The following is a 121896-nucleotide window of genomic DNA, read 5'->3' on the forward strand; positions in this document are numbered from 1 at the left end:
AATCAGAAATCTGTATTTTTGGGCTCTGATTTGCTGATTTTTTAAAATATATTTTTTTAATATATATTTTTGAAATGTATTTATTTATTTTTATATTTTTTTACACCTTTATTTAATCTTTATTTAACAAGGCAAGTCAGTTAAGAACACATTCATATTTTCAATGACGGCCTAGGAACGGTGGGTTAACTGCCTCGTTCAGGGGCAGACGACAGATGTTTCCCTTGTCAGCTCGGGGGATTCAATCTTGCAAACTTACAGTTAACTAGTCCAACGCTCTAACCACCTGCCTCTCATTGCACTTCACGAGGAGACTGCCTGTTACGTGAATGCAGTAAGCCAAGGTAAGGTCCTAGCTAGCATTAAACTTATCTTATAAAAAACGATCAATCATAATCACTAGTTAATTACACATGGTTGATGATATTACTAGTTTATCTAGGGTGTCCTGCGTTGCATATAATTGATGCGGTGCGTATCGTTGCTCCAATGTGTACCTAACCATAAACGTCAATACACAGAAGTATATATTTAGCTAAAATAAATCCAGGTTAGCAGGCAATATTAACCAGGTGAAATTGTGTCACTTTTCTTGCGTTCATTGCACGCAGAGTCAGTGTATATGCAACAGTTTGGGCCGCCTAATTTGCCAGCATTTTACGTAATTATGACATACCATTGAAGGTTGTGCAATGTAACAGGAATATTTAGACTTATGGATGCCACCCGTTAGATATTTCACTGAAAGAATAAACGTCTTGTTTTCGAGATGATAGTTTCCGGATTCGATCATATTAATGACCTAAGGCTCGTATTTCTTTTTTTTTCTTTTACCTTTATTTAACTAGGGAAGTCAGTTAAGAACAAATTCTTATTTTCAATGACGGCCTAGGAACAGTGCCTGTTCAGGGGCAGAACGACAGATTTGTACCTGGTCAGCTCGGGGTTTGAGCTTGCAACCTTCCGGTTACTAGTCCAACGCTCTAACCACTAGGCTACCCTGCCGCCCCATTTCTGTGTGTTATCATGTTATAACTAAGTCTATGATTTGATAGAGCAGTCTGATTGAGCAATGGTAGGCACCAGCAGGCTCGTAAGCATTCATTCAAACAGCACTTTCATGCGTTTTGCCAGCAGCTGTTTGACTTCAAGCCTATCAACTCCCGAGATTAGGCTGGTGTAACCGATGTGAAATGGCTAGCTAGTTAGCTGGGTGCACGCTAATAGCATTTCAAACGTCACTCGCTCTGAGACTTGGAGTGGTTGTTCTCTTGCTCTGCATGGGTAACGCTGCTTCGAGGGTGGCTGTCATTGTGTTCCTGGTTCGAGCCCAGGTAGGAGCGAGGAGAGGGACAGAAGCTATACTGTTACACTGGCAATACTAAAGTGCCTATAAGAACATCCAATAATTAAAGGTTAATGAAATACAAATGGTAGAGCGAGAAATTGTCCTATAATTCCTATAATAACTACAACCTGAAACTTCTTACCTGGGAATATTGAAGACTCATGTTAAAAGGAACCACCAGCTTTCATATGTTCGTTCTCATGTTCTGACAAAGGAACTTAAACGTTAGCTTTCTTACATGGCACATATTGCACTTTTACTTCTCCAACACTGTTTTAGCATTATTTAAACCAAATTGAACATGTTTCATTATTTATTTGAGGCTAAATTGATTAATGTATTATATTAAGTTAAAATAAGTGTTCATTCAGTATTGTTGTAATTGTCATTATTACAAATAAATACATTTTAAAAAAATTGGCCGATTAATCAGTATCAGCTTTTTTTTGTCCTCCAATAATCGGCATCGAAAAATCATAATCGGTATGTTGGAGACACATCTCCCTCACTAAATTTAAGCATCAGCTGTCAGAGTAGCTTACCGATCGCTGCAGCTGTACACAGCCCATCTAACCAACTACCTACCTCCTCCCCATATGTTTTTCTGCTCTTTTGCACACCAGTATTTCTACTTTCACATCCTCATCTGCACATATCACTCCAGTGATAATTGCTAAATTGTAATTACTTTGCCACTATTGGCCTATTTATTGCCTTACCTCCTTACTTAATTTGCACACACTGTATACAGATTTTTCTATTGTGTTATTAACTGTACGTTTGTTTATCCCATGTGTAACTCTGTTGTTTGGGTCACACTGCTTTGCTTTCTTGGCCAGGTCGCAGTTGTAAATGAGAACTTGTTCTCAACTGGCCTACCTGGTTAAATAAAGGTGAAATAAAATGTAAAAAAGTAAAATAAAGTCTCGGGTAGAAATTACAAATGTATCCGATATCGAGACAAGACCCAGACGCTCAAAACGTGGTCTCTAGACCGGACTCCAGTACTACAACACTGGAATCAGGAATGAGGGGCAGCGTCGGGCACACGTCGAGATATAATAAGCAACTAATTCCCAAACATTGAGCAATATGACATTTAATCGATTACAAATGACATGACCCTCCCCTGGACTATATTTTAAAAAATACTCCCTGATTGAAATATGAAAAGCATGACCCTCCCCCATTTTCCTCCAGGTGACAATTGTGTAAATTTTGACGCTCCCTAAGAACATTTTAAACATGAATTTATAATAAAAACACATGTCTTTTTCCACATTAACAGTGTGCAGGTCTCTCTTTTCTATCAATAACTCTGTAATAATAATTGGATTTATATTGCGCTTTCCCCAATATTCAAATCACTTTTCATTGTATGGAGGGGAACTCTCCACATAACAATCAAGTAATGACATCAAGCTGAACCTCCAGGAAACAGGATTCTGCCATTGTGTAATTCAATGCCTAATCAACTATTGTGGATACAAAGCTGTATGAAACCTTACACATCTTACAATGCCTAAGGGATTTGATGATAGCCTATATACCTTTTTATTTAGTCATTCTGTAAACATGACCTCACTTTTAGAAATTACTACAAAAATCCATTGATTAGCTTCGAACTTACACCGTATTCCAGGGTACTCCAACCCTGTTCCTGGACAGCTTCCCTCCTGTAGTTTTTAAACCGAACCCCAGTTGTAATTTACCTGATTCAGCTTATAAACCAGCTCATTATTAGCATCAGGTGAGCTAGATTAGGGTTGGAGGGAAGACCTACAGGATGGTAGCTCTCCAGGAACAGTGTAAGAGAGCCTCTGAACTATTCCTTACACTATTTTGGGGTCAGGCTCAATAGGAGCAGGAGGGCCTGCTACCCAAAGGGGCTGAGGACAGCTGTCCAGCAGCCATACAGGGAGTTCAGGTGTGTATGTGCTTGTCGTCACTACAGGGTGTTCTTGGCTATAGCGTTCAGAGAGCGGACTTTGCTCACGTCTGCCACCTTCAGGCCATACTCGGGAGCTGTCAGCGAGGCACCCATGTTCACACAGGAGTTTCTGCAGGGGAGAGCAGAGAGAACTAATAAATGAAGTACTAATTTCATTTATGTAGCGCTTTTAACTAAAAGCATTGTCACAAGTGCTTTATGGGTAAACGGGCTTGCTTTATGGCAAGGACTCACCTGAACTTCATGGCAGAGTCCTTACTGGAGCGAGCAGAACAATGGAACTCCAGAACCCCAGAACTTTCTAGAATCCTCTGGAGATTCCGCTCTGTAATACCCCCTCCTAGAACAGACACACACATTAAAAAAAGATAAGAACATTAGGTACATTGTTACTGCAGACTTGTATGCAGTATCCAGTGATAATCAGCTGAAAGGGGGAATTCACTTGACTTAAACAAATGTAGGGAACTTACCAGGCATAATGGTTATTCTCCCTTTAGCCTGTTGGATGAAAAGACAGGATTGGTGAAAAAGTAGCAAAGGACAGATCAGAAAACATGAAAGGGGACAGAGGGGCAAGACAGCTGACATGATAGGTTGGATGAATAAGGTGTGAAATTAGTTTTGAAACCTATTTCTTCGAAGGTGAATGGGAGGACATTAAGCGAGAAAGTATCTTCAGACTATTGAGGTGCACCCTGTATGGTGGTTTGGGGTTGTTTTGGAACTGGGTAGAAGGAGTAAGTTTTAGGATTGGATCCCTGCCTATTGTTTGGGGCGGCAGTGTAGCCTAGTGGTTAGACTAGTAACCGAAAGGTTGCAAGTTCAAATCCCCGAGCTGACAAGGTCTGTTGTTCTGCCCCTGAACAGGCAGTTAACCCACCGTTCCTAGGCCATCATTGAAAATAAGAATTTGTTCTTAACTGACTTGCCTAGTTAAATAAAGGTAAAATAAAAAAATTAAAAAAATTGTTCCAGACTCACCTGTTCCACCAGGCGTTTGATGAGAGGCAGTCCCTCCAGAGCTGAACAGTCACATCCGCTGGTCAGAACACGCTCAAACCCCAAAGACACCAGCGTCTCCAAGGTAACCATGGGGTCGTGCACCATGTCAAAGGCTACAACACAGCAATAAAAGGTCAGGGTTGGGGTGAATTTCTTTCATGTGTCAGTCTGTCTTAACATAAATGTCACCAAGACCAGGCAGTCATGAAACCATAGGAAGCTGTTTTACCTCTGTGAAAAGTAACAGGTAGAGGACGAGAAACAGCTGGTGGAGAGGGAATAAAGGAATAAATTGGATTAAATTATAATCCGCATCACTGACAGTTTGTCGATTTTCAAACCCTCGCTTAAGGATCCCAGGAATCTCAGATGGCAGGGCCAAGACTCTGTGCCCACTTAAATTGCATGAATTCATGCACACTCCTACCTAGCAATTCCATACAGAGTTCAGCGTCTACTCTCCCATCCTCAGTCAGAGCTCCCAGCACCAGTCCATCTGCCCCATGACTCCTCACCAGCTCAATGTCCTTTTTCATCACCTCCACCTCACGGTCCGAGTACAGGAAATCCCCCCCGCGTGGACGGATCATGGTATAGACCGGGATCCGCACATACTGCTTCACCACCTGCAGCAGACCTGGGCCAAACCAAGTGATGGAGAGAAAGAGAGGTTACAACACAAAAGTGAAGACAAATGTGCATTTTCATTACCATGTGAAAACACTACCTTCATACAACATAAAGCACTTTGAGACAGTGAAAAGAGCTACATGAACGCAATCTTTTATGCCATCCGTTGACAGACACCCATAAACATGAATTGAGATCTGTATGGGTTTACCCATATACAGGCTGTGGGTCTCACCCTCACCTATACTGGGCGTGATTCCTCCTTCTAGCAGACTAGAACACAGCTCCAGCCGACCAGCACCTGTGGGTTACAGACATACACCAAGTATTTATTTTGATTTAACTAAGAAAGTCAGTTAAGAACAAATTCTTATTTACAATGACGGCCTACTCCGGACAACGCTGGGCCAATTGTGTGCCGCTCTATGGGACTCACAATCATGTGATGCAGCCTGGATTCGAACCAGGTACTGCAGTGACGCCTCTTGCACTGAAATGCAGTGTCTTAGACCACTGTGTCACTCGGGAGCAGATTGGTGTAGGGTCTAAACTAGGCAAGTCAGTTAAGCACAAATTCTTGGTTACAATGACGACCCACGGTGTGTAGTGATGACCAACTACATACCTCGCCCACCAAGTTAAGCCATGCGAGAGCTGGGTTCAATAGGGTCTGGCTTCAACAGACATGTGTGCTAGCTAGCTAGCGTTGTACATTCTAGCTAGCACAAGCTAGGTAGCACACGCTAGCAAGTACACACTACCTAGCTAGCTAGCTATTAGCATTACATCAATACATGCCACACCCACTAGCATTACGTCACTAGAAGCATTACATGCACACTAGCTAGTACTAGCGTATATTAGCTAGTGTGCATGTAATGACGTAATGCTAGTGGGTGCGGCATGTAGTGACGTAATGCTAATGGAAGTTGTACTCCTACAAGTACCCTCAATGACAGTGAGTGCCACTATAACCTTCAACCTGGCATTTCTGCTTTCCACAACCCGAGTCGTGTTGACAACCTTACCAATGAAAGCTATGAAGTTAACTTTAGTCACTATCAAAGCACATTCATAATTGCAAACCATGCCAGGACCAGCAGAAGCACCAGCCCCGACAGTAGGTACACTTAGTACAGGAGCAGCCATGGAAGCTCCATCAGTCCGCACTGTAGTTCCACCAATCTGTCTTTGTCTCTGCATATGATACATGATGACTGATATATCTCAACCTCTGCACCTGGTATCCACCGAATACTGCACTATGTTCCCCTCCACAATTACAACACTTAACCTTCACATTTGTCCCACATTCACCTCCACACTTGGCACATATTTTCTTTCCTTTACACGGATCAGCTACATGTCCCACTCTTTGACATTTAATACACTGCAATGGGAATGGCGACAAATTCTCTGACATTAAAACTAAGGAATCCTATCTGTACTTGTCCAGGCAAAACCTCAAACCTCAGTAGCACTGATACGCTTTCACATCTTTGACCCGCTTTCCTACTGATCAACCTTTTGGCCTCAATCACTGCCTCCCTTCACATTAATATAATCTATGGACATAGATATTGGAACCCCAGTGATCACTCCCTCAACCTAGCATAAGCACCAGGGACATGGCTTTTAATCTTCTCTTTTTTTATTGGCACGATCTTCCCTTGCTGAGCCGGACTACCACAAAATATTACCAATCTACCTTTTCCAACGAACCGGGCTAGTTTCACTTCACCTCTCTCTACAACATTGGTTAGTCAGATATGGTGTAAATGAGACCCTGTGGTCTCACCAAACACCATCACCACTTTCCACACACATTTTTACTCTTGCTTCCTACCTTGGCCTTCTTTATGATATCTCTTCTTCCTTGACCCTCATCCTCCCACTCCATATCATCAGAACTGACACCCATATTGTTTGCATTCCAGCACAGCTGTTGCTTCTCCAACCTTTCTTCCATTTCGTCCACAGTACTGGCTGCCATTTCCAACCCAAGCGTGTTGTCAAGACCTTTCTCACACTCAAACAAGGGCCAACTATGTTTTCGATGAGGTAAAGAACAATTAAACGGTTTTCAGCGTCACAAGTCTACTCCTCTTCGGCAAGCACACAGCCAACCCTAATCTAATGCACCTGATTCTAATAATTAGCTGGTTGATAAACTGAATCAGGTTAGTTACAGCTGGGATAGGATTGAAAACCTACAGGAGGGTAGCTCTCCAGGAACAGTATGGCAGAGTCGTGGTCTAAAGTCAACTTCACTTAGGGGAGGTTAGTTTACACTATAGCATTACAGCAGCATAGCTTACCTCCCCTCTCGGCGTTGATGGCAGACTCCACACTGTCCACACACACCTCCATCAAAAAGCCCTCTGCCATCCTACGCACACACGGAGAGAAATATTGTTTCCATGAAATGCCAGACTGGTGTAACGTTACTCAAAATCAATTCACACAGCATATGTCGACAAATACCAAACTTTTAAGCTATTTCAAGTTTCGACTTCCGTGTTCACCTACCCGTCAGCCAAATATTTGTATTACTAGCTCCTTGTTCTGTGTGCGCGTCAACTCTCCACCGTTTCAGCCTTCACTTGTTGTCAAGAACCAACCCTTCATTCGGCCATCGGTCACGCTCATCTATTTTGCCCTATCTGTGATCGATTAATCGTCCTGGTGAAACGTCAATCATAGAAAGAGTTGATTGACTATGGGTTTTTAATCCACAAGTATCAATTTATACATGTATGTTTGTGATATTATTTTTTTTAAAGTACAACTGTAAAATGTTATTTGTATAGCCTCGATGTGACGTCAGAGGTCAGAGTTGAATTGCATGTCTCTGTTAGGAAACACTTACGGTTGTGTAACGTTTTTTTTTTTTTATCGATGCCCAGTCTTCCTACCGCTGTTGCGTGAGAGGACCATTTTAAATAAGGATGCTGCTCCCTTCGTTACGGACGTTGGTGTCGTGTGGCTGTCGAAATGCTGGGAGAGGATTTCAGCAGAGCAATGTAAGTGGAGGAAATGGGCTAGCTAGCAAGCTGCTAACGTTATCATGACTGACTAACCTGCATCATGTCGGAAAGTGGTTTTCATGTCTTGCTGTTTTCAAGGCAACTTGGAACTCGGAGGAAAAAAGGTCAAATCATGACGTCAGTGACTTTTTTAGGTCGGAAAGTCGGAGCCCAAGAAAGATGCCCGATTTCCGGACTTGGAATTCTGGCTTGAATGACCGTTCAAAACTATTGTTCCCAGTCGGACCTGGTTTTTCCACGGAGTTCGCAGTTGTCTTGAACGCACTGACATCGGAGTTTAGAGTTCCCTGTTTTGTTTTGAACGCGGCATAAATGTCACTCCAAGGTGAAGGAAGCATACAGTAGATGCGGTAGCTAAAGAGGACAATGTAACGCAGACCATGTGGTATAGAACAAGGACGCTCGATTGAAGCACATTAAACAACTGATCTAACAAAGTGGATATTCGTCATGATTGATGTATTGTAACACGCCCACAATGTGGTTACTAAAGTCCAATTTGGATATGTGGCTGTTTTTCGCTGAATAACATTTAGAAGCTGTACCTTTTCAGATTTAGAAGTGACTTCTAAGTCCAGTTCATATAAACTGGTATATAGCTAGCATTCAGAAATCGGTGCTGGTAGGCAGTCGTTTTTAACTGCAATGTTGTGACGATTACATTTATGGGGTCAATTTAACGCCAAATGTATTGAATTAAAACTAAATAAATCGTGAACATGAAAAATAAAGTTGAGAATGTACAAATGAGGACGGTTGAATGCAAATAATTTTAAAGCGAGAGCAAAACTCCGACGTGATTAAAAAATATTTGAAAACGAATGCAAAAATCGTTTTCGGTTAAACTTTCCCAGCAATCAATCCTATTGAATACATTTAGCCCTTGCCTGCATGTACTACCTTTTGGTTACGCCACTCGTATCTTTGCTTTCACTGCCAGTCTTTTCGATTGCGAGTTTTGTCATTATTTTCCCGTGAAGGGCGGGGTTTAGAGGGAGGCGTAGCCAATGAGTCTCCATTGGTCCGCTAATTTTGGAGTGACGGTTCGTCTTAACCCAATCAAATGAACATGATAGACACGCTTTTTCTTCTTCTATTGCCTATTTAAGTAGATGGTCTGACTTCACCTCGTTTTAGGGTTTTACCTAACGTTTTTCACAATTGTCAGTCACGAGTCAGTAATGTACAGATATTAGAATCTATCTAACTACTTGGTTAAACATGTGAACTACATGTTGCACAGGTGTATGGCAAACCAGTTTCCAACACCTGCGCCGAACGGAACGTTGTGCAACAGGTAATTCATATGTTTAACCAAGTAGTTAGATGGTTTGTCATTAAATGTATTAGATAGACATGCTTCTAATATCCGTATATTATTTTGAACTACCAAATTAATAATTTTCTTGCTAAAAACACCAGGTTATTGATGATTTAAGATGATATTTTCCAAATTGTCTCAAAGAGAAATCTTGGCTACCTCCTCCGCTAGCAATGCTCAGGCATCATCCAATGTCGTTATACAGGAGGTAAATGCTTTGATTGACAACTGCCACAACTATACTGGCCTGACAGATTTTCCTTCTTTGCCTGTAATCCCAAGCAAACCGTCAGCTTCCAAGAAAGGCATGTTTGAACTGGGCCCAGATGCCACTGCCAATAATGATGTTATCGCCACTCTTTCCAGGCTCATCAATGCAAGGCTGATGCCATAGAGAAAATGGTCGGTGACAACTCAATGAAATAGAGGGCTTAAAAAAAACGGTTGACTTTGCATGCATGGAAATCAAGGATGTTAAGAATGTCGTCCACATCGAAAAGCGTTTCAAAAAGAAGGGAAAGATGGACTTGTGCTAAAGAAGAATCGCGGAACTCGAAAGCGACTCCAGACTTAGTTCCCGAGGCAGATGGGAAGAATGTGCGGCAAGAGACCATCAAAGTCTGCCAAGCTATCCTATCCAAGGAGAAGGCTGAGCTAGCAGATGTTGTCGACACTAGATTGCCTCAACACGAGAAGGTAGGGTGACTCCAAGCCCAGAGGTGTCATTCTCCAGTTCACATCATGGATCTACAGGGATGCCACTTGGAAAGCAGCCAAGAAATCGACCTTCCTACGCGACAACAACCTGCGGTTTGCTGAATACCTCTTGAAGGCAGACAGAGAAAGGAGAGAGAAACTGTGGCTAGCTGTGGAAAAATCACGAAAAGAGGGGAAAGCGGCTTACTTTCCAAAATCAACCTTCCTCCATGAGGACTGTCACAGACTGTGCCTGGTGATCAACATAGGCTACCTAGATAGCTAGCTAGCTCTGTGATCAGATCCCACTCCTGGCTCTAAGGTTTTTAAACTTTCATTCTACCTGCACAGGACTGCTGGAGTAATGGATATTTACTATTTGATTTGTTCTCTCACTTCTGATATTTTTACCTGCAGTATAGGCAGTGAGCAAGCTCTTTTTTGTTTCTTGTTCTGGCAGTTATCTTTGTTATGCTAAACTATTCTCACTCAATAATTTATATCTATATGGTGTGCAATGCTGGTTTCTTTTCATTTTTACTCGATTTGCGATTGTTGTTTAGCTCGTAGTACTTTCTGTTCTGTATTCCACTTTATCGTTGTCTATCGTTTCACTCAATAAAGCTAGGGAGTTAAGAAATAATGTAAAGCGGAAAGCCTTATTTTTATTTGCCAAACAGCTTAAAACAGATTTATGTTTTTGTTCAAGAGTCTCATTGAGTTTCTACCGACGTCAACTTCTGGAGGTCTCAGTGGGGAAATTATGTATGGCTCTCATGGTTCTGAACTCTCTACTGGAGTTATCACTCTAAAGAATAATTTCAATGGAAGCATTTTGCACTCTCAACTTCTTACAAGTTCTGTTAAATCCAGCAATATGAAAAGGGATCTCTATTGCTGACAGAGATATTATCATTAGTCAGCTTGCAGATGACACCACCCTCTTTTTGAAAGATGCTGACCAGATTCCTAGAGCAGTCGATGTGATAAATATATTTTCCAAAGCGTCTGGTCTTTGCCTAAACCTTAAGTGTGAATTGTTTGCTGTTAAAAACTGTGATACCCTCTAAATGCAATGTTCCAGTCAAGGAAAAAGTAACATACCTTGATTACCATATCTAAGGATCAATAGGAAAGATGCTCATGAAATGTCATACCTATTATTGAAAAAACTAAAAGAAGATGAACCATTGGTTGCAAAGGGATTTATCCTTGAAAGGTCAAGTATTGCTTTCTAAAGCTGAAGGTATTTCAAGACTTCCTTATGCAGCCCAGTCCCTACAAGTATAGGTAAAGCGGTTGTCCAGATGCTTTGCATCTTCATCTGGAAAAATCGTACACATTATATTAGGAAATCTGTTGTTATGAACACATATGAATATGGTGGTCTCAATTTTTTCTTTAATACTTTTAAGATAAATTGGGCTAAACATTTCTTAAAGAATCCTACTTCAATGTGGAATTTCATCCATCATCTTCTCCCGTTTTGGTGGCTTCAATTTCATGTTACTTTGTAACTATAACATTGATAAGATTCCTACAAAAGTATCTGCTTTTCAAAGACAAGTATTCTTAGTGTGGTCGTTAATATATAAACAATTTCTCCTAGCATAGGTATTTCATTTGGAACAATAAGGATATTTTGAACAGAAACAAGTCTTACTTTTTTAAAGAACTGGTGGCGCACGGTCTAAGGCACTGCATCTCAGTGCTAGAGGCGTCACTACAGACCGTGGTTCGATTCCAGGCTCTATCACAACCAGCCGTGATTGGGAGTCCCATAGGGCGGAGGACAATTGGCCCACCGGGTTAGGGCTTGGCCGGGGTAGGCCGTCATTGTAAAATAAGAATTTGCTCTTAACTGACTTGCCTATTTAAATAAAGGTTAAATTATTATTATTTTTTACGGCATTGTAGAGCGAGCATTAGTGGATTGCGCAGTCAGATGGACGAGAGTAAATGTGACCGACCGCCTCGATCTTATGTAGCAACATTTTCAATTTATTTTTACATTGGACAAAAGTGGAGACGCCGAGCTAGAAAATGGTATATCATACACTGCAGTTGAGGAACAATGGGAAAATAATTCTACTTTGAAAGTTGATGAACTTGTAACCCCGCTTTTGAGAAAATGGTCCTTGAATGTTTTGGTACATCTACTGGAGCGCTCTTCTTTGTCTACACCCATTCAGCATCATTCACACGCTCTTAAGCCTTAGCCCAACCCGTCTCTTTAAGGATTCACATGTGAGACCATGTGCTAAACATAGTGAGTAGTTTAGGAAACAACCAAAGATTTCAAAGCTAAAAGTGGTAAAAGTAGTAGCCTACAATAAGGGAAAAACTGCAGGTAAAAATACACTTTAGCTAGCCCTTAGCCTACATCCTAATCTGACTGCAGGTCATATACAGTTGAAGTCGGAAGTTTACATACACTTAGGTTGGAGTCATTAAAACTCGTTTTACAACCACGTCACACATTTCTTGTTAACAAACTATAGTTTTGGCAAGTCCGTTAGGACATCTAATTTGTGCATGACACAAGTTATTTTTCCAACAATTGTTTACAGACAGATTATTTCACTTATAATTCACTGTATCACAATTCCAGTGGGTCAGAAGTTTACATACACTAAGTTGACTGACTTTAAACAGCTTGTAAAATTCCAGACAATTATGTAATGGCTTTAGAAGCTTCTGATAGGCTAATTGACATCATTTGAGTCAATTGGAGGTGTACCTGTGGATGTATTTCAAGGCCTACCTTCAAACTCAGTGCCTCTTTGCTTGACATCACTGGAAAATCAAAAGTAATCAGCCAAGACCTCAGAAAAAAAATTGAAGACCTCCACAAGTCTGGTTCATCCTTGGGAGCAATTACCAAACGCCAGAAGGTACCACGTTCATCTGTATCAACAATAGTACTCAAGTATAAACGCCATGGGACCAGGCAGCTGTCATACCGCTCAGGAAGGAGATGTGTTCTGTCACCTAGAGATGAACGTACTTTGGTGTGAAAAGTGCAAATCGATCCCAGAACAACATCAAAGGACCTTGTGAAGAAGCTGGCGGAAACAGGTACAAAGTATCTATATCCACAGTATAACAAGTCCTATATCGACTTAACCTGAAAGGCCGCTCGGCAAGGAAGAAGCCACTGCTCCAAAGCCGCCATAAAAAAATCCAGACTACGGTTTGCAACAGCACATGGGGACAAAGATTGTACTTTTTGGAGAAATGTCCTCTGGTTTAATGAAAAAAAAAATAGAACTGTTTGGCCGTAATGACCATCGTTATGTTTGGAGGAAAAAGGGGGAGGCTTGCAAGCCGAAGAAAGCCATCCCAACCGTGAAGCCCGGGGGTGGCAGCATCATGTTGTGGGAATTCTTTGCTGCAGGAGGTACTGGTGCACTTCATAAAATAGATGGCATCATGAGGCAGGAAAAGTATGTGGATATATGGAAGCAACATCTCAAGACATCAGTCAGGAAATTAAACTTGGTCGCAAATGGGTCTTCCAAATGGACATTGACCCCAAGCATACTTCCAAAGTTGTGGCAAAATGGCTTAAGGACAACAAAGTCAAGGTATTGGAGTGGCCATCACAAAGCCCTGACCTCAATCCCATAGAAAATTTGTGGGCAGAACTGAAAAGCGTGTGGGAGCAAGGAGGCCTACAAACCTGACTCAGTTAAGCCAGCTTTGTCTGGAGGAATGGTCCAAAATTCACCCAACTTATTGTGGGAAGCTTGTGGAAGGCTACTTGATAAGTTTGACCCAAGTTAAAAAATGTAACGGCAATACACTGAATTAGTATTTGATAGCATGTAAACTTCTGACCCACTGGGAATGTGATGAATGAAATAAAAGCTGAAATAAATAATTATCTCTATTTTTCTGACATTTGAGATTCTTAAAATAAAGTGGTGATCCAAACGGACCTAAAACAGGGAATATTTACTGGGATGTAATGTCAGGAATTGTGAAACACCTTAGCCAAATACATTTATACTCAGTGTATCTAAACTTCCTTCATATGAAGTAAATGCTATAACCACCAACATTTAGCTAAGTGGATGGGTCACCATTGTCTAGACATGTACACATGTTCATGAAATACAGTAGATGGCTGTAATCACCCCCAGACACACCTGGCTAACTTGATGGGCCATGTAATCATCTGGTGAAGTCGAGTCTTTTGTTTAGACATGTAGCTCGTTAAACAATGACCGGCATAATCCCACCTCATACCACTACCAATACAAACATAGCTGTAGTATGTATCTGCAGGCTAAACTAATCACACGACGGATTCTATGTCCTAACTCATGAAATTGCCCCCAGCCTTCCTACGAAAGGAAGTTTCACTTACCGCATCCTATAGAGATCCTATTAAACACTAGAGGGGTTATGTCATAAACCCTCAAAGTTCCATAATGGGGTGAAAATGGTAGCCATCTCGGTCAGGGAGAAATCCAAAACCAGTCTAATTGGAATGAAGGGCAGTAGAGGCATCCCACCGAGAAAAAAATGTTGTAAAGACAACTGCTTGACGTTCAATCAACGCTCAGTTTTGGTTGACAGTGAAAGTTAAAAGGACACAATTTTCAGGTCGTTGTTTCAATGACTTGAAAACAATTTAATTTCAATGTACTTGTTGCCTATACGCATGGACACAGTATAAAAAAAATATTCTATGAACAATTTTATTAACAATCATGCATCACTCCAGTATTTACACAGTATTTTCTTACAACATTCAAGTGCTAATTGTTTTTATTCCCCTGCTGAAGAAGCATAGCTCAAATCATCATACCTACTCATATTTCAAACATCCACAGTATTTTTCCATGCCTCACTATTAACTTAATTATTGCCAATACATATTAAGAAAGGGGTTTCCATTTGGATTTAAAATGTCAATTTCATGTAATATTTAGTCATTATTATTTATGCAACCAACTGATAATTGTTTTGTTCACATATATTGTTTACCAAAACAAGTTGGACAGTGCATCCAATTCTTGCTCTTTTAATCAATGGCAACAACGTATTGCAAAATCAATGAACTGACCCATCCAACCGACTGTTGCAAAACCAATGAACAAATATGTGCAAAAACAACACATCTTGGTCCATCTTAGTATGAGAAACAGGGGCCTCCCGAGTGGTGCATTGGTCTAAGGCACTGCATCGCAGTGTTGAGGCATCACTACAGCTTGGGGTTTAATCCCAGGCTGTGTTACAGCCGGCTGTGACCGGGAGTTCCATAGGGCGGCGTACAATTGGCCCAGCGTCGTCTCAATGAGGGGAGGGTTTGGCCGGAGGGCTTTACTTTGCTCATCGTGCTCTAGCAACTCCTTGTGGTGGGCCGGGCGCCTGCAAGCTGACTTCGGTCGTCAGTGTTTCCTCCGACACATTGGCTGGCTTCCGGGTTAAACGAGCGGGTGTTAAGAAGCAGCACGGCTTGGCGGGTCATGTTTCGGAGGACGCATGACTCGACCTTGCAGGGATGAGACAAAATCACATTTTGATATCACGAAATTGGGGAGAAAAAGGGGGTAAAAAAATAAAACGCAGTATACATTCATACAATTGTCCATGGTATGTACTGAGTGTACAAAACATTTGGAACACCTTTTGCCCTCAGAACAGCCTCAATTTGTCAGGTCATGGACTCTACAAGGTGTCAAAAGCCTTCCACAGGCCCATGTTGACACCAATGCTTCCCACAGTTGTCAAGTTGGCTGGATGTCCTTTGGATGGTGGACCATTCTTGATACACATGGTAAACTGTTGAGTGTGAAAAACCAAGCAGTTTTGCAGTTCTTGACACACTCAAACCGGTGCGCCTGGCACCAACTACCATACCCCGTTCGAAGGCACTTAACTTGTCTTAGCCATTCACTCTCTGAATGGCACACATACACAAAATTTAACCTGTCTCCTCTCCTTCATCTACACTGATTTTTGTGGATTTTAACAGGTGACGTCAATAAGGGATCATAGCTTTCACCTCGTCAGTCTGTCATGGAAAGAGCATAAATTTCCTAATGTTTTGTACACTCAGTGTTTAGCTGAAGGTCTAACATCCCTCTCTTCCATAACAACAGCGGACTCCTCATTTGCGGCAATGGCTGGCGAAGAGAAGCCAGCACTCCATCACAGCAGAGGCAGGAGCCAACACAGCTCCAGCTACAGTTCCCAACGCGGCCACCAATCGGATCCTCGGCCGATGGCTGTTGGGCTGCAGTGGACTGGTGGTCGGGGCAGTGGTGTTGGGAGGTGTCACAAGGTAATGCAGCAACACATCATGGAAGAGAAACAATGTACTGTAGCTGTAACCACATTGGTTGGATCTTCAGTGTTCAATAATGGGTCTACTTGTTATTGATCCTGCAGGATAAATGCCTTACTTGGAGCTGCAAGACCTAGCTAGTTAGCTGTAATGTTTGTGAAGACGACTCACTGCAATCACATCTCCTATGTTTTGTATTTTATTGAGAGATACTCTTTGTGTGTGTTCTCCCCATCCAGGCTGACGGAGTCAGGGCTCTCAATGGTAGACTGGCACCTGGTGAGAGAGATGAAGCCTCCTCAGACTCGGGCCGAGTGGGAGGCTGAGTTTGCCAAGTACCGGCAGTTCCCAGAGTTCAAAATGTGAGTGCCTGGCCTGTATGTATCTGTCTTGATAGTTAGGCTACCTCAAAGTCTACATCAACAGAACATGTATAATTATGTTTGAAAGGGATACTGGGAGATTCTCCTGTTTTTCTACTTTGTGTTTGATGAACTCGTGGATACATTTTTTTTTGTCTCTGCGTGCAATATGAAGGAAGTTAGCAGTTGTTTCGCGAGCCAATGCTAAGTAGTGTTAGAGCAATGACTGGAAGTCTACAGGTACGCTAGCATTCTTCCTCTGACTTCCTTCATACTGCACACAGAGACATGCAAATGGTATCCACAAGTTCATCCTACTGGTTATGTGGGAAAATCCCTTTAAGAACCTGTTTCTGACCTTTCTAAGATACTCGACAGTGGTGTGAAAATGCTCAATTTATACCTGCCTTAAAAAAAGAAGTCCTCCAAATGTCCTCTTAAAATGCTAACGGAATTAACTATCTCAAACCATAGCGTTAGTTTTAATTTCACCTGGGAATCGCTCTAACATAGCAAGCCTTTCTGTCAAATAAGATTGTTGCAAACTACTTAACTTTTGACTACTCATCTCATTGATGACTCACTGTCCGCTCTGTTTTTCTCCAGAATGAACCATGACATGACTCTACCAGAGTTTAAGTTTATCTTCTACATGGAGTGGGGCCACAGGATGTGGGGCAGGCTGGTAGGGCTGGCCTATGTCCTCCCCACGATCTACTTCTGGAAGAAAGGCTACTTCAACAGATCTATGAAGGGACGTGCACTGGGACTCTGTGGATTTGTGTTCTTTCAGGTAAGAGAGTAAAGATGGGATGGGGGGGGGGGGATTATAGTTCAACAAAGTTATGAAGGGATGCTCACTGAGACTCTAGATTTTGTCATCTTCCAGGTATGGAGGAGGGTTGGAGGATGAAGTGATGGCGAGGGAGAAAAAGAAAGTGAGAGCGAGCACACGATAGTTCAACAGTTGGGGACGTATATAGTCCTCTTGAGAACAGCTGTATGTCAACAGTAGGCTGCTAATGATGTGATAATAGTCAGTTCACCAATGTCAACAAGGCATGTTGAATGAATGGTAGCCTAGTAGTCAGACCTAACTTGATGGATTAGGTCAGGTCAGGGATGGAGACACTGACGTAATAAATGAAGGAGATGATGGAGCTCTGAAACGAGCTCATATAGACCTAGTTCAGTTGCTTCATATTCCAAATAACCTAGACTACAAGATGATATTCCAACCTTGCTAGACTACAAGATGGTATCCAGTAATTTAATTATTCCGAATTTTCTCCCCAACATAATGTAAGAATAAGACTGTTTATATTTTCACTAGACTATCCACATAAAGACACATATTAATTAGAATAATCATTACCCCTAAATGTTACCTATGAAAGTGTCATGGAGACCACCTTCATTTCATTAAATACCAAACACAAGGCTTTTGCTATAATTTAATGCTGACCACCTCCGGACCTCCCCCTACCCAACCTTAGGCTTACATCAGCACCACCTTGTCTGAAAATCCTAGGGAGAGCCCTGATTGTACATTTTAAATGTGTTTCTAGTTAGCTACTGAAGAGCAGCCAATTACCAAGTACCCATAACTCTATAGCCTACCATTCCTACCGAGGCAGTCTTCTGCCAACATCATTATTAGGCAAAAAAAGGTGCATTTGCCCATGACTTGAGCAGTGTGAGTGTCGCTCGCGCAGTTGTGGGGAGCAGTCACGATGCTGAAGTGGTACTCATACAAATTATTCAAGGTTGGCAGGTCTGGATTTGCCTCTTCCAGATGATACAGTACACAAATGTTCCGGGACTGTCTGAGAACCTAAGCTGTACATGGCTTCTACGGTCTAAGTTGTCTAAAATGGTTTCCCCATGTCTTTCCATTCCCCTCTTGTAGGGCCTCCTGGGCTGGTACATGGTGAAGAGTGGTCTGGAGGAGAAGCCAGAGTCCTATGATGTCCCCCGAGTCAGTCAATATCGCTTGTCTGCTCACCTAGGGTCAGCTCTGCTGCTCTACTGTGCTAGTCTATGGACCGGACTCACACTGATGGTCGAGCCGCACAAGGTACTGAAACACGCACACACCCGAAAGCTCAAACTATTAATCTATTAACTATTAATCATGTTTTGAATCTGTGTCCCCTCCCTCTACTCCTAGTTGGCTAATACTAAGCGTCTGAACCAGTTGAGGAGGTTTGCTAAGGGCACTGTAGGATTGGTCTTCCTCACGGCACTCTCAGGTAATTGTGTGTGCTGTGTGTGCCAAAGTGGCGGTTGTAGCAGGTTTGGATGTGGATTGTGTATATACAATGCCTTCGGAAAGTATTCAGACCCCTTGACATTTTCCACATTTTGTTAGGCCTTATTCTAAAATTTATTTTTATTTTATTTTAATTCTCATCAATCTACACACAATACCCCATAATGACAAAGCAAATCTGGATTTTACACATTTTTGCTCATTAAAAAAAGGAAATATTACATAACTATTCAGACCCTTTACTCAGTACTTTGTTGAAGCACCTTTGGCAGCGATTACAGCCTCGAGTCTTCTTGGGTATGACGCTACAAGCCTGGCACACCTGTATTTGGGGAGTTTCTCCCATTCTTCTCTGCAGATCCTCTCAAGCTCTCAGGTTGGATGGGGAGTGTTGCTGCACAGCTATTTTTAGGTCTCTCCAGAGATATTCGATCAGGTTTAAGTCCTGGCTCTGGCTGGGCCACTCAAGGACATTCATAGACTTATCCCAAAGCCACTCCTGCGTTGTCTTGGCTGTGTGCTTAGGGTCGTTGTCCTGTTGGAAGGTGAACCTTCACTCCAGTCTGAGGTCCTGAGAGCTCTGGAGCAGGTTTTCATCAAGGATCTCTCTGTACTTTGCTCCGTTCATCTTTGCCTCGATCCTGACTAGTCTCTCAGTCCATGCCGCTGAAAAACATCCCTACAACATGATTCTGCCACCACCATGCTTCACCTTAGGGACGGTGCCAGGTTTTCTCCAGATGTGACGTTTGGCATTCAGACCAAAGAGTTCAATCTTGGTTTTGTCAGACCAGAGAATCTTGTTTCTCATGGTCATTGTAAATATAGTGTTTGGCCAATATTCCGTTAGGCCAATTTACCATGAAGGCCTGATTTTATGGAGTGCTGCAGAAATGGTTGTCCTTCTGGAAGGAAGGACATCTCCACAGAGGACCTCTAGAACTCTGTCAGAGTGACCATCGGGTTCTTGGTCACCTTCCTGACCAAGGACCTTCTCCCCGAATTGCTCAGTTTGGCCTGGCGGCCAGCTCTTGGAAGAGTCTTGGTGGTTCCAAACTTCTTCCATTTAAGAATGATGGACACCACTGTCTCATAGCTCTACAGACAATTCCTTTGACCTCATTGGCTTGGTTTTTGCTCTGACATGCACTGTCAGCTGTGGGACCTTTTATATAGACAGGTGAATATGCCTTTCCATATCATGTTCCATCAATTGAATTGACCACAGGTGGACTCCAATCAAGATGTAGAAACATCTCAAGGATGATCAATGGAAACAAGATGCTTTGTCATTATGGGATATTGTGTGTAGATTGCTGAGGATTTTTATGCATCTAATACATTTTAGAATAAGGCTGTAACGTAACAAAATATGGCAAGAGTCAAGGCTGTGATGAGACCAGTTTTGCAATATGTTTTTCCACAGGAAAAATAAATAGATAAATGTGACTCTGGATGACAACAGGGCGGCAGGTAGCCTAGCGTTGGGTCAGTAACCAATAGGTCGCTGGTTCGAATCCTCAAGCCGACTAGTTGAAAAATCTGTTGTTGTGCCCTTGCTTCTGTAAGTCACTCTGGATAAGAGCATCTGCTAAATGACAAAACATAATGATGTTTCCAACATTAGGGCTGTTTTCCTAAAGACTTTAAATACGCTTCATATTTCGTTTCATTGCCACGATACCAATGCGTATCGCCATGCTGGTATCGTCTCGTCCCTAGTTTTGTTTCCTTGCCACAATACTGGTATCATCCCAGCCATAATAACCCTAACATGACTGACGATGGTGTGTGTCTGTGTTACAGGTGCGTTTGTAGCAGGGCTGGATGCTGGGTTGGTGTATAACTCTTTCCCTCTGATGGGAGACAGATGGATCCCTGATGACCTCCTGGCCTTTTCTCCAACACTCAAGAACTTCTTTGAGAACCCCACCACTGTTCAGTTTGACCATCGAGTTCTGGTACATAACGCACACAGCCTCGTTTTATTGATCTGATTTCTGTTATTTATGTAGGTGATTGATTTCGCACTTCATACATTTTTCAAAACAACGCGGCTTACGCTCATGCATGCATACATTTTCGTATGGATAGACCCAGCGGCAATCGAATCTACAATCCTGGCGTTGCATGCGCCACCTGAGCCACAGATGACCACTAAACAGTAACTGTTACTCCCTGCCTCTCCCTCCAGGCAATTTCGTCTCTGACGGCCATCACAGGTCTCTATATGTTCTCCAGGAGGATGATGCTACCTAGGAGAGCTAAGATAGCCATATCCTGCCTTACAGCTATGGCCTATGCGCAGGTACACACACACACACAATACGTCATACACCAATGCTTTCTTTTACACTGATGCTTTTGAGAGTGCTTTTGAAAATCAGTATGTACAATGGGTGTTAATTTGTCCCTGTGTTTCCATCCTCAGGTTGCCCTGGGCATCAGTACCCTGCTTCTTTACGTGCCCACTCCCCTGGCAGCGACCCACCAGTCAGGCTCTGTCGCCCTGCTCTCATTGGCCATCTGGGTCCTCGCAGAGCTCAGGAAGGTGGCCAAGTAGATGCCCACTTTGCCATGACTCCATCAGGCCTCCAGAGACAAACCAGTCCAAGGGGGAAAAAAAGAAGAAGAATATTGACAAGATGCTCCAGGAAGAAAGAGAGGAGAGAATCATTCTATAAAACAATGGATTGGGTCTTTTGATACTATGTCAGTGAACTTCTATGTTGCAAAGCTGCAAGCTCCTTCCACCGGTTTGAAGTTCTATCATAACATTAGAATTCAGTTATATAAAGGTTGTTTTGGTTGATGCAATGGCAAGAATGTTCAAGCTTATTTCACTACCTTTTTCCCCAGCAGTGCAGTGGTTGGGCCAGGAGGTGAGTCGCCTGTAGTTTAGAAATCTCACTGAAAGGCATTACTACAGCTGACGACAGATTACATTTCAATGTCACTAGATAGCGACTATTAATAAACTGAAATTGAGTTGAGCAGTGTAGAATTTTAGCAACCAGGAAATTAGCGATTTACACTAGATGACACGGCCACAAATTCAGAACAGCTTTCCAAGTTTTAAAACAGATTTGACTCCGGCGGGAGAAATCAATAGGTGAATATCACAGCCGATCACAACACCGGCGGGTAAGTAATACTGTGAAACACTGATTCCACTGTTAGTGGCAGACATATTACGGACATTTTCATAAATTATATTGCAAAAATTCTAAAACTAAATCCTATGTTGGCACATTTTAACGCCTTCAGAAAGTATTTATACACCTGGACTTATTCCACATTGTTGTTACAGCCTGAATTTCAAGAAAAAAAAACCTCATCCCTCTATAGTGCATTCGGAAAGTATTCAGACCCCTTCAACTTTTCCACATTTTATTACGTTACAGCCTTGTTCTAAAATTGCTAAAGTTTTTTTTTATTACTCTTCACACTACCCCATAAAGATCATATTTACATAAGTATTCCGACTCTTTACTCAGTACTTTGTTGAAGCACCTGTTTTCATTTTGTCATTATGGGGCATTGTGTAGATGGGTGAGAATTATTATTTTTTGATTTCAGGCTGGAACGCAAAAGTCAACTGATCATTTAAGGCTTGCATACAATAATTACATAATACTAACGGGTACATAGGAAGTGTGTGTGTGCCTTTTGCTTCTGAAAAGGACAGGACATGAATGCTTTTGACTTATTGAGTTGTGTCTCATCCTTTGACTTCTGTCTGTTTCTGCTGATCAATGCACTGCCTCTTGATTTTTCTATATTTTCATACTGAGGTGAATATTAATGCTTGCGGTACCACAGATCTAGGATCAGTTACCCAACTCCCCAATCCTTACCTGAACGATTGAGGTATACCGGCATATCTGAGCCAGGATCAGTGGCTGGAGGGCAATCTTTGTATGTTAAATAATGTATTATATATTGGTTTAGGACACTTGTGTTGGGTATGTGTGTGATAAATACATATGGAATCTTGAGTTTGTTTTGTTACTAGAGATGTCTTGTCTTTAAAAAAAGGCAATGTTAAACCATCTCAGTATTTTCAGAGCTTCATAACTCCACACTCTTAGCGGTTTCCTTCTCGATGGACACCGTTTAGGAATAGGCTGTATTATGTAGTGAAAGCCAGGCAAACTGCGAATGAAGCAAAATGATCACTTAAAAAACCTTCACACAAGAAGATGCATAGCATTGTGATTTTTATTCTCTGTACAAAATATACACATCTTAAATATGCAATGCAACAGTTGAGGCTAGCCAACTTACTAGACACGGTCAGTAACAATGGGTTAGTAGGTATCCTTGCTTTATGACAGTACATGCGAGTATAGACAGGTTTCACTGGTGGTCAGTTCAGGAAATCCCCTACGGCACCTGCAAGGGGGCAATCAGAGCCAGACCACTCCCCTGCCTCCCCCAAAAAGAGATGTGAAAATGTTCAATTGGATAAAATGGAAATGTAAAGAAATAAGAAGTTACAAATACTGTATTGGTGTTGGAAGAAAGTGCAGGTTATTACAACAAGGGTGTTAACCGATTAATAATACACTCTTGGTGGAAGTTGGCCTTAACCAGAGTTCTAGGGTCAGTTATCCTTCTCAATCCTAACCATAATCAGTATGTGACTAGGAAAATTGGAGTCTGGACCAGTGGGTTAGGGGCAACTTTTACCTACTCCCAGGAGTAGGTAAAAGGGGGTAAAATATGGACATTATTGCTTATGCCACTGTTGTCTTTTTATTGACCCACCTGATGGCATATTATAATTTTTGGGGGGGTTGAAAGTGAAGTAATTAATGTAATTTAATGAAAGACACAGGAAGTAGTTGATGGATACAGGTAGTGTTATCTTACAAAAGATCAGCATTCTATTCAGAACCACGAGGTAGGCGTTCCACCCCATTTCAAACAGCCTTTTTTTAAACACCCAGTAGGAAACGGCATCAAGTTTGCAAAGAATCGGGAAACTGTACTATTCAATCGACAAATCTTCACTCTCTCACAATGTACACACAAAAACACTCCTACTCTCCTTTCCGCTCCTTCTCCTCTCTTCCCTCTCTCTCACATTTCACAAATGTGTTTATTTATACCCTGATATAACTGAGGGTGGCTTTAAATACTTTAGTTGGTGTGCCTGACTCTTTGGTGTCAGTGGGGGGGGGGAAGCAGGAAACATTACTGCTGTCTTCATGCCCACCTACCCACGCACACACGTAGACATGTAACAAGAGGCTTAATTTAGATTCTGAAGGAGATTAAATTGTTCTTGACATGTTGCTGGTCTTTCATGGTCGATCTAAACAGAAATGCTTTCAGTTTCAACTGTATGATAAGTATAATGCAAAATAATCAGTGTTACAGTTTTGAACTTCAATTCCCACAATTCACTGCATCAGTTAGTCACCTGTAAATACAGAAAGGGATCTTCGGGAGCCTAGATGGTCCAACCAGCATGTTCATCAATATAGCGCCACAGACTGTTTAGTAGTTCTTGACCACAGGGTTATTGGAAGAGGTACAACAGTCAGCATACACCTATAGCTAAGGTAACAGGTACAAAGGCCAGAGGGTAAGTTAGTGTTAGTACAAAGGAGGTCTCGTATGGGGTTGAAATCTGAATGGGTTCCTAACGGAGACGGGAATGCCAGTACAGCCTCTCACACGCACGCAAATACGTACACACATACACGGAGTGAGGCACCTGTGGGTGACTCTAGGACCAGCAGACAGACAACAGACAGGCTGTAGTATTTCTGTAAATATATATATAGGTTATTATTAAAGACATCATCATGCGATATTAAAATCAGTCCCTTATTGAAAACAACTATGTCTCTTCTGTTCGTGAAGAGTGAGTCTCATCCTTCAGATCCTCAGTCCCTTCTGTTCTGTTGTCCCTTTTCCAGGTGTCCTTTCCTCCTTTTGTCCACTAAGTGGTACTAGTTACCTCTGTATTAATGTCAGAAGTGTCAGGAGTCAACCTGCTCTGGTAGAAGTTGGCATCCACAGATCTAGGATCCGCTGAACCACTCCTGACCTTAACCTTAACCATTAGGTGGGGCTATGCAAAACTGACCTTAGATCAGTGAGTAGGGGGATTTAATCGTAAGGTTGAGTCCAGCCAGCAGGCTACAGCAGCTTTCTCAGAAACAGGAGTGTTAAATAATGAAATGGTTAATGAAACAAGTGTATTCAATGAGGAAAATCACCTCGAACGTTGCAGATTGACAAAGAGCTGACACGATTGACTCCTCATTACAAACGACTGGCAATCATATCTGTTCTGCACAACGCATTTCTATCTGAACATTCTGTAAAGTTGCACATTCCTGAACAGGTCCTTGGTGTGGGTGTGGGTCAGAGTCTATGAGCCAGCCCTTCTCTTCTCTGTGTCTCTGGAAGAGATGAAAGGTTGGATAAGAGGGGCCTTCTTTTGGCTTGCAGTGGGTGCGGAGAGAAAGGAGTTAGAAGGAGGTGTCAGGATTTGGGGTGGGGGGCTGAGGGTCAATGTCCAAGCCCCTTTCAGAGTCCCCCCACAACACACACATGCACGCGCACAAACACACCTCCCCTGTTCTTCAGCCCCTTTTCTATGTCAGAGGCTTCTAGATGACGTTGTCAAACAGCTGCATGGACTGCATGATGTTCTCATCCTGAAGAGAGTGAGAGGGATGGAGAGAGAAGGAGAGATAGAAATCTTAGTTAAAGAGAGACAGCAAGGACAGCAAGTTTCCAGAGGCACAATGAAACCCTGTTTGTTTCAGCTTCTTGTTCTTTCTCATGGGAGTCTGACTCCCTAAAACAGACGACAGTAGAGGTGACCCTCAAGAGTAGTCTCTCTTTCTTGTCGGAGAGCATGCTGGGAGTGAGTCGGAAGCAGGCGCGAACAATGGAATTATTTTCACTATATTGGGTAGTTGAGTTGTTTTATATTGTCTCACTATCACTAAGCACGTATAGGGGTGGTGGGATCGTTGAGGTTGGTTCTCTCCAGGGCGCAACCAGTGGGAGAGGCTGGTTGTAATGGCCACTCGTGGAGGTTTAGAGTTTGAAAAACTTTGTTGGGGGCATGGGGTGAATATTCCAGTTGTGGCAGGGTGTTCGGTGGAAGAATGTAGTTTAGCAGTGGGCGCTATCATTGGGTATGATAGCATAAAATCAACCTCAAGGATGAATAGCGCTGTAGTAATACTCTTAGATTCCATTTAAAAGGTGAATACGATAGTTGAGAGTTATACTTTCTAACGTGCCCCCATTTGTTAGAGATTAAGTGTTGGAGCGAGAGTTCTCGTCATGGACAACTTGTATCTACAATAAAGAATCTTATTTTTGGATGCAAATCTCCTTTGCTGAAACATGCATCTCATAGGAAACAAGTGCACATGATTGTAAAGAAGGATACTGACGAACTGAATTGACCGTTTTAGTTTCAAGATTGATGGGTTTGATTATGTGTTCTACGCTTCTACTGAATCAATGAAATGCTTTGGTTGTGGAAGAGGCATTTGGTGCGTAATTGTCAAGAGAACCAGTGTGCAGAGCCCGGTAGCAGCTCTAAGCGCTGGTGCTGCTGAAGCACCACTGAGAAGGGATGAACATGCTAAGGGTTCAGGAGAAGGGAGAAGGTGGGCAGTTGTGGTAGAGCAGGGAAAGGGGGGGGGGGGGGGCAGTAGGTGAGACTGCGATTGAGGTCGCTGAGGGGGTGCTGGAGAATTAAATGGGAGTTCAAGAGGAGAGTGAAACAATGGAAAATGAAGCAGGTTTCAAAGTACCTGTCACGCCCTGGTCAAAGTATTTTGTGTTTATCTTCATGTATTGGGTCAGGCCAGGGTGTGGCATGGGGTTTTTGTATTGTGGTGTGTTTTGTCTTGGGGTTTGGGGTTTTAGCAAAGTCTATGGCTGTCTGAAGTGGTCTGAAGTGGTTCTCAATCAGAGGCAGGTTTATCGTTGTCTCTGATTGGGAACCATATTTAGGCAGCCATATTCTTTGAGTTTGTCGTGGGTGATTGTCCTTAGTGTCCTTGTTCCTGTCTTTGTTAGTTTACACAAGTATAGGCTGTTTCGGTCTTTTGTTTTGTAGTGTTTGTATTAATTCATGTTTACGTTTGTTCATTAAACATGGATCGCAATCTACACGCTGCATTTTGGTCCGATCCTTGCTACATCTCCTCGTCCGAGGAGGAGATAGAAGAAAGCCGTTACAGAATCACCCACCACAAAAGGACCAAGCAGCGTGTCAACAGGCAGGAGCAGCCCAAAGAGGAGATGCGGAATAAGGATTTCTGGACATGGGAGGAAATCCTCGACGGGAGAGGACCCTGGGCTAAACCAGGGGAGTGTAGCCGCCCAAAGGTGCAGCAGGAGAAGAGGCAACAGGAGCAGCCCAAAGAGGAGTACAGTATGGACTATACTTCTTGGGAGGAGATAGACAGGTGGGCGGTCGACCCAGGGAGAGTGCCGGAGCCCGCCTGGGATTCGATGGAGCAGTGCGCGGAAGGATATAGGAGAATGGAGTTTGCGAAGCAAGCGAGGCCCGAGAGTCAGCCCCAAACATTTCTTGGGGGGGGGGGGGGGGGGGGGGGGGGGGCTCAGGGAGAGTGTGGCAGAGTCAGGGTTCAGACCTGAGCCAACTCCCCCTGTTTATCGTGAGGAGCCAAGGAGGAGACCAGAGCCGGTGTTGGAGGTGAGCGAAGCAGAGACTGTGAAGGAGTTAATGGGGAAATTGGAGGAGAGAGAAATGAGGGAGTTGCTGTGTTGGTGCTTTTTGCATGGAATTCGCCCGACGGAACGTGTCGGGGATTTGATGGCACCTGGGTTAGCTCTCCATACTCGTCCTGAGGTGCGTGTTAGTCGGCTGGTGAAGTTGGTGCCAGCCTCACGCACCAGGCCTCCTGTGCACATCCCTAGCCTTGCACGTCCTGTGCCAGCACTGCTCTCAAGATCTCCAGTACGCCTTCACGGTCTAGCCCATCCTGTGCCACCTCCACACCCCAGCCCTCCGGTAGCAGCTCCCCGCACCAGGCTTCCTGTGCGTGTTCTCGGTTCAGTACCACCAGTACCAGCACCACGCATCAGGCCTATAGTGCGCCTCTCCAGAGCTGTCGGAGCCTTTCTCCTCTCCTGCGCTGTCGGAGTCTCCCGCCTGTTTAGCGCTGCTAGAGCCTTCCGCCTCTACAGCGCTGCCGGAGTCTCCCGCCTGTTCAGCGCAGCCAGAGCCTTTCTCCTGTACAGCGCTGCTGGAGTCTCCCGCCTGTTCAGCGCAGCCAGAGCCTTTCTCCTCTCCTGCGCTGCCGGAGTCTCCCGCCTGTTCAGCGCTGCCAGCCTGCATGGAGCAGCCAGAGCTGTCAGTCTGCATGGAGCAGCCAGAGCTGTCAGTCTGCATGGAGCAGCCAGAGCTGTCAGTCTGCATGGAGCAGCCAGAGATGTCAGTCTGCATGGAGCAGCCAGAGATGTCAGTCTGCATGGAGCAGCCAGAGCTGTCAGTCTGCCAGGATCCGCCAGTCAGCCAGACTCTTCCAGATCCGCCAGTCAGCCAGACTCTTCCAGATCTGCCAGTCAACCAGACTCTTCCAGATCTGCCAGTCAACCAGACTCTTCCAGATCTGCCAGTCAACCAGACTCTTCCAGATCTGCCAGTCAGCCAGACTCTTCCAGATCTGCCAGTCAGCCAGACTCTTCCAGATCCGCCAGTCGGCCAGGATCTGCCAGTCAGCCAGGATCTGCCAGTCAGCCAGGATCTGCTGAAACCACCAGCCAGCCAGGATCTGGTAGATCTATCTACCTGCCTGAGCTTCCTCTCACTCCTGAGCTTCCTCTCACTCCTGAGCTTCCTCTCACTCCTGAGCTTCCTCTCACTCCCGAGCTTCCCCTCAGTCCCGAGCTGCCTCAGTCCCGAGCTGTCCTTCAGTCCCGATCTGCTGGGTGAGGACTACTAGGCCATGGTCGGCGGCGAGGGTGGACTATCCAAGGACGCGAGGAGAGGGGACTAAGACATTGACTGAGTGGGGTCCACGTCCCGCGCCGGAGCCGCCACCATGGACAGACGCCCACCCGGACCCTCCCTATTGTTTTGAGGTGCGTTCGGGAGTCCGCACCTTAGGGGAAGGGGGGGGGGGGGGGGGGGGGGGGTTCTGTCACGCCCTGGTCAAAGTATTTTGTGTTTATCTTCATGTATTGGGTCAGGCCAGGGTGTGGCATGGGTTTTTGTATTGTGGTGTGTTTTGTCTTGGGGTTTTGGTGTGTATGTATTGGGATTGTAGCTAGTGGGGTGATCTAGCAAAGTCTATGGCTGTCTGGAGTGGTTCTCAATCAGTGGCAGGTGTTTATCGTTGTCTCTGATTGGGAACCATATTTAGGCAGCCATATTCTTTGAGTTTGTCGTGGGTGATTGTCCTTAGTGTCCTTGTTCCTGTCTTTGTTAGTTTACACAAGTATAGGCTGTTTCGGTTTTTGTTTCGTTCATTACGTTCTTTTGTTTTGTAGTGTTTGTATTAATTCATGTTTACGTTTGTTCATTAAACATGGATCGCAATCTACACGCTGCATTTTGGTCCGATCCTTGCTACACCTCCGAGGAGGAGATAGAAGAAAGCCGTTACAGTACCGAGGAATAAGAGGAAGACTTTAAGGGGTGATGAAGGTTCTAATTTTAAGAGGAAGGTAGAGATTGATAAATCTAATGAGGCATCTGATGCGTCACAACAAAATAGCGAGAGAAAGGGAGTGGAAGGGAGGTATTGGATTGAAAAAGTATGTCAATTTCTGAATTTGGCAAAAGGGAAAAAAATATATGCAGGATTAATGTATAATGTATCAGATTTGTTTTTCCTGAAAGTGAATTGTTTATTGAATAAGCAAAGTTTCTGATATAAAAAATAAAGGGGGGGGTTGTCAAGCCCAGAAATTGCTAGACTAAAGAAAGTGGTCACGAGAGTGACAAGTTAGGTCAATTCTAAAGGAAATGAAACAGTTCAGTCGCAGCCTTAACGTTGTATTTTTTCCCAGCCATGAGCAGTTAAGATTCATTCTTTAAACGTAAATGGGGCAAGAGACGTAAAAAAAGAGCCGTAGTGTATGATTTAATAAAGTGAAAGGGAAGTGACATACGTTTTCTACACTGAATTTTTATGAAAACATCATGAAAATGAAAACATCACTGTGTGTCTGATAAATGTACATGCCCCATAGTGGCAGTTGAGAGGGTATGTTTTTTAGAGACATTATCAAATACCATTGAGAAATGTAGTACTGAGGATTATTTATTTCTTGCTGGGGATTTTAACTGCACAGTCAGTGATTTAGACAGAAATCACAAAGAACCTCATATAGCCTCAAGGACTTTTTTAAAAGGCCTTTTTGTAACACATTAACTATGTGATATTTGGCAGAGTCAAAATGGAGGCACGAGACAGTACACATGGACCAATGTGAGAGAGAACACTATCTCTCTGGCCAGGTTAGATAGGTTTTATTGTTTTGAGCATCAATCTCAGCTCTGTAAATCAAGTGTTATAACCCCAGTGGGATTTTCTGATCATTGTTTAATAACAGAGGTGGTGTATATTAACGCTGTTAAACCTGAAAGCACATACTGGCATTTTAATATAACTTTATTGAGTGATGCTTACTACAGGAAATGTTGTAGTTTTTTCTGGGAGAGGTGGTGATGGGATACAGGGAAAATCCAGATTCAACAATTATGTAATCAGTACACGATGAATGTCACCAGAAATATCACCAGATCAATGAACGCCCTAGAGTCTGAAATAGTGGAACTCCTGACGTTAGTTGAGACCACGGGAGATTGAGGCCATATTCAAGGCACTCAAGAGGGAAAAAAACGCATTGGCAGACCTGCTGGGTATCAGAGCACAGGGGGCATTGGTGAGAATACATTTTCAGGGAATCTCTGAAATGGATGCCTCATCCAAAATTTTCTTTGGTTTAGAGATTGACGAAGAATGGACAAAGAAGAATTATTCATTGCCTCAAATCAGCTGTTGGAAAGGAGCTCACTAGCACTAGTGAAATTATAAAAGAGAGCAGTAGAGTTCTAAGCTGAGCTCTACAAGTGTGAGCACAAAGAGGATAAAACATGTGGCTGCAGAAGCTCAGGTCGAACTAGGTCAACCATTGTCTTTGCAGAAGCAATACACTGCATTAAAAGGCATGGAATATGAAAGGGCACCGGGTATTGATGGGCTTCCCGTTGACTTTTTTAAGTCTTTTGGGCTATGTTGGGAGAGGATTGGGTAGCAGTAGTTAACCATAGTTTGACCGGAGAGTTACTACGATAAGATGCAGAAGGGCTGTCCTCACCCTACTGCCATAAAAGGGTGACCCTAGGGAAGTGAAGAACTGGAGGCCGGTGGCTTTATTGTGCACTGATTGTAAGATCCTGTCCAAGACTTTGTCCAACAGGCTGAAGGAGGTGATGGGGCAAATCATACACACGGACCAGTCCTACTGTGTTCCCGGCAGGCAGATAGGGGATAACATTTCCCTGATTCAGGATTTTTTTGGACATCTCTAGGGCTATTGGATTAGATACTGGTCTAATTTCAATTGATCAGGAAAATACATTTTGTGGCTTTTGGTTTTAGCTCTGATTTTATTGCCATTATCAGGGTCATATATGGTGACATTGAAAGTGTATTGAAAGTAACATTGGTTTGAATGCACCTTTTAAAGTGTGTAGAGGAATGAGGCAGGGGTGTTTGTTGTCCGGGAATGTTGAATGCCATCGCTATAGAGCCACTACTAAATAGCATTAGAAGTCGCATTGAAGGGGTGCACCTTTCAGAGGATATTCCTCCTATTCGTCTCTCAGCCTATGCTGATGATGTATTTATTTAGGTGAAAGGTCAAGCAGAGGTGGATAGTTTGAGTCTCATGGTTGATCGGTTTAAGGGAATATCCTCTGCAAAGGTAAATTGGGAAAAAAGTTGTGCTGTACCTTGGATGGCAGGTAGCCTAGTGGTTAGAGCGTTGGGCCAGTAACCGAAAGGTTGCTGGATTGAATCCCGAGCTGACAAGGAAAAATTCTGTTGTTCTGCCCATTGAACAAGGCAGTTAACCCACTATTCCAAGGCTTTCATTGTAAATAAGAATTTGTTCTTAACTGACTTACCTAGTTTAAAAAAAAAAGGTTAAATAAAATAATGATAATTACAGATTGGGAAATGGTTTGGAGGGATCATGGCTTTGCCAGGGGGGACACCAATGCTGTAAGGGAGTTTTTAAGTATCATAGGGGATGAGGGGACAATGGAAAAAAATTGGAATGGGGTGTTTGAAATGGTGGAAGGGGGTATGAGGAGATGGCGGTGGTTGTTATCTTGAATGTCATACAGGGGTGCACTGTGGCATTGGTTGTCATGATTAGAGCCATGGTCTGGCCTTCTGGCCAAGATACAGGCAATTATTGTAGAGATAAATATCACCGGGTTCCACAAGGTGTCTTGTACATCTTGCTAGTAAGGCTGCTGCTTTCCGGTTTCAGTTTATTCAAAGATTGCTTTATGGACCGAAAAATGTGGTTTGGAGAGGGGTGGCAGGTCTGGTATTACAGAAGGTCTGGGGGATTAGATTTAAAGGCTTTATACTTGGATGATAGTAGTCAGATTTCTAGGGATGGAGTACCTCCGTTTAACAGAGGCCTTCTTAGGGTTTGGAGCATAATGAAGGTGTCCAGAAGCACTCCAGTGGAGTCAGTGCATTGGCTGCTGGAGGAACCTCTGGTGTATTATGGGGCAAGATTGTATTGTACAACTAGAGCGGTTACACATTTCTCCAGGATGCTGGAGAAGAGCAAAATCATCACCCTGAAGCAGTGAATGGCCATGGCTGGGCCCACCTTAATGGATGGAGGATGGGTGGCTGAACATTTGGGGGTGAGGTCGGAAAGGGTTGTCGGACAACTGCTGGATGTTGCAGGAAGGCTCTGTCAGCAGAAGAGTAGATTATGCGCAAGAGTCACAAGAAACAGGCACAAGATGAAGACGCCCATTTTCCAAGTTACACCTAATATCCCAGAGCCAGACAGAAAGGTTTAATTACTGGATTTGAGAGGATTGGAAGAGGTGGGTTTGGATGAGGTGAATGGGAAGGAGTTATATAGGGGGTGTGTCAAGGTATAAAATAAAGATACATTGGAAAATAGAAAAGACACTCCTTGGAGGGTAAAACTGGGCCTTGATGAAAAGGTAAAGCCAGCATGGAGAGCCACCGGTACAAAAGGGCACTGGTGATATGCAATGGAGGTTTTGCATGGCATCATTGCAGTTGATGCTTTTGTATCTGTCATTAATTCAGATGATGGAGATGGATGTCCTTTTTGTAATATAAGAAACTATTTTTCACTGTTTTACAGAGAGGATAAAACCTATTTTGAAAGCCTTTGTTTACAGCTGTAGTAGAGATTTTCAACAACACGTTTTAATTTTGGGATTTCAATACAGTAAGCAACAGAAAAGAAAATGTCAACTGTTTTATTTTGGAACATGCTAAGATGTCTATTTTATTTTTCCTACTCAGAAATATTGACAAGGGATATGGTAAGGATGTAAGATGTGTTTTTAAAGGATTAATAAAAGCGAGAATAAAAGTGGATTTTATTCTCGGCTGTAAAAGATCTCCCATTGTTTGAGGCGAAGTGAACTTATGAAGGAGCGGTATGTTTTGTGGAGGAGGGGAAATTTTGTTGTTGATTAAATAAGTTGAATGTAAAATATTTACATTTTTTATTTCATTTATTTGTTTTTTTATATGTTTAATTAAGATGACACATTTGTTGTGTAATTTCTGAAAAGGCAGTATGCCAATATTTGTGTTAATACTTGGGTATAAAATACAGTCTCCCTTCCTCCTTATCTGGTCACTTAAATAACTTTAAATAAAAACACACAACCTACCTTTTGGCATGACTCGATGAACTCATCAATAGTGACCACCCCATCATTATTACGATCCATTTTCTAGAAGGGAAAAAGGGGAGGAAAAATGTGTCAAATGTCAATCAGTGCCTGCCTGTGGGGCAGTTTGGGGGTTAAGTGCCTTGCTCAAGGGCTTTGATAAACAGAAAGTGTCTGTTGACCTGGAAGAAGCTCTCCACATGTTCTCTGGGCGCCTCGTCCTGCATACAGGGATATGTGTACTTCCCCATCATATCATAGATAGACTTCATTATATCCATCATCTCCTACAGAGAGGGAGAGAGAAAGCGAGAGAGAGAGAGATGACACAGGGTTACTTCCACAGTACAAGATCTGTCAATCACTCTCCAATCTGAGATTGATGGTCAATTTAAGAACTGTCCATTTTAGAATAGACTTTAGATTTGTGTCTGATTTCTCTATTGAGGCTTATGTCAAATGTAAGTGATTTGCTTATTTTTTAATTTTTTTTTAAAGTATAGATATCATACAGTGTAGTTGAGTAAACCTGGGAACATTATGCTGCTTTAAAAGTTGATAAACTTGTTATCCCATTTAGGAGATAACTTGGAGAAAATTCCCATTGCGAGAATTTTGCTAGGACTCTAGGAGTTGTTTTAATGGGGAGGGCAACACTGAACATTCATTAACCGCTTGTTAATTTCATCATGGAAGGCAAAAACAGGCTGAATTTGCAGGGTGTCTTTTCAAACAGCTTTGACACTAAATGGGCATTATCTTCATTTTCACAATTTAAAAGTATTATTCCAACCTCATAGTGTGGAAATATATTTAAAACACAGGAAAATCACATTTTTGTGAGTCAGCATGGCATTGTCCTCCAGAAAGTAGTCTCTTTACTTAAACCCAGCTAAATTATCGTTAATGCCGTTTTTGGTGTGCATATCTATGAATAAAAAAAACAAATTATCAAGTCAAACAAAAGTGTCCATTGCGTGAAGTTTAAAATGCATTCTGTCATTGCTAAATGTGTAATGTGATATTGTCACGCCCTGGTCTTAGTATTTTGTGTTTTCTTTATTATTTTGGTCAGGCCAGGCTGTGACATGGGTTAATTATGTGGTGTGTTTTGTCTTGGGGTTTTGTGGGTATTGGGATTGTGGTATAGAGGGGTTATCTAGAAAAGTCTATGGTTGCCTGAAGTGGTTCTCAATCAGAGGCAGGTGTTTATCATTGTCTCTGATTGGGAACCATATTTAGGCAGCCATATTCTTTGAGTGTTTCGTGGGTGATTGTTCCTGTCTCTGTGTTTGTTTGCACTAGATAGGCTGTTTAGGTATTTTTTTTATTTATTTTTTCTTCCCCCCTTTCATTCATGTTTATTGTTTTTGTATACTGTTTGTGTTTTCATCTTTATTAATGATGTATACAAATAACCATGCTGCATTTTGGTCCGCCTCTCTTTCATCTTTCAAAACCGTAACAGATATATTTTAACATTTTGCAGAAAAAAAAACAATAATAATGAAATATTAAATCAGTTGTCTTCCTTAAATGAAAGGGATGATGCAATCTTTGCAAGAGGGAGGGAATCTGAATTCGTTGGTCCTCAACTCGTGGCTCAGTCATTTGATTCAGGGTATGTGAAGTTAGCCGTGAGTTGTGAAGGATTCGTTGACATAGATATTTACCTAGCTAAAAGGTGAACAACTTTCGTATGACTGGTTATCTCGAGTTGAACTCAGAGTTGACCAAAGTTACCTCGCTAACTCCTCAAAACTGCTTCATAGGATACCCCTCAGGGAAGCCCCCATTATGTTACAGACAGAAGCCTGTAACATGACAGACCAATCAGGACTCATCTCTCTGCATTTCCAATGACACAATTATGTCAGCCAATCATAACTAGCCAGGAAGTATCCTGTCTTTCTCCCTGAATTGCTCAGTGCTTTCTCCTTGGGTAAAACTAGGCTATTTTTTTCTTGATATTTACAGATCTCATACACATTTGTAATTAAGGCACATGAAAGTTCAAGAAGGTTTTAAAAAAATAACAAAAATAATGATTTTTAATGGCCTGTGAACTAGGACCTAGTGTCAAACGCCTCCTGTAACCGGTCACATTTAGAACACAGAAAGCTCAGAATGGTAGATATATTGTGTGCATCTGTGTGTGTTACCTCTTTGGTGATGCAGCCATCTTTGTTCAGGTCGTACAGGTTGAAGGCCCAGTTCAGCCGGTCATTTATCGTTCCTCTCAGAATGATAGACAGACCAATCACAAAGTCCTGTGAGAAGACAGAAAAAATTCCTCGCCAGCGTTCAACATGTAACATTTTTCCACCACTACAAGTTAATAACCATCCATACAAGCTATTTAAAGCTATTTATTAACATTGAGTGAGAGGAAGGTCATATATTGTGTTGTGATATCACAATACGAGTTGTCTGGGGCTATAGCATCAGCAAAGAAGATTATGTGGCTCACTGCAATACATTGTATGCTCACCAGTGTGTTCATCAACAAGGTTGTTTGTGTGTGTGTGTGTGTGTGTGTGTGTGTGTGTGTGTGTGTGTGTGTGTGTGTGTGTGTGTGTGTGTGTGTTGAAAAGGAGAGGAAAGGCATGTATTCTGCTACAACTGCATATTTACAGACAGAGTTTTTCCTCACTCCCTTAGGAAGTAGACAATAGTAAAAATAGTCTTACCTCGAAACTAACTGATCCATTCTTGTTAGTGTCAAAGGCCTCAAACAAGAAATGTGCATACGCACCCGAATCTGAAAGTACAAAGATGTACAAAATGTATCGTAGAAAATATATCTGGGAATACTTCATACAAAAAAAATCCTCAAACAAGTGGATGAATATATTGAGAACAAGACCCAAAGACCCTTTCCTACTGTAACTTGATCAAACAAGTTGTGAGTACATAAATGTCATTTCAAACAAGGCACTATCCACCTGTAACAAGCAGTTGAAAAAAAATTCAACCTAAATATAATTTCAAACACAGCCGTGTAAGTGTCCTACTGTAAGTAGCACTGACATAATGTTAAAAAATATATATTCTATGGGACATCACACATGTCATTGGTGTCAAATGTTGCTATCCTTGTTCAATTTGTCCGTTACTTTGGGGAGTATCAGACCTTGGAAATACTATGTTAAAAATCAGTGGTCAAAGGTTTAAAGGTCATTAACTCACCACCCTGGGGGAAGAATTTAGAGTAGATGGTTTTAAAGGTATCCTCATTCACCACTCCACTTGGACACTCCTACAAAACAACAACGCAGAAAAGAACAGGATCAGAGTCAATTTGCAAGTCTGCTAACATCTATATACTTCTACTATTACAGTTGAAGTAGGAAGTTTACATAAACTTAGGATGGAGTCATTAAAACTAGTTTTTCAACCACTCCACAAATTTCTTGTTAACAAACTATAGTTTTGGTAAGTCGGTTAGGACATCTACTTTGCGCAAGATACAAGTCATTTTTCCCAAAATTGTTTACAGACAGATTATTTCACTTATAATTGTATCACAATTCCAGTGGGTCAGAAGTTTACATACACTAAGTTGACAGTGATATTAAACAGCTTGGAAAATTCCAGAAAACGATGTCATGCCTTTAGAAGCTTCTGATAGGCTAATTGACATAATTTGAGTCAATTGGAGATGTACCTGTGGATGTATTTCAAAGCCTACCTTCAAACTCAGTGTCTCTTTGCTTGACATCATGGGAAAATCTAAAGAAATCATCCAAGACCTCAGAAAAAACATTGCAGACCTCTACAAGTCTGGTTCATCCTTTGGAGCAATTTCCAAACACCACTTTAATCTGTACAAACAATAGTATGCAAGTATAAACACCATGGGACCACGCAGCCGTCATACTGCTCAGGAATTAGACACGTTCTGTCTCCTAGAGATGAACGTACTTTGGTGCGATAAATGCAACTCAATCCCAGAACAACAGCAAAGGACCTTGTGAAGATGCTGGAGGAAACAGGTACAAAAGTATTTATATCCAAAGTAAAACGCGTCCAAAATCGACATACCCTGAAAGGCCGCTCAGTAAGGAAGAACCCACTGAACCCACTACGATTTGCAACTGCACATGGGGACAAAGGTCGTACTTTTTGGAGAAATGTCCTCTGGTCTGATGAAACAAAAACAGAACTGTTTGGCCATAATGACCATTGTTATGTTTGGAGGAAAAAGGGGGGGCTTGCAAGCCGAAGAATAACATCCCAACCGGGAAGCACGGCTGTGGCGGTGCTTTGCTGCAGGAGGGACTGGTGCACTTCACGAAATAGATGGCATCATGAGGCAGGAAAAGTATGTGGATATATTGAAGCAACATCAAGACATCAGTTAAAGCTTGGTCACAAATGGGTCTTCCAAATGGACAATGACACCAAGTATACTTCCAAAGTTGTGGCAAAGTGGCTTAAGGACAACAAAGTCAAGGTATTGGAGTGGCCATCACAAAGCCCTGAACTCAATCCTGTAGAACATTTGTGGGCAGAACTGAAAAAGCGTGTGCGAGCAAGGAGATCTACAAACCTGACTCAGTTACACCAGCTCTGTCAGGAGGAATGGGCCAAAATTCACCCAACTTGTTGTGGGAAGCTTGTGGAAAGCTACCCGAAACATTTTACCCAAGTTAAACAATTTAAAGGCACTGAACCAAATACTAATTGAGTGTATGTAATCTTCTGACCCACTGGGAATGTGATGAAAGAAATGAAAGCTGAAATAAATCATTCTCTCTACTATTATTCTGACATTTCACATTCTTAAAATAAAGTGGTGATCCTAACTGACCTAAAATAGGGAATTTTTACTAGGATTAAATGTCAGGAATTGTAAAAAACTGAGTTGAAATGTATTTGGCTAAGGTGTATGTAAACTTCCGACTTCAACTGTATATATCAAAACAGCTTTGCTTAGAGAAAACTTTGTGAAACCCTGTAGAGAACTTGTAGTTTCCTCCCCTTTCCCAACCCCCATCCTCAGCCGCAGGCTTCTAACATCCCATAACTCCATCCCCATACCCTCTCCCGCATCCCTAGACTCACATTCTTGAAGCCCCTGTAGAGAACTTGTAGTTCCTTCTTGGTGAATTTGGTCTGCTCCTGTAGTTTGTCCAGACCTTCTGGTCGATGGCACACAGTGGACAACTCAAAGTCGTCTTCTACGCTGTCTGTGGGACAGAGAGAGGTACTGTATGTTATATATACGTACCTATAGGCTACTCCTACAGGTGCCTGCCTGGCACACCTTATAACTGGTACTAGTAATTCAAAACATAACCAAGTACACTGAGTGCACAAAACATTAGGAACACCTGCTCTGTCCATGACATAGACTGGCCAGGTGAAAGCTATGATGCCTTATTGATGTCACTTGTTAAATCCACTTCAAATCAGTGCGGATGAAGGGAAGAGACAGGGTAAATAATTATTTGTTATCCTTGAGATAATTGAGACATGAATTGTGTATGTGTTCCATTCAGATGGTGAAAAGCAAGACAAAATATTGAAGTTAAATACCCCTTTAAACGGGGTATGGTTGTAGAGGTGCCAGGTACACCGGTTTGTGCCAAGAACTGCAACTCTGCTGGGTTTTTCAAGCTCAACAGTTTCCTGTGTGTATCAAAAATGGTCCACCACCCAAAGGACATCCAGCCAACTTGACACAAGTGTGGGAAGCATTGGAGTCAACATGGGCCAGCAGCCCTGTGCAACTCAATATTAAGAAGGTGTCCTTAATGTTTTGTACACTCAGTGTGTATCATTGTTAATGATCAACTTTTGATACATCATTACACTATTGTAGCATTACCTGAACATACAGCTAGATGAGTAATCGTTACATCTACATTATATTACAATTCTCTTAAACTGAAGAGCACAAAGGAAGACACATAGTCGTCAAGTCATCAATAGAAAATATCAACATCACACTGTCAGTTTCCTGAATATCTATGCAGAGGTTAAATAGTAAACTGATGTACTCATTGACGATAACGTTCAGTGAAAGTAGTGGTAAGTAGTGGTAACCTATCGAAACAACAGTTTAACGACAAAAGCCATCAGATCGTCAACCAAAATGATATGATCCTCACATTACATCTCTCCCTCGTCATCCATTTCTCTCTCCACTCCTCCCTCTATCCAAACCTCCTTACACACACGGTCAGCTGAAGACATCCATCCCCCACTCCTTCTCTCCTCCTATCCCAGCAGGTTAGCATGGGTGACTGTCTGTCCCCATCTCACCTCTGCACATCAGACTCTATCACACACCACATCAGACAAAAATATCATCATTTCCCCAGGAGACCAAAACACACAGTCCAATGATACTGAGATACAGTATATCCAGATATATATTGTGTGTGTGTGTGTTTGCGTGGGTGTGTGTGTGCGCATTTGCGCTCCCGTGTGTTTGTAGAGAGTGAAGAGTCACTTGCATTGACTGACTGAGGCGGCAACGGATGGCGTGCAGCAGGGGAGCAGCTTGAGGAATCTCTGCTTTATAGTCTTTTTACTTTTGATGGTGGGAGTGTTACCTGTAATCACCAACCATAGCAGAGGTTAGACAGAGCACACACAGAAACACAATCTCACAGACGTAGACCTGCACATGCACATAAAATGACATGCAAACCCACAGCCATGCATGCACGCACGCACAGCATAAGCAACAAGCATTGAGGCATGCGCGGCAGTCTCCCATAGTAAGGGCAGCGGTTTGCGGTTTGGTTCGCTGACCTGGCTTTTCTAGGACGGGCGTCCATTTCAGCTATTAGCTTACACCACCATACACAGACCTCTACGGGGGAGTCATTGGCAAACAGAGCAAGATAAAAGGTTCTTATGAGGTAGGAATCACATTTATGTAATATTTTCAGAGAGATGAAGGAATTAATGCAGCACAATTTCTAGACAATTCCTAGGCTACCATAATACGATAAGCCAGTTGAGGGTAATTCAACGATAACGGATTTGTCAGTTAAAATGTATGACACACAAAAAACATTGATTTCAAACCATACAACTCAAGGACTACTTTTAACAATTTACACTGAACAGATGCAAAGTTTGGTACCAGACTTTCAGTAAAAATCTCCCTCAGTTTATGACTATGACATGACACATTGACTTTGAAAAAACTATTTTGGTTATTGTAAGTAAGTGAAATGGATTTACACACGGTAACGGAATTTTATCATGGGTCCCTGATCTGTACTACAAAGAAATGCATAATTATGGATATGAATGTAATTCTCTTCTTGGTGATAGGTACAGAAAGGTATAAATATTCAATATCCTCCTTTGCATATTTGGGTATTATTTTACACACTGGCTATTATTTTAATGAACTTTGCCCCCAAACAAGACTATATTTGGTTGGTCCGGGCCAAATCTGAACCAATCATAGACATCTATGATTTACAAGTTTGGACATCAAAGCAAAGCACAGTAGATCACAGTACAGTATAGTTCAGTACAGGAGAGTTCAGTACAGTAGAGTTCAGTACAATATTGTGAACCTAAACCTTTAATACTACAATTTGCCATTGTAGCCAATTGAATTGCAGAAATTCACTTTCCGATTAGGTAATGGAATTTTGAGATTGAATCACTTAATTCATTAACAAAATTGATATCAGTAAAAAAAAAATACCTTATTGATAGATCTACATTTTCTTGTTACTTCTGTGAACTTTCATTATTCGAAAATATCTTAAAGATATGTGGGTTTTTGGTAACGGAATTTCAAGGCACAAGGCAATGTTTCTTAAATTTACAGAACGCAGAAAAATGATCCTAAACTAAAATGTGTTGCTATGTCACGTTCGTTGTAAGAATTATCGGACAAAGGTGCAGCGTGATATGATTTCCACATGTTTATTAAACTGAAAGGCACAAAAACAATAAAGAATGAACGAAACGTGAAGACAATGGAGTGCTCACAGGCAACTACACATAAACAAGATCCCACCAACACAGGTGGGAAAAATAACTACTTAATTAAATATGATCCCCAATTAGAGACAACGATTACCAGCTGCCTCTAATTGGGAATCATACAAAACACCAACATAGAAAAAGAAACTAGAACACAACATAGACATAGATATACTAGATCACCCCTTAGTCACGCCCTGACCTACTACACCATAGAGAAACAATGGCTCTCTATGGTCAGGGCGTGACATGCTCTTAGTTGGCAGTGGTCTTTACTTCAACATTATTATGTTTTGATATATTTCTAATACATTTTCAGACTTTTTTAAATTCCTAATTTTAAGGACACAAAATGGTTGAAAAATGTATATATGCCTTCTTTTCTCAAAAATAGCTTTCATTTGACACCCAATTTGACATGCTCCTATGAACTTCACATGTTGGTGCTCATGGGTCCTATTACATGGAAACGACCTTGAGCTATCTGTTCGATCAAGATTCACAGGGACCTTAATCGAACAACTCAAACCCCACCAGTCCTCACATTCTCACAGAGCATAACTCATCCACTAGAACTCATCCATCAGATCTCCAGAACTCATCCATCAGAACTCCAAAACTAATCCATCAGAACTCATCCACTAGAAATCATCCATCAGAACATCTCCATCAGAACTCATCCACCAGAAATCAGCCCATGTTACTCACTACTCACCCCATCTTATCACACAAACAGTACAAGTACAACCCAAGTACAACAATACTGCATCCCTCTGTGTACTAAAGGTTAAGGAAAAGATAAGAAGAGAGGGACTTACTCTTGCGTCTCCATGGTAACAGCAACTTCACACCTTTTAGTAGAACTCCAGCAGTCTGAGGGATGAAGGCCATGATAGAGACCAGTACTGTATAACCTTAACCCTAACTATACCAATACATGTATACACTTCTGTACTCTGTATTGTATATCAGTACACTCTATCTATCTTACTCTTTACCTCTCTCTTTCTCCCTGTCTCTTCCTCTCTCCTGGTCTGTGCTGGTCGTTGGGAGTCTGTTGGCGTCATTTGAAGGCTGACCAGGCAGCCCATTATGCCTCAGATAATACATCTGGTCACGTAGCACAGTTCCAGTCAGCCCTCTGGCCCAGGGTGTGTGCACTTGAGAGAGCGAGAGAGAGAGAGAGAGAGAAAGAGAGAGTGTGTGTGTGTGTGTGTGGATGGGATTCTGCCAGCAAGTACTGTACCTTATAATTTGTGCTTGTCAATAAAGTGTTTTGCAATTACAGAGATTGAATTACACAGGTAAAGTAGTGGAATACTACAGCAAAGGAAAGCTTAGAGAAATGTAGGGTTCTCCTTTTTTCAGCATCATTTTTTATTTACTCCGGTCTGAATTAGCTAAAGAGATGGAAACTCTTTACCCAGGTGGAAACTCTTTACCCAGGTGGAAACTCTTTACCCAGGTGGAAACTCTTTACCCAGGTGGAAACTCTTTACCCAGGTGGAAACTCTTTACCCAGGTGGAAACTCTTTACCCAGGTGGAAACTCTTTACCCAGGTGGGAAGGCTGGGGGGGGGGGATTACAGATGTCTCACTTTGCTCACAATAGCTCTCTATTGCCCTCTGTCATCTGGGAACCTGAATGCCCCACGGCAGCTCACCCAACATACACACCAACACAGGTTGACATAAAAACGACTATGTTTTAACGACAAGCTGTTGACCTGTTTACCTTGTCCTACCCCCTACAGGTGTGCTGCCAAAATATGCAGCTCAAGGTTAGATATTACAGCTAGAGGTACTCACACACACACACACACACACACACACACACACACACACACACACACACACACACACTAGCCCGGGGAGATGGGATGTAGTGTGTGTAATTGTGATCTGGCCCACGCAGGGTAATCATAGCCATATGGCCACCAGGGCTGAGTCACTCACATACTGCTCCGTCTCTAGCCAAAACACACGCACACACACACAGGGTGACATTATTACCTACGTAATGAGGAAAATCAGTTGATGAAATGGACCCTATCATCTCAAGTCAAAGAATGTCTGGATTTTTTGGGGGTCTTTTCGGCTAACTCTGCCTTGTGTTCCCTTGAGGGTACCCATACACAAACCACGTTTAGAAAAAACATGTTTACTATTAACCTCAAACTGCCACAATTCATGACCCACTATCCAAAAAATGTCATCTTTCCAGTACTAATATAAACCATAGACTGTCCCAGTCCACAGCTCATTAGGCACAGAGAAGAGTGCGAGAGGACAGAGAGACTAGGCACACATGCAGAGCTATTTCTGCCCCACATCTCCCAAACCACCAACACACACACCTGATGATAGGGAGAAATCAGGTCATGCTCATTTACTACGTATGTTTGGGTTAGGGCGCATTAGCATGGCCCAGTGTGACAGTGCCAGCTTATGTGAGTACCGTGTTATGGAGACTAATTACTGGGTCTCACTCACACACACACACACACACACACACACACACACACACACACACACACACACACACACACACACACACACACACACACACACACACACACATATGTTTGGGTTAGGGCGCATTAGCATGGCCCAGTGTGACAGTGCCAGCTCATGTGAGTACCATATTATGGAGACTAATTACTGGGTTTCACACACACATGGACACACATGGACACACATGGACACACACACACACACACACACACACACACACACACACACACCTGAATTATAGCCAATAGAGTCCACCATTTATCGGACAGCTGAATGATATAGTCTTCATGCCGCACATAGACAGACGTTCCTGCCTTGAATAACAACCAGAAACATTCCCTTTTTTAATATTTTTTATTATCTCTTTCCCTTCTTCCCCTACAGTTATCACTACCCCGGCCTGAATCACCACCTTCTACACCTACTTCTGCCCCAGAACATGCTACAGCCCAAGCCTGACTATCCTTTACCGAAACTCTACAGTTACCCCTATCTCTACCTCCTACCCTTCCCTGTCCCTGGAGCTTATCCTCATCCTAATCGCAACCTACCCCTGTCGCCAAACCTAATCCATGTCCCTAACCCTCTCCCTAACCCGAAGCTCCTACTTCTGTCCCCAGCCCATAACCTTGCCTATTCTCCTCCCCCTATCCCCTGTCTCATATCCATCCCTCAGACCCCTGTATCTTACCTTCTGAGGAGAAATCAATGAGCTCCAGGAAGTGCATCAGTTTGAGGGAGCTACAGACCACCAGGAGTATCCCCAAGGTTTGCAATCCCTCCATCTCCCACACTTCACGGAAAAACAACTGCATCTTGACACACTGTCCCAGAGAGAGAGAGAGAGAGAGATCTCTCCCTTCCCTCTTTCTTTTTCTCCTTCCCTCGGTCTATCCGTGTCAATCCAAGAGAGCTCACCTTAGCTCAGACCCCCTTCGGTCCCTCAAAGTCGCATTTATATCTCTGTCCAACTTGATCTCTCTCTCTCTTGTTCAGTCTCCCACTATCTGCCAGTAGAAAGCCATGGTACGTCCACTCAGGTCAGAAGTGATGACGATGTAGAGTTTCACTCTCTCTGTCCCCTACTCTGTCTGTAGTAGGTAGTATTGACATTGCAGAGTTGACTCGGTCCATAGTAACAGACCTGTCAAGAACAGCTCACAGGTGGTTGTCTGTCAAAGGTATAGAGAAGGTCCTCTGTAACTCAGCCATACGGGTTGGTCCTCTGTAACTCAGCCAATCGTCCGTTACTTCTAACGATCGTTATCTGAACTAAGAAGAACTCTCCAATATCATTAGGTAGTTAACCAGAGTAAAGAGGGGATCATAGTCCTCTGTAGATCTAAGCTATATCAAAGGTTAATGATTTTACTCTATTTGGGCTATTTACAGATGGGCTGTGTACAGCTGCAGCGATCGGTAAGTTGCTCTGACAGCTGATGCTTAAAGTCAGTGAGGGAGATATGTCTCCAGCTTCAGTTATTTTTGGAATTCGTTCCAGTCATTGGCAGCAGAGAACTGGAAGGAAAGGCGGCCAAAGAGGTGTTGGCTTTGGGGATGACCAGCGAAATATACCTGCTGGAGCGTGTGCTACGGGTGGGTGTTGCTATGGTGAGCAGTGAGCTGAGATAAGGCAGAGCTTTACCTAGCAAAGATTTATAGATGACCTGAAGCCAGTGGGTTTGGCTACGAATATGTAGCGAGGACCAGCCAACGAGAGCATACAGGTCGCAGTGGTGGGTAGTATATGGAGCTTTGGTGACAAAACGGATGGCAACTGTGATAGACTGCATCCAATTTGTCGAGTAGAGTGTTGGAGGCTATTTTATAAATGACATCGCCGAAGTCAAGGATCGGTAGGATAGTCAGTTTTACGAAGGTATGTTTGGTGCATGAGTGAAGGAAGCTTTGTTGCGAAATAGGAAGCCGATTCTAGATTTCATTTTGGAATGGAGATGCTTAATGTGAGTGTGGAAGGAGAGTTTACAGTCTAGCCAGACACCTAGGTATTTACAGTTGTTGACATATTCTAAGTCAGAACCGTCCAGAGTAGTGAGAGTCTCTGTCACGGCAGATTTGCTCCTCTTCCTCTGAAGAGGTGAAACAAGGATCCTTATTGCCTTATGCGGCGTGGTAAATGTCCATGGTATTTAATATGAAAACTCAACATGAACACAAATACAAAACAACAAAGTGAACTGGCAACGAAACAGTCTCGTGTGGCACAAACACAGACACAGGAAACAATCACCCACAAAATACACACAGAACATGGTTTCCTAAATATCGTTCCCAATCAGAGACAACGATAAGCACCTGCCTCTAATTGAGAACCAATCTAGGCAACCATAGACTTACATAAACACCTAGAAAGGAAACAGCCCTATAAACATACAAAAGCCCTAGACAAGACAAAACACATACATCACCCATGTCACACCCTGACCTAACCAAAATAACAAGGAAAACAAAGAACACTAAGGTCAGGGTGTGACAGTCTCATAGCAAAGGGTCTCATAGCAAAGGGTCTGAATGCTTATGTAAATATGGTATTTCAGTTTTTATTTTTAATACATTTGCAAACATTTTTTAACCTGTTCTCACTTTGTCATTTTGTGTAGATTGATGAGGGAAAAAATTTATGTAATTCCTTTTAGAATAAGCCTGTAACGTAACAAAAAACGTGGAAAAAGTCAAGGGGTCTGAATACTTTGCGAATGCACTGTATAGTGTGCTGCTGATGTCTTACAGTTGTTTGCTTGTGATGTTGATCATGTCATTGTCAAGCCAAAGCCAATTTTCTACATGGATTCAATTTCCATCTATTCTCAGTGATAGTGACAGGTCTGTGATATGAAGGTCATGTGGTGCCATGTAGAGAACATCTTGTTTGTCTGCTTACCTGCGAGAGCGAGATCTGAGAGGTTCTCTGGATCTGACTGCTGCAGGTTTGATGCATGTTCCAAATGACAGTTTGGAAGTCGAGCAAACTGAGAAACCTTTTCCTTTTCAAACCGAGTTGTCTTTATACTGCAACCTTTTATGCTCAGACTGAAGAGACAACAATAGGATCATTATTTTCTATATCTTGATTGCGTGTCTGTCTGTATGTGTGCGTGCGTGTCCTGATATCCTGAGAATGTCCTCCATTTCACTGTAACTAGCTCAGTTAAATGAGCGGTCTGTCTGTCAGTCAGGACACATTCTAGAGACATGCGTTCAATAGCTCCCATTCCATGTCATACTAACACACACACACACACACATGCACGCACACACACATTCTTGACCTGGATCAGGTCCTTCGTAGATTCTGAGCTTATTGCAAATGGCTGGGATAATCAAATACAACGTTGTGTCTGATGAAGATCCTGCTGAAATGAACTCATATTCCAAAACAGGCTCCTCTGCTCTAGCTCCTCACTGTGTAAAAGCAATTATTCATTCATCACTGTATTCTCTACCTTACAGGAGGTGGCGACGGGAAGAGAAAAGCTGGAAGATTGTTAGTTTAAATATGGAACAAGTGGGAATTGAACTGGAAACTGGAGGGCTGGTAGTTTCAGATGCCAGGTAAAATCTACTACCATTAGGTAGACCAGCATCTTACTATGAACACCTACAGTAACTGTAAGATAATGATATGTGAATACCTGGTCCTCCATCTCTGTCTAAACACAGCTTGAGGCAGCAGAAATGTTGACATTATTCCCCACGCCCTGTCTGACACGGACCTGTATCCCTCTGTCTATTTCAATCCTGTACCGTCTGTCTTGGTTTGATGACTGCTGCGTCCCTGTAGGTGTGTCTGTTGGCCTGCTGAGTAGTAGGTAGGGCAGGACGGACACACACACAAACACACACACAGACAGGCTTAGACAGCCCTAGATAGAAAAAAAAAGGGTTGCGAAAGGGTTCTTTGCAGAGGGATAGGGTTCTACCAAGAACTGTTTTCATCTGAAGAACCCTTTTTGGAAGTAGAGGGTTCTTTGTAAGGCAAAGGGTTTTTACCTAAAAAATTTTACATCCTAAGAACTGTTTTTTTTTGGGAAGAAAGGGCTCTTTGATTACTTAAGAAGGAAGGCAATAAGGATTCTTTCATAAAGAGTTTATTTCTAACGATTTTTTGTTTGTTTGCATATCCTTGTATTTTTAATTTGTGTGATCGTCCTTATCTATTAGTTTATCAGTGTTCTGTTACTTTTCATGTTTTGTGTTTTTTGTGGACCCCAGGAAGAGCACCTGCTGCTTCTGAAAAAGCTGATTCAAAAAAACGAATAATAAAGAAATAAAGGCTAATAAGGCTGGTGGAACTGTTTATAGAGGGTTCTGGGAAGAACACTGCGAAGATAAAAGGTTTCTTGGTAGATCTGTTTATAGAGGGTTCTGGGAGGAACCCTTCAAATATGAAAGGGTTCTTGGTAAAACCGTTTATAGAGAGTTCTGGGAAGAACCCTTCAAAGATGAAAGGGTTCTTGGTAAAAACCGTTTATAGAGAGTTCTGGGAAGAACCCTTCAAAGATGAAAGGGTTCTTGGTAAAACCGTTTATAGAGAGTTCTGGGAAGAACCCTTCAAAGATGAAAGGGTTATTGGTAAAACCGTTTATAGAGAGTTCTGGGAAGAACCCTTCATAGATGAAAGGGTTCTTGGTAAAATAATTTATAGAGGGTTCTAGGCATAACCCTTCATATAGGTTTCTAGATAAACAACATTTACAGAGGGAACCCTACATAGAGGTTTCCCTATGGGGACAAACTGAAGAACACTATATGGTTCTACCTTCTTTTCTAATCAGCCAAACTGTGTATTAGTTATGATGAGGAAAACTTTGCCTGTGGCCAGACAGTTGAAACACCTCCAGATGTAGACTTCTACCTTTGGAATTATCCCTCTGAAAAGATAATAAGCTAATTCAAATATCTAGCTGTGTGTGTGTTTCCATGTGTGTGTGTGTGTGTGTGTGTGTGTGTGTGTGTGTGTGTGTGTGTGTGAGTGAGTGAGTGAGTGAGTGAGTGAGTGAGTGAGTGAGTGAGTGAGTGTGTGTGTATACTGTAGGTGAGTGAAAGAGGGAGGCATTGACGAATGGCACTCAAAATTGGGTAGCATGTTTCCAATTACTGTGAGTAAATGAAAGGGGAGATAATTTGCATAGATCATTAGCTTAGGGGATATAAACATTTTAAAAAAGGGATCTGAAACAAAAACAGATTAATTACAATAACTACACCCTTTTGGCATGAACTACAACAACGGACAAATCTGACTACAAAGTAGGAAAAATCTTCACTGTATTCAAAACAGAACCATGTTCGCACACACACATGCACTGACCTGGCAGCATTGAAGGATCTGCTTTGAGGATGTTGTCTTTTTAGTCACATTATCAAAGTTTTGTTGAAGCCTCCTTTCGAAGCCAAAATACAGCATTACCTGTACCGTATTCTGCTCAAACGATGTTATTCTTGCTCATTGGTACCTCATTTTAATAATGCATAATAAACTAGTCAGTACAGTCATTAAACAATTCATGATTGGAATTCACTAACATTCCTCCAGAGGGCAGTGTTGTATCAGTCAAACGGAGCATTATCATTAACATTTGTATGTCTAAATTCTACCTCCTTTCTTTTTTTCTTTCTTTCTTTCTTTCTTTCTTCCTGCCTGCCTGCCTGCCTGTCTGTCTGTCTCCCCTCCCTTTCTGTAATTGTCCTTCATTCAGATTGTGACTGCGCAGACAAACAGTGGGAAGGTAATGAAGGATTATTAGCTATAAAAAGACATGCACGCACACACACACGCACACAGCACAGAACTTCACAGTATGGTCTCCGGTTATTACTGAAACGATTTATACATAAATATTATGTGGTGTTAATGTTATGATTATCATCAACATCATAACCATTTTTACTTTTTACATTTTTTATTGAACCTTTATTTAACCAGGCAAGTCAGTTAAGAACAAATTCTTATTTACAATGACGGCCTACTCTACACTGAGTAAACCAAACATGAGCATTGGCAGTAGAATGGCCCGTACTGAAGAGCTCAGTGACTTTCAATGTGGCACCTTCATAGGATGTCACCTTTCCAATTCATCAGATTTCTGCCCTGCTAAAGCTGCCTCGGTCAACTGTAAGTGATGTTATTAATGCAGCTTCAGGGAACAGAGCTGGGGAACAGATAAATATAGGGGAGGTAATAAACAGGTGATTGAGTCCAGGTGAGTCCAATAATCGCCGATGCACATGACGGGAGGAAGGCAGGTGTGCGTACTGATGGTGGCAGGAGTGCGTAATGCTGGGGTAGTGACAGTTACTATGAAGTGGAAACATCTAGGAGCCAAAACGGTTCAGCCGCAAAGTGGTAGGGCATGCAAGCAGACAGAACGGGACCACTGAGTGCTGAAAATTGCTCCTCGGTTGCAACACTCACTACCGAGTTCCAAACTAACCTCTGGAAGCATTGTCAGCACAAGCACTGTTCGTCGGGAGTTCATGAAATGGGTTTCCATTGCCGAGCAGCCGCACACAAGCCTAAGATCACCACTCCCAATGCCAAACGTTGGCTGGAGTGGTGTAAAGCTCGTCACCATTGGACTCTGGAGCAGTGGAAAAGCATTTTCTGGAGTGATGAATCACACTCCACCATCTGGCAGTCAGACAAATTAATCTGGGTTTGGCGGATGCCAGGAGAACCCTACCTGCCCCAATTCCTAGTGCCAACTGTAAAGTTTGGTGGAGGAGGAATAATGGTCTGGGGCTGACACACACACACACACACACACACACACACAGGACAGGACCAACGATACTCCATATCTGAATCATGTTACTTTCCTACACCAATCTGAACACTCTGCCAGCCTCACAACTTCCTACACCACTCTGAATAGAATCTGCCAGGCTCACAATCTTCCTCAACGTACAAATGAGCAATAGATACACTTTTGCCAACTCACATTCAAGGAGTGGGGAGAGGAGGAAAGGAAGAGGGGTGGAGGAGTAATGAATGAGAGGTCCTTTGGCTGTGTGCCCGGGATGAGGTAAAAATTAATTGATTTATTTGGAAATCAAACGAGAGAGAGAGAGAGAGAATGGGAGAGACAGAGAGAAAGAGGAAGGAGGGAGAGAGGTGGAGAGAGTGAGACGAATATAACATTCTCTCAGAGTAACAAGTTATCAAAAGGATTGAAGATCAGCTCACTCAGTGTGTGTGTGTGTGTGTAGGTGATGTGTAAGTGTGTGTGTGTGTGTGTGTGTATGTGTGTGTTATCGTGGCCCTCCAGCCCCCAGTCAGCAGAGCAACAGTGCATCAATACGACCTGTTCCCCTTTTCACTGACAGAATTACAGTAAAGGATGCCACACAGGCAACACACACAAGTCTCTGTCCAAATCCGTCTGATCGGCATGAAGTAGTTAGGGGCTAAATGTTGATTTGGAAAGGGAGATCACACAAGGCATCCTTTCATTCATGCATTATACCTCTGCTCGATCTGACTAAAATAATTGAGATCGAAAAACTTGTCTATAAAGGTGGTAATTGTGATCATATACAGTGTGCTGGCCTTTCTGTTCTTTTAATGTATACTTTATTAGCACAGCACCTAAGTTTTTGTGTGTATAACCAAACTGTTTTTTTTTGTACAGACGCAGGATCTTAATTTGATCCGTCTTTTGTTGCTGAGAATTTTCCTGCATCTCAGTAGATGTAGATGAGCTTCATGATTGACATAAATTCACTGAAAACGCGCAATAACACATGGTTATATTGACAAGATTGCACTTTGTCAGAGATATGTGTATAGGTGGCAGGGAAGTCAGGCGCAGGAGAGTCCAACGGAGTGTAAAATGGAGTCTTTTAATAACTGTCCAAGTAACATGCTCCATAACACTAATAAGAAAAATGAATATAAACAAATATGGGTACGAAGACCCGTCGCGCACCTATACAAAACACTACACTGACAATAAACAATCTCTGACAAAGACATGAGGGGAAACAGAGGGTTAAATACACAACAGGTAATGAATGGGATTGAAAACATGTGTGTGGGAAGACAAGACAAAACCAATGGAAAATGCAGCCAAATTTTGGCCAGCTAATAGCCTAATCACCGATGAAGCAACATTATGGACTAAACATTAAAATACTTTTGCTGCAGAATGTTTTTACTGCGCCAATATTGGTCAAATTAAGATCTTACATCTGTGTCTTTTCTCTCCAATATACAGTGCCTTGCAAAAGTATTTGGCCCCCTTGAACTTTGCGACCTTTTGCCACATTTCAGGCTTCAAACATAAAGATATAAAACTGTCTTTTTTTGTGAAGAATCAACAACAAGTGGGACACAATCATGAAGTGGAACGACATTTATTGGATATTTCAAACTTTTTTAACAAAGCAAAAACTGAAAAATTGGGCGTGCAAAATTATTCAGCCCCTTTACTTTCAGTGCAGCAAACTCTCTCCAGAAGTTCAGTGAGGATATCTGAATGATCCAATGTTGACCTAAATGACTAATGATGATAAATACAATCCACCTGTGTGTAATCAAGTCTCCGTATAAATGCACCTGCACTGTGATAGTCTCAGAGGTCCGTTAAAAGCGCAGAGAGCATCATGAAGAACAAGGAACACACCAGGCAGGTCCGAGATACTGTTGTGAAGAAGTTTAAAGCCGGATTTGGATACCAAAATATTTCCCAAGCTTTAAACATCCCAAGGAGCACTGTGCAAGCGATAATATTGAAATGGAAGGAGTATCAGACCACTGCAAATCTACCAAGACCTGGCCGTCCCTCTAAACTTTCAGCTCATACAAGGAGAAGACTGATCAGATATGCAGCCAAGAGGCCCATGATCACTCTGGATGAACTGCAGAGATCTACAGCTGAGGTGGGAGACTCTGTCCATAGGACAACAATCAGTCGTATATTGCACAAATCTGGCCTTTATGGAAGAGTGGCAAGAAGAAAGCCATTTCTTAAAGATATCCATAAAAAGTGTTGTTTAAAGTTTGCCACAAGCCACCTGGGAGACACACCAAACATGTGGAAGAAGGTGCTCTGGTCAGATGAAACCAAAATGGAACTTTTTGGCAACAATGCAAAACGTTATGTTTGGCGTAAAAGCAACACAGCTCATCACCCTGAACACACCACCCCCACTGTCAAACATGGTGGTGGCAGCATCATGGTTTGGGCCTGCTTTTCTTCAGCAGGGACAGGGAAGATGGTTAAAATTGATGGGAAGATGGATGGAGACAAATACAGGACCATTCTGGAAGAAAACCTGATGGTGTCTGCAAAAGACCTGAGACTGGGACGGAGATTTGTCTTCCAACAAGACAATGATCCAAAACATAAAGCAAAATCTACAATGGAATGGTTCAAAAATAAACATATCCAGGTGTTAGAATGGCCAAGTCAAAGTCCAGACCTGAATCCAATCGAGAATCTGTGGAAAGAACTGAAAACTGCTGTTCACAAATGCTCTCCATCCAACCTCACTGAGCTCGAGCTGTTTTGCAAGGAGGAATGGGAAAAAATGTGTCACGCCCTGACCATAGTTTACTTTGTATTTTCTATGTTTTGATTGGTCAGGGTGTGATCTGAGTGGGTATTCTATGTTTCATGTCTTGTTTGTCTATTTCTATGTTCAGCCTGATATGGTTCTCAGTCAGAGGCAGGTGTTCGTCATTGTCTCTGATTGGGAACCATATTTAGGTAGCCTGGGTTTCACTGTGTGTTTGTGGGTGATTGTTCCTGTCCTATGTGTCCCTGTGTTCACACTATATAGGCTGTTAGGGTTTCGTTACGTTTTGTAGTATTGTATTGGAGATTCGTGTTTCGTATTATTAATAAACATGGATCGTAAACCACACGCTGCATTTTGGTCCGACTCTCCTTCGTATGAAGACGAAACTCATTACAGAATCACCCACCACCAACGGACCAAGCGGCGTGTCAACAGGCAGCAGCAGCAGCAAAAAGAGGAGTTACGTTGTAAGGATTTCTGGACATGGGAGGAAATCCTCGACGGGAGAGGACCCTGGGCTAAACCAGGGGAGTATAGCCGCACCAAGGTGCAGCCGAAGAAGGAACAGAGGCAGCAGGAGCAGCAGCAGCCGCAGTGGGAGAGAGCGTCATGGGAGTATGAATTAGATAATGGTGGACCATGGGCTCAACCGGGAGAATATCGCCGTCCCAAGGAAGAACTGGAGGCGGCGAAAGCTGAGAGGCGCAAATATGAGGAAGTAGCACGACGGAGCGGATGGAAGCCCGAGAGTAAGCCTCAAAAATTTACTGGGGGGGGGCTAACAGGGAGTATGGCTACGCCAGGTCGCAGACCTGAGCCAACTCCCCCTGTTTATCGTGAGGAGCCAAGGAGGAGACCAGAACCGGTGTTGGAGGTAAGCGAAGCAGAGACTGTGAAGGAGTTAATGGAGAAATTGGAGGAGAGTGAAATGAGGGAGTTGCTGTGTTGGTGCTTTAAATATGATATTCGCCCGAAGGAGCGTGTCGGGGATTTATTGGCACCTGGGTCAGTGCTCTCTACTCGTCCTGAGGTGCGTGCTAGTCAGCTGGTGAAGACAGTGCCAGTCTCACGCACCAGGCCTCCTGTGTACCTCCCTAGCCTTGCATGTCCTGTGCCAACACCGCTCTCAAGATCTCCAGTACGCCTTCACGGTCTAACCCATCCTGTGCCACCTCCACACCCCAGCCCTCCGGTAGCAGCTCCCCGCACTAGGCTTCCTGTGCGTGTCCTCGGCCCAGTACCACCAGTGCCAGCACCACGCATCAGGCCTACAGTGCGCCTCGCCTGTTTAGCGCTGTCGGAGCCTTCCTCCTCTCCAGCGCTGTCGGAGTCTCTCACCTGTTCAGCGCTGCCAGAGCCTTCCTCCTCTTCAGCGCTGTTGGAGTCTCCCGCCGGTTTAGCGCTGTCAGAGCTTTCCGCCTCTACAGCGTTGCCGGAGTCTCCCGCCTGTTCAGAACTGCCAGTTAGCATAGAGCTGCCAGTTAGCATAGAGCTGCCAGTTAGCATAGAGCTGCCAGTTAGCATAGAGCTGCCAGTTAGCATAGAGCTGCCAGTTAGCATAGAGCTGCCAGTTAGCATGGAGCTGCCAGTCTGCAAGGAGCTGCCAGTCTGCAAGGAGCTGCCAGTCTGCAAGGAGCTGCCAGTCTGCAAGGAGCTGCCAGTCTGCAAGGAGCTGCCAGTCTGCAAGGAGCTGCCAGTCTGCAAGGAGCTGCCAGAGCTGCCTGTCTGCAGGATGCCGCCAAAGCTGCCAGTCTGCAAGGAGCCGCCAAAGCTGCCAGTCTGCAAGGAGCCGCCAGAGCTGCCAGTCTGCAAGGAGCCGCCAGAGCTGCCAGTCTGCATGGAGCAGCCAGGGCCGCCAGTCAGCATGGAGCAGCCAGGGCCGCCAGTCAGCATGGAGCAGCCAGGGCCGCCAGTCAGCATGGAGCAGCCAGGGCCGCCAGTCAGCATGGAGCAGCCAGTCAGCATGGAGCAGCCAGTCAGCATGGAGCAGTCAGTCAGCATGGAGCAGCCAGAGCAGCCAGAGCTGCCAGTTAGCAGGGAGCAGCCAGGGCCGCCAGTTAGCAGGGAGCAGCCAGGGCCGCCAGTCAGCATGGAGCAGCCAGGGCCGCCAGTCAGCATGGAGCAGCCAGAGCAGCCAGGGCCGCCAGTCAGCATGGAGCAGCCAGAGCAGCCAGAGCTGTCAGTCAGCATGGAGCAGCCAGAGCAGCCAGGGCCGCCAGTCAGCATGGAGCAGCCAGAGCTGCCAGTCAGCATGGAGCAGCCAGAGCAGTCTGCCAGCATGGAGCAGCCAGAGCTGTCAGTCAGCATGGAGCAGCCAGAGCTGCCAGTCAGCATGGAGCAGCCAGAGCAGTCTGCCAGCATGGAGCAGCCAGAGCTGTCAGTCAGCATGGAGCAGCCAGAGCAGCCAGTCTGTGTCGACCAGTCTCTTCCAGATCTGCCAGTCGTCCAGACTCTTCCAGATCTGCCAGTCGTCCAGACTCTTCCAGATCTGCCAGTCGTCCAGACTCTTCCAGATCTGCCAGTCGACCAGACTCTTCCAGATCTGCCAGTCGACCAGACTCTTCCAGATCTGCCAGTCGACCAGACTCTTCCAGATCTGCCAGTCGACCAGACTCTTCCAGATCTGCCAGTCGACCAGACTCTTCCAGATCTGCCCGTCGTCCAGACTCTTCCAGATCTGCCAGTCGTCCAGACTCTTCCAGATCTGCCAGTCGTCCAGACTCTTCCAGATCTGCCAGTCGTCCAGACTCTTCCAGATCTGCCAGTCGTCCAGACTCTTCCAGATCTGCCAGTCGTCCAGACTCTTCCAGATCTGCCAGTCGACCAGACTCTTCCAGATCTGCCAGTCGACCAGACTCTTCCAGATCTGCCAGTCGACCAGACTCTTCCAGATCTGCCAGTCGACCAGACTCTTCCAGATCTGCCAGTCGACCAGACTCTTCCAGATCTGCCAGTCGACCAGACTCTTCCAGATCTGCCAGTCGACCAGACTCTTCCAGATCTGCCAGTCGACCAGACTCTTCCAGATCTGCCAGTCGTCCAGACTCTTCCAGATCTGCCAGTCGTCCAGACTCTCTCAGATCTGCCAGTCGTCCAGATTCTCCCAGATCTGCCAGTCGACCAGATTCTCCCAGATCCGCCAGTCGACCAGATTCTCCCAGATCCGCCAGTCGACCAGATTCTCCCAGATCCGCCAGTCGACCAGATTCTCCCAGATCCGCCAGTCGACCAGATTCTTCCAGATCTGCTAGTCGACCAGGATCTGCTGAAACCGCCAGCCAGCCAGGTTCTGGTAGTTTCTACTACCTGCCTGGGCTTCCTCTCAGTGCTGAGCTTCTTCTCAGTGCTGAGCTTCCTCTCAGTGCTGAGCTACCCATCTGTCCCGAGTTACCTCTGTCCCGAGCTGTCCCTCTGTCCCATGTTATCATTGTGGTGGGTAACCTATTTAGGGACGTTTAGGAGGGGGATTAAAACTGTCATGGAGTGGGGTCCACGTCCAGCGCCAGAGCCGCCACCGCGGACAGATGCCCACCCAGACCCTCCCCTATAGGTTCAGGTTTTGCGGCCGGAGTCCGCACCTTGGGGGGGGGGGGGTACTGTCACGCCCTGACCATAGTTTACTTTGTATTTTCTATGTTTTGATTGGTCAGGGTGTGATCTGAGTGGGTATTCTATGTTTCATGTCTTGTTTGTCTATTTCTATGTTCAGCCTGATATGGTTCTCAGTCAGAGGCAGGTGTTCGTCATTGTCTCTGATTGGGAACCATATTTAGGTAGCCTGGGTTTCACTGTGTGTTTGTGGGTGATTGTTCCTGTCCTATGTGTCCCTGTGTTCACACTATATAGGCTGTTAGGGTTTCGTTACGTTTTGTAGTATTGTATTGGAGATTCGTGTTTCGTATTATTAATAAACATGGATCGTAAACCACACGCTGCATTTTGGTCCGACTCTCCTTCGTATGAAGACGAAACTCATTACAAAATGTCAGTCTCTCGATGTGCAAAACTGATAGAGACATACCCCAAGCGACTTACAGCTGTAATCGCAGCAAAAGGTGGCGCTACAAAGTATTAACTTAAGGGGGCTGAATAATTTTGCACGCCCAATTTTTCAGTTTTTGATTTGTTAAAAAAGTTTGAAATATCCAATAAATGTCGTTCCACTTCATGATTGTGTCCCACTTGTTGTTGATTCTTCACAAAAAAATACAGTTTTATATCTTTATGTTTGAAGCCTGAAATGTGGCAAAAGGTTGCAAAGTTCAAGGGGGCCGAATACTTTCACAAGGCACTGTACACTAGGTGTATCAAACATTAGGAACAACTTCCTAATATTGAGTTTCACCCCCTTTTGACCTCAGAACCTTGTCAGGGCATGGATTCTACAAGGTGTCGGAAACGTTCTACAGAGATGCTGGCCCATGTTGACGCCAATGCTTCCCACAGTTGTGTCAAGTTGGCTGGATGTCCTTTGGGTGGTGGACCACTCTTGATACACATGGGAAACTGTTGAGTGTGAAAAACCCAGCAGCGTTGCGGTTACTGACACACTCAAAGCGGTGTGTCTGGCATCTACTATCCCCAAGTACAGGTGTGCCAACCTGTAGTGTCATACCCAAGAAAACTAAGAGGCTGTATTCGCTGCCAATGGTGTTTTAACAAAGTACTAAGTAAAGGGTCTGAATACCTACACTACCGGTCAAAAGTTTTAGAACATCTACTCATTCAAGGGGTTTTCTTTATTTTTTACTATTTTCTACATTGTAGAATAAATATAACAAATGATAATCACACTAAGCCCAAACCAGATGGGATGGCGTATCGCTGCAGAATGCTGTGGTAGGCATGTTGGTTAAGTGTGCCTTGAATTCGAAATAAATCACTGACAGTGTCACCAGCAAAGCACCCCCACACCATAACACCTCCTCCTCCATGCTTTACGGTGGGAAATACGCATGCGGAGATCAACCGTTCACCCACACCGCGTCTCACAAAGACACTGCGTTTGGAACCAAAAATCTCCAATTTGGACTCCAGACCAAAGGACAAATTTCCACCGGTCTAATGTCCATTGCTTGTGTTTCTTGGCCCAAGCAAGTATTTTTTCCTTATTGGTGTCCTTTAGTAGTGCTTTCTTTGCAGCAATTCAATCATGAAGGTCTGATTCACACAGTCTCCTCTGAACAGCTGATGTTGAGATGTGTCTGCTTCTTGAACTCTGTGAAGCATTTATTTGGGCTACAATTTCTGAGGCTGGGAACTCTAATGAACATATCCTCTGCAGCAGAGGTAACTGGGTCTTCCCTTCCTGTGGCGGTCCTCATGAGAGACAGTTTCTTCATAGCACTTGACTGTTGTTGCACTTTAAAAAACGTTCAAAGTTCTTGAAATGTTGCGGATTGCCTGACCTTCATGTCTTAAAGTAATGATGGACTGTCGTTTCTTTTCGCTTATTTTGAGCTGTTCTTGCTATAATATGGTCTTGGTATTTTACCAAATAGGGCTATCTTATGTATACCATTCCTATACCAAGGAAAGAAATTCCACAAATTAATGTTTAACAAGGCACACCTATTAATTGAAATGCATTCCAGGTGACTACCTCAGAAGCTGGTTGAGAGAATTATAAGAGTGTGCAAAGCTGTCATCAAGGCAATGGGTGGCTATTTGGTTACTACATGATTCCATATGTGTTATTTCATAGTTTTGATGTCTTCACTATTATTCTATGATGCAGAAAATAGTAAATATTAAAGAAAAACCCTTGGATGAGTAGGTGTTCTAAAACTTTTGACTGGTAGTGTATGTAAACATGATTATTTTTATATATTTTTTTAAACAACTGAAAACCTGTTTTTGCTTTGTCATTATGGGGTATTGTGTGTAGATTGATAAGATTTTTTTTTAAATCAATTTGATAATAATGCTGTAACATAACAACATGTGAAAAAAGTCAAGGGGTCTGAATACTTTCCGAATGCACTGCACATGTATAAAAAAACTGCATTTTTCCTTCTCTCTCTGGTATACCTTCATATACTAAAGACCAGTGATAATTTGCATTGTTAATGCAAAGCCCCATGTAATGTAATGCAAAAAAGACAAAACAAAAGAGATCCCTATGTAATAGACAGCTGTAAATGCACATCAGACTTCCCCAATTTTGTAATTTTTTCATTTTTGTTTTTTAATTGAACCTTTATTTAATGCTAGGGCTGGGGTCCTTTTTTCTCAATTTCCGCCTGACTGACATAAACTTCCTGTTGCTCAGGCACTGAAGCCAGGATATGCATATAATTGGTACCATTGAAAAGAAAACACTTTGAAGTTTGTTGAAATATTAAAATAATGTAGGAGACTATATCACAATAGGTACGGTAGGAGACAATCCAAAGAAAAACAAACCGGAAACTTTTTTGTTTTGAGAGCCCATGCTCTTACAATGGAAAGTGTAGGGAAATAATGAAATCTAGCTCCCAGTATGCAATTCCTTTGGCTTCCATAGGTGTCAGCACTCTATGTTCAAAGTTTCAGGCTTGTTTCTTCCAAAACGAGTAAGAAATATGAGTTTTAGTACTGGGACACACTATTGAAAATTTGTGTTTGGGCGTGCGATGAAGACAAGACGCACCTGCTAATATCGGTTTCCTATTGAACGCACTTCTTTCCGTATGAAATATTATAGTTTGATTACATTTTAGGGTATCTGAGGAGTCAATAGAAATGTATTTTGACTTGTTTTAACAAAGTTTAGCGGTAGATGTTTGGATTCCTTTCTCTGCATGTTGAACGAGTGGTTAACTCAAATCGATGGCTCCAACTAAACTGACGTTTTGGGATATAAAGAAGGATTTTAATGTAACTTGTTGACTCTGAATCAGATTCCCTTTTCTACCTTGTTTTTTTTTGGCTAGAGTACTTGAAATTTCATACATGTGGTCCCTAAAGAGACACCTATGAAGTCGTAGCTCTTTGGTCTCAGGTAAAACAATAGCAATAGGTAGCGTTCATACTTTGTTGTCTTTGCAGATGACAATGCCCAGGTTTGTAAAATCCTCAGTGCAACCCCCATGTCAAACTTCTAAAAAGCCAAATACATGTCAACACGTCCTGTCACACATCAGGCAATTCCTTGGCGATATCTGAGCGTGATTTACCAATCCAAAGCTCACTATAGATTCCAGCCCTTACAGGATTGGCTGTTGATACCTAGCACTACCTACCATGCTACTTGGTGGCATGGAGAGGATCTGTGTCTGCAACACGTGCTCTCACTACTGGTATCCACCCAAATAAAATAAAATGTTATTTGTCACATGCGCCGAATGCAACAGGTTTATACAACAGTAGTATACAACAGTGAAATGCTTACTTACAAGCCCTTAACCAACAATGCAGTTATAAGAAAAATACCTAAAACAATTAGAAATAAAGTAACAAATAATTAAAGAGCAGCAGTTTGTTTAGATGTTCAGTAGTTTTATGGCTTGGGGGTAGAAGCTGTTTAGAAGTATCTTGGACCTGGACTTGGCGCTCCGGTACCGCTTGCCATGGGGTAGCAGAGAGAACAGTCAATGATTAGGCTGGCTGGAGTCTTTGACAATTTTTAGGGCCTTCCTCTGACATCGCCTGGTATAGAGGTCCTGGATGGCAGCATGATTGGCCCCTCTGTAGTGCCTTGCGGATCGAAGGCCGAGCAGTTGCCATACCAGGCAGTGATGCAACCATGCTTTTGATGGTGCAGCTGTAGAACCTTTTGAGGAACTTGAAGCTCTCAACCTGCCTCACTACAGACCCGTCGATGAGAATGGGGGAGTGGTCGGTCCTCCTTTTCCTGTAGTCCAAAATCATCTCCTTAGTCTTGATCACATTGAGGGAGAGGTTGTTGTCCTGGCACCACATAGCCAGGTCTCCAACCTCCTCCCTAAATGCTGTCTCGTCGTTGTTGGTGATCAGACCTACCACAGTTCTGTCATCTGCAAACTTAATGATGGTGTTGAAGTTGTAACTGGCCGTGCAGTCATGAGTGAACATGGAGTACAGGAAGGGACTGAGCACGCATCCAGGGCACGGTTCTAGGCCCTCTCCTCTTTTCTCTTTACACCAAGTCACTTGGCTCTGTCATATCCTCACATTGATTCTCCTATCATTGCTATATAGATGACACTCAACTGCTCTTCTCCTTCCTCCCTTCTGACACCCAGATGGCAACACGCATCTCTGCGTGCCTGGCAGACATCTGAGCTTGGATGTTGGCCAAGAGCAATCTTGACAAAACACCTTCTTCCCAGGAAAGTCCTGCCCGCTCCAAGACCTCTACATCATGGTTGACAATTCCATGGTTTCCCCCTCCCAGAGTGCAAATTAGAGGAAGCTGGTTGGAGAAGCTATAGGAGGACAGGCTTATTGTAATGGCTGGAATGCAATAGATGGAACGGAGTCAAACGTGGTTTTGATATATTTGATAACATTCCATTATTCCATTTCAGCCATTACAATAAGCCCATCCTCCTATAGCTCCTTCCATTCAGCCTCCACTGGTGAAAACAACCTTGGCGTGACCCTGAACAACACCCTGTTGTTCTCTGCAAACATAAAAGCAGTGACTTGCTCCTGCAGGTTTACGCTCAACAACATCCGTAGAGTACAACCTTTACTCACACTAATCCAGGCACTTGTCTTCTCCTATCTAGACTACTGTAACTCTCCATTGGCTGGGCTGTGCCATCGGCTGGGCTGTGCCTTCAAACCCCTGCAACATCCAGAATGTCGTAGCTCGCCTGGTGTTCAACTTTCCTAAGTTCTCTCATGTCTCCCCGCTCCTCTGTACACTTCACTGGCTTCTAGTTGAAGCTTGCATCATCTACAAGACCCTGGTGCTTGCCTACAGAGCAGCAAGGGGAACTGCTCCTCCTTACCTTCAGGCTATGCTCCAACCCTACATCCCAACCGGAGCACTCCATACCATCTCTGGTTTCTTGGCCCTTCCAATCCTACGGGAACAGCAGCTCCCGCTCAGCTCAGCCCAGTCCAAGCTCTTCTCTGTCCTGGCACCCCAATGGTTTAACAAGCTTCCACCTAAGGTCAGGACAGCAGAGTCCCTGCCCACCTTTCGAAAATGTCTGAAACACTACCTCTTTGAAGAGTATCTTAACTCTCACGGTGCGACCAAATTAACATTTCTTTCAAATTCTGTGCACTTTATTGAATAATTTACTTAACAATGGTTTTGCTTGCTTTAACAACTGTGTTACATAAGGAACTGGCTCAAGTGGGCGGGGAAACAAAAGGTGAATAGGCACAGAGGCTTAACATTGCAATGCTTCCGGGGAAGCTTGCTAAACAGACGAAGCCTGTGTAAGGTTTGAGAAGTCAATGAGAGAAGTGAAAAATACTTCCTTAGTTGTTATTTTGCTTGAAATCTAAAGACACAACCTAGATTTGAGCCACTGCCTTAAGTAGTTGCACATGTGATTACTCCAACCTTGTGATATTGATTTTTAAAAAAAACATTATATTATTATTATTATTTTTATCTAACCTTTATTTAACTAGGCAGTTAAGAACAAATTCTTATTTACAATGACGGCCTACCAAAAGGCCAAGGCCTCCTGCGGGGACGGGGGCTGGGATTAAAAATAAAAATAAAATAAAAATATAGGACAAAACACACATCATGAAGATGATGGCTGACAATTACATGCTCCTGACCAATTGTGCTATTTTGTTCATTTTTTTTGCATTGTTTGTTTTGAAACTTATTTTGTACATAATGTTGCTGCTACCGTCTCGACGACTGAAAATAACTTCTGGACATCAGAAAAGCAATTACTCACCATGAACTGGAAGAAGCTTTTTCCTTTAACGAGTCCAACGAGACGTATATACTGCTCTCCCAGGAACAGGCCCAAATCCCAGTCATTTGCGTGAAGAAAAGATGAAGGAAAAGAGGCTGCAGATCGGGCTGCCTTCTGAGAATCCGTAGGCGAGCGAGTAAACTCCCACTGCCTTCCGTTCTACTTGCTAACATGCAATCATTGGAAAATATAATTGATAACTTACGATTATCCTACCAACGGGACATTTACCATATTCTTACCAGCATGTCACATGTGCAACCAGATGGAAAAAAACTAGACCACCTTTACTCCACACACAGAGATGCATACAAAGCTCTCCCCTGCCCTCCATTTGGCAAATCTGATCATAATTCTATCCTCCTGATTCCTGCTTACAAGCAAAAACTAAAGCAGGAAGTACCAGTGACTCACTCAATACGGAAGTGGTCAGATGACGTGGAAGATAGGAATGTTTTGCTAGCACAGACTGGAATATGTTCCGGGATTCATCTAATGGCACTGAGGTGTATACCACCTCAGTCATCGGCTTCATCAATAAGCGACCATATGTACATATCCCAACCAGAAGCCATTGATTAGAGGCAACATCCTCATGGTAGGACAGGTGCTGTATGTGGAGGATGAGGGCTGCAGTAGATATCGTAGATTGGGGGGATTGAGGCCTAAGAGGGTTTTATAAATAAGCATCAACTAGTGAGTATTGCGGTGGGTATACAGAGATGACCAGTTCACAGAAGAGTATAGAGTGCAGTGACGTGTCCTATAAGGAGCATTGGTGGCAAATCTGATGGTTGAATGGTAAAGAACATCTAGCTCGCTCGGGAGCACCCTTACCTGTCGATCTACAAATTACGTCTCCGTAATCTAGCATGGGTAGGATGGTCATCTGAATCAGGGTTTGTTTGGCAGCTGGGGTGAAAGAGGAGCGATTACGATAGAGGAAACCAAGTCTAGATTTAACTTTAGCCTGCAGCTTTGATATGTGCTGAGAGAAGGACAGTGTACCATCTAGCCATACTCCCAAGTACTTGTATGAGGTGAATACCTCAAGCTCTAAACCATCAGAGGTTGTAATCACACCTGTGGGCAGAGGGGCATTCCTTTTACCAAACAACATTACCTTTGTTTTGGAGGTGTTCAGGACAAGGTTGAGGGCAGAGAAAGCTTGTTGGACACTAAGAACGTTTTGTTGTAGAGCGTTTAACACAAAATCCGGGGAGGGGCCAACTGAGTATAAGACTGTATCATCTGCATATAAATGGATGAGAGAGCTTCCTACTGCCTGAGCTATGTTGCTGATGTAAATTGAGAAGAGTGTGGGGCCTAGGATCGAGCCTTGCTGTACACCCTTGGTGACAGGCAGTGGCTGAGACAGCAGATGTTCTGACATTATACACTGCACTCTTTGAGAGAGGTAGTTAGCAAACCAGGCCAAAGGCCCCTCAGAGACACTAATACTTAGCCGGCCCACAAGAATGGAATGGTCTACCGTATCAAAAGCTTTGGCCAAGTCAATAAAAACAGCAGCACAACATTGCTTAAAATCAAGGGCAATGGTGACATCATTGAGGACCTTGAATGTTGCAGTGACACATCCATAACCTTAGAGGAAACCAGATTGCATAGCAGAGAGAATACTATAGACATCGAGAAAGCCAACCAGTTGATTATTGACAAGTTTTCACAACACTTGATGAACAGGGCAAAATAGAAATTGGCCTATAACAGTTAGAAAAGGGACGGAGTGCTTTTGATTTGATGGCCTGCACATGCGCAGTTTGGCACGGGACGACCGTTATACCGATGACGTGTTTCTGCTCATGAGCTTAGCTAGCCAACGTCGCTTACAAGTGTGATCAGGGATTTCTATTGGAGAAGCAGTTTCTGCCTATCTTCATACTGTACTTTCTTTGTTTCTATTATATTTTACAGCATATTTTATGCAGCAAGTTAGCAACAAACTGAAAATAGCTGTTATTTTGATAGGGTCATTAAAGAGAAAATATTAGTGTGCCATTCATCTTCATGACAAATGAATTAATGTTTCTGTATGTTCTCTCTTAATCTATCAATTTCTCTTTCAGTCTGTCAAACCTGACCTGCAGAAATTACGTTGATTTTAGTTGAACTTGCTCTGGTTCTTTTTGTGGGGGCTCAAATCCACATATGGGCTTAAGCCAAAGCTAAAGCCAAAATGGTAGCCAAATAGGCCAAAATGCCAAGTTCTCTGTAGTAGCCACTCAAGGTTAATATCTAGACTTTGCAATATTTTCTACTGATAATAAAGTGTAAGTAAATTTAAATAAAAATAAATAGAAATTGTATGGAATTTGATTAAATACAATAATTTCAGAAATAATAATAACACACTCACCCCTCCCCCCCACACACCCCGTCCATTACCTTCCTCTCCTACAACTTCGAAGAGTCCAAACTGCTCCAGGACTTTGACGAACAGTCCCATCACCACCAGGACAGCTATCATCTCCAGCCCATCCAGACTCAACATCCTGGGGACACGATCTAATCAAAACGGGCCCAGGCCCAGACAAACCCAGTCCCTTGTGTCGGATTACACCTATGTCCTTTGACTTTTTCCCCAAACAGAGCAGTACATCTGCCTGTACCAACAGAGCTAAGCTGGGCCAACCAGATTCATGGTGGGTACACCCAAGTGGTCACCAAGTATCCACAAAAAAATCCCGTTATCCCATAATTTCCTGCAGCAACAGTTGAGAGAGCTGGTTGGATTTCTCTGATCCCTCCTCCAGAACCTGTCCTCTCCTCAGCGCTCGCTCTCCGCTCTCCCCATCCTGGGATCAGATGCCCCCCCCAGAGCTAGAAATAGGTGTCCATACAGCCCCACTAATGTATCAGTCCTGGACTACCATCAGGTAAAAATCCCCCCTTCCTCCTCCAACATCACAGGGAAAGAGTGAAACTCTTCTCCTCTACTCGCTTCCCTTCTTCTTTTCCTTTCTGCTCTTTCCTGTCCTCCACCCCCTGTTTGAGTAAAATAATCCGGGGAAGAGTGCTGTCTGCTAGTCCTTTGGCTGTGTGTGTGAAGGAGAGATGACTGAGTTAGGTAGATGCGGGAGACAGCGGGAGAGAGAGTGAAGGGGAGGCGGGAGAGTTAGAGAGAGAGAGAGAGACAGGGAGGAGAAGGAGGTATGCCCAGTGATATTACTTTCATTGATTTGCCAAATGTGGTTTCCAAGGTAACTGGCTGAAAATGTTTGGGAGAACCAAACTCGACAACATGCATGACTACAGAAACAACATTTAATCTCGCTTTTAAAGAAATAACTATTTCACTACGACAGAAATAACGGTTTAACTTTTTAATAAATAAATAAATAAATGTCTAGTTAGACGTTTTTGTCAGTCTCAATACACTCTCTTGCAGTATGCAGTAAACCTCTACCGAAATAATGAATGCAGTATTTCATTATCTAGGTTACGTAAACACCAACACAAATTCCCTTCAGTATTAGCTTGAGGAGAAACAGCAACAGATGCATCTTAGCAAAGAGTGGGTGGAGGCAACAGTTAGATGGAGGAGCACTGGTAAAATTGAAAGGCTTAGACTGATGTTTAATCAAAACAATGAATCACAAAGATGGACCCAATCACAAGAAGGTAGAGACAGATCCAGAGTACCAGACTAGTATTTCACTACATTGCAGGGGGAAAGAGGAATGGAGTGAAACAAATAGAGAGTGGATGAGAGCAGAAAAAGATTCAAGAAAGAAAATAAGAGTGAAAGAGAGAGATGAGAGGGTCACTCCTCCCCACTTGTGAGTGTAACTCTAGCTTATTCATTTCTGTATTCTCTCCTAGACCAGGGTTTCCCAAACTCGATCCTGGGACCCAACATGGGTGCACATTTTGGTTTTTGCCCTAGCACTACACTGCTGATTCAAATAATCAAAGCTGAATGACAGTCAGTTATTTAAATCAGCTGTGTAGTGTTAGGGCAAAGAGCTCTTCTCCCATGCTTTGTGAATACAGAAAGCATCCCATTGCTGGTCAACTAAAATAAAATGCAAATAATAAATATATATATATATATATATATATATATATATATATATATATATATATATATATATATATATATATATATATACAGTTCCTTCAGAAAGTATTCAGACCACTTGACTTTTTCACATTTTTGTTATGTTACAGCCTTAATCTAAAATGTATTACATAAAACAAAAATCCTCATCAATCTACACACAATATCCCATAATGACAAAGCAAAAACAAGCTTTAATTTAAAAAATAAATAATTACCCGATATAAATAATTATTCAGACCCTTTGCAATGAGACCCTGAAAATTAAGTTCAGGTGCATCCTGTTTCCATGTTTCTACAACTTGGAGTTCACGTGAAGTAAATTCAATTGATGGGACATGATTTGGAAAGGCAAACACCTGTCTATATAAGGTTCCAAAGTTGACACTGAATGTCAGAGCAAAAACCAAGACGAGGTCGAAGGAATTGTCCATAGAGCTCCGAGACAGGATTGTGTTGTGGTACAGATCTGGGTAAGGATACCAAAAAAACGATGGTCACTCTGAAAGAGCTCCAAAGTTCCTCTGTGGAGATGGGAGAACCTTCCAAAAGGACAACCACATCTGCAGCACTCCACCAATCAGGCCTTTATGGTAGAGTGGCCAGTTGGAAGCCACTCCTCAGTAAAAGGCACCACAGCCCGTTTGAATTTTGCCAAAAGACACCTAAAGACTCTCTGACCATGAGAAACAAGATTATCTGGTCTGATTAAACCAGATTGAACTTTTTGGCCTGGATGCCAAATGTTATGTCTGGAGCAAACTTGGCACCCTCCCTAAAGTGAAGAAAGGTGGTGGCAGCATCATGCTGTGAGGATGTTTGTCAGTGGCAGGGACTGGGAGACAAGTCAGGATTGAGGAAAAGATGAACGGAGCAAAGTACAGAGAGATCCTTGATGAAAATCTGCTCCAGAACACTCAGGACCTCAGACTGGGGTGAAGTTTCACCTTCCAACAGGACAACGACACTAAGCACACAACCAAGACAACGCAGGAGTGGCTTCGGAAAAGCTGACCACGACTCCATTTTGTTGCTTCCTGCCTACAGACAGAAACTAAAACAAGAAGCTCCCGCGCTCAGGTCTGTTCAACGCTGGTCCGACCAATCTGATTCTACGCTTCAAGACTGCTTCGATCACGTGGATTGGGATATGTTCCGCATTGCGTCCAACAACAACATTGACGAATACGCTGATTCGGTGAGCGAGTTCATTAGAAAGTGCATTGATGATGTCGTTCCCATAGCAACGATTAAAACATTCCCAAACCAGAAACCGTGGATTGGTGGCAGCATTTGCGTGAAACTGAAAGCGTGAACCACTGATTTTAACCAGAGAAAGGTGACCGGAAACATGACCGAATACAAACAGTGTAGCTATTCCCTCCAAAAGACAATCAAACAAGCTAAGCATCAGTATAGAGACAAAGTAGAGTCACAATTCAACGGCACAGACACAAGAGGTATGTGGCAGGGTCTACAGTCAATCACGGATTACAAAAAGAAAACCAGCCACGTCACGGACCAGGATGTCTTGCTCCCAGGCAGACTAAATAATTGTTTTGCCCGCTTTGAGGACAATACAGTGCCACTGACACGGCCCGCAACCAAAACCTGCGGACTCTCCTTCACTGCAGCCGACATGAGGAAAACATTTAAACGTGTTAACCCTCGCAAGGCTGCAGGCCCAGACGGCATCCCCAGCCGCGTCCTCAGAGCATGCGCAGACCAGCTGGCTGGTGTGTCTACGGACATATTCAATCAAACCTTTTCCCAGTCTGCTGTTCCCACATGCTTCAAGAGGGCCACCATTGTCACTGTTCCCAAGAAAGCTAAGGTAACTGAGCTAAACGACTAAACGTAGCACTCACTTCCGTCATCATGAAGTTCTTTGAGAGACTAGTCAAGGACCATATTACCTCCACCCTACCTGACACCCTAGATCCACTCCAATTTGCTTACCGCCCAAATAGGTCCACAGACGATGCAATCTCAACCACACTGCACACTGCCCTAACCCATCTGAACAAGAGGAATACCTATGTGAGAATGCTGTTCATCGACTACAGCTCAGCATTTAACACCATAGTACTCCCCAAACTCGTCATCAAGCTCGAGACCCTGGGTCTCGACCCCGCCCTGTGCAACTGGGTACTGGACTTCCTGACGGACCGCCCCCAGGTGGTGAGGGTAGGTAACAACATCTCCACCTTGCTGATCCTCAACACTGGGGCCCCACAAGGGTGCGTTCTGAGCCCTCTCCTGTACTCCCTGTTCACCCATGACTGCGTGGCCATGCACGCCTCCAACTCAATCATCAAGTTTGCGGACGACACTACAGTGGTAGGCTTGATTACCAACAACGACGAGACGGCCTACAGGGAGAAGGTGAGGGCCCTCGGAGTGTGGTGTCAGGAAAATAACCTCACACTCAACATCAACAAAACAAAGGAGATGATTGTGGACTTCAGGCACCCCCCTATCCACATCGGCGGGACAGTAGTGGAGAGTGTAGTAAGTTTTAAGATCCTCGGCGTACACATCACGGACAAATTGAATTGGTCCAACCACACAGACAGCGTCGTGAAGAAGGCGCAGCAGCGCCTCTTCAACCTCAGGAGGCTGAAGAAATTCGGCTTGTCACCAAAAGCACTCACAAACTTCTACAGATGCACAATCGAGAGCATCCTGTCAGGCTGTATCACTGCCTGCTAAGGCAACTGCTCCGCCCACAACCGTAAGGCTCTCCAGAGGGTAGTGAGGTCTGCACAACGCATCACCGGGGGCAAACTACCTGCCCTCCAGGACACCAACACCACACGATGTCACAGGAAGGCCATAAAGACCATCAAGGACAACAACCACCCGAGCCACTGCCTGTTCACCCCACTATCATCCAGAAGGCGAGGTCAGTACAGGTGCATCAAAGCAGGGACCGAGATACTGAAAAACAGCTTCTATCTCAAGGCCATCAGACTGTTAAACAGCCACCACTAACATTGAGGGGCTGCTGCCAACACACTGACTCAACTCCAGCCCCTTTAATAATAGGAATTGATGTAAATTGATGTAAAATATATCACTAGCCACTTTAAACAATGGTACTTAATATAATGTTTACATACCCTACATTACTCATCTCATATGTATGTGTTTATACTGTACCCTATATCATTTACTGCATCTTTATATAATATATGTGTCACTAGCCACTTTAAACTATGCCACTTTGTTTACATACCCTACATTACTCATCTCATATGTTTATACTGTACTCGATACCATCTACTGCATCTTGCCTACGCCGTTCTGTTCCATCACTCATTCATATAGCTTTATGTACATATTCTTTATCCCTTTACACTTGTGTGTATAAGGTAGTAGTTTTGGAATTGTTAGGTTAGATTACTCGTTGGTCATTACTGCATTGTCGGAACTAGAAGCACAAGCATTTCGCTACACTCGCATTAACATCTGCTAACCATGTGTATGTGACAAATACATTTGATTTGATTTGATTTAAGTCTCTGAATGTCCTTGAGTGGCCCAGCGATAACCTGGACTTGAAACCGATCAAACATCTCTGGAGAGACCTGAACATAGCTGTGAAGCGATGCTCCCCATCCAACCTGACAGAGTTTGAGAGGATCTGCAGAGAAGAATGGGATAAACTCCCCAAATACAGGTGTGCCAAGCTTGTAGCTTCATACCCAATAAGACTCGAGGCTGTAAACACTGCCAAAGGTGCTTCAACAAAGTACTGAGTAAAGGGTCTTAATATTTATGTAAATGTTGTATTTCTGTTTTTTTAAACAGTTTTCTGCTTCATCATTATGGGGTATTGTTTGTAGATTGATGAGGGAAAAAAACAATGTCATCCATTTCATGATGAGGCTGTAACGTAACAAAATGTGGAAAAAGTAAATGGGTCTGAATACTTTCCGAATGCGCTGTAAATGTGATATTTCAGTTTATTTTATTTTATAAAGGTGCAAAAATGTCTAAAGACCTGTTTTTCCTTTGTCATTATGGGGTATTGTATGTAGATTGATGAGGGGGGGAAACTATTTAATACATTTTAGAATAAGGCTGTAACGTAATAAAATGTGGAAAAACTCTAGTGGTCTGAATACTTTCCGAATGAACTGTAACAGCACTGGTAAAGCATTTCTCTCAATTCAATGCACGGGGCTGTATAGGCATGGGAAACATAAGTTTACATTATCCAAAGCAAGTGAAATAGATAATAAACAAAAGTGAAATAAACAATACAAAATGTACAGTAAACATTACACTCACAATAGTCCCAAAATAATAAAGACATTTAAAATGTCATAGTTTGTCTATATACAGTGCTGTAACGATGTGAAAATAGTTAAAGTAAACAGGGAAAAATTAATAAACATAAATATGGGTTGTATTTACAATGGTGTTTGTTTTTCACTGGTTGGCCTTTTCTTGTGGCAACAGGTCACACATCTTGCTGCTGTGATTGCACACTGTGGCATTTCACCCAATAGATATGGGAGTTTATCAAAATTGGATTTGTTTTCGAATTCTTTGTGGGTCTGTGTAATCTGAGGGAAATATGTGTCTCTAATATGGTCATCCATTTGGCATCAGGTTAGGAAGTAGCTCAGTTTCCACCTCATTTTGTGGGCAGTGTGCACATTGCCTGTCTTCTCTTGGGAGCCATGTCTACCTACGGTGACCTTTCTGAATTGCAAGGCTATGCTCACTGAGTCTGTACATAGTCAAAGCATTTTGGGTCAGTCACAGTGGTCAGGTATTCTGCCACTGTGTACTCTCTGTTAAGGACCAAAAAGCATTCTAGTTTGCTCTGTTGTTTTGTTAATTCTTTCCAATGTGCAAGTAATTATATATATTTCTTTCTCATGATTTGGTTGGGTCTAATTGTGTCGCTGGTCCTGGGGCTCTGTGAACAGAGCCCCAGGACCAGCTTGCTTAGGGGACTCTTCTTCAGGTTAATTTCTCTGAAGGTGATGGCTTTGTTAATTGCTTCCTTTTAGGTGGTTGTAGAATTTAACGTCTCTTTACTGGATATCGGCCTAATTCTGCTCAGCATGCATTATTTGGTGTTTTAAATTGTACACAGACTCTCTCTCTCTCTCTCTCTCTCTCTCTCTGTGTGCATGCTGGGAGTGTTTGTAGTTGAGAAGCAGTGATGAGGGCTCTGTTCTTACTTACTTTCTTGCTTCTTTATTTTGACTTTTTTTTCCCAAAAAATGTTTTTGTATGGTGTGCCATACGGTGTACTAAACTAACGCACTGTTAGTTTAGTGGTACCCACTGTTTTTGTAATAGCGTGTTGTGCGCGAAGGCTTCGCAGCCTAGTGCGGAGGAGACGCTGTCGTTAGGGCATGAATTCAGGTGTGTTCCTGAGAATGGGGTTAAGGTGGAGGAGGTTCTGCTCATGGTCAGTGAACAGGTAGGAGCTGAATGTATGCGTTCTGCATCCAGAATGAACAAAGCTGTGGTTGTGCTGATTGCAAGGGATGTCTTGGTGCCGATTTCTTCTTTCTTCTTCTTTTTGCGAATCTGCCTCCGTTTAATACGGACGACCAAATCAGGAAAGAGCTGAGTTGTTTTCGTAAGTTTTTCTTACATTCGATTTTCGTGTACTGTCGGCAGGTGTTCAGGCTGATGCCGTTAAACATGTTGCTTCATTACGGAGGCAACTGTTCATGTTTCTGAAAAACAATTAGCAACAATTAAATGCGCATTTCAAAGTGAGGCACGGGGAGGGGCTTTACGCAGGTTTGCCAGCACAGATAGTCTACGGTGTTTTGAGTGTGAGGATTTGGGGCTTAAGAGCTTTGCATGCCGACATATAGGCCGTGGACAAGGTGAGGGTACAAGCGCCAGTGGGTTAAATTGAGGTCAACGTGCAGGGGGCCATGAGACGCAGGCAGCAGAGGCTGGGCCTAGTCATGCTATATGTAGATGGTGGTGTAGATTAGGCTGGGTCTAGTCATGCTGTAGATGGTGGTGTAGCTGAGGCTGGGTCTAATCATGCTATGAATGTGTAGCTGAGACTGGGTCCAGTCATGCTACGGATGGTGGTGTAGTCCAAATTCGTCTTTTCTGTCAACAGTATACAGCTCTCTCATCCTCAGAGGGCTCCAGGCTAACTTAGCTGAATTACGTAGGGACCTGGGCAGTTTTTTCCAGGTTAAAGCAATGGGAGAACTTTTAAGAACTAGGTTCTCCATGTTTCATGAGATGGATGCTCCCAGCTCCTTCTTCTTTGGTTTAGAAAACCGATCGTTTGACCCAAGGGTATGCATTGTCTACAGTTGTGGTGGGGGAGATGCAGGAGCGGACTGTGGAGTTTTATACTGAGTTGTATAGGACAGAACTGTGCGATCCTATGTCTGCTCAGGTTTTGTGCTCCAATTCATCCCTGACACAGATGGATGAAATGGACATTTCCCTGTTGTCCCATGAACTGGCAGAGGCCGTAACCCAGTTGTCCCCCACCGTGCACCTGGGATCGATGGACTCCCAGTGGAGTTTTATTCTGGAGAATAATTGGACTGGACTTCTTTTGTGTGTTGAGTGAGCGCGTCAGGGTAGGAGAGTTGCAGATGAGCTGTCGTCAGGCGGCCCAAGAAAGTAGACTCGTGTAAATTTAAGAACTGGAGGCCTGTGGCATTGCTCTGTGCGGAATTCAAAATATTTGCCAAAGTCCTTGCTAACAGACTAAAGTCCCATCTGGACTTTATAGTACAGTGCAAAAGGATCAGACATATTGTGTACCAGGACGCTCAATCACGGGCAACCGGTTCTTAATCAGGGACATGTTGGACTTGCCGAGAGTTGGACTGGTCTCTTTAGACCAAGAGAAGGCTTTTGATAGAGTGGACCATGAGTGTCTGTTTAATGTGATGTCTGCGTTTGGGTTTGGGGAAAGGTTTTGTCCTGTGTGAAGATGTTGTATGCTGGGGCATCATGTATGATCAAGGAGGGAGGGGGGCTCAGTAGGCCAGTCTCGGGGAGGCGGGGCATTAGACAAGGATGCCCTCTATCGGCGCAGTTAAATAAACTAGCCATTGAGCCTTTTTTAGGCCTGCAACGCTGGAGACTGCGGGGAGTGTGCTGGACAGGCATGGGTGTGTTGACAGGCATAGCAGTGTCGGCATATGCAGTTGACATCTCTGTGATGGTCAGGGATGGGCAGGACATGCAAGCACTAGAGACTAGTCTGAAGGTGTATGAGGGAGCTTCATCAGCTAAGGTGAACTGGGGTAAGCTCTGTTAGGTGTGTCTTCCAGGGGGTTTGCAGTGGGGTTGTAAAGGGCTTAACATTTTGGGGGTGTACCTGGGCTCTGAGAGGAGGGTCAGGAAGAACTGGGAGAGGCTGTCACAGGCAGTGGTGTCAAGACTGGCCAGGTGGAGGTGGCTCCTGTCCCAAGTGTCATATAGAGGGAGGGTGCTGATAATCAACAACCTGGCGGCATCCTCCCTGTGGGATAAACGGTCTGTCCTCAACCACCCCGCTGGTCTGCTCGTAGACCTGCAACGCAAGCTGGTGGATTTTTTCTGGTTGGTCCATCACTGGCTGAGGGAAGCATTGTTGTACATGTTCTTCCACGAAGGAGGACAGTACCTGGTGGAACTGGAGAGCACGGTGGCTGCTTTCAGACTAAATGCGGAACAGAGACTGCTGTACCATACTTATGTCGCCTTTGAGGGAACCAGCATGCGCGCTGCTGAGGAGAGCTGGCGGATTAGGGTTGGACCGGCAGCTGTTCCTCATGAAGCTGGAGAGGCTGAATACAGCAGGTCTCTCTGACTTTTACTTTGTGGTGCTGAGGGCCTAGCAGCTGCTAAGGCCCAAACAAGAGGAGGGTGTGGAGCCTGGGCTGTGGGTGTGGCCTATCTTCCACAACCCAGCCATCCTTTTGAGATCGGTTCAGTTGGCCACCCTACAGAGGTGACTGATGGCATCGGGTTTACTAAGGCTGGGTGACCTGCGGCTGCTGGGGGAGGGTTGGAAAACCCTGGAAGTCCTGGAACAACAAGCAGGCTGCTGGAGAGATAGGCTGCTGGAGAGATTCCTGTGGGAGGTCCAGGAGGCACTGTCTGAGCCAGTAAGGGGGGTATTTGAGCAGCCAAGATGTTGCGCAGCCAATGTTTCTGCCACTGCAGGTGACGGCAGAGACTGGGGACTGGCAAGGGGGTCTGGAGGACTTGTTAGAATTTAACACTCCGGGCCTCAGGCAATTTGAGGGGGTTGGAGGTAAAGCCCTCTACAACCTCTGCGTTAAGGTGAGGAACATTAGGAGCTTAACAGGAGTGAAGGCACATCAGTGTCAGGGGGTATGTGGGGTGGAGAGTAAGGTGAGTTTTAAATAGAGGGGGCTCTATGAACTCTCGGTATCAATGAGGTCAGCGGACCTCCAGAGGGTTCTACATGGAGCCCTGGCCACTAACAGCTGGTTAGCACGGGTCGACCCGGGACTTGGACAGGGGTGTCCTTTCTGTGCCATGAGTGAAACTGTGCGTCAGGTTAATGCCATTACTGTTTCTGTTGGAATGTCTGTGTGCGAGGTTGCGGGTGGAGTTTACTGTTGGGATGTTTATAATGGGGCACAGGTATTCGAAGAAGGAAAAGGCCAAATGTGTGTTGTTGAATTTTCTGTTTGCTCATGCGGAGTTGGATTTTTAGCTAACAAGGAGGAACAGAGTCAAAGGTGGAGGGATAACAGACCCTTTATTATTATTTAATGTGATGGTCTCTGCACACATTCGGGTGGAATTTGAGTTCTATAAAATGATGTAGAAGTGGTGTAACGGCCGTTGTTGGTGGAAGAAGGTGAGGACCAAGGTGCAGCATGGTATGTGTCCATATTTAATAAAATGAACACGGAAATAACAAAAATAACAAAGAGAAACAACCGAAAACAGTTCTGGCTGGTGCAGACACACAACAGAAAACAATCACCCACGAAACACAATAGAAAACAGGCTACCTAAATATGGTTCTCAATCAGGGACAACGATTGACAGCTGCCTCTGATTGAGAACCATACCAGGCCAAACACAGAAATAACAAATCATAGAAAAACTAACATAGACAACCCACCCAACTCACGCCCTGACCATACTAAAACAAAGACATGACAAAAGAACTAAGGTCAGAACGTGACAAGTGGTGAGGTTTTGGTTATTGTGATGTGTGGCGTTGTTTTATGTCGTGGGGTAGAGTGCAAGGTGAGTATGCAGCACAGAAGCTATTTGATTTTGAAGGGGGGTGGGTCGGTGGGGAGGTTTTAATCAAATTAAATGAGGATATATCGTTAAAGAAAGAGAAAAAGTCTAAAAAGTGTGTCTCTCTCTCTCTCATTTCAATGCCTTTCTACTTCCCCCTCTATATGTTTGTGAGTCATGTCTGTGTTGTTTGTTTACTAGAGTCCCTGCACTAGACATCTCATTAATATGATGGCTTTCTCAGCAGTACACAACACCAGGGAACACCACAGCATAACATGCCGACTTAGCCTGTCCTTGGTTGACACACTACAGGTGGGCATACAATATGACAGGGAACACAATCTGACATAACTGCTGATATCTGTGGGGGTTTGACAACAAAACAAACACCATGCTGTAACCTGTTCCTCCAGTCGATGTTGACAGTAATGTATATGTCTGTAATAAGCACAGGCTACTTTCAAAAACATGCTAGCCTCCTGTCGGCACACACACATGCACGGACACACGCATGGACACACACGCACGGACACACGCACACGCACACACGCACACGCACACACACACACACACACACACACACACACACACACACACACACCCCTGGAGGAACGTTTGTTAGAGATGACTCTTGGATGTATTGATCAGGTGTCATCTACTAAGCCAGGGATGAGAGGAGAGAGAGGGAACAAGGGATTATTTAATAACAATTACTGTGTAAATGAACGTGCACAATGTAGTCATGTATGTCAAAGTGTGTCAAATATGTAAGTTGAACACAATTGTATGTTAAAAGCACTGTTTGTGTGTGTGTGGGTATCCCTAAACTTGCCAACAGACAAAGAGCTGTTAAAGGATCAGTGGTTCACCGATCAGTGCTTGATGGGCTCTGCAACAGCCAGGGTGGTGAGTAAAGAAACAATACTTTTTTCAGAGAAAGTTTCTTTAGGAACATCAGGCGACGTCCTAAAAACGTCTTTAGGGACGTCCCCGGAACAAGCTGGGAACTAAACATAAAAATTCCGGTGGACCATGACAGAACGTCCTATGTTTTATCCATTATTGGACACAGGAATGTTCTTGCGACGTCTCCACGAAATGTGTCTAGAATATTAATATCTTATATTCTGAGAACATGCATTGCAATCGTGTTTTGTGTATGTTTGGTGTGACGTTGATGGAATATTCTCCTAACCCTCAGAAAACTGGACACATGAATGTTCTTGCAATGTTCCCATGAAACGTGTCTAGAATATTAATATTAAATAGTCTGTGAACATGGTAACCATGTTCTGGGTATGTTCAACATTAAGGGGAATGGTCTCTTGGAAACAGTCCTTGCACATCATTGGACCATTCCTATGAAAACGTTATCTAATGACCGAATAAGGCTCGTAAGGGAACGTTCTCTAAATTTGTGAGAACGTTTGTTTTTTGCTGGGTAAGGTCTGATGACATTGTAAGTGTCAGGGAGAGAATGACAGAATGAGGAGAGGAAAAACCATCCCTACTTTATTACCCTCCAGGACCTCTTTTCTCCTGCTAAATTCTTCACCTCATTCTATCTGTCAGCTGGTAAATTGGCCTCACAGATGTGTTCTCTAGTTGTATAATCAGCTCTCCTCCCTCTTCTCCTTCATTCGCTCTCCTCTCCTCTACTCTTCTCCCCTGATCTTCCTCTCTCTCTCGTCTTCTCCCCAAACATCCCTGGTCATCAATACACAATTATACACAGGGCCAAAGCCAAAGCTATTGATGTAGTATAAAAAAGCCAATACTATGAACACACACACACACACACACACACACACACACACACACACAGTGTTGCTATTTAATTCACCATTCCACTAGGCAAGTGAGGAGTGACACAGTCTCAGTGAATTAAGAAACATCACCTCAGAGAGTTCATCTAACTAGCGCTAAACAACACACACAGCTTTCACTTAGCCTTAGCGCCTACCGCTCTAACCCTCCATACAATAATGCTGTTATCAAATACACTCAGTCATCTGTCAGGATGAGGTACAGAGTGGCGTGGGAGGCAGAGGAGGGGACACAGAAACACAAAAAACACACAAAGACCATCAGAAAGATGTTTAAACGCGCACACACACACACACAGCCCATCAAAACCAAACACAGCCTATTATAAATGAAGAACAGCTTGTCCTTGTTATAAAGCTATCTGAAGCCTTGGTAGGGAATGAGATAGAGGGGACAGGCAGGTCTGGCTGTTCCTGTTATTTCCGAGGCGTATGGATAACTGCTGCATTCATACACTGAGCTGGGATAACTAAAACTAATGAGCTCCATTCAATACTCACTCCACTCCATATTTGTTTAGTCGTATATTTTGAACCTCTTTCTCTCTTTCTCCCTCTTGATCACTATCAACAGGCCAAATTATATTCTCTACAGCAGTGCTTAACTTGTCAATCGGGAGGTGTGAGTGGGGTGACCTGGAGAGCTCTGACGTACCGGAACGCATGAGAAAAAAATATCACCTTTATAATAAAGCATTGCATGCGTATCATCACATTTGCTACCTCACAACTACCTAATACAAACAAATCTAAGTAAAGGAATGGAATATGAATATATACATATACATATATGCTTGGCCATATCAGTTGGCCTCTTCTAGATCTCTGACTTTCCGACCTGAAGATCACTGACGTCATGATTCGACCTTGTTTTTTTCAGAGTTCCCAGTTGTCATGAAAGCACAAATGGAAATGACAGGCTACTTTGACACTGACAAACTGAGAATCTGAGGTCAATGAAAATGACCTTGCCTTGAAACCATCTATAGCCTCGGCCTAGGTCATCGCTATCTCACCTGACGTCATCGCCACCTCACCCGCTATTAAGATAACCTTCGGGCCAACTGGGGGCCCAAGGCTGGTTAGGAGACACCGCAACTGTGATGAACTGTGAGAATATTAGAGTAGCACTGTAATTCATGAATCATATGCTGTCTGCTGCTGTTCTTATCTCTTTCCCTTTCTGTCTTCTACAACTCTCTCACCACCTCGTCTTTCTTCCTCGTTTTATAATGCACACCACGTGTGCATTGAAGTACAGATTGAACTTGTTTGTATAATATTACAATTATCAGAATTATAATGCATTTATGTATTTATGACACCTGGATAATGAACTTCTTTCAATAAAGCGCTTCACATTCTCCACTGGTTGAAATTAAGTATCTCATTGAAATACTACACCTACATTCAACTACATTCAAATCAAAATCAAATCAAATTTTTATTTGTCACATACACATGGTTAGCAGATGTTAGTGCGAGTGTAGCGAAATGCTTGTGCTTCTAGTTCCGACAATGCAATAATAACAAGTAATCTAACTAACAATTCCAAAACTACTGTCTTGTACACAGTGTAAGGGGATAAAGAATATGTACATAAGGATATATGAATGAGTGATGGTACAGAGCAGCATAGGCAAGATACAGTAGATGGTATCGAGTACAGTATGTACAAATGAGATGAGTATGTAAACAAAGTGGCATAGTATAGTATAAAGTGGCTAGTGATACATGTATTACATAAGGATACCGTCGATGATATAGAGTACAGTATATACGTATGCATATGAGATGAATAATGTAGGGTAAGTAACATTTATATAAGGTAGCATTGTTTAAAGTGGCTAGTGATATATTTACGTCATTTCCCATCAATTCCCATTATTAAAGTGGCTGGAGTTGAGTCAGTGTCAGTGTTAGTGGTGGCTGTTTAACAGTCTGATGGCCTTGAGATAGAAGCTGTTTTTCAGTCTCTCGGTCCCAGCTTTGATGCACCTGTACTGACCTCGCCTTCTGGATGATAGCGGGGTGAACAGGCAGTGGCTCGGGTGGTTGATGTCCTTGATGATCTTTATGGCCTTCCTGTGACATCGGGTGGTGTAGGTGTCCTGGAGGGCAGGTAGTTTGCCCCCGGTGATGCGTTGTGCAGACCTCACTACCCTCTGGAGAGCCTTACGGTTGAGGGCGGTGCAGTTACCATACCAGGCGGTGATACAGCCCGCCAGGATGCTCTCGATTGTGCATCTGTAGAAGTTTGTGAGTGCTTTTGGTGACAAGCCGAATTTCTTCAGCCTCCTGAGGTTGAAGAGGCGCTGCTGCGCCTTCTTCACGATGCTGTCTGTGTGAGTGGACCAATTCAGTTTGTCTGTGATGTGTATGCCGAGGAACTTAAAACTTGCTACCCTCTCCACTACTGTTCCATCGATGTGGATAGGGGGGTGTTCCCTCTGCTGTTTCCTGCTGTTTCCTGCTGTTTCCAGTGTCCTCAGAGTAATTATGAAGGGAGTTAGATATGGATCTTTTTTTCTGTATATATGAATTACAAAACAATCATGTTTCTAGTCTATTGCATAGTTACAATATGTAATCATTGATGTCCCAGGGGCAGGAGTGGTAAACACTGTTGAAGTGTATAATTGTAATACATACATGCAGACAGAGCATCATTCAAATAATGGAGTTTGATATGACTGAAAAAGAATGTCTCAGAGATTCCTACCTGAACCACACCTTTATTTGCCAGGGAGAGTACATGATCAGCGAATACATTTAATGTACAGGCTACAGTGCGTGCTACAGACAGAAACTAAAACAAGAGGCTCCCACGCTGAGGTCTGTCCAACGCTGGTCCGACCAAGCTGACTCCACACTCCAAGACTGCTTCCATCACGTGGACTGGGAGATGTTTCGTATTGCGTCAGATAACAACATTGACGAATACGCTGATTCGGTGTGCGAGTTCATTAGAACGTGCGTTGAAGATGTCGTTCCCATAGCAACGATTAAAACATTCCCTAACCAGAAACCGTGGATTGATGGCAGCATTCGTGTGAAACTGAAAGCGCGAACCACTGTTTTTAATCAGGGCAAGGTGTCTGGTAACATGACCGAATACAAACAGTGCAGCTATTCCCTCCGCAAGGCTATCAAACAAGCTAAGCGCCAGTACAGAGACAAAGTAGAATCTCAATTCAACGGCTCAGACACAAGAGGCATGTGGCAGGGTCTACAGTCAATCACGGACTACAGGAAGAAACCCAGCCCAGTCACGGACCAGGATGTCTTGCTCCCAGGCAGACTAAATAACTTTTTTGCCCGCATTGAGGACAATACAGTGCCACTGACACGGCCTGCAACGAAAACATGCGGTCTCTCCTTCACTGCAGCCGAGGTGAGTAAGACATTTAAACGTGTTAACCCTCGCAAGGCTGCAGGCCCAGATGGCATCCCCAGCCGCGCCCTCAGAGCATGCGCAGACCAGCTGGCCGGTGTGTTTACGGACATATTCAATCAATCCCTATACCAGTCTGCTGTTCCCACATGCTTCAAGAGGGCCACCATTGTTCCTGTTCCCAAGAAAGCTAAGGTAACTGAGCTAAATGACTACCGCCCCGTAGCACTCACATCCGTCATCATGAAGTGCTTTGAGAGACTAGTCAAGGACCATATCACCTCCACCCTACCTGACACCCTAGACCCACTCCAATTTGCTTACCGCCCAAATAGGTCCACAGACGATGCAATCTCAACCACACTGCACACTGCCCTAACCCATCTGGACAAGAGGAATACCTATGTGAGAATGCTGTTCATCGACTACAGCTCGGCATTCAACACCATAGTACCCTCCAAGCTCGTCATCAAGCTCGAGACCCTGGGTCTCGAACCCGCCCTGTGCAACTGGGTACTGGACTTCCTGACGGGCCGCCCCCAGGTGGTGAGGGTAGGCAACAACATCTCCTCCCCGCTGATCCTCAACACTGGGGCCCCACAAGGTTGCGTTCTGAGCCCTCTCCTGTACTCCCTGTTCACCCACGACTGCGTGGCCACGCACGCCTCCAACTCAATCATCAAGTTTGCGGACGACACAACAGTGGTAGGCTTGATTACCAACAACGATGAGACGGCCTACAGGGAGGAGGTGAGGGCCCTCGGAGTGTGGTGTCAGGAAAACAACCTCACACTCAACGTCAACAAAACTAAGGAGATGATTGTGGACTTCAGGAAACAGCAGAGGGAACACCCCCCTATCCACATCGATGGAACAGTAGTGGAGAGGGTAGCAAGTTTTAAGTTCCTCGGCATACACATCACAGACAAACTGAATTGGTCCACTCACACAGACAGCATCGTGAAGAAGGCGCAGCAGCGCCTCTTCAACCTCAGGAGGCTGAAGAAATTCGGCTTGTCACCAAAAGCACTCACAAACTTCTACAGATGCACAATCGAGAGCATCCTGGCGGGCTGTATCACCGCCTGGTATGGCAACTGCACCGCCCTCAACCGTAAGGCTCTCCAGAGGGTAGTGAGGTCTGCACAACGCATCACCGGGGGCAAACTACCTGCCCTCCAGGACACCTACACCACCCGATGTCACAGTAAGGCCATAAAGATCATCAAGGACATCAACCACCCGAGCCACTGCCTGTTCACCCCGCTATCATCCAGAAGGCGAGGTCAGTACAGGTGCATCAAAGCTGGGACCGAGAGACTGAAAAACAGCTTCTATCTCAAGGCCATCAGACTGTTAAACAGCCACCACTAACACTGAGTGGCTGCTGCCAACACACTGACACTGACTCAACTCCAGCCACTTTAATAATGGGAATTGATGGGAAATGATGTAAATATATCACTAGCCACTTTAAACAATGCTACCTTATATAAATGTTACTTACCCTACATTATTCATCTCATATGCATACGTATATACTGTACTCTATATCATCGACGGTATCCTTATGTAATACATGTATCACTAGCCACTTTATACTATACTATGCCACTTTGTTTACATACTCATCTCATTTGTACATACTGTACCCGATACCATCTACTGTATCTTGCCTATGCTGCTCTGTACCATCACTCATTCATATATCCTTATGTACATATTCTTTATCCCCTTACACTGTGTACAAGACAGTAGTTTTGGAATTGTTAGTTAGATTACTTGTTATTACTGCATTGTCGGAACTAGAAGCACAAGCATTTCGCTACACTCGCATTAACATCTGCTAACCATGTGTATGTGACAAATAAAATTTGATTTGATTTGATTTGAATATCATGCGTGGTAATATCTACAGTACATGTGTATATAGGACTTTCATCCTTGGCACAATAAAGTTATTTATATTATACTCTATCCATAGGCTTCATTAATGCCATTCAGACTTGAAGTTGATACAAATATGATAGCTGAGGTTCATAAATTGGTATGAATATTAGTTCAGAACCTAACATTTTAGGGTCCACACACAGATCGACTACATACTGTAGCTAGTTACACATCCATAGGCGTACAGTTATTTTATCCTCCACTACACAATAAGCAAGTAAATAGTTAGCTAGCTGTGTTACTTCAGCTGCATTGCAAGGCAAATATAAGCAAGGCAAGCTTACACAATTGTACATTAAATTTGCAGTAAATGCTTTAGCTAGCTAGATTCTTTACATCCACTGTTCACAAGACGACACAAGACGCCTGGTTTGCTGATTTTATCAGGAGTCCCTAAAACATTAAACAACACGAATTACAAATTCATTCTCCTAACACTAGCTAGCTGGTTTACGTTAGCTAGTCAGATAACTTGCTAAATAGAGATTTTCGTAAATTAAATATGCACAAACGTTTGTCTCTACGTTAAAACCTCTTAGAGCTCTAGGGGCGCTATTTCATTTTTGGATAAAAAACGTTCCCGTTTTAAGCGCGATATTTTGTCACGAAAAGATGCTCGACTATGCATATTCTTGACAGTTTTGGAAAGAAAACACTCTGAAGTTTCAGAATCTGCAAAGATTTTGTCTGTAAGTGCCCCAGAACTCATTCTACAGGCGAAACCAAGATGATGCATCACCCAGGAATTAGCAGAATTTCTGAAGCTCTGTTTTCCATTCTCTCCTTATATGGCTGTGATTGCGCAAGGAATGAGCCTACACTTTCTGTCGTTCGCCCAAGGTCTTAGCAGCATTGTGACGTATTTGTAGGCATATCATTGGAAGATTGGCCATAAGAGACTACATTTTCCAGAGGTCCGCCCGGTGTCCTTTGTCTAAATTTGTGCGTAATCTTCAGGTGCGGTCATTTTCTCCTGGGATTCAGGAGAGAAAGCATGTGTCCAAGAACGATGTATCAATGAAGAGATATGTGAAAAACACCTTGAGGCTTGATTCTAAAAAACGTTTGCCATGTTTTCAGTCGATATTATGGAGTTAATTTGGAAAAAAGTTTGCGTTTTGAGGACTGAATTTATGGATTTTTTTTGGTAGCCAAATGTGATGTATAAAACGGAGCTATTTCTAATACACAAGGAATCTTTTTGGAAAAACTGAGCATCTGCTATCTAACTGAGAGTATCCTCATTGAAAACATCAGAAGTTCTTCAAAGGTAAATGATTTTATTTGAAGGCTTTTATGTTTTTGTTAATGTTGCGTGCTGGATGCTAACGCTAATGCTAACGCTAAATGCTAACGCGAAATGCTAACTCTAGCTAGCTACTTTTACACAAATGATTGTTTTCCTATGGTTGAGAAGCATATTTTGAAAATCTGAGATGACAGTGTTGTTTACAAAAGGCTAAGCTTGAGAGATGGCATATTTATTTCATTTCATTTGCGATTTTCATAAATAGTTAACGTTGTGTTATGCTAATGAGCTTGCTGATAGATTTACACAATCCTGGATACAGGGGTTTTTTCATAGCTAAACGTGACGCAGAAAACGGAGCGATTTGTCCTAAACAAATAATCTTTCAGGAAAAACTGAACATTTGCTATCTGAGAGTCTCCTCATTGAAAACATCTGAAGTTCTTCAAAGGTAAATGATTTTTTTGAATGCTTTTCTGTTTTTTTGTGTAAATGTTGCCAGCTGAATGCTAATGCTAAATGCTACGTTAGCCATCAATACTGTTACACAAATGCTTGTTTTGCAATGGTTGAGAAGCATATTTTGAAAATCTGAGATGACAGTGTTGTTAACAAAAGGCTAAGCTTGAGAGATGGCATATTTATTTCATTTCATTTGCGATTTTCATGAATAGTTAACGTTGCGTTATGGTAATGAGCTTGAGTCTGTATTCACGAACCCGGATCCGGGATGGGGAGATCAGAAAGGTTAACTACGATATTCCTCTCAATTGTACATGTTTTGCTTGACTCGTTATAACATTATAACAACTTACATCTGTTTTGTCAGCCATCTTTGTTGAAGAACGCCATAAGGCAAGGGTGGCTCGCGTCAAAATTTGTCATTGGAACCACTCGATATGATTGGTCATATAAAAACCTTGGGACCCAAATGCATAACGAGTGTTCTATCTCCCCCTTGTGGTGGTCTGGAGCAATGAAGCCATGATGCTGGGTACCTCTATGTCCAGCGGGGCAAGCTCGCAACTTTTAAAGGAGAAACCACTGTTTCTCTCTGTTTCCCTATTTTTGTTCTCCTTTATCCTTGCCATTATGTTCCTTTTTTGGTTACATTTTTTTCCCAGTTTCAAACTTGCACAATACCAAAAGTTTTCAGAAATCTAGGGTGTGTGGAGACATATTGTATGCTACAATATGAGGAGGAAATAATAGACTCCTAAAAATGCTTGCCAGTTTCACTGACTCACTCAATGATGCGCAGCTCACTCCCTGATGATGGCATATGTGCTCATGCCAAAAGCCTCTATCTCTCTCTCTCTCTCATTTGACTTTGTAAAACAATATTTGGAAGACAAGATGATCAAATATTTTGGTAGCCTACAGTTTACAGATTAGAGAGTACTCTTTTTAGCAGGAGCCATTTGCTTTCCAGCCTGTGTTTTCCCGCAATTGTAAACTATTTGAAATATTGGGAAAGGCTAGTTTTGTCTGCATCCTGTTTTTTCACTGACAGATTCACAGCTTATTCCTGACTGTAGGATATGCCTTGTTATTGGGCTATACTCCACAATTTTTTTTAAAGAAGCTATTTATACTCTGTGGCAAAATTTGGGGCTTTCTCATGGTGTAGTAGGCTATTATTCAATTGATTTCTGAACAGACAGCAGTAACTCTATAACTTTGGCAAATTTATTTCAATTGATCAGGAGTGCTGCAGCTCCTCCAGAACGCTTTGCGTGGTTCTATAAGGAAATGAATTATGAAGTACAATACTGGAGAGATGAGAGTTGCAGGCTCATGTCTATCAGAGTAGAGAGAGAGAGAGATAATAGAAAGTGAATCTCATTCTAGTTCTGTGAGAGATACAGGGGGGAGAAATAATGAAGAGGCAACTCAACTTTGAACTTTGATAGTGTTTATTAGAAGTTTTACATTGCAAAAACTCACAACTATTTTTCATGCCACAAGAGGTACCGGCCAAAAAGTTTCCGGAACGAAAAAGTACAAAATGGAGAGGTGCTGGATCCTGTTCCGGCAGGATCCGGCTCAAATTATTTGTGCAACAGATGAGGGCTGCAGTAGAATGAGTCTGTCAGCTAGAATATGACTCCTAGTGGACTCCTATTGGGCAGAGAGAGTAAAAACAAGACCCAAAGACAACTGTTGAATATGGAATATGACTCCTAGTGGACTCCTAATGGGCAGAGAGAGTAAAAACAAGACCCAAAGACAACTGTTGAATATGGAATATGACTCCTAGTGGACTCCTATTGGGCAGAGAGAGTAAAAACAAGACCCAAAGACAACTGTTGAATATGGAATATGACTCCTAGTGGACTCCTAATGGGCAGAGAGAGTAAAAACAAGACCCAAAGACAACTGTTGAATATGGAATATGACTCCTAGTGGACTCCTATTGGGCAGAGAGAGTAAAAACAAGACCCAAAGACAACTGTTGAATATGGAATATGACTCCTAGTGGACTCCTATTGGGCAGAGAGAGTAAAAACAAGACCCAAAGACAACTGTTGAATATGGAATATGACTCCTAGTGGACTCCTATTGGGCAGAGAGAGTAAAAACAAGACCCAAAGACAACTGTTGAATATGGAATATGACTCCTAGTGGACTCCTAATGGGCAGAGAGAGTAAAAACAAGACCCAAAGACAACTGTTGAATATGGAATATGACTCCTAGTGGACTCCTATTGGGCAGAGAGAGTAAAAACAAGACCCAAAGACAACTGTTGAATATGGAATATGACTCCTAGTGGACTCCTAATGGGCAGAGAGAGTAAAAACAAGACCCAAAGACAACTGTTGAATATGGAATATGACTCCTAGTGGACTCCTAATGGGCAGAGAGAGTAAAAACAAGACCCAAAGACAACTGTTGAATATGGAATATGACTCCTAGTGGACTCCTAATGGGCAGAGAGAGTAAAAACAAGACCCAAAGACAACTGTTGAATATGGAATATGACTCCTAGTGGACTCCTAATGGGCAGAGAGAGTAAAAACAAGACCCAAAGACAACTGTTGAATATGGAATATGACTCCTAGTGGACTCCTAATGGGCAGAGAGAGTAAAAACAAGACCCAAAGACAACTGTTGAATATGGAATATGACTCCTAGTGGACTCCTAATGGGCAGAGAGAGTAAAAACAAGACCCAAAGACAACTGTTGAATATGGAATATGACTCCTAGTGGACTCCTAATGGGCAGAGAGAGTAAAAACAAGACCCAAAGACAACTGTTGAATATGGAATATGACTCCTAGTGGACTCCTATTGGGCAGAGAGAGTAAAAACAAGACCCAAAGACAACTGTTGAATATGGAATATGACTCCTAGTGGACTCCTATTGGGCAGAGAGAGTAAAAACAAGACCCAAAGACAACTGTTGAATATGGAATATGACTCCTAGTGGACTCCTAATGGGCAGAGAGAGTAAAAACAAGACCCAAAGACAACTGTTGAATATGGAATATGACTCCTAGTGGACTCCTATTGGGCAGAGAGAGTAAAAACAAGACCCAAAGACAACTGTTGAATATGGAATATGACTCCTAGTGGACTCCTATTGGGCAGAGAGAGTAAAAACAAGACCCAAAGACAACTGTTGAATATGGAATATGACTCCTAGTGGACTCCTAATGGGCAGAGAGAGTAAAAACAAGACCCGAAGACAACTGTTGAATATGGAATATGACTATTCTTCAAAATAACATTTATGGCATTTAGAGCCTTCAGGGACTGTTGGACTAAACAAATCCTTAAATATGCAAACATTCAGAGAAAGAATGAGACAAACATACTCGTGCGCACACACTAACACACACACACACAGTGTAGCTAAACTCACCCTTTCCAAATTGATGATAAAATAGAGGGATTAGAGACATGATGACAACAGCGCAGAGACCTCCCATCCCCTTCGCTGGGGGGGGGGCTTGGAAACGCCAATGACGCGACAAGCATAGCCAACACAGAATGTGTGTGAGAGAACAAGTGTGTATTTGAATGTGTGTGTGAGGAGGTATATTCTGGCCTCGCTACACTCGCATTAACATCTGCTAACCATGTGTATGTGACAAATAAAATTTGATTTGATTTGATTTGAATATCATGCGTGGTAATATCTACAGTACATGTGTATATAGGACTTTCATCCTTGGCACAATAAAGTTATTTATATTATACTCTATCCATAGGCTTCATTAATGCCATTCAGACTTGAAGTTGATACAAATATGATAGCTGAGGTTCATAAATTGGTATGAATATTAGTTCAGAACCTAACATTTTAGGGTCCACACACAGATCGACTACATACTGTAGCTAGTTACACATCCATAGGCGTACAGTGTGACAGGATCACTGCCTGAAAATGACAATTTCCACACAAAAACACAGCCCCCAGCACGCACACACCAACTCGTACAGAAGAAAGACAAATTGATTCACTGTTGAGTAGAGAAGACAATGCAGAAATGTGAACTCTGAATGCAGAGAGACAGCATAAACAGAATGGGAAAAAAATTATGTGAAAAATTATGTGAAAAAATAATAAAAGGAGAGAAAGACAGGAAGAGACAGACAGAGCGAGAGAGATAAGAGAGGGAGAAAGCAGAGGGTGCGAGAGATTCATAGGGAAAAGCACTCAAATAGAGAGAGAAAGAAAGAGACAGAGGAAGAAAGTTCAATCCACAGAGAGAGAGGAAAAGCGAGAGAGAGATATGAGGTGTAGAGAGCTAGATGAAAGCTATAGTCAGGGCATGGAGCATAGACACCTATATTAATGATGTTGGTACTAGAGGTCGACAGATTACTGTAATCGGAATGGCCGATTAATTAGGGCCAATTTCAAGTTTTCATAACAATCGGAAATCTGTATTTTTGGACACCGATTTGGCAGATTTTTTTTTTCTTCACCTTTATTTAATCTTTATTTAACTAGCCAAGTCAGTTAAGAACACATTCTTACTTTCAATGACGGCCTAGGAACGGTGGGTTAACTGCCTCGTTCAGGGGCAGAACGACAGATTTTTACCTTGTCAGCTCGGGGGATTCAATCTTGCAACCTTACAGTTAACTAGTTCAACGCTCTAACCACCTGATTACATTGCACTCCACGAGGAGACTGACTGTTACGCGAATGCAGTAAGCCAAGATAAGTTACTAGCTAGCATTAAATTTATCTTATAATAAACAATCAATCATAATCACTAGTTAACTACACATGGTTGATGATATTACTAGTTTATCTAGCGTGTCCTGCGTTGCATATAATCGATGCGGTGCGTATCGTTGCTCCAATGTGTACCTAACCATAAACATCAATGCCTTTCTTAAAATCAATACACAGAAGTATATATTTTTAAACCTGCATATTTAGCTAAAATAAATCCAGGTTAGCAGGCAATATTAACCAGGTGAAATTGTGTCGCTTCTCTTGCGTTCATTGCACGCAGAGTCAGGGTATATGCAACAGTTTACGGAACGGTTCCGTATTTCACTGAAAGAATAAAACGTCTTATTTTCGAGATGATAGTTTCCGGATTCGGCCATATTAATGACCTAAGGCTCGTATTTCTGTGTGTTACCATGTTATAACAAAGACTATGATTTGATAGAGCAGTCTGACTGAGTGATGGTAAACAGCACTTTTGTGCGTTTGCCAGCAGCTGTTTATGACTTCAAGCCTATCAACTCCCGAGATTAGGCTCGTGCAACCGCTAGTTAGCGGGGTGCGCGCTAATAGCGTTTCAAACGTCACTCGCTCTGGGACTTGGAGTGGTTGTTCCCCTTGCTCTGCATGGGTAACGCTGCTTCGAGGGTGGCTGTTGTCGTTGTGTTCCTGGTTCGAGCCCAAGTAGGAGCGAGGAGAGGGACGGAAGCTATACTGTTACACTGGCAATACTAAAGTGCCTATAAGAACATCCAATAGTCAAATGTATATGAAATACAAATGGTATAGAGAGAAATAGTCCTATAATTCCTATACTAACTACAATCTAAAACTTCTTACCTGGGAATATTGAAGACTCATATTAAAAGGAAACACCAGCTTTCATATGTTCTCATGTTCTGAGCAAAGAACTTAAACGTTAGCTTCCTTACATGGCACATATTGCACTTTTACTTTCTTCTCCAACACTTTGTTTTTGCATTACTTAACTTAAACCAAATTGAACATGTTTCATTATTTATTTGAGGCTAAATTGATTTTAATGATGTATTATATTAAGTTAAAATAAGTGTTCCTTCAGTATTGTTGTAATTGTCATTATTACAAATAAATAAATAAAAACATTGTCCGATTAATCGGTATCGGCCTTTTTTGGTCCTCCAATAATCGGTACCGGCTTTGAAAAATCATAATCGGTCACCTCTAGTTGGTACTCTCAGAGAGATAAAAACTAAGGACACACACCCACACTCACACCACTCAAAACTGACTTGTTGGCAGTTACTCAGTACACATTCCCTACTGGCCTGCAAGTCTCTCAAAAGCTCACTCTTCCGTATTTCTGTCTTTCTCATAGACACATACACTACATGACCAAAAGTATGTGGACACCTGCTCATCAAACATTTAATTCCAGAATGATGGGCATTAATATGGAGTTGGTCCCCGCTTTGCTGCTATATCAGCCTCCACTCTTCTGGGAAGGCCTTCCACTACATGTTGGAACTTTACAGTTGGCATTATGCATTGGGGCAGGTAAGGTTCTCCTAGCATCCGCCAAACCCAGATTCGTCCGTTGGACCGCCAGATGGTGAAGCACGATTCATCACTCCAGAGAACACGTTTCCCGTGCTCCAGAGTTCAATGGCGGAGAGCTTTACACCACTCCAGCTGGCGCTTGGCATTATGCAAAGTGATCTTAGGCTTGTCTGTGGCTGCTCGGCCATGGAAACCCATTTCATGAACTCCCGACAAACGATTATTGTGCTGCCGTTGCTTCCAGAGGCAGTCCTCAGTAGTGAGTCTTGCAACCAAGGACAGACTTTTACGTGCTAGGTGCTTCACCACTCTGCGGTCCCGTTCTGTGGGCTTGTGTGGCCTAGCACTTCGCGGCTGAGTGGTTGGTGCTCCTAGATGTTTCTATGTCACAAAAACACCACTTACAGTTAACCGGGGCAGCTCTAGCAGGGCAGAAATTTTATGAACTGACTTGTTGAAAAGGTGGCATTCCATAACTGTGCCACGTTGAAAGTCACTGAGCTCTTCAGTATTGCCATTCTACTGCCAATGTTTGACTATGGAGACTGCATGGTTGTGTGCTCGATTCTAGACACCTGTCAGTAACGGGTGTGGCTTAAATAGCCAAATCCACAAAATGGAAGGGGTGTCCTCATACTTATATATATATATATATATATATATATATATATATATAGATATATACAGTTGAAGTTGGAGGTTACATACACCTAGGTTGGATTCATTAAAACTCCTTTTTCAACCACTTCACAAATGTCTTGTTAACAAACTATACTTTGTGCATGAAACTCAGTGCCTCTTTGCTTCACATCATGGGAAAATCATAAGAAATCAGCCAAGACCTCAGAAAAAAACATTTGTAGACCTCCACAAGTTTGGGTCATCCTTGGGAGCAATTTCCATACACCTGAAGGTACCACGTCCATCTGTACAAACAATGGTACGCAAGTATAAACAACATGGGACTACGCAGCCGTCATACTGTTCAGGAAGGAGATGCGTTCTGTTTCCTAGTGACGAATGTACTTTGTTGCGAAAGTGCAAATCAATCCCAGAACAACAGCAAAGGACCTTGTGAAGATACTGGATGAAACAGGTACAAAAGCATATATCCACAGTAAAACGAGTCCTATATCGACACAACCTGAAAGGCCGCTCAGCAAGGAAGAAGCCACTGCTCCAAAACCGCCACAAAGAAAGACAGACTACGGTTTGCAACTGCACATGGGGACAAAGATCATACATTTTGGAGAAATGCCCTCTGGTCTGATGAAACAAAAATAATGACCATCGTTATGTTTGGAAGAAAAAGGGGAAGGCTTGCAAGCCGAAGAACACCATCCCTACCGTGAAGCACGGGATAGCAGCATCATTTTGTGGGGGTGCTTTGCTGCAGGAGGGACTAGTGCACTTCACAAAATAGATGGCATCATGAGAAGGACAATTATGTAGATATATTGAAGCAACATCTCAAAAAAGTTAAAGCTTGGTCGCAAATGGGTCTTCCAAATGGACAATGACCCCAAGCATACTTCCAAAGTTCTGACAAAATGGCTTAAGGACCACAAAGTCAAGGTATTGGAGTGGCCATCACAAAGCCCTGACCTCAATCTTATAGAACATTTGTGGGCAGAACTTAAGAACTTAAAAAGCGTGTGCGAGCAAGGAGACCTTTACAAACCTGACTCAGCTACACCAGAATGGGCCAAAATTGCTTGCGGAAGGCTACCCAAAACATTTGACCCAAGTTAAATGATTTAAAGGCAATGCTACCAAATACTAATTGAGTGTATGTAAACTTCTGACCCACTGGGAATGCGATGAAAGGAATTAAAGCTGAAATACATCATAAATCATTCTCTCTACTATTATTCTGACATTTAACATTCTTAAAATAAAGTGGTGATCCTAACTGACCTAAAACAGATAATTTTTACTAGGATTAAATGTCAGGAATTGTGAATAACAGATTAAATGTTTTTGGCTAAGGTGTATGTAAACTTCTGACTTCAACTACATATATATAGTGTACTTTAATATATGTACAAAAGAGGTTCATCTAATAACAAAACTTTCACACTCATTCTCACACACTCCCTTCCAGCACATACTGGAGGCCTGTGTGTTCATTATACAGACACTAAGGGGCAGTGTAGCCTCTAATTGAATAATATGCAAATAAATACAGATCTCTCAGTGGGAGCATCAGAGTGTGTTTGTCTTGATGCCTTTGCGGTGCTCTCTAAATGTCAGCTAAGGAGATGATATTCCATAGTAGAATTGTATTACTGCCATGGTTTAAAAACACCTTCAAGCACTTATTTGAAACAGAGAATAGTGTGTGTGCATGTACTTGTGCGTGTGTGCATGCGTGCAGTATTTATGTATGTGTTTGATATAGTGTTTTGTTTAAAAAAAACGTCAGGTGTGAAATCTTTAGACAGGTGTAGATGATTAAATTATCAGATTGTGATCAGATCTTCCTGACCAGCTCTGAAGGTAGTCAGAGACCAATTGGATCGGGATGTGAATTAATTGGAAACAGATCTGGACGGTCAAACCATTTAAATCATCATTATACCGGCTAATAAAATCCTTGACAGGTAGCACCATTGACTTACGGCATCAATAACTGTCTTCAAATAAATACATTCATATTATCTTCAAAGAATGTCTATCAAAAAAATTGCATACAGTGAGACACCAGGAAATCTGGTCACAATGCGGACACAGTGGCTGGACAAACCTTGATCAGATAGTGATTGGATCATATTGGCCAGATCACGAAACCCACGTTAGTGCAAGGTGTAAATGAGGCCTATTTGTTGTATAGAAATGAAGTTAGCCCAGACTGTAGACAACACATCTTTCCTTTAAATCAGCCGTTTTCAAAGTCTGAAACAGTGGGCCTCCCTTCAGAGAACATCATGACAACTGCTTTAAAATTTATTTTTTCAACCATTCAGAATATACTTTACTTCAGTCTATATGCACAAACAGACAAAAGGTACCTGTCATAGACAAAGATCCCCAGCAATAGCAGTACCACAAATTGACATTTGAGAAAAGACAAACTACAGTCATTATGATGAGAGATACGCTATCTCCCTCAAATCATCTTTATATATGAGATATTTACTGTAATCTCATTTATTAATACGACATAGTTCAAAGTGGTTGTGGTGAGTTGAAAGCTGCTTGGCAGGAGAGGCTGTCCTCTCTCTGGTCTCTCTCCCTCTCCCTCCTTCCCTCTCTCCTTCACCAATTCTGTTGTTCAGTGGTGTTAAAATGCCAACATCATGCTCACACCCCTGATACCTTTTTTATTTAAACCTTTTTTATTTAACCAGGTAGGACAGTTGAGAACTGCGACCTGACCAAGATAAAGCAAAGCAGTGCGACAAAAAACAATACAGAGTTACACGTGGGATAAACAAAAATAGAGTCAATAACACAATAGAAAAATCTATGTACAGTTTGTGCAAATGGAGTAAGGAGGTAAGGAAATAAATAGGTCATAGTAGCGAAGTAATTACAATTTAGCAAATGAACACGAGTGATAGATGTGCAGATGATGATGTGCAAGTAGAAATACTGGTGTGCAAAAGAGCAATTAAAAAAAATAAAAACAATATGGGGATGAGGTAGGTAGTTGGATGGGCTATTTACAGATGGGCTGTGTACAGCTGCAGCGATAGGTAAGCTGCTCAGATAGCGGATGCTTAAAGTTAGTGAGGGAGATATAAGTCTCCAACTTCAGTGATTTTTGCAATTAGTTCCAGTCATTGGCAGCAGAGAACTGGAAGGAATTGGGGATGACCAGTGAGATATACCTGCTGGAGCGCGTGCTACGGGTGGGTGTTGCTATGGTGAAAAGTGAGCTGAGATATGGTGGAGCTTTACCTAGCAAAGACTTATAGATGACCTGGAGCCAGTGGGTTTGGCGACGAATATGTAGCGAGGGCCAGCCGACGAGACCACACTTGTCGCTGGTGGTCAGTGGTATGTGGGGCTTTGGTGACAAAACGGATGGCACTGTGATAGACTGCATCCAGTTTGAATGTTGGAGGCTATTTTGTAAATGACATCGATGACGTCGAGGATCAGTAGGATAGTCAGTTTGACGAGGGTATGTTTGGCAGCGTGAGTGAATGAGTCTTTGTTGTGAAATAGGAAGCCGATTCTAGATTTCATTTAGGATTGGAGATGTTTAATATGAGTCTGGAAGGAGAGTTTACAGTCTAGCCAGACACCTAGGTATTTATAGTTGTCAACATATTCTAAGTCAGAACCGTCCAGAGTATTGATGCTAGTCGGGCGGGCGGGTGAGAGCAGTGATTGGTTGAATAGCATGCATTTAGTTTTACTAGCGTTTAAGAGCAGTTGGAGGCCACGGAAGGAGTGTTGTATGGCGTTGAAGCTCGTTTGGAGGTTTGTTAACAGTGTTCAAAGAAGGGCCAGACAGAATGGTGTTGTCTGCGTAGAGGTGGATCAAGGAATCACCCGTAGCAAGAGCGACATCGTTGATATATACAGAGAAAAGAGTCGGCCCCCCATTGAGACTGACAGAGGTCCTGACAACAGGCCCTCCAATTTGACACACTGAACTCTGTCTGAGGAGTAGTTTGTGAACCAGGCGAGGCAATCATTTGAGAAACCAAGGCTGTTGAGTCTGCCAATAAGAATACAGTGATTAACAGAGTTGAAAGCCTTGGCCAGGTTGATGAAGATGGCTGCACAGTACTGTCTTTTATCAATGGCGGCTATGATATTGTTTCGTACCTTCAGCGTAGCTGAGGTGCACCCGTGACCAGATCGGAAACCGGATTGCACAGCGGAGAAGGTACGGTGGTATTCGAAATGGTCAGTTTGTTAACTTGGCTTTCTAAGAAACCAGGGCAGGATGGATATAGGTCTGTAACAGTTTGGGTCTAGAGTGTCACCCCCTTTGAATAGGGGAATGACCAAGGCAGTTTTCCTATCTTTAGGAATCTCGGACGATATGAAAGAGAGGTTTAACAGACTAGTAATAGGGGTTGCAACAATGGTGGCGGATCATTTTAGAAAGAGAGGGTCGAGATTGTCTAGCCCAGCTGATTTGTATGTATCCAGGTTTTGCAGCTCTTTCAGAACATCAGCTATCTGGATTTGGGTGAAGGAGAAGCTGTGGAGGCTTGGACAAGTAGCAGCGGGGGGTGCGGAGCTGTTGGCCGGGGTTGGGGTAGCCAGGAGGAAAGCATGGACAGCCGTAGAGAAATGCCTATTGAAATGTTCAATTATTGTGGATTTATCAGTGGTGACAGTGTTTCCTAGCCTCAGTGCAGTGGGCAGCTGGGAGGAGGTGCTCTTATTCTCCATGGACTTTACAGTGTCCCAAAACATTTTTGGAGTTAGAGGTACAGGATGCAAATTTCGGTTTGAAAAAGATAGCATTTGCTTTCCTAACTGCCTGTGTATATTGGTTCCTAACCTCCCTGAAAAGTTCCATATCGCGGGGACTATTCGATGCTAGTGCAGTATGCCACAGGATGTTTTTGTGCTGGTCGAGGGCAGTCATGTCTGGAGTGAACCACGGGCTATATCTGTTCTTAGTTCAGCATTTTTTTGAAAGGGGCATGCTTATTTAAGATGGTGAGGTAATTTATTTTAAAGAACAACCAGGCATCCTCTACTGACGACATGAGGTCAATATCCTTCCAGGATACCCGGGCCAGGTCGATTAGAAAGGCCTGCTCGCAGAAATGTTTTAGGGAGCGTTTGACAGTGATGAGGGATGGTCGTTTGACCGCGGACCCATAACGGATGCAGGCAATGAGGCAGTGATCGCTGAGATCCTGGTTGAAGACAGCAGAGGTGTATTTGGAAGGCAAGTTGGTCAGGATAGGTGGGTTCCTTGATAATTTGTGTTAGATTGAGGGCATCTAGCTTAGAATGTAGGACGGCCGGGTTGTTAAGCATATCCCAGTTTAGGTCACCTAACAGACCGAACTCTGAAGATAGATGGGGGGCAATCAAGTCACATATGGTCTCCAGGGCATAGCTGTGGAGGTGAGGGGGGTCTATAACAGGAGGCAACAGTGAGAAACTTATTTCTGGGGAGATACATTTTTTAAATTACTGTTTGGGCATAGACCTGGAAAGTATGACAAAACATTTTAGGCTATCTCTGAAGTAGATTGCAACATGTCCTCTTTGGGCAGTTCTATCTTGATGGAAAGTTGCAGTTGTAGTTGGGGATGGAAATGCCAGAATTTTTGGTAGCCTTCCTAAGCCAGGATTCAGACACGGCAAGGACATCAGGGTTGGCGGAGTGTGCTAAAGCAGTGAGTAAAACAAACTTAGGGAGGAGGATTCTGATGTTAACATGCATGAAACCAATGCTTTTACGGTTACAGAAGTCAACAAATGAGAGCACCTGGGGACAAACAGGGCCTGGGTTAATCTGTACATCACCCGAGGAACAGAGGAGGAGTAGGATGAGGGTACGGCTAAAGGTTATCAGAACTGGTCGTCTAGTGCGTTGGGAACAGAGAATAAAAGGAGCAGATTTCTGGGCGTGTTAGGATAGATTCAGGGCATAATGTACAGACAGGGGTATGGTAGGGTGCGGGTACAGTGGATGTAAACCTAGGCATTGAGTGACGATGAGAGAGGTTGCATCTTTGGAGGCACTAGTTATGCTAGGTGAGGTTAACGCATGTGTGGGAGGTGAGATAAAATAGCTATCAGAGGCATGTCGAGTGGGACTAGGGGCTCCCCAGTAAAATTAAACAGTGATAACTACCCTAAACAACAGTATACAAGGCATATTGACTTTAGAGAGAGACATAGAGCGAGGCATAAAGCAAACACAGGTGTTGATTTGGAGAGCTAGCTAAGACAACAACGGGTTAGACAACAACAGCTAATCAGCTAAGACAACAACAGGTAAAATGGCGATGAATGGGCAGAGAGGGTCAGTTAACTACACACAGGGCTTGAGTTCGAGGCTGGGGCCGACAGATAAACAAAATAAACAAAATGGAGTACTGTGAATAATGAACAGTCCAGCAGGCATCAGCTATGTAGCCAAGTGATCATAGGGTCCAGTGAACAGCAATAGATGAAACAGGGAAGCCGTTAGGTAGTCGTTACTATGCTAGCCCGGGAGATGCGCCTGGCTTAAGGCTAACTGGTGCTAGCTTCGGGACACGGGCCTCACCAACGTCCGGCAAAGGCCAGTTGAGGGCACATCGGACGGAATTACGTCGGCAGACCAGTCGTGATGGATCGGCGAGGCACCGTGTCGACAAAGGGTCCAGACCAAATTGGCAAAAGAGGTATTGTAGCTGGAGCAATTTTGTTTGCTAGCCTGGACATGCGCCTGACTCGAGGCTAACTGGTGCTAGCTTCGGGCCAAGGGCGTTAGCCACTATAGCCACACCGGTGCTTCTAGTGCAAAGGTCCAGAGCTTACGGCAGGAATCCGGTGATGTAGTGGCTTCTAGTCGTGTTATTATAGAGCCCGGGAGGCATCAGCTGTGTAGCCAAGTGATCATAAGGTCCACTGAGCAGGCCGGGAGATGGGCCTGGCTCAAGGCTAGCTTTGGGGCTGGGCCACTCGGTAGCAGCTAGCTAGTTACAATGAACTGGAGTAATGGTCCAGAGCTTACGGCAGGAATCCGGTGATGTAGTGGAGAAAAGCAGTCCGATACGCTCAGCGTTGATATCGCGCTGTGCTGACTGGCAGGTATTATCCAGGCTAAAAGCAGCTGTTGTCTGAGCTAAAGGTAAAGGCCGCTAGCAGTGGCTAACAATGACTAAATAGCTAGTAGCTAATTAGCTGGTTAGCCTCTGATGGCTAGCTTCTGATGGAGGTTCTAGCTATAAGGTCTAAAAATAGAGAGCACTCTCTCCGCTCCTCTCCTCTGTCCCTCCATCCCTCCATGGAGGGATGAACAGCAGAGGAGAGAGAGGAGAGAAGCGGAGAGAGTGCTCTTATTTTATTTATAAAACAAATTTAATTTTTTTTTTTTTCTCCCCAATTTTTTTAAGTAGCTACTATCTTGTCTAATCGCTACAACTCCCGTACGGGCTCGGGAGAGACGAAGCTTGAAAGTCATGCATCCTCCAATACACAACCCAACCAAGCCGCACTGCTTCTTAACCACTGCGCCACCCGGGAGGACCGAGAGAGTGCTCTTATTGACAAATTAACCTCTACACCTCTTTCCTTTCCCCTTTCCTCTTTCCCCACCTGTTCTCCTTGAATAATTGTCTCCTCTCATCCATCCTTCACCTATTCTCTTCTAATCTCCACCCTCTCTATCATTCTCCTCCCTCCCTTTTTCATTCCCTGATGGAGGTGTATTGTCTTTAGCCTAAGAGTTGATTGCAGTGCTTCACTGATAAGTTCTCTCACACAACACTACACTCACTGTCACAAACACCTGTGTATGGTCCAGTGTGTGTGTGTGTGTGTGTGTGTGTATACGTTTGCGTGTGCGTTTGCGCGTGTGTTTGTATGTGTGTTTCAATAAGATTGTTAAGAGTATTGTGTGTACAGCATACCGGCCACACACCCTCACACACACACACACACACACACACACACACACACACACACACACACACCTGGATCAGTCAGAAGAATCAGAAAGAAGACAGACGGTCAGAGAAAGCAGAGAAGACAGAAATAACCTCCTATATTAGATATTACCACTACTGCAATACACAGGGGTGGGGAGTAACTGATTACATGTACATCCGTTAGGTTAGCAGCAAAAATATTGTAACCAGATTACAGATACTTTTGAAAAACTAGATGATTACTTCGAGGATTACTTTTAAATTCAGAAAGGATATTTGCGAGAAAAATACATCTTTGACACTGTTTTCTCAATGCAATTCAAATCAGCATTGAAAAAAGGCTCCAGTTTAAGTTTGTTCCGTCTGAGCGAGTCTGACCACCAATCAGAGACCACTATGATGACACACCAAATGTGTTTGGTGGATTGCGGGAAAGTGCAGGAATAGGCTTTTTTAGGCTCCAGTCCAGGCTATGTCTTCCAATGGTGCGACTGCTGTCGGCATCCAAAGATAATCCAATTTGAATAAACGCTTGGAGGTAAGGATGACAGCAGTGGTGTCGTCTACGGTGATAGAGATATCACGTATTATTGATATCTACATGTCGCATTGAGGTGAACCTCACTGCTGCTCTCATTTAGCTATTTGCGCCTTATGGATTGTGGTTGTTGTGGATGGCTGTTCACAAATCTAAATGTGCATTTTAATCCAATATTGGTTGAATTCAAGAAGTTTAAGCTGCTTATCAATCATTGTTTTTGAAACCAGTGGACAGCCAGTGAAAAATGACCTTGGGCAACAGCTGCATAGTGCGGATACCAGCCCATGGAATAAAAGTGGGGCTTTTATTGCTCAATTTAATTAATGCTTATATAAAACAAAAATCCATATGCCTAATGGACACATGCTCAAACTCGCAAACTTTTGATAGACTTAAAGGGGCAATCTGTAGTTGCTATATCCACTTTTGGACTTTATATATATATATATATATCCATTGATTATTGAAGGATATAACTTATAAATGCCTCATGAGCTCAACTGTCACATAATGAATCCAATCCGTCCTCAATGACAACAAAATCATAAACAACAGAGTAGGGCTGGCTAATAAGTCCGTAGTTTTGGGGTTATGCTCAGGTAAAACAATCTGGCTGATCTATACTTCCATATTTCCATGAGTCCTATTCTTGAAGATCAAGGGGTATAACATTTATTGGAATGACTGGAATTCTGATAGACTTTTGTTTCTAATGTAAAGATATAATTGAATTGTATTATTATATGAAGTAGAAAGCAATGGGTCTAGAAGAAGCCTACATAACCAACCCATAAAGTAACATTTAACATCCATATATGGCCAGCAACCTTAACATTGATTTATCCTGCAATAGATGTTGTTCAATTGGTAACATAAATGTTTGTCTTCTTCTAATGCCTCTTAAGGTGAAAGTAATCTAAAAGTAACTTAATGTAATCAGATTACGTTACTGAGTTTGGGTAATTATAATTTTGAAACTTTTATTTAACATTTAACTAGGCAAGTCAGTTAAGAACAAATTCTTATTTACAATGAAGGCCTACACCGGCCACACCAAGACGACGCTGGGCCAATTGTGCGCCGCCCTATGGAACTCCCAATCACAGCCGGTTGTGATACAGCCTGAAATTGATCCAGGGTGTCTGTAGTGACACATCAAGTCCTGAAGCCTTAGACCGCTGCGCCACTCAGGGGACCTATCCAAAAGTTACATTACTGATTACAATTTTGGACAGGTAACTAGTAACTGTAAATTATTACATGTAGAAAGTAACCTACCCAAGCCTGGCAATACTATAGCAATGATGAGAATGGGGATGATAGTTCAAATCAAATCAAATTTTATTAGTCACATGCGCCGAATACAAACTTACAGTGAAATGCTTACCTATGAGTCCCTAACCGACAGTGCAGTTAAAAAAAATATGGATAAGATTAAGAGATAAAAGTAACAAGTAATTAAGGAGGGGCAGTGGAAAATAACAATATATACAGGGGGGTGCCGGTACAGAGTCAATGTGCGGGGGCACCGGTTAGTTGAGGTAGTATGTAGGTAGAGTTAATTAAAGTGACGGCGATTGATGGTAATGACAACGATTGAATCTGAACACCATACTATAGCAACAGTATCGCAACCCTAATCTCAACCCCAACCCTGTAAACACCATTCAATAAAACATGCATGTTCCAAACGCTGAGTCAAGGACACCATACATAAATAAGTAATGAACTCTAAAGCTTATGGAATCATATGTGTATAGGAATGAAAATGTATTCTGATGTGCACTTTAAATATGTATCATACAAATATGTTTTAAACTATACCTCTAAATATATTTAAGCATGTGGCTTAGTAAAGTAGGACAGAAAATGGCATAACGGAGCCATAGTTGTAGATTCTGAATAATTTGTGTGTCAATGTTTTGTTTGCATTGTTCTTATCTCTTGTGTTTAACACAAATGAAAACTGTGTTGCATGACAATATAGATTGAGATTGTAATAACATGTCAGGCAACATGTCCACATGCAGTAGAATGTCCTCGATCTATTCTGTATTTTAACTCTCCTACCTACAGTACCTACCCAACAGTAAAACATTGGCTGTGTACCTTCTGACAACTCTGTCAAGGTGCTTCACTTTGATAGAGAGAGAGCGAGAGAGACAGAGAGAGAAACAGAGAGAGTGAGAGAGAGAGCTGGGTGGTCGGGAGGTAGGTCTACTGTGAGTAAAAACACCCTGTGTCATCCCTCCCTAGATAGAGAGAGAGGTCTTTCATGTGGAAAGAATGAATGTGTGCGTGCGTGCGTGCGTGTGTGTGTGTGTTTGTTTGTGTGTGTGATAGGGGAACACATCTCCCTCCCCACCGGCTGTTTTCTCACCTTCAGTTCACTCCCCTGCCTCCCTTGTGAGATGCGTAGTGAGACCCACACGAGACACAGATGAGACGAGAAGAGACGAGACAAGACAACAGGAGACATGACTCTAACGCTCCATATCTAATGATAATACTGTCTTCGAAAGCCACGTCATCCTGAGAGCAACACACGAACACAGACAGACAGACGGACGGACAAACATCACTCCAAAACACTCCTCCATGAGAATACATTCAGCGAGGGGGGGGGGGGGGGGGGGGGGGGGGGGTCAGAGAGAAAGAGACAGAGAGTAACGGAAGACAGACGAATGTGTGCTGCCTGTGAGAGCGAGACATGACAAACAAATGACAGAACCACAGCAGACATGGTGTGAAAAGAGGGGCAGACTTGTTCATTATCACATGCAACGGAAAGGTCTTAATGGGACAAGAAACGGTGGTTTCTTATTGGACAAGTTCAGGTTCTCTCCTGGTTCTCTCCAGTTTTCTTCCGTTTGGTGCCTAATGAACACGGCGCTGTTTATCTTTAAGCCCATCAGTGTTATGAGCTTTGAGACTAAATGAAAACCTCTTTACAAACAATAAGTCAAGTTAAGCTGTGTCAATATGCCACTAACAGAATGTGTAAGGGCAGTGTGCAATATGTATTATGTATGTGGCTATACGAGACATGTAACTGTGTATGACATGGGTAACCTGCAATGTATGTATTATTTTGAGTGTTTGTTATGTACAGTGTCTATTTTGATTGCAGTAGTATTGTAGTATTTTGTCTAAGACTATTTTCCTGTCCTGTCATACCCTGTCCTGTCCTAATTCATTATTATTTTATAATCATTGTTTTATATGACTCTGCAGTGCGATGCCTCTGCAGAATGGTTTGTTGTCAAGATACTGTATACAGACATATTTTGCTTTCGGAAAGTATTCAGACCCCTTGACTTTTTCCACATTTTGTTACGTTACAGCCTTATTCTAAAATGTATTAAATAAAACATTTCCCTCGTTAATCTACACACAATACCCCATAGTGACAAAGCGAAAACAGTTTATTTGACATTTTTGCAAATTCTGCAGCAATACGCCATCCCATTTGGTTTGCGCTTCGTGGGATTATAATTTGTTTTTCAACAGGACAAGGACCCAACACACCTCCAGGATGTGTAAGGGTTATTTGACCAAGAAGGAGAGTGATGGAGTGCTACATCAGATGACCTGGCCTGCATCAGTTGGACCACAGAGTGAAGAAAAAAGCAGCCAACAAGTGCTCACTATATGTGGGAACTCCTTCAAGACTTGTTGGAAAGCATTCCAGGTGAAGCTGGTTGAAAGAATGCCAAGCGTGTGCAAAGCTGTCATCAAGGCAAAGGGTGGCTACTTTGAATAATCTAAAATCTAAAATATATTTGGATTTGTTTAACACTTTTTTGGTTACTACATGATTCCATATGTGTTATTTCATAGTTTTGATGTCTTCACTATTATTCTACAATGTAGAAAATAGTTAAAATAAAGAAAAATTCTGGAATGAGTAGGTGTTACCAAACTTTTGATTGGTACTGTATATCTCAGATATGTGGAATGAGGAATCATGCAGGTCATTTTCCTGGCATTTCTATCTGCAAGATTTGGTACGTTACACATTTCTGACTGCAACCCTGGTCTCAGCACTCACTGGCATTCAAATCAACAATGTGAACATTTTCAGAGAGATTACAAATCTATTGAATATTCAGATGCATGTATGGGAGTTAAATAATGAAGTCATGAGTGACTTGATGTAGGAGGTGAGAAACGATAAGGAGCCAACAAGTCTCTTATTCAGAAACTTGATGATTCATTGCTCTCTCTCTCTCCTCACTGTTTGTTTATTTTACATTGTCTTCTCTTCCCCTTTATCTTTCCATCTCCCTTTCTGCCATTTACTTCACTCTCTCTCTCTCTCTCTCGCCCTCTCTCTCTCAGCCGCTCTCCCTCATATAACTTCAACTCCCCCGCCCGCTCTCTCTCTGCAGTACTCAGTAGGGGACATAGTGAGAGTGTTTCAAGGTCATCTCTCTCCAAGGTCTCGTCTCGTCTCACTAGCTCACTGGAGTAGACAAGCAATTCCCACAGGGTAGTCACACATACATTTAGTGGCCCACACACACATGCATAAATTCAGGCGCACATATGCACGCACGCACGCACGCACACACGCGCGCGCACACACACACACACGCAAGGGATGCAGGCACGCACACACACAAAGAATGTAAGTGTGTGTGTGTTTCTTTGTTCTGAAGCTACTGCTTCTGCAGGCCACACACGCACATACACAGGTTAATCTTGGCTACTAACCCAAAGTTAATACAAAGTTAATGGAAAAGATAGACAGGGAACGAGGCAAGAATGTGTGTGAGTGTGTGTGTGCATGTTTTTGTGCATGTGTGTTTGTGTGTGTGTGTACTTTATGTGAATAGCGAGATCCCTCCGGCATTTAATAGCTATAGTTAGACTAGATCTTTCACTGATTAGAAAACGTATGATTTATCAATATACTACAAAAAATGTCCATGATTTCATGAACTAGTCATTATGTTGAAACGTGAATGGAAATGATTTGTTATATACAGCCTCTGTCAGTCTCTAGGAGTGTACACTTTGGCTGTCCCCATAGGAGGACCCTTTGTAGAAGCCTTTTAGTCATAGTAGAACCGTTCCACATGGAACCGAAAGGGGTTCTATGTGGAACCAAAAACGCGTTCTCCTAAGGGGACAGCCGAAGAACCCTTTTTTTGTAAGAGTGTAGTACACTGTATATAGAGACACTGTGGAATAGCTCCCCAAAAAAGCTTGGTGATACAATATATGACAAACTTTTGTGTAAATTAAACCAGCAGGAGGTTGGTTTGCCCATACACACTATGCGCAGCAGCTCCCAGTCACACAGTGCCAACAGCTGGTGGAACTTGAGGAGGGTGGCATCTATTCTCTCTCCTAAATGCCTCGTGAGTGTCAGTCACACAACTACAGGTGTGTGTATGTGCGCGTGTTTCCAAGCACATGCTCATAAATTCTCAATGGGAAAGTGGGGGGGGGGGGGGGGGGGGGTGAGTGATGTCTATGACAGATCTAAGACTGCATAGGCCATGGGAGATATAGAGAAGCAGGGACAGATGTTCATTAAGCCTACCTTGAAATTATCTCTCTCGCAAGCGCGCACACAAACCCACACACACACACGCACAACCTCACACGCTCCTCCCTTATCCACTCATCTCCTTATGTGCAAGCTTAATCTTATCTCTCGCTTCTTTCTCCTCTCTGCCCCTTTCTCTGTTCTTCTTTACTACTCTTTACTACTAACTCATCTCTTTCGCTGTTATCTTTTCCTCCCCTCTCTCCTTTCCTTCCCTAACCATTCTCCTCTCCTTCCCTAACCATTCTCCTCTCCTTCCCTAACCATTCTCCTCTCCTTCCCTAACCTTTCTCCTCTCCTTATGTACACTTTGTCTCCTTTCTCTGTTCTCATCTCTTCCTCCCTGTCAGACTGCTGATAATAGGAATTTATTTTAAGTATTTTTAGTGTGTGTGTGAGAGGTGTGTGTGTCAATGATGGATGAAGGTGATGTTTCACATAGGGATGTAATGATTCACCGATATGCATCTGTCCCAGGTTCAAATGTTTGCATCGGTCCGCAGGACCCCAAACCAATCCAAATGCAGGTTGCATGTATCAGGAAATGTATTCAAACGTTAAGAATCGGCGGTTCACAATTGTTTTTTGCTCAAGGTACTTTCTTTCTACTTTCCAAAAATACCTCTCATCTTTTGTGACAATTGATGTGTCCTTACCTTCAGTGTCAAACTAAGCATGTAATTGTCTTGACAGTCATTGATCTACAAGTCATTTTGCATGTCGCCCAACAACAGGCAATATCAGTAGCCTAGTCAATCTGCACGCTGTGTGCAGCTTTGGGCACTGACCAAGGAGAGGTAGGTCTATTCCTGATCTGGCACATCTGCAGGTCACTTTCAGCATTCAAATGTTTGTAAAATGGCTAGCGTGATATTAGGCGTTATTAGCTAAGTGACAATAAGTGCAATTCGCTAAATGCAAAACCCCCCCCACCCCCCTCCCCACCCTCTAGATGCCCAGTTTCCCTTATGTTACCCAAGATGGTAACAATTTATTTGGAGAGCCCTTACCATGGACAACCCTTATCCTAACCCTAACCTTTAGCCTAAACCATATTCTGAACCTTACCCTAACCCTAAGCGTAACCTTAGCAAGCAGTTGCTTATCAACAGATAGTTAGTTGCTTATTAATAGATAGTTTGTTGATATACTGAACACAAATATAAATGCAGCATGCAACAATAAAGTTCATATGAAGAAATTGGTCAATTGAAATAAATTCATTAGGCCCTAATCTATGGATTTCATATGACTGGGAATACAGATATGCATCCGTTGGTCACAGATACCTTAAGGAACCCGTCACGTTATTTCTGTGTATTCAAATTGCCATCGATAAAATGCCATTGTGTTCATTGACCGTAGCTTATGCCTGCCCATACCATAACACCACCGCCACCATGGGGCACTCTGTGCACAACATTGACATCAGCAAACCGCTCACCCCCACAAGACGCCATACACGTGGTCTGCGGTTATGAGGCAAATTCTCTAAAACAATGTTGGGGGCGGCCAGCCAGGAGCTGCCAGAGCCGGCAGTCAGCCAGGAGCTGCCATAGCCGTCTATCAGCCAGGACCTGCCAGAGCTGTCAGCCAGCCAGGAGCTGCAAGAGACATCAGCCAGCCAGGAGCTGCCAGAGCCGTCAGCCAGCCAGGAGCTGCCAGAGCCGTAAGCCAGCCAGGAGCTGCCAGAGCCGTCAGTTAGCCAGGAGCTGCCAGAGCCATCAGCCAGCCATTAGCTGCCAGAGTCGTCAGCCAGCTGCCCATCAGTCCGGAGCTGCCAGAGTCGCTCCTCAGTCCAGAGGCATCTTTCCGTCCAGTGGCGCTCTCTACGATGATCTTCAGTCCGGGGCCCGCTGCGAGGGTCCCCGCTCCTGAGGCGCCACCTAAGTGGGCCAAGACTGAGGTAGAGCGGGGTCCACATCCCGCACCCGAGCCGCAGCCGTGAAAGAGGCCCAACCGGATCCTCCCCTTTAGATTAGGTTTTTGCGGCCGGAGTCCGCACCTTTGTGGGGGGGTACTGTCACGCCCTGTCCTGAGTATTCTTTGTTTTCTTTATATATTTTGGTTAGGTCAGGGTGTGACATGGGTGATGTATGTGTTTTTGTACTGTCTAGGGGTTTTGTAGGTTTATGGGGTTGTTTACCATCTAGGTGTTTATGTATGTCTATGGTTGCCTAGATTGGTTCTCAATTAGAGGCAGCTGTTTATCGTTGTCTCTGATTGGGAACCATATTTAGGCAGCCATCTTCTTGGGGTATTTCCTGGGTTATTGTCTATGTGATGTTGCATGTTTGCACTCAGTTTTGATAGCGGTCACGGTCGTCTTGTTATTTTGTTTGTTTGTTTAGTGTACTTCGTGTTTTTTCATCTTTCATTAAAAATATGTATTCACATCACACTGGTCTCCTCACTACGACGATCGTGACAAGGTGTCTCAGGCTCCTATTCAATTCCCCCCGTGAGTGGAATGCAGGAGTGGGAGGCAGGGGTGGACATTCTGGATGCTTTTCTGCATATTGGTCACTGGCCTTATGGTGTGTGAAGTCAATGCTGTTTAACCTCTTTGGCTCAAGTTTCCTCAGAGTCCCTGCATTCCATTGTCGCTGCTCATCTGTGCAGTCTATGGCAGTTAGCCCACTGGACACTGCATTCTGCACCTGTGATGGAATGTTTGTTACAATATAAACATTCAGAGAAAATCCCATTATTAACAGTTGTGTGACTGAGGACAATGTGATCCACTTAATCACAACACAAGTTTCATCCTAAACTTGCCTTGCTATTCTTCCCATTGAGATGAGACCACTTGTACTTACCATACTTTAGGCATTACCCCCAACCACAAGGATACAAACCTTATTCACCCAGAAAAACAATAACACCAAATAAATACATGTGATGCTGACATGTTTAAATACATATTATACCCTACTCACATGAACTCCATAAACCTACCATGCTTCACCAACATGACATTTGACATATAGCAGTTCTGTTGATTCACAAATACCTGTTAACATCACCAATAAATCATGACATTCTCAAATCAGCTTTCATCCAACAAAACGTTTAAACTGCTATGTTAGGCCCGGACTATTGTATCATTCTATAAGGTAGTATTGTGCACTTTCACCTATAAAAGGAATGAAGAAAATAGGCTATAAAAGTCAATTACAAGACCAAGTGACGCAGAGATTGATCATAGATATCATCTGAGAACTCTATCATAACGTTAGACTATGGATTATAGTAACTGTCACCACATGTAGGCTGCTTGAATGCTGCTTGTATGCTGTAATCGCTTATGTCAAGTAATGTTAGACTTAGAAATGCAAGTGGCTTTGCTTATGAGTCGACCTTCTACAAAATTGAGGCTGCATGACTTTCCAAGGCCAGCGGTGCAAGCGCATCCAGCCGTCTCTACTGATCCGTTGTTGGATACAAGTACTCAAGCCGAGTGGTAAGAGCTGCTTGGTCGGCTGGGCTGAACATCGGCCTTAAAAAAATACCAATCCTTTTCCCTCCTCCCGGTGAAGAATGTGAGCCATGTTTTGCTTTTGTTTATTTGTTAAGATGTGATAATGAATAAGTTTTTTTTATTATTAGCTAGCCCCCGCTCTGAGGTCATTCGCTAGCGTTGACGGAAGTTGTGAAACGGAAACACAAAAACAATCGCATTCAAATGGAACTGTGTCAAGTGGGCGGGGCCACATAAGGCTAATATGTAAGTTGATTTATACAGACAATTTGGAATTGTTAACACAGTAATGTAAATCTCTTCTACTTTGAGCCAAGAGAGACTGACATGCATACTGTTGACATTAGCCCGCAGTTTACATTGAAGGGCAAGACGTGCTACTCTGTTCTGGGCCAGCTACAAGGTCCTTTATTGCAGCACTTCATCTGCAGGACTGGGATCCAACTCTACCCAACGGTCTCCTGCTGGGCCCTGATATTATCTATTATACAGTGTCTATCAGAGCGTCTCACACACACACACACACACACAGCGGAGTGTCTCCTCTATTCTTCCTGACGACAGAGACAGAGACACAGGGAGTCTCACTGTGTAGACATGGGGTTTGTTTTGAGTGATTTGTCCTTATGGAAATTAACATTTTTTCTCCTGTGGAGACTATTGACACACTCTTGGATAAAATGCTGCAGTCCGTTAGTCATTTCACACAAAATACACATGTATGTGTGCACAAACACACACAACAAGTGAGCATGTGCACACATACACACACAAACCACACCTCTGCAAGTACTCCCAACTCTTCAGTTGTCATGTCAGCCAGGATGTGGTTTATTCATGATCTATTATATGTTCACAGTTTAAATCCATTTAATAAAGAAGAGAATGCGTGACGGAGAGACAGAAGCAGGAGAGATAGGCAGGAAGAGAAAGACAGGGGAGTAGAAAGGTGACATCATTACTATTATACTATTAGAATATAGACTTGAATTAAAGGTCAGAGAAGGATCTCTCTAACACACACACGAGCAGAGGTGACATCATTAGACATGTAAACTCTTGTAAAACTGCCTAGAGGTTCAAAAAGGGATAACTAAAATAGGTTTTTCTTTCTGTATGGGTTTACATTGGGTTCTGTATGGAATCAGTAAAATTGGACCATCTATTCACAATGCACCTGACCTTGCAGCTGTGCAAGTATTTACTGTACAATGAAGTAATGTGCAAGAAACAAGTAAGAAGCCGTTTACAAAGCATGTGAAAACCTATCTTACCATGTTAGTGAACCACTGATATACAATATATGTGGTGTGTGTGTGCGAGTGTGTGTGTAGATAAGTATAGCACCATGGGGGGCTGTGAAATCAGAGGTCATTAATTAATAGTGTGTGTACTGTATTAACGTTCCCAGGACGCTGAAGAATGAACCCTTTGTTTCCTTTAGCACCATGTCACTCCGACTAATTACTGCTACTGATCGCAAGAAGGAAACTAACGGGATTTTAAACTCCCTTTGCTGCTGTGTGCTGTGTGTTGCCTACCTCTTTTTCACTTCTCCGTATCCTCTATTCCTTCAATCACAACAGTAAGTGTGTGTGTGTGCGCGTGTGTGTGTGTCTGTGTGTGCAGGCGGTCACAGCCGTACATGTGTGCAAGCCTTTATCTACGGTAAATGACTTAGAGACTAGGGCCGACTGATATCAATCTGAACATCATAAGAGACAAAACACAACAAAAGACAAAAGCTACAATCACAGAATAGCTCATTAGCCATCTGGCAAAACAACAAGACAATACTTTACTCCGCTGGCATATATTCTACAAGCTCTCACAGTCTCACGTCAGAATTAGATGTTAACAGTTTCTTAAAACGTCAAATTTCAAAGTTCTTCCAAACTTAAGCTTAACTTAAGGTTATGTTTAGGCATTAACTTAAAACAAAAATATAAAAACAACTTTCTATCGCTGGATTCAAACCTTTAGAATCAGAGGCAGATGCTTACGCCCATCTGCCATCCCTGTCCACAACGCCCTAGCAAAACCAAAACCTACAGTACTTGAAGGTAACAGCGCTCATCTCCCGACGTCCTCGCACATGGATGGACGTCAAATATCAGAGGTGGTTCATTGAAATAGGCTCAGGTAATGAGTACCTTGCTTGAGACCTGAAAGACTCATGTCAGCTCCCTGAGCTAATGCCTACGTTATGAATCAGATATAGGCCTAGGACTGCCTGGATATTTGGTTTCTTATCATTCAGAGAATGACACAACCCAATGGGTATCTTATCAGACAGACAATCAAAGGAGTCAGACAAACAACACAAAACAAGAAACAAACAGACAGCCTAGAGGTACTGAGAGAAAGAGGAGAGAGCAGGGAGAGAAGGAGAGAGGAAGGGAGGGATAGTTTTGCCAAATAGTGTTTAATGCCTGTTAATTAGTCTAAGTAGAGATATAGTTTCACAATAATATAACAGCCCTGGGGCAGAAAGGAGAACAGACACACCTCAAAACCCAGGTCTATGCTGTGAGAGCCAGTTTAATTATAGTTTTACCAGACAGACTTGATTATCACAGTTACAGTTCTCTCTCTACCTCCCTCCTTTCTCTCCCTCAGAAATAGTGGGAGGTAGAAAAACTCAAGTTGGTTCACTCTACTAAAAAAACTAGGTGAGATTTCTATGGGTTGCTCAAACTGCGTGGCATACTTTTTTTTACCCCTACAATGAACTTTTACAAAAGTAATTGTTTTGAACTCATTTGAACTCATTCTATTATTGTATTAAACTCCTACAGGTTTTCATCGTTCCCCTCTAATCGTGGACTGGGGGTCAAAATATACACTTAGTGTACAAAACATTATGAACACCTCTTTCCATGACATAGGGTGAATCCAGGTGAAAGCTATTGATGTCACTTATTAAATACACCTCAATCGATGTAGATGAAGGGGAGGAGAGAGGTTAAAGAATGATTTTTAAGCCTTGAGACAGCTGAGACATGGATTGTGTATGTGTGTCTTTCAGAGGGTGAATGAGCAAGACAAAATATTTAAGTGCCTTTGAACCAGGTATGGTAGTAGTTGCCAGCTGCACCGGTTTGTGTAAAGAACTTCAACGCTGCTGGGTTCTTCAAACTCAACAGTTTCCTGTGTGTATCAAGAATGGTTCACCACCCAAAGGACATCCAGCCAACCTGACACAACTGTGGAAAGCATTGGAGTCAACATGGGCCAAGATCCCTGTGGAATGCTTTCGACACCTTGTACAGTACATGCACCAACGAATTGAGGCTGTTTTGAGGACAAAAGGGGGTGCAACTCAATATTAGGAAAGTGTTCCTAATGTTTTGTACACTCCGTGTATATGTATAGTCAACACAATGTGTATCCATCCAGTAAATGTTATCTATTGTTACAGTTGATTGACAATATATTAGCTGGGCCCCTTTACATTAGCCTGTCCTAAAATACCCTGATGCTGAAATACAAACCACGATTGACATTGATGAAATACCTACATACTATTAGCTAGCTCCCATACAGAGAGGTCCACATTCACCTCTATCTGTCAATTTCTTTACCTATGTCTCTCTATTTTCTCCATCCCCCTCTCTCCATCTCCACCCCCTCTCTCTTTCTCGCTCTCCTCTTCCTGGAACAGACACGCAAGACCCGGTTGTCATAGAAACCTGGCTCTCTCGGTAAACGTACATTTAAGTACACACACACACACGCTGTATTTACTAAATACTTAATGGATCTGCTGAGGGGGTTATTATAAGACCACTGACTTACTGACTGGACTGACTGATGCACAGTATTTCTGATAGAAGCTCTGCTGCATGTGTGTGTGTGTGTGTGTGTGCACTTTCTGAATATGAAAACACTCCTCTGCAAATGTCAAAGTCTAACGAGAGAAAGAAGAACAAGATAAATGAAAGAGTGAAAATGGAGGATGAAATATGTACCTTGACATAAGCTTAGGTCAAAGTGCATATTTACAATAACACACAGTAAGAACTCACTTCCTGTCTTCCTTTCCTCCTTTGGCTCTACTGAGATTTGGACATTTCATTCATCTACACCTCAATGCATCGGAGAGAAGAAAAAACTAAGGAAGGAACTCATTGACCAGATACTACTCCTTCTCCCTCCCTCTCTCTCTTCCCTCTGGTCCATACAAGAGCTTAGCATACAGATGTATCATGCCTGCATGGTAGGGTCAGAGTTCCCTTCCTTCCTTGTAGGGTTAGAGTTCCCTTCCTTCTGGTAGGGTCAGGTTTAGAGTTCCCTGTCTTCCCAGTAGGCCAAGTCCTGACCCTCAAGCATGTCTTGTGTAAAAAACTAAGGAATAAACTCATTGACCAGATACTCCTCTTCTCTTAGCATACATAGGATCTTAATTTGATCACTCTTTTGTTGCACACAGTAACCCACTGAACAGGTCATCTGGTATAATTTCATTGCTCCCCAGTTTGTACACTATAAAAAATATATAAATGAGGGGCTTATTAAATATTACATCCCCAAAAATGTACATAAAAATACAAGTTTCTGGTTTTATTTCAATACTTCAATACCTTACTTCATTTTTATATGCTTAAAAAGCATAACATTTGAAAATGTAAATTCAATATAATGCAAAATCTGATCATGATAAACTGATATCAAAACAGTTGGGCATATTGACGTTCAAAGATGAGGTCACACTGCTAACTGGGCACTGCACCCGACGCATTTGTCGGAGGACATTTTTGTTGTCGACAGTAACACGAATGTCTGAAAGTTGTGGGTGCATTGAAATGTAAGTTGCGGGGGGGGGGGGGGGGGGGGGGGGGGGTATTTTGGTTTGTACGTGCTGTGCAATAATAGGTAATTACCATTAATTACTTCATGCTACTTAGATAAGTTTCAGCCATATGTTCTACTGTATGTCTGTTACTATTATTTAATGTTAGAGTTGCCAATGCTGCTTTGCGTATTGTTTATTGCATGTAGTATTATTCTGTACTGCCATAAGCGTTATTATTGCATTGGTTGCACAAGTACTTTTTCAGAAGTGGTTTAATTGTTGTATTGGTAAACAGTCAGTCAAGAGACATGCACACGCTACCACAGCATTTTCCATAGTGGCCACTTTTCACACCAAAGTACGATCATCTCTAGGAGACAGAACGCGTCTCCTTCCTGAGCGGTATGTCGGATGCCTGGTCCCATGGTGTTTATACTTGCGTACTATTGGTTGTACAGATGAACATGGTACCTTCAGGCATTTGAAAATTACTCCCAAGGATGAACCAGACTTGTGGAGGTCTACAATTGTTTTTCTGAGGTCTTGATTTTCCCATGATGTCAAGCAAAGAGGCACTGAGTTTGAAGGTAGGCCTGGAAATACATCCACAGGTACACCACCAATTGACTCAAGTGACTATCACTAATTAGCCTATCAGAAACCTCTAAAGCCATGACATACTTTGGGGGATGTTCCAGGCTGTTTAAAGGCAAAATCAACTTAGTGTATGTAAACTTCTGACCCACTAGAATTGTGATACAATGAATTATAAGTGAAATAATCTGTCTGTAAACAATTGTTGGAACAATTACTTGTGTCATGCACAAAGTAGATGTCCCAATCGACTTGCCAAAACTATAGTTTGTTAACAAGAAATTTGTGGAGTGGTTGAAAAACTAGTTTTAATTAATGACTCCAACCTAAGTGTATGTAAACTTCCGACTACATTTGTATGTATATAGCGGGTGAGGGCATTCACAGCTGACCGCTTAGACTGGTGAGGGCATACCAGCCAACCGTTTTTACATGGCCCTTCTAGACGGATTTAGTTACCAACAGTTTTTTACATGGTCCATCATTTCTCAGGATTTAGTTACCAACAGTTTTTACATGGCCCTTCTAGAGGGATTTAGTTACCAACAGTTTTTTACATGGTCCATCATTTCTCCGGATTTAGCGACCAATAGTTTTAACATGGTCCTTCAAGCTGGATGAGTTGTTTCCATGCCCCAGGATGCAGACGAGTTATCCTGCATCCCTAAGACCCACTTAAGCCCATACGAGGTCCTACTACACACCTCTCTCATCTAAGAGACTACCAGCCCTGCTCCAGGCATCCTCAGTGGTCAGGGTGTAACCATGCCCTCACTAGTTGGGAGCTGATGAGGGAATATGAGTACCTGCGTCATGAGCAGCAAGAGATCAGGGGGCGTACTCTAGGACCACCCGGCCTGAGTCACCGCTGAGGGAACACTCTTACCACCCCCGCTACTCTTAGCAGCATTGCTCTAGGCCTTCCCAGCTATCATGGTACTCCCTGAGTCGGCCCGGCAACTCTCCTGAGAGACACTACTCCAGGCCGTCCGGGTGTTCGCCACCTCCACGGAACCGTTGGGACCCCCACCTGAGGTGGCCTAGCTATTCAACAGATCTTTGTCGCTCCAGGCCCCCCCGGCTGGAACCTACGTTGTATATGCCCTAGTGTCGGGAGAGCCCTCTCCCCAGAGGCGGACGAGTTGCTCTCCTGACCAATGTCCCTTTAAGCCCCCCCGGCCAGAGGCACGGGAGCATAGGGTACATTTCTGCTCTCCAGAGCGGCCTAGCTCTCAGGCAGATGAAGACAACTCCAGAGTGCACAGTCCACGACACCAAGGTCTGCATCCTCCTCAGCCAGCTCCTCGAGTACCCACAGTTAAGGAGACTCCCGCTCCAGTCATGGAGCCACAGCCAGCCGCTGTTTTGGGGCCTGTTCTGGTTGCCGTTGCGGAGTCTTCCTCTCCTTCCAGTGGGAATACCCTGCTAGCAGAGGCAGACGCTCCGGTGCCCGAGGTTCGACTGTCTTCAACCCTGGAACCTTCAGACACAAATAGCCCTGCTCTCCCTCAGGAGCCACTCACTGCTCCTCGCCCAGAGCACAGCCCACGTTGAATTCGTTGCCCGCTCCTTGGAAGGAGCCACAGCCAGCTACTGCAGAGGCCAGGTACATGCCAGACATTGGGGCATCTCCAGTTACAGCCTGGTGGGACCTGCTGATCCCAGGCCTGGAGTCCCTGCTGGCCCCACCTGCTAGCACTGTGGTAGTTCCAGCCCTGAGGGTCTTGCTACCTCCAGATATTGCCTCAGGTGACCTGCCAGACATCACCACGGGTAACCGACCAGAAGTCACCCCTGATGTCTGCCCTGACCTAGTTGTCCAGCTCCATTTCTTCCTGGTAGGGTCACGTCAGAGTTCCCTTCCTTCCCAGTAGGTTTACAATTCCTTTCCTTTCCGGTAGGGTTTGAGTTCCCTTCCCACCTGGTAGGGTTAGAGTTACAGTTTTGGGTCTACCTGGCAGGTGAAACGTGTCCAAGCTTTGAGTTTATTGCCACTCAAGTAGGTCCAGTGTATCATGCCTGCATGGTAGGGTCAGAGCTCCCTTCCTTCTGGTAGGGTCAGGTTTAGAATTCCCTGCCTTCCCAGTAGGCCAAGTATGTCCTGACCCTCAAGTATGTCTTGTGTAAAAAACTAAGGAAGAAACTCATTGACCAGATACTCCTCCTTCTCTTGGCATACATATGAAGGATCTTCATTTGAACACTCTTTTGTTGCACACAGTAACCCACTGAACAGGTCATCTGGTATAATTTCATTGCTCAACAGTTTGTACACTGTAAATATTATCCTGCAAAAAATGTACATAAAAATGCAGTTTTCTGTTTTTACTTCAATATTTTGATACCTTACTTCATCTTTACATGTTCAAAAAGCATAACACCCGCTATAAGTATACAGCGGGAGAGAGCATTCACAGCCGACGCTCAGACGGGTGAGGGCATGCCAGCCGAGGTCCTTCTAGCAGGATTTAGTGACCAACTGTTTTTTACATGGTCCGTCATTTCTCAGGATTTAGTGACCAATAGTTTTTTTTACAAATATTAAACAATATGACACGATCACTGAAAGTAACTAGAGAGAAAAGAAGGAGAGAAAGAGGGAGAGAAAGAGGGATTCATGGAGAGTTCACTCAGTCCAATTTTCCTTTCATTCTACATCCACAGCTCAATTACAGCTTATGGAGTCCTGACTGGTTAACAAAGTGTTAGCCTGTCAGACATTTACAAAAAACAAACACAAAACAAACCACATTGTTTACATGTACTTTGTTTACAAACACTGGAGTAAAACAAGCTTATATGTTGGGTTCTGATGGGGTACGACAGTTGAACTAAGCTCATGGGACATTTATACGTTATATTCTACAAGAATCAATAGGTACATATCATTAATTTATAAGTCCAAAAATAGACTTTAACTGGCAGTGACCTTCATACAGCAGCAGAACTAGAGTGTGATCCAATAACCTGCCCCCCAAAAATGTTTTCTGTCCACTGTTCCACGAATGTCCCACAAAATCGTTCCCATGTCCCGCATTTAGGATTTTTAGATGCGGTCACCATAAGTTCACCGGTGTAAACATTGCTACTGCAACATGTCAAAACCATCTGTTCACATGTGGAGAGAATAACATTATTTAAACCCCACATGTGAATCTGCAAATTTGATTTTCACATGATTGTTTTTCACATGTGAACTTGCTAATTTGACTTTCACTTTCAAATGTGGAATTGCAAGTTCACATGTGAAGTAAAAATATGTTATTCTCCTTACATGTGAAAAGTTGGTGTTAATATGTGAACTCTACATTTCATTTCAAGTGTGAAATTGAAGCTCAGCATGTGAAAACAGCTATTTCACATGTGAAAACATGTAATGTGAAAACATTACGTGAAACGTGAAATGTGAAACTGTTAATTTGACATGTGCTTTTTGTAAGGGCAGCCACAGAGTACAATGTCTCACACACACACACACACACACACACACACACACACACACACACACACACACACACACACACACACACACACACACACACACACACACACACACACACACACAATATAGAAGACCACACAGAACCAAGAGATATAAAATATCAGATACCAGCAGTACCACATAGCTTAAACACTCCAACTCCTAGACCTAGAATGTCAAAGCTGGAACCACATAGATAGATCCATAGGGCTAGATCACTCCAGCTCCTAGACCCAAACAATCGTATATTGAAGCAACAACCAGGAGCAGCTCCAGACCCAGAGCTCTGCTCCCACCTTACCTGTGGAGGTGAGCCCGGTGCAGGGGTCTGGATTAGAAGTATAGGGGGTTTAGGAGCTGGAGGTAAGGGATGTTACAGTGGAGTGACTGCCTACCTTTCTCGAGTGTCCCTGTGAGGAAGCGGTAGAAAAATCGAAAGACTTTGGTCAGCTGTCGCTTGCATCTCTTCCTGCAATGGCTCATCTTGACTCTGTAGTGGCTAACGATAGTCACAATTGTTGGGGTAAACGCGAGTGTTGGAGGGTATCAACTAGGCAGAAAACAAGTGAAAAGAGGAAAGGAAGTAAAGGGGACGTAAAGTGTAGCTGCTTGCTGCTCCTTTCTCGCTCGCTCGCTCGCTCTCTCTCTCGCTCTCTCCTCCTCTCTCTACGTTTATTCGTGGCTCCACCTGTAGGACTCTGGCTGTCAATCAACAACACTGTTCTGTCTCCTCCCCTTTATCCTTTGAGAATCCCCTAACTCAATCTGATTGGCTGGGAGAGTGGTAGAAAATTCCGGACCAACTGACTTGTACTGTACAACTACTATTGAGTGACAGGTTGTTTTCCTCTCCTATTTTCTCTCTCCTCTCCTCTTTCTCTTTTCTTCTCTTCTCTTGTTCCTCCAGTTACTATTCATTTTTTCCTTCTCGTCTTTCTCCTGTTGTTTACCTTTACTTGCTGCTTTCAAAGAAACAAACACTGCCTGGGAGGTTTGTTTTGGTGCGAGCCAGCAGGAGAGTAAGTGTGCCTGTTGTGTTTGTGTGTGTGTATTTGTGCCGGGGAGAAGCAAAGCAAACACGGCATCTAGCACCACGCACCACTCTCCTCTCCTCTCTCCCTCTCGCCTATTTCTCTCCTGCTCTCTCTCTCGCTCTCTTTCTATCTATCTTATTCATCTCCTCTCTTCTTCTCTCCCAGTGTACAGATTTATCATCTTAATTTGAGCCAGTTTGCTACAGCAGGAAAATAATCCCGCAGTAACAGGACAATATTATGTGGATTATAATTACATTTTGTTTTTAATTTGTAGGGGTTTGATAATTTTTTTGCTAAGGCAAATTAAGTCTGACATTTTAAAGTGGAAATTACAAACTTTAGAAGCCTTTTTATACCTTGAATACAGTACAAGTTAGCATTTCCTGTGCAGGAACCTTCTCAGCAACAAAATAGTGATCTATTTAAGATCCTAAATCTGTATCCTAAACTCTGGTATGGACCAGAGGGAAGAGAATGAGGGAGGGAGGGAGAAGGAGGAAAATCTATGAGTTCCATCCTCCATATTTTCTTCTCTCCGATGCATTGAGCGGTAGATGGATGATAGGTCCGAAGCCCAGTAGCGCCAAAGGAGGAGAGGAAGATGGGGAGTGAGTTCTCCCTCTATAAGCAGTACAGTAGCGGAAACCCCAGTAGAGAGAGGAGTGGATGAGAAGGAGATGGGGAATATGTTTTTCCACTTGTAATAGTAATCCCAGTTGATGGAGAAAAAGAATGAGAGATATACTAGTATCACTCTGTCAGACGAGAGGACTAGGGTTCTAATCCTCTAAAGACAGCTATCTCTCTTGCTCCCTTTCTCTTTCTCTGTCACACATCAGTCTTCTCTTCTCCTTTCTCTCTCACTCTTTCGCTTCTGTCCTCTCAGTCCCTGACCCATCACTCAATCAGTACAGTGGAAAAAACCCAGAACTCAGTCGAAGTCTCTCTCGCATTCTAGTAGACCCTGCTTTCACCTCACTCTCTCATTTTATCTCTCTATGTCCATCTAGTTCGGTAGACTAGAGGATATTCCGTTGGGCCAGTAACCGAAAGGTCGCTGGTTTGATTACCCAAGCCGACAAGTGTGCCCTTGAGCAAGGCACTTAACCCTAATTTGCTCCAGGGCCGCTGGAGTACTACGGCTGACCCTGTAAAGCAACACATTTCACTGCACCTATCTGGTGTATGTGACCATAAAACATTATCTCTCAGCTGAATTAGAGCTGATTATGGTTGCCAAGGCAACCACAGATTCCCCAAAAAAGCTTTGCCAACTTTTGCTAGAAGAGCGACTGAGATGACGTTGATCAATGCTGACTATTGAAATCTGATGTATGCACTCACTCTTTCTATCTTAGTACAACTTCAATACACACAATCATGCAAACACACACGTATGCAAGCACACACACAGCGTCAGAGTATGATCTGATGATAATGTAGGTAGTTAATATTTGATGGACTCTGCTATGCCCTGAGGCAAATCCAGGAGAGAGAGAAAGGACTACCCAGCATTCATCTCTCTCTTGATTTCAGAACAACAGACAGCGACTGAATCAGAATGCCAACATCCGACCTCAGGTTAGTGGAGAGTGATTGTCCCAGGTGAAGCTGCAACTGCTTTTCAATTAGTT

General features: G+C 43.2%; 3 protein-coding genes and 1 long non-coding RNA gene across 10 annotated transcripts; 2 read left to right on the top strand and 2 right to left on the bottom strand.

Moving 5' to 3' along the window:
- Nucleotides 1-2431: 2431 nt before the first annotated feature.
- On the bottom strand, nucleotides 2432-8956 carry cutc (cutC copper transporter homolog (E. coli)). Of its 4 annotated transcripts, none has more exons than XM_021580149.2 (10): nucleotides 8882-8956; nucleotides 7464-7616; nucleotides 7253-7323; nucleotides 5176-5235; nucleotides 4732-4941; nucleotides 4534-4569; nucleotides 4284-4417; nucleotides 3773-3800; nucleotides 3534-3639; nucleotides 2432-3408 (listed from the first exon to the last, which is right to left on the bottom strand). In XM_021580149.2, the coding sequence occupies exons 3-10, from the start codon at nucleotides 7320-7322 to the stop codon at nucleotides 3297-3299; spliced, it is 756 nt and encodes a 251-aa protein (XP_021435824.1). In that variant the 5' UTR covers nucleotide 7323; nucleotides 7464-7616; nucleotides 8882-8956; the 3' UTR covers nucleotides 2432-3296. The 4 variants fall into 4 exon arrangements, with proteins under 4 accessions (XP_021435824.1, XP_021435822.1, XP_021435821.2 ...); XM_021580147.2 differs by lacking the exon at nucleotides 8882-8956 and adding an exon at nucleotides 7804-7931; XM_021580146.2 differs by lacking the exon at nucleotides 7464-7616 and having other exon boundaries at nucleotides 8882-8955.
- Nucleotides 7759-22928, top strand: LOC110502253 (cytochrome c oxidase assembly protein COX15 homolog). Its single transcript, XM_021580145.2, has 9 exons — nucleotides 7759-7957; nucleotides 16112-16293; nucleotides 16536-16658; nucleotides 17265-17451; nucleotides 18568-18735; nucleotides 18829-18910; nucleotides 20737-20891; nucleotides 21125-21238; nucleotides 21362-22928. Exons 1-9 carry the CDS (start codon nucleotides 7883-7885, stop codon nucleotides 21491-21493), a joined length of 1218 nt encoding a protein of 405 aa, XP_021435820.1. The 5' UTR covers nucleotides 7759-7882; the 3' UTR covers nucleotides 21494-22928.
- On the top strand, nucleotides 9118-10641 carry LOC110502256. Its single transcript, XR_002470306.2, has 2 exons — nucleotides 9118-9510; nucleotides 9669-10641. It is a non-coding gene; the product is annotated as an uncharacterized LOC110502256 (long non-coding RNA).
- Nucleotides 22929-23135: 207 nt separating the features above from the next.
- Nucleotides 23136-119895, bottom strand: LOC110502255 (Kv channel-interacting protein 2). 4 transcript variants are annotated; one of them, XM_021580155.2, is made up of 8 exons: nucleotides 119621-119895; nucleotides 38933-39057; nucleotides 37055-37124; nucleotides 36556-36626; nucleotides 36028-36135; nucleotides 34048-34152; nucleotides 33866-33928; nucleotides 23136-25607 (listed from the first exon to the last, which is right to left on the bottom strand). In XM_021580155.2, the coding sequence occupies exons 1-8, from the start codon at nucleotides 119706-119708 to the stop codon at nucleotides 25560-25562; spliced, it is 678 nt and encodes a 225-aa protein (XP_021435830.1). In that variant the 5' UTR covers nucleotides 119709-119895; the 3' UTR covers nucleotides 23136-25559. The 4 variants fall into 4 exon arrangements, with proteins under 4 accessions (XP_021435830.1, XP_021435829.1, XP_021435832.1 ...); XM_021580154.2 differs by lacking the exon at nucleotides 119621-119895 and adding an exon at nucleotides 66151-66814; XM_021580157.2 differs by lacking the exon at nucleotides 119621-119895 and adding an exon at nucleotides 45036-45627.
- Between the last annotated feature and the right edge of the window lie 2001 nt (nucleotides 119896-121896).

This window comes from Oncorhynchus mykiss, chromosome 23 (genome assembly GCF_013265735.2).
Source record: "Oncorhynchus mykiss isolate Arlee chromosome 23, USDA_OmykA_1.1, whole genome shotgun sequence".
Lineage (NCBI taxonomy): Eukaryota > Metazoa > Chordata > Actinopteri > Salmoniformes > Salmonidae > Oncorhynchus > Oncorhynchus mykiss.

Excerpts from the sequence above, each read along its gene's own strand:
- LOC110502253 (XM_021580145.2), top strand. The coding sequence starts at position 7,883 with ATGCTGCTCCCTTCGTTACGGACGTTGGTGTCGTGTGGCTGTCGAAAT. Across the intron at positions 7,958-16,111 it reads GAGGATTTCAGCAGAGCAAT|CGGACTCCTCATTTGCGGCA; the intron begins GTAAGTGGAGGA and ends CCATAACAACAG. Across the intron at positions 20,892-21,124 it reads AGTTTGACCATCGAGTTCTG|GCAATTTCGTCTCTGACGGC; the intron begins GTACATAACGCA and ends CTCTCCCTCCAG.
- LOC110502255 (XM_036960829.1), bottom strand. The coding sequence starts at position 39,214 with ATGGACAGAGCAGGTGTTCCTAATGTTTTGTGCACTCAGTGTACTTGG. Across the intron at positions 37,125-38,932 it reads TCTACAGGGGCTTCAAGAAT|GAGTGTCCAAGTGGAGTGGT; the intron begins GTGAGTCTAGGG and ends GTTGTTTTGTAG. Across the intron at positions 33,929-34,047 it reads ATGTGGAGAGCTTCTTCCAG|AAAATGGATCGTAATAATGA; the intron begins GTCAACAGACAC and ends TTTCCCTTCTAG.
- cutc (XM_021580146.2), bottom strand. The coding sequence starts at position 8,946 with ATGACAAAACTCGCAATCGAAAAGACTGGCAGTGAAAGCAAAGATACG. Across the intron at positions 7,324-8,881 it reads ACGAGTGGCGTAACCAAAAG|GATGGCAGAGGGCTTTTTGA; the intron begins GTAGTACATGCA and ends GTGTGTGCGTAG. Across the intron at positions 4,418-4,533 it reads ACCTGTTACTTTTCACAGAG|CCTTTGACATGGTGCACGAC; the intron begins GTAAAACAGCTT and ends GCTGTGTTGTAG.